Source organism: Oncorhynchus masou, chromosome 28, assembly GCF_036934945.1.
Source record: "Oncorhynchus masou masou isolate Uvic2021 chromosome 28, UVic_Omas_1.1, whole genome shotgun sequence".
Lineage (NCBI taxonomy): Eukaryota > Metazoa > Chordata > Actinopteri > Salmoniformes > Salmonidae > Oncorhynchus > Oncorhynchus masou.
The window spans coordinates 48080813-48222618 of record NC_088239.1 but is presented as its reverse complement, the minus strand read 5'-3'; the positions used below and the strand labels follow the sequence as shown (position 1 = coordinate 48222618).

General features: G+C 42.8%; 14 protein-coding genes and 2 pseudogenes across 26 annotated transcripts in view; 3 read left to right on the top strand and 13 right to left on the bottom strand.

The window, feature by feature from the left end:
* Window positions 1-16040, bottom strand: part of LOC135517760 (poly [ADP-ribose] polymerase tankyrase-1-like) — a 108656-nt gene extending 92616 nt beyond the window's left edge. For both annotated transcript variants that reach the window (XM_064942344.1, XM_064942345.1), the window contains exons 1-3: window positions 15566-16040; window positions 13340-13564; window positions 609-704 (exon numbers count right to left, since the gene is read on the bottom strand). In XM_064942344.1, the coding sequence (XP_064798416.1) occupies window positions 609-704; window positions 13340-13564; window positions 15566-15995 (751 nt within the window). In that variant the 5' untranslated portion in view covers window positions 15996-16040. The remainder of the gene's footprint in view (window positions 1-608; window positions 705-13339; window positions 13565-15565) is intronic.
* A 4541-nt stretch (window positions 16041-20581) lies between these two features.
* On the top strand, window positions 20582-21376 carry LOC135518600 (heat shock protein beta-11-like). Its single transcript, XM_064943755.1, has one exon. The coding sequence runs from the start codon at window positions 20652-20654 to the stop codon at window positions 21279-21281; it is 630 nt and encodes a 209-aa protein (XP_064799827.1). The 5' UTR covers window positions 20582-20651; the 3' UTR covers window positions 21282-21376.
* Window positions 21377-24210: 2834 nt separating this feature from the next.
* On the bottom strand, window positions 24211-25085 carry LOC135517758 (heat shock protein 30-like). The gene has a single exon (XM_064942342.1). It carries the CDS (start codon window positions 24992-24994, stop codon window positions 24350-24352), a length of 645 nt encoding a protein of 214 aa, XP_064798414.1. The 5' UTR covers window positions 24995-25085; the 3' UTR covers window positions 24211-24349.
* Window positions 25086-25999: 914 nt separating this feature from the next.
* On the bottom strand, window positions 26000-26866 carry LOC135517759 (heat shock protein 30-like). Its single transcript, XM_064942343.1, has one exon. The coding sequence runs from the start codon at window positions 26781-26783 to the stop codon at window positions 26139-26141; it is 645 nt and encodes a 214-aa protein (XP_064798415.1). The 5' UTR covers window positions 26784-26866; the 3' UTR covers window positions 26000-26138.
* A 922-nt stretch (window positions 26867-27788) lies between these two features.
* Window positions 27789-28663, bottom strand: LOC135517757 (heat shock protein 30-like). Its single transcript, XM_064942341.1, has one exon. It carries the CDS (start codon window positions 28570-28572, stop codon window positions 27928-27930), a length of 645 nt encoding a protein of 214 aa, XP_064798413.1. The 5' UTR covers window positions 28573-28663; the 3' UTR covers window positions 27789-27927.
* Window positions 28664-29577: 914 nt separating this feature from the next.
* LOC135517756 (heat shock protein 30-like) lies at window positions 29578-30454 on the bottom strand (annotated as a pseudogene).
* A 913-nt stretch (window positions 30455-31367) lies between these two features.
* LOC135517754 (heat shock protein 30-like) lies at window positions 31368-32233 on the bottom strand. Its single transcript, XM_064942338.1, has one exon. It carries the CDS (start codon window positions 32149-32151, stop codon window positions 31507-31509), a length of 645 nt encoding a protein of 214 aa, XP_064798410.1. The 5' UTR covers window positions 32152-32233; the 3' UTR covers window positions 31368-31506.
* A 923-nt stretch (window positions 32234-33156) lies between these two features.
* Window positions 33157-34031, bottom strand: LOC135517753 (heat shock protein 30-like). The gene has a single exon (XM_064942337.1). It carries the CDS (start codon window positions 33938-33940, stop codon window positions 33296-33298), a length of 645 nt encoding a protein of 214 aa, XP_064798409.1. The 5' UTR covers window positions 33941-34031; the 3' UTR covers window positions 33157-33295.
* A 914-nt stretch (window positions 34032-34945) lies between these two features.
* Window positions 34946-35820, bottom strand: LOC135517752 (heat shock protein 30-like). Its single transcript, XM_064942336.1, has one exon. It carries the CDS (start codon window positions 35727-35729, stop codon window positions 35085-35087), a length of 645 nt encoding a protein of 214 aa, XP_064798408.1. The 5' UTR covers window positions 35730-35820; the 3' UTR covers window positions 34946-35084.
* Window positions 35821-36572: 752 nt separating this feature from the next.
* LOC135517755 (heat shock protein 30) lies at window positions 36573-37582 on the bottom strand. The gene has a single exon (XM_064942340.1). It carries the CDS (start codon window positions 37492-37494, stop codon window positions 36850-36852), a length of 645 nt encoding a protein of 214 aa, XP_064798412.1. The 5' UTR covers window positions 37495-37582; the 3' UTR covers window positions 36573-36849.
* A 1037-nt stretch (window positions 37583-38619) lies between these two features.
* Window positions 38620-48403, top strand: carm1l (coactivator-associated arginine methyltransferase 1, like). Of its 3 annotated transcripts, XR_010452080.1 has the most exons (14): window positions 38620-38845; window positions 40123-40248; window positions 40352-40461; window positions 40556-40660; window positions 40774-40884; window positions 43585-43762; window positions 43869-43959; window positions 46552-46633; window positions 46740-46825; window positions 46975-47064; window positions 47190-47327; window positions 47436-47525; window positions 47768-47878; window positions 48011-48403. XR_010452080.1 is itself a non-coding variant. In XM_064942334.1 (13 exons), the coding sequence occupies exons 1-13, from the start codon at window positions 38674-38676 to the stop codon at window positions 48018-48020; spliced, it is 1389 nt and encodes a 462-aa protein (XP_064798406.1). In that variant the 5' UTR covers window positions 38620-38673; the 3' UTR covers window positions 48021-48403. The 3 variants fall into 3 exon arrangements, 2 of the variants coding, with proteins under 2 accessions (XP_064798406.1, XP_064798407.1); XM_064942334.1 differs by lacking the exon at window positions 47768-47878; XM_064942335.1 differs by lacking the exons at window positions 47768-47878; window positions 48011-48403 and having other exon boundaries at window positions 47436-47529.
* Window positions 48404-49045: 642 nt separating this feature from the next.
* On the top strand, window positions 49046-61028 carry LOC135517749 (pumilio homolog 3-like). Its single transcript, XM_064942332.1, has 17 exons — window positions 49046-49111; window positions 49464-49540; window positions 49665-49886; window positions 50066-50204; window positions 51506-51581; window positions 51858-51951; window positions 52061-52127; window positions 52860-53034; window positions 53216-53319; window positions 53427-53505; window positions 53591-53689; window positions 53790-53843; window positions 53944-54167; window positions 55062-55284; window positions 55543-55630; window positions 58231-58321; window positions 60518-61028. Exons 1-17 carry the CDS (start codon window positions 49104-49106, stop codon window positions 60642-60644), a joined length of 1947 nt encoding a protein of 648 aa, XP_064798404.1. The 5' UTR covers window positions 49046-49103; the 3' UTR covers window positions 60645-61028.
* Window positions 60831-65763, bottom strand: LOC135517750 (potassium voltage-gated channel subfamily V member 2-like). Its single transcript, XM_064942333.1, has 3 exons — window positions 64456-65763; window positions 63215-63460; window positions 60831-60983 (listed from the first exon to the last, which is right to left on the bottom strand). Exons 1-3 carry the CDS (start codon window positions 65761-65763, stop codon window positions 60831-60833), a joined length of 1707 nt encoding a protein of 568 aa, XP_064798405.1.
* Window positions 65764-70142: 4379 nt separating this feature from the next.
* LOC135517748 (very low-density lipoprotein receptor-like) lies at window positions 70143-85694 on the bottom strand. Of its 3 annotated transcripts, XM_064942330.1 has the most exons (20): window positions 85388-85694; window positions 81775-81894; window positions 80635-80757; window positions 78993-79115; window positions 78447-78818; window positions 78059-78181; window positions 77564-77686; window positions 77017-77136; window positions 76704-76829; window positions 76152-76323; window positions 75536-75760; window positions 75307-75425; window positions 75037-75176; window positions 74472-74613; window positions 73918-74067; window positions 72749-72811; window positions 72198-72239; window positions 71631-71711; window positions 71202-71371; window positions 70143-70980 (listed from the first exon to the last, which is right to left on the bottom strand). In XM_064942330.1, the coding sequence occupies exons 1-20, from the start codon at window positions 85452-85454 to the stop codon at window positions 70945-70947; spliced, it is 2637 nt and encodes an 878-aa protein (XP_064798402.1). In that variant the 5' UTR covers window positions 85455-85694; the 3' UTR covers window positions 70143-70944. The 3 variants fall into 3 exon arrangements, with proteins under 3 accessions (XP_064798402.1, XP_064798401.1, XP_064798400.1); XM_064942329.1 differs by lacking the exon at window positions 72198-72239 and having other exon boundaries at window positions 72749-72807; window positions 73914-74067; XM_064942328.1 differs by lacking the exons at window positions 72198-72239; window positions 72749-72811.
* Window positions 85695-89387: 3693 nt separating this feature from the next.
* On the bottom strand, window positions 89388-111999 carry LOC135517747 (SH3 domain-binding protein 2-like). 8 transcript variants are annotated; one of them, XM_064942322.1, is made up of 13 exons: window positions 111916-111999; window positions 104431-104570; window positions 103188-103290; window positions 100685-100805; window positions 100523-100590; window positions 100204-100289; window positions 100045-100122; window positions 92588-93242; window positions 92336-92456; window positions 92027-92082; window positions 91750-91825; window positions 91573-91632; window positions 89388-90223 (listed from the first exon to the last, which is right to left on the bottom strand). In XM_064942322.1, the coding sequence occupies exons 2-13, from the start codon at window positions 104564-104566 to the stop codon at window positions 90086-90088; spliced, it is 1698 nt and encodes a 565-aa protein (XP_064798394.1). In that variant the 5' UTR covers window positions 104567-104570; window positions 111916-111999; the 3' UTR covers window positions 89388-90085. The 8 variants fall into 8 exon arrangements, with proteins under 8 accessions (XP_064798394.1, XP_064798395.1, XP_064798392.1 ...); XM_064942323.1 differs by lacking the exon at window positions 111916-111999 and adding an exon at window positions 111827-111915; XM_064942320.1 differs by lacking the exon at window positions 111916-111999 and adding an exon at window positions 111150-111327.
* A 3356-nt stretch (window positions 112000-115355) lies between these two features.
* Window positions 115356-130570, bottom strand: LOC135517003 (piggyBac transposable element-derived protein 4-like; annotated as a pseudogene).
* Window positions 130571-141806: the final 11236 nt, after the last annotated feature.

Below are 141806 nucleotides of genomic sequence, written 5' to 3'. Positions count from 1 at the left end.
GCTCTGTGATTTGTTTACAAGGTGGGTGGAAAGCCTTTTAGGACAGTCCTCCACTCTGTATTGCACGTTAATTTATCTACCAGCCAGGGAACATGATGAAACCGCGTGAACAGAGAGGGCGTGAAAGAAAAGAAACACAACGGAACAGCCTAATTATGGATTTGTCTTGACTGCTGAAAGGAGGGAATCACACAACCAACTCAGACACAAAATCAACAGATAAGACCATGGAAGAGGGTGAAGGATAGAGTAGTGTGGATACAAGTGGAGGATCATTCGCAGTTTGACAACTTATCTCTGGGGGAGAGAGAGAGGAGAAGTGAGGCGCAAGAGGTCAGGTACATAGGAAGAGAGAAAGAGTGGTAGAGGTAGAAAGAGCGAGGGGTAGAGAGACTGCTAGAGGAGAAGGTATGTAGACAACAAAGAGAAAGAGAGTGGTAGATACAAAGAGATATAGAGTGGCAGAGGTAGAGAGCGCAAGAGAGGGAGAGAGAAAGAGTGCAGTGGAGGTAGAGAGACAGAGTGATAGAGGTAACTTGAGAAAAAGAAAGAAAGGGTGGAAGAGAGGTAAAAAAATAAAAATACAATAATAATCGCTCATCACTTACCAGTGAGCACAGCCTTGGCAGACGGGTCGGAAAGGTCCAGGGCACTCTTGCCGTCGGTGTTGCGAATGTTGGGGTCGGCTCCATGCTGGAGCAGCACTGTACAGGGGAAACACAGACAGTAGCTGAGCTCAGGCAGGGACAGACACAGACCACCACTGCTAACACCAGGACTAGCGCTGCCGCCACTGCTGCCCGCTAGCACTCTCTGGCTCCGCGGCATGCTGCCGACATAAACATACATCTCACACCAGCGGTGCGTCGTGAGAACGGAGGACCGGAGCGACAGCAGGCAGCAAGAGGGGAAAAAAACAACAGCCCAAACTGAATGCTGCGGCGGAGGTGAGGAGAAGGGGAAAAAGCCATATTAGAAAAACAGGCAGGAGGACTCGGGCACTACCATGTGACTCCAGCACAGGTATGAGAGCAGAATATCAAAGCCCGCCTGACTGCCTAGCCTTTCTCGCTCTAGCCCAGGGAGGGAGAGGGAATGAGAGAGAGAGAGCTAGCGAGCGTGACAATAAAAGAGCAGAGGGTTAGAGACAGAGTAAGGGAGGGGAAAGAAGAGAGACGGGGGGACATGTTTCCCAGGGTGCAGCGTTTTAATCTCCCCCAGATGAGTGATTGTCTGAGTGGATGAACAGCAGAGCGCTCGCTCACAAGGAGACCAGCGGCCCCGAACTCAGCTCTATCCCGAAACACACACACACGCGCACACACTACCAATCACATCCTGCAACACTACTACGCTTCAGTCGTTCTTCACTTTACACACCCACACTGCTCTATGTATTACCAAGGTTTACACACTGAAAAAAACAAAGAAGACACACAAAGGGAGAGAGGCAGAAAAATGCTCTGCACTCAAATCAGGGAGCAGGACAATGAAAGAAGAGTCAATGGGGAGGGAGGTCGGGAGAGGGAAAACAAGAGGGTCGGTTAAAGACAACTCCTACTCAATCTGGATCGCACCTCTCAAAATCACATACACCTTTTATACACAGCAGAACAGGGTGAGGGTGCTAGCTTTCGGAGCCATTTGTCATCATACGTATTCAGTCACGCGAGCAGCAGCTTTTCTCAACATCGCCACTCGGATGATCACTTGGCTAAATGGGAGCCCATGTCTGTCTGCCTGCCTGCCCCTCTCTCCACGTCGGTGACGCACGCCACACGTTAACTCACCCATTCCTCAACACAAATGTGATTTAGCTTTGCACCAAATCACATTGTCTTCCACATCCACTCCTGTCCTACTAGCCTGGTAACTAAAGGAGCAGGGAGACACTAAAGAGAAAGCCTTGGTGGAAGAAAGAGTGAACAAATCCAATGAAAAGGAGCCCTCTGTAAAATAGACATATGCTGGGCTATAGCAGCAGTCTCAGTCCTGTAACAGATTAATATGCAGGTAGGCTCTCATACGCTGCTGCGTTAGCTGGAGGCAGAGCAGAGAGCCGAGGTATGACAGGCAGTCAGTGGGAGTCTGATGGAGGGGTGGCCGTGCTGGTGGAGGGGGCAGTGGAGAGAGGGATGGGGCAGTGTGGAGGGGGCTTGGTGTCGTGCCAAGGCGTAAATGATGGCGACGGGGTGATTAAGATTCGCAGGTGCTCCTCTGACAGCTTGCCTGCCTATCTATCTGTCTGTCACACATGAGCGAGAGAGGGAGCGAGAGCGAGCGAGCTCAGCTGTTCCTGTACAGCAACAACACCTCCTTCCCCCTCATAATGTAAACCCACATGACCTCCACCCTCCGAACACACACACATACCAAAGAGAGACACTCCCAAAGATTGAGTAGATGAGCCATTTGCCTTGCCATCGCCGCTCACCCTGCTCCCATGGTGCTGCGCGTGCAGCTGGCTAACACGGCCAATAACACCTACAACAATGATAAACGAGAGGGCGGGAGAGTGCTCAGCATACAAACACAAGCCACTGTGGAGTGACAGAGCTAGCTGACAAGATGGAGAGGATGGAGGGGGCCTGATCATATGATCCTGACACGTAGGTGCTGACACAGTGTATTGCGATTCTATACGTATTAGGATTCCATACTACGATTGTATTGCATTATGATTATCGCTCATACACGCCGTCTGCCCGGTACAATTCTCTAACGTGCCAGCGGCCATCGAAAGGTGAGCATTTCCCCACTGAAGTCAGTTACAACAAGAAACTGCAGTCTGGTCAAGAGCCTGGTGAAGACGAGCACGCAGGTGAGCTTCTCCGAGACGGTTTCTGACCGTTTGCGCAGAAATTCTTTGGTCGTGCATAGGGCTGTTGCGGAATCCCGTATTATCACCACACCGGCGGTCATGAGTAATGAAGGCAGTTCAATTCCAAGTGACCTTTTAGTCACGGTGATTAGGGTTGCTAACTGCCTGGTATTCAAGCACTCTATTCTCACTCTAAATCACTCTGACAATGCAAAAGTAATCAAACATCTAATCAAACACTTCTTGAGAGCCCGTGAGCGCATGTTGCACAACATTTCTATAGGCTACGCGAGAAGTGATGGTCGATATGAAAAAGAAGAGGATCCCATCATAGGCCAGACCTACTATATTTATTTCTAAACGTTCTTAATATTTAGCACATCGCAACAGGAGTATAAACTACATGCCTGGCATGAAAATGAACCACGGAAAGGCGTCCTCCATTCGCTATTTAAGTGCATAGATGACATGCATTTTTCCTGCTGCCCCGTTTCGAGACAGGTGCATAATGGTCCATTCTAAATCAAAACAAATTTCACACATATTATTTAGAATATGTGAAAACAAGATTAAATCAAGAATAGTCTGATGGGTATCAATGTCAGCCTATCACTTGTGAATGATGCCCAGCATAAAGGCAAAAAACTATTCCTTTTTTTGCCGACTTTTTCCGAATCAGTCGCACAACTCATGTAGCCTAGCCCATAGGCCTGTGTTTAGATAAGGTTTCTATCACAACTAAAGTGGCCAAATAACTTATTAAAATGAAGCACATTAATCCGCTTTACAAGGTGTGTAGCGTCTTACTTGCATGCATATTGAGTTAAGTTTGGGGAAAATAATTTGCTCCATATAAATGCATCTGTATAATAAAAACATACATGCATAATCGCATTTGCGGTCAAATGATAATGGTCTTTTCCCGCTAAATGGAACATTTGCGCTTATAGCCTACTACCATGTGTGCATTGCTGCGCTTATAATAGAAGAAATAGCCTAATAGTTCATTAACATTTTAAGCTAAACGTTCTGATCTGTTGCATCAGCCATATTGCGTTTTTTTAGTAGATTGGTCAATTTAGTAGATTGGCATAGGCTAGTGCTTTTGCTGTTCGTTAGGCCTACTCATTTTGTTGGCTGACGAAAAGTAAATGCGGACAGTCCTTCCAATATCTTCAATATGCACCTCAGAATTGGGTAAGGACCCGCGCAGTTGCATCCACGATGTGTCTGTCTTCACTTGAAGCCAGTATGAAAGACCCGATCACGTGATGGGGAGCCATGTGAGCGAGAGGCGCTCGAAGCACGTAGCACTCAGGGAGAAGGGCACATCGCAGCACTCCAGACCAAGGTGCATTATGGCCACACAAAGGGGATGCCGCCGAAATATTCGAGGCATTATCAAGGGCTTGTCAAATTGTGAATGAAAGACTGATGAAGTGTGTACAGCCAGCGCAAAAACAAAAACAAAGCAGAGCTCAAGCCATTCAAGCAACTTTTTTCAAAATCATCATTAGAGTAGCATCATGAAGCCTTACAATGTATTAAATATCAAAACATGTAGCCCAACGTTTGTAGAACAACAAAAGTTACATTAATACCTCTAATTTAAGCAAATAGGAGTACATATTTCTTTATTTACCTGTCAACACAGAATAGCCGCATGTGTGCACACAAATCATTTTATTTCCACTTTGTTCAATTGTATTCTTCATATTATAAAATAATGCCACGGAATTCTAAGCAAATCTTGACTGCTAAATTAAATGGTGTAGCCCACAGCCATTTGGCATAGCCAGATCAGGACAACTCAGAGTATGCAATTCTGTTCTGCTGAAATAGACTACATTTTCTTCATATCATGCTTCTTTAGACCTGTCTAAATGATTGATTTATTGTGAAGGTGTAGTCTATATTATATGGATTTATTCGCCTTTTTAAAATGTAGATGTTCCAAAGGTCTGCATCAGTGGCTTGTAGGCTATGTGTGGAAGCCAGGAGATGCTAAATGTGTTTGTTAATTAAGAGTCAATTATCGTGAGACCGACAGTTAATTGCTTGAAAATCACCGGCTGTCATGACCGACACAGCCTTAGTTGTGCAAACCCGCAGATACATCAACTGTCCCGGTGGCTGGTCTCAGATGATCCCGCAGGAAAAGAAAACAGATGTGGAGGTCCTGGGATGGAGAGGTTATTTGTGGTCTGAGGCCGGTTGGACGTACTGCCAAATTCTCTAAAACGACGCTGGAGGCGGCTTGTGGCAGAGAAATTGACATTAAATTATCTGGCAACAGCTCTGGTGGACATTCCTGCAGTCAGCATGCCAATTGCATGCTCCTTCAAAACTTGAGACAGGTGTGGCTGATTAAACATGATCATTATTACACATTTGCACCTTGTGTTTGGGACAATAAAAGGCCACTTTAAAATGTGCAGTTTTGACAAACACAATGCCACACATTGTGTTTGTCAAAACTGCACATTTTAAAGTGGCCTTTTATTGTCCCAAACACAAGGTGCACCTGTGTAATGATCATGTTTAATCAGCCACACCTGTCAGGTGGATGGATTATCTTGGCAAAGGAGAAATGCTCACGAACAGGGATGTAAACAAATTTCTGAACAAAATTAGAGAAATACACGTTTTGTGCATATGGAAAATTTCGGAGATATTTTATTTCAGCTCATGAAACATGGGACCAACACTTTACATGTTGCATTTATATTTTTGTTCAGTATAATATTGTCCAAAATAATATTGTGGTATGTAACTATCGATTCCTCCCCATCACTAGTAAATGTCCAAATGTTATTAGTCTCTGTGAGAGTGAGAAATGTGTGTAGTAATTACATTCTGGCATGAGATGAGCAGAGTGAGTGTTCTTATGTTAATGAACTGGCACTGCTGAAATTAGGCTAAAGTCACTTAATGGTTACTGCTTAATTTCTGCTGAAATGATTTTCATTCAACATAAACATAACACACAAAAAGATGTATATAATATCTGAGACAAGCAAAAGCATGAGTGAATATCTCCTTACATGCCCAGTTCTGAAGACCAGCAGCTCACAAATAAACAATCTGTCTAGCTAGATTTCCATCCAATTGGCGACAGACAATCATCCCCACCAGTGTGTTTCCACCAAATGACAGTGCACACAAAATGTTATTTTTTTGCTTAACTTTTCATGTACCAAACAAAAATCTAAAGTCCAATGTGCTTCCATCACATTTAACTCCAACCTAGATTTATTTTCACCAAAACTGTTGCGTTAAATAGCAAATGTGCCTACTCTATATTTATTTCATGAATATGAATTCGGAGGGCAGAAATCATTAGGTATTAAAGCATTAGCCCTCTTACTAAAGGCTTCAGTCATGCAAAAGCTATACTTAAATCTGAACTGGTTCTCTAGCAGATTAGTAAGAATGGCTCACCCAATTTCTCTTTATTCAGATTACAACCTCACACTTTCAGTTATTATATAAATAATCTCCAAAATATTGCTATTTTTAAAACAAACCATAGAAAGTTACTTGCAATTTAAATTTAATCCACCAGAAAAGACAGAACGAATATGACAACCAATATTATGGTGAAAACAGTATACTCTTTGTAAATTATATCATAAATAGGGTTGGTGGAGTTAAATCACACACACAGCAAAAAAAAAAAAACATATGGAAACTAAATTACAACCAACAAATTGCAGCATTACAGCAAAAATGGAAGGCGCAAGTGGAATACGGAGAAAGTAAGGAACTGTCTGAACTGGTGAAGAGGCAACACGGAGTCACCTCTTCACTGTAGACGTTCAGACTAGTGTTTTTGGGGTACTATTTAATGAAGCTGCCAGTTGAGGACTTGTGAGGCGTCTATTCCTCAAACTAGGCACTCATTTTCTTATTTAACCTTTATTTAACTAGGCAAGTCAGTTAAGAACAAGTTCTTATTCACAATGACGGCCTAGGAAGTGGGTTAAGTGCCGTGTTCAGGACGACAGATTTTTACCTTCTCAGCTCTGGGATTCGATCTAGTAACCTTTCGGTTACTGGCCCAGCATTGTTATTAGATCTTTTTCATTTTGAAAAATGAGCTTGAGCGACAACATTGCGTCAATGGTCAGCTGATGGCTCTCAGAGTGACATGTGCGTAATAGACAAATGCGGCCATTGTTTCTCTCGCTCCTACTAAGAAGCCAACTGACCCGGTTGATATATTATCGAATAGATAATTGAAAAACACCTTGAGGATTGATTATAAAAAACGTTTGCCATGTTTCTGTCGATATTGTGGATCTAATTTAGAATATTTTTCAGAGTTGTCGTGACCTCAATTTCCGGTCGATTTCTCAGCCAAACGTGAAGAACAAACAAAGCTATTTAGGCTATAAAAATAATCTTTATGGAAAAAATTAACATTTGCTATCTAACTGGGAGTCTCGTGAGTGAAAACATCCGAAGCTCAAAGGTAAACGATTTAATTTGATTGCTTTTCTAATTTTCGTGACCAAGCTGCCTGCTGCTAGCTAGGCATAATGCTATGCTAGGCTATCGATAAACGTACACAAATGCTTGTCTTGCTTTGGCTGTAAAGCATAGTTTCAAAATCTGAGATGACAGGGAGATTAACAAAAGGCTAAGCTGTGTTTCAATATATTTCACTTGTAATTTCATGAATATGAATATTTTCTAGTCATATTTTTTGTCCGTTGTGTTATGCTAATTAGTGTCAGTTGATGACAATTCTCCCGGATCCGGGAGCGGTAGTTCCAAGAGGCTCCCCTGTCCTCCACTCGTTACCTGTATTAATGGCACCTGTTTGAACTTGTTATCAGTATAAAAGACACCTGTCCACAACCTCACAGTCACACCCCAAACTCCACTATGGCCAAGACCAAAGAGCTGTCAAAGGACACCAGAAACAAAATTGTAGACCTGCACCAGGCTGGGAAGACTGAATCTGCAATAGGTAAGCAGCTTGGTTTGAAGAAATCAACTGTGGGAGCAATTATTAGGAAATGTAAGACATACAAGGCCCCTGATAATCCCCCTCAATCTGGGGCTCGACGCAAGATCTCACCCCGTGGGGTCAAAATGATCACAAGAACGGTGAGCAAAAATCCCAGAACCACACGGGGGGATTATCACCTAGTGAATGACCTGCAGAGAGCTGGGACCAAAGTAACAAAGCCTACCATCAGTAACACACTACGCCGCCAGGGACTCAAATCCTACAGTGCCAGACGTGTCCCCCTGCTTAAGCCAGTACATGTCCAGGACCGTCTGAAGTTTGCTAGAAAGCTTTTGGATGATCCAGAAGAAGATTGGGAGAATGTCATATGGTCAGATGAAACCAAAATAGAACTTTTTGGTAAAAACTCAACTCGTCGTGTTTGGAGGACAAAGAATGCTGAGTTGCATCCAAAGAACACCATACCTACTGTGAAGCATGGGGATGGAAACATCATGCTTTGGGGCTGTTTTTCTGCAAAGGGACCAGGACGACTGATCCGTGTAAAGGAAAGAATGAATGGGGCCATGTATCGTGAGATTTTGAATGAAAACCTCCTTCCAAAAGCAAGGGCATTGAAGATGAAAACGTGGCTGGATCTTTCAGCATGACAATGATCCCAAACACAATGCCCGGGCAACGAAGGAGTGGCTTCGTAAGAAGCATTTCAAGGTCCTGGAGTGGCCTAGCCAGTCTCCAGATCTCAACCCCATAGAACATCTTTGGAAGGAGTTGAAAGTCTGTGTTGCCCAGCAACAGCCCCAAAATAGCACTGCTCTAGAGGAGATCTGCATGGAGGAATGGGCCAAAATACCAGCAAGTGTGTGTGAAAACCTTGTGAAGACTTACAGAAAACTTTTGACCTCTGTCATTGCCAACAAAGGGTATAACAAAGTATTGAGAAACTTTTGTTATTGACCAAATACTTATTTTCCACCATCATTTGCAAATAAATTAATTAAAAATCCTACAATGTGATTTTCTGGATTATTTTTTCTCAGTTTGTCTGTCATAGTTGAAGTGTACCTATGATAAATTACAGGCCTCTCATCTTTTTAAGTGGGAGAACTTGCACAATTGGTGGCTGACTAAATACTTTTTTGCCCCACTGTATGGGGGAAGGGAAATTAGGCAGACAATTACATTGATAAATTGTCGATTCTATCTGCAATATTAAAGCTGCTCTACACACTAAAAAAAGTTTTACAAAATCATGCTAATAATAATGTGCCTAATCTGGTCTTGGTACGTGCACTCAAGCCAACAGCTTGCAGATACAGTGCGCGTATGCTAGCCTACGTGATGACATTATGGATCATTTTAATTGTCAAATGGCAGTCACGCATCGATCATCATGGCATCAGAATCAGACCCTCACAATATACAGTTGAAGTCTGAAGTTTACATACACCTTAGCCAAATACATTTAAACTCAGTTTTTCATAATTCCTAACATTTAATCCTAGGAAATATTCCCTGTTTTAGGTCAGTTAGGATCAACACTTTATTTTAAGAATGTGAAATGTCAGAATAATAGTAGAGAGAATGATTTAAGCTTTTAATTCTTTCATCACATTCCCAGTGGGTCAGGAGTTTACATGCACTCAATTAGTATTTGGATGCATTGCTTTTAAAATGGTTTAACTTGGGTCAAATGTTTTGGGTAGCCTTCCACAATAAGTTGGGTGAATTTTGGCCCATTCTTACTGACAGAGCTGGTGTAACTGAGTCAGGTTTGTAGGCCTCCTTGCTCGCACATGCTTTTTCAGTTCTGCCTAAAAATGTTCTATGCGATTGAGGTCAGGGCTTTGTGATGGCCACTCCAATACCTTGACTTTGTGTCCTTAAACCATTTTGCCACCCCAAGTATGCTTGGGGTCATTGTCCATTTGGAAGACCCATTTGCGACAGAGCTTTAACTTCATGACTGATGTCTTGAGATGTTGCTTCAAAATATCCACGTAATTTTCCTACCTCATGATGCCATCTAATTTCCGAAGTGCACCAGTCCCTCCTGCAGCAAAGCACCCCCACAACATGATGCTGCCACCACTGTGCTTCACGGTTGAGATGGTGTTCTTCGGGCTTGCAACCTCCCCCTTTTTCCTCCAAACATAATGGTCATTAAGGCCAAAAAGTTATATTTTTGTTTCATTAGATCAGAGGACATTACTCAGAAAAGTACAAAGGCTTTTTTTATGGCGGTTTTGGAGCAATGGCTTCTTCCTTGCTGAGTGGTCATTCAGGTTATGTCGATATACGACTTGTTTTACTATGGATATAGATTATTTTGTACCAGTTTCCTCCAGCATCTACACAAGGTCCTTTGCTATTGTTCTGGGATTGATTTGAACTTTACGCACCGAAGTATGTTCATCTCCTGAGCGGTATGACGGCTTCGTGGTCCCATGGTGTTAATACTTGCGTACTATTGTTTATACAGATGAATATGGTACCTTCAGGCATTTGGAAATTGCTCCCAAGGATGAACCAGACTTGTGGAGGTCTACAAAAACAATTCTGAGGTCTTGGCTGATTTCTTTTGATTTCCCCATGATGTCAAGCAAAGAGACACTGAGTTTGAAAGTAGGTCTTGAAATACATCCACAGGTAAGCCTCCAATTGACTCAAAGTATGTCAATTAGCCTATTAGAAGATTCTAAAGCCATGACATATTTTCTGGAATTTTCCAAGCTGTTTAAAGGCACAGTTAACTAAGTGTATGTAAACTTCTGACCCACTGGAATTGTGATACAGTGAATTATAAGTGAAATAATCTGTCTGGAAACAATTGTTGGAAAAATGACTTGTGTCATGAACAAAGTAGATGTCCTAACTGACTTGCCAAAACTATAGTTTGTTAATAAGAAATTTGTCAAATATTCTCAATAATAAATGTCTGGAAAGACAACAGAACCATCAAAGTCGAGAGGAAGTTTTAATCGGAGTACAGCACATCAACTTAATTCAGATCATTACCCACCAGAGAGAATAACGTGCTCATCCCTGTGCCCACGATGCACATTTCACAGCAGAGAGACTGCAACAAGAAACTTCATTCTCAAGAGCCAACAAATATAGTAGTCAAGCATAATTCAAAGAACCAGATGCTAAAAAGCACACTGCTCTGAAGGCGTATAGACAACGTGTCTCAACTCTTGGTCAATGCAGGGATAATTCCATTACAGCAATGGTAGAAAATAAACTCTTGCCAATATATACAGTGCCTTTGGAAAGTATTCGAACCCCTTGACTTTTTCCACATTCTTACGTTACAGCCTTATTCTAAACTTGATTTAAAAAACTATTTGTCCTCATCTACACACACTACCCCATAACAACAAAGAAAAAACAGGCTTTTTTTGCGCTATTTTATTCAAATAAAAAACTGAAATATCACATTTACATAAGTATTGAGACCCTTTGCTCAGTACTTTGTTGAAGCACCTCTGGCAGCGATCACAGCATTGAGTCTTCTTGGGTATGACGCTACAAGCTTGGCACATCTGTATTTGGGGAGTTTCTCCCATTCTTCTCTGCAGATCCTCTCAAGCTCTGTCAGGTTGGATGGGGAGCGTTGCTGCACATCTATTTTCAGGTCTCTCCAGAGGTGTTAGATCGGGTTCAAGTCCGGGCTCTGGCTGGACCACTCAAGGACATTCAGAGATTGTCCCGAAGCAACTCCTGCGTTGTCTTAGTTGTGCACTTAGAGTTGTTGTCCTGTTGGAATGTGAACCTTCATCCCAGTCTAAGGGTTCTGAGAGCTCTGGACCAGGTTTTCATCAAGGATCTCTCTGTACTTTGCTCTCTTCATCTTTGCCTCGATCCTGACTAGTCACCCAGTCCCATGCCGCTGAAATACATCCCCACAGCATGATGCTGCCACCACCATGCTTCACCATAGGGATGGTGCCAGGTTTCCTCCAGAAGTGACGCTTGGCATTCAGGCCAAAGAGTTCAATCTTGGTTTCATCGGACCAGAGGATCTTGTTTCTCATGGTCTGACAGTCTTTAGGGGCCTTTTATTTGGCAAACTCCAAGCGGGCTGTCATGTGTCTTTTACTGAGGAGTGGCTTCGGTCTTTTCCCTCTACCATAAAGGCCTTACTGGTAAAGTGCTGCAACGATGGTTATCCTTCTGGAGGATCCTCCCATCTCCACAGAGGAACTCTAGAGCTCTGTCAGAGTTAACATCGGGTTCATTGGTCACCTCCCTAACCAAGGCCCTTCTTCCCCAATTGCTCAATTTGACCGGACGGTCAGCTCTAGGTAGTTATAAACTTCTTCCATTTCAGAATGATGAGGCCACTGTGTTATTGGGGACCTTCAATGCTGCATAAATGTTTAGGTACCCTTCCCCAGATCTGTGCCTCGACACAATCCTGTCTCGGAGGTCTACGGACAATTCCTTCAACCTCATGGTTTGGTTTTTGCAATGACATACACTATCAACTGTGGGACCTTAGACAGGTGTGTGCCTTTCCAAATCATGTCCAATCAATTGAGTTTATCACAGGTGGACTCCAATCAAGCCGTAGAAACATCAAGCATGATCAATGGAAACAGGATGCACCTGAGCTGAAATTCAAGTCTCCGAGCAAAGGGTCTGAATACTTATGGAAATAAGGCATATCTGTTTTTTTATACATTTGCAAATATTTCTAAAAACCTGTTTTCGCTTTGTCATTATGATGTATTCTGTGTAGATTGCTGAAGAATTGTTTTTATTTAATCCATTTAAGAATAAGGCTGTAACGGAACAAAACGTGGAAAAAGTCTGAATAATTTCCCAAAAGGCACTGTAGGTCAAAGTAAGTGACAGAGAAGGGACTGTGGCTCTAGTTTCTGCCCCGAGAAATTGATCTGGCCTGATGTTCTTTTCAATGGTGTCTGGCTTCCTCCCTGGAGACAGGGAGACTGTTAGGGCCAGACCATTATGGGCTGGTCAGAAAATGTCATTATGCCATTGAGATGTGATTCTGTTGAGATCACTAGGGGTGACATGTTTGTTTCAGGGCAAAATAACCTGACTGTAAGACTTGATGATAACATACGCAGCAGCAGAGCAACAGACCATAGACTCTCCTATCAATTTCTACAGCAGTTAGGCTATTATATGTTCTGATCTCCACTCCAATCTCCACCCGGCACAGCCAGAAGAGGACTGGCCACCCCTCATGGTTCCTCTCTAGGTTTCGTCCTAGGTTCTGGCCTTTCTAGGGAGTTTTTCCTAACCACTGTGCTTCTAAACCTGCATTGCTTGCTGTTTGGGGTTTTAGGCTCGGTTTCTGTACAGCACTTTGACAAATCAGCTGATGTAAGAAGGGCTTTATAAATAACTTTTATTTGTTAATTAAGCTGTTCATAACACAGGAGCCTTAGATTTGTATTCAAAGATAGCTAGGACTATTTTATCATACAGAAATGTGATTCAAGTGTGTGAAGTCAGCACAAAATGCAAGGTAACCATAAAAGTTGCATGTCGTCGTAGATGTTTCTTACCGATGCACACGTCTATTTTGCCCTTGATGGCAGCCTCGTGGAGAGGTGTGTAGTTCCAGTTGTCCCGGGCGTTTGGGTCAGCGCCCTGACAGAGGAGCAGGCTGACCACCTCTGCGTGACCAAAGGAGCAGGCGTTATGCAAAGGGATCAAACCTCCGTCATCACAGGCGTGAACGTTGGCCCCAGTCTGAAGGAGGTGCTCCACAACATCCTTCCTCCCAAATCCTAAAAAGTGGAAAGATTGTGCAAAGTGTTTTTCCTCCATACACAAATGGGTCTCTAAAACAGTGAAACACAACCTGTAATCATTGTTTAACATATTTTATTGTTTTTATTATAAGACATACTGGTTGTGCATCACATATACTAAATCAGTATGGTAAGCTGCAGGCTAAAGTTAAAAATAGACTTGGTTTCCTCCATTGTAATCACTCCTCTTCACCCCAGATGCCCAACTAACCCTGATTCAGATGACCATCCTACCCATGCTAGATTACGGAGACGCAATGTATAGATCGGCAGGTAAGGTTGCTGTCGGACAGCTGGATGTTCTTTACCATTTGGCCATCAGATTTGCCACCAATGCTCCTTATAGGACACATCCCGGCAATCTATACTCTTCTGTAAATTGGTTATCTCTGTATACCCGTCGCAAGGCCCACTGGTTGAAGCTTATCTATAAAACCCTCTCTGAGATGGGTGGGTATAATTTGTGGAACATTCCAATAGAAATCTGTTCCAAAAACTTTGTAAAGTACAAGGTTGCCAACAAACAATGCATACAAAGTAACATGATCAATCCACCTAGCTACCGAATAGGCATTAACTCACCATGTAGCTTATTCTTAATGTTTGTCGACAGGCTACCAGAGTGACTACAGACATTTTTCAGAATAAATATGGTGAGTAAAAAACGTCATTAAAATAGCCCACTCCCTAGCCCGGTATCTTATTCTTATTGTTGGCAAGCTTGTTATTTACAAAGCTTTTAGAACAAATACCTGTTGGAATGTTCCACAAATTATACCCACCCATCTGAGACATCTACTGCAGCCCTCGTCCTGTACATACAACACCCGTTCTGCTAGTCACATGCTGTTTTTTTTTTACCATGTCAGCTCAGGGATTCGACCTTGCAACCTTTCAGTTACTAGTCCAACACTAACTACTAGGCTACCTGCCACCCCTGTTAAAGGTCCCCAAAGCATACACATCCCTGGGTCGCTCCTCTTTTCAGTTCGCTGCAGCAAACACTCAAACTGGACAGTTTTATCTCAATCTCTTCATTCAAAGACTCAATCATGGACACTCATACTGACAGTTGTGGCTGCTTGTGATGTATTGTTGTCTCTACCTTCTTGCCCTTTGTGCAGTTATCTGTGCCCAATAATGTTTGTACCACGTTTTCTGCCTGGAAAGGCCTGTGTGTTTTGCTTACAACTTGCTGGCTAATTCAGTGCCCCTTCCCCAAGCAAAGTACCTCAACTCCACAATGACTTCATCCACGGAGTTGAGCACAGACTTAAGTTTTTTAAATGAACCTCTGACTCCTTGGAGTCGATGCAGACGATATACCTTGTCCTGTGTTTGTCCTTTGTCTTTGACATTTATTTGCTTAAATCCACACTTGTTAATAATACGTGCATATTAATATATACAACCACTGGAAGGTGTACTCAATGTATTTTCTCTACGGTGGAAACGCAGAATGTTCCAATTGAATCTCAAAAGGTGTTTTTTTTTTAAGTTAAACTCGGTGGTGGTATTTGGTTAACGTTTTATTAAAAACTTAACCTAGATATTTTTTTAATCAAATAAAGAAAACGCAAGCAACAATAGAAAACAAACATTGGTAAATGGTAAAGTTGTATCGAATAATTTCAATTTTTTGTTAAGTATCTAGTGCATATCAACGCGAACGAGTCGGAGGTTAATTTTAAAAAACGTATCTACGATTAACTCCGTGGATGAAATCATCGCGGAGTTGAGTTACTTTACCAACCCCTCCCTGAGTCTAAATGTAGGCTAGTTGGCTCGGCATTTTCAACAAGTTAGCCTAACGTTACTTAACTAGTACGCGAAGTTTGTTAGCTAACAATTTAGCTTGCAGAAGTTAGCCTCAGGAAATGTAGCTAGTTAGTTAGCAATTTACTCAAGTAACGTTAGTTGGCTAGCTATGTTAGCTAAACAAACCAGCTCGTAGCGAACATTCGCCATCGACGTTACCTGCAGCGAAGTGTAGCGGAGTGGATTTCCGCCCAGCCATGTCCTTGGCATTCACGTTAACCGTATCCACCAGCCTCTTCACCCGCGATACGTCCCCATTACGACAGGCTTCAAACAGCTCTCTGAAAGTCCCGCAGTCGCTGCCCCCGGGGCTGCTATTGCTACCCGAGTCAGGACTAGAGCCAGCGCTGCTGCTACCCCCGTTGGTAGTGGAGCTGCTGCTGCTTAGGGCCGGGGCGGGGATATCGGGGGAGGCCGGAGTTAACTCTGGATCCCCGGCACTGTCTACTTCAGCACCCGCTAGCACCGAAATTATGCCACCACGGGGAACGGGAGGAGACCCCGGAGGTGTAAGTGAAAGAGAAATACTGCGAGGTGGCGAGGATATGCTCTGCTTTTGCTGTTGGGAAGAGCGACGAGACGCCGCCATTTTTACAGCAGTCCCACTGGCAACAAAACATATATTGGCTAAACTTCCTGGAAGCGGAGACGCTAATTTCCGGTTTCTAATGTCAGCAGTGAAAGTCGCCCATGAAAATATTTTTAGAACTGGCTTTCAAAACGTTTTTTTAATCGTTTTTTTTACACAGCCTATGGTTTAATCAAATTGTCTGATTAATGAGCTTGTTATTCAATTGCCATAACAGTTTCTTTTTGCTCTTTCAACCGAATAGACTTGGCATGACATGGGTGAGACTTTCTCTCCTACACATGCACAGCAAATTCTATGGTTTTATAACTCTTCCATGGTCTGATATCTTGTGTTTTTAGTGTCAGACACAATAGTGTGTATACCTTCTAACAGCTACTATAGCTATATTATAATCAACCTTTACATTTTTTTGCACTGTACGCAACCCTCAAATAGCAGAAATAGACTGTCATATATGGTAAGGAAGATTCATTTCACTGAACATAATTTCCCTCTCGTCTGTGAAATTCAGTGTGCACGTACTGCACGATGAGTCATCCCCAGTATTTCCCTATGCAGATCACATTTTTCACTTAATCTAAAGTAGCCTGAATCACAAGCAGGCAGGACTGCCTGTCCTGATATTGACATGGACGAGAATATGAAACATATCTAACAGGCAATATCTGTTTCAGAAGAAAAAAAACTTTATTGCATGACTTAAATAGAAAATTACATTTTCAATGAGCAGTTGAATTCAGTGTCAGTCAGGTTGGCCTGATTACTTTTTCTGCCTTGACATTCAGTGCCTTGCAAATTACATATGAAAAAATGAAAGCTATTTGAATAACTATAGTCTATAGTGACAATGGTGAAAATGTACATTCTGCAACCATTCCGGTCTTTCCCATTTCAACATTGTAAGCCTATGGTTTTTTGGCATGTATACGGTACAATTATGGGAGAAGTACTCTTGACCTGGAGTGCTGGGAAACACACATGGAAGAAAATATACTCAACACAGATAAAGGACTTGGAATATGTGCCCTGCTTCTTCTATTACTGAACAGATAAAGAAAATGACTCGTATGCAGGGTGACACCCAGTGGAGAACCGTGGCAAAAACAGGAATGTTCCTGAAGACACTGGAGCTCCAAGTGGCAGGATAAACACTGAACAAAAATATAAATGCAGCTTGTAGTGTTAATCACCTGAAAGTTTCTATACACATAAAAAGCTTATTTCTCTCAAATGCATACATTTGTTTACATTTCTGTTAGTGAGCATTTCTCCTTTGCCAAGATAATCCATCCACCTGACAGGTGTGGCATATCAAGAAGCTGATTAAACAGCATGATCATGACACAGGTGCACATTGTGCTGGGGGCAATAAAAGGCCACTTTAAAATGTGCAGTTTTGTCACACAACACAATGCCACAGATGTCTCAGGTTTTGAGGGAGCATGCAATTGGCATGCTAACTGCAGGAATGTCCACCAGAACTGTTGTCAGAGAATATAATTATAATTTCTCTACCACAAACTGCCTCCAATGTCGTTTTTGAGAATATGGCTGTACGTCCAATGTTGCATTTTATATTTTTGTTCAGCATAAAAGCTGTGAAACTCCCACTGCTGAGACAGAAACCAATGCAACCAATACAGTGCCATCTCAGAGCAAGAAGATTCAACATTGACTGCTGTGCTCCCAGGAAGCTCCACACCGAGGCACCAAATAATCCATTATCTGCTGAGGAGTAGGTGGCTGAGAGAGTGGTGCCCATCAACTGTAGCCTGCATGTGACAATGCAACAATCCCTCAGCTCACAGACAGAGGGCAGCACCACAGAAGACAGCACCACAGATACACAGGAAAATGAATAGACAGGCTTCTAATCTTGTCTTTGTTTTTTTGTCATATGTTTTTTATAACATCTCTGGAATTATGTTTTATATGTTTAGTTTTGTTACCCAATAAAAATGTGCAAAATATATGTATTTTTGTGTACCAACAAAAAGCACAAACTGTACTTAATAAGTTTTAACTTATTTCACATACAATATTTAAGTCCCAGTCTTTATCAAGTAATTGAAAAGGACCTGCTGTAACCCTAACAAAGGTCTGTGAAAACCCAGATATCTTATGTCAGGCTTCCCCCAACTGACAGTCTGTGGGCCAAATGATTTTATACCTTTTTTTGTTTTTTATTTTGTAAACTAACGGACGTAAAAGACTGTAAAAACTCCAGCAAATCATCTCCAAGTTATTTACATTTTGGAAATCTATTACAAAGTATTACCACGTACGCTGAGTATACCAAACATTAGGAACACCCTTTACCCTCAGAACAGCCTCAATTCGTTGGGGCATGGACTCTACAAGGTGTCAAATGTTGACTTCAATGCTTCCCACAGTTGTGTCAAGTTGGCTGGATGTCCTTTGGATGGTGGACCATTCCAGATGCACACAGGAAACTGTTGAGCATGAAAAACCCAGCAACATTGTAGTTCTTGACACATACTGGTACCGCTGGCACCTACTACCATACCCTGTTCAAAGGCAATTAAATATTTTGTCTTACCAATTCACCCTCGGGATGGCACACATACACAATCCATGTGTCAATTGTCTCAAGGCTTAAAAATCCTTCTTTAACTTGTCTCCTCACCTTCATCTACACTGATTGAAGTGGATTTAACAATTAACATCAACAAGGGATCATAGCTTTAACCTGGATTCATCTGGTCAGTCTATGTCATGGAAAGAGCAGGTGTTCTTATGTTTTTGTTTACTCAGTGTTAGCAGATGTGTGGAAACAGGGACGGAACATAGTGTAAAAGGCGATTGGTTTGTCTGTGCAGATTAAGATAGCCCGAGGATGATTTCACAAGGGGTTAACCACGTAACTGTGTTTTGTCACAGTCCACACTATAATGTTAGGCTTTTAACTGACTTGCCTAGTAAATAAAATGTGCCCTTTCCTGCAACTTTCCATACAGCTGACTTCCTGCGGATAGTAAAACCAAGGGATGTCTCACATGCTGCTGTCACACTCAAACGGATCTGAGCTATACGTCCAGTCTAATGACTAAGTCACACAAAGACAAGTTTTTATCATATTAGAAAAAACGCTAGCCTATGACAAGAAACCATTTTTAAAGTAGTAAAGTGGATAGCATGACTAATTTAGTAATTTTCCACAACAGTACAAATGAGTTGTAATTATGTTCCGGGGCCCTGACCATCCGCTCAAGAAAAAATCGTCCCGTGGCTGAATTTAGTTGATGATCCCTGTCTCGTGTCATAGTCCTGATTTAGATTCAGCCCTCTAGCTGCTCCTTCAAAATTGTCACGCCCTAACCTTAGAGAGCCTTTTTATTTCTCTATTTGTTTAGGTCAGGGTGTGATTTGGGTGGGCATTCTAGTTGGTCTGTTTCTTTGTTGGCCGAGGATGGCTCACAATCAGAGGCAGCTGTCTATCGTTGTCTCTGATTGGGAATCATACTTAGGCAGCCTTTTTCCCCACATGTGTCTGTGGGTAATTATTTATTTTCTGTGAGTGTTTGTGTGCGCCACGGTTGTGGTCTGTTTCTGTTTACCTTTTTTTTGTGAAGGTTTCACTTCGATTAAAGCTGTGGAATTACATGCACGCTGTGCCTTGGCTCATTTATGACAGGGAGTTTGAAGACAGCGAACGTGACATGAAGGCTTAGTGTGTTTCATCTGATGCCGTGGTTTAGGAAGACAGTAACTCCTTCTTCTCATATACCAACTTCCTGTATGTTCCTTAACATTTATTGATCGGACATGGCATTAATCTGTGTCCAGATCAAGTTTCCTTTGAAATATTTAATTAACTTGGAGAAGTTACTGGAAATAGGATCTTAGCTGTTTTTGTACATTCAAATCGAGCATATTATTACATTATAGATTGTGACTCATTGTGCACACTATGAATACACACTATGAATAATTTTTTGGTCGTGTGATGTTCTCTCAACAAACACAACACTATATTTAAAGACAGAGTAAGGAAGCAATGTTGTCAGTGGGTGTCAATTTCAAAGTCACATCCAAGAAGATGGTTGAGGGAAACTGAATACTGACTCAAGCTACATTTATACAATATTAAAACATTTACTACATGTCATATCAATAAGGGGAAGGGCACTTGTAATTCCTTTTATGTCTGTATCACTTTTAAGGCAGAACCATATGTTATAACTGTTATCCTCATAAGTACAGTGATTTCAGGAAAACCTTGGATTTGTTGTCATGGGGGAAAGGTTATTCATGGACAGAAATGACAGCATGACAAAGCAGCTGTTGTAGATGACTTGCTCACTTTGGAGGCTACTCTTATTTAAAGGACGTTATGTGGCCCTGCGACTCTGACCTGCTTCAGTGGCCACTCTGTAAATAGAACAACGATATATCCCTAAGGCATTTGGCAGTCAGACTGCACTATTACCCGGGGCTTGTTTTGGAGAATGACAAAAGTTGGGTAGTCATAACACTCAGACGTTGGAGTCAGAGGAATGCTACTGGAACTTTCCATTGGACAGTATAAAAGCTGTGAGCCCTAGTCTGCTCGGGACAGAAGCTCGCAGAGACACTATCAGGGAGAAGAGACCAACAAAGACTAGCAGAAACGACGCAGATTTGATTTTGATTATGCTTTGCCCCAGCATGATGCAGTCTTCCCTCAACCCAATGAGCCCAATGGGCCCCTTCATGGACTTCCACTGGCCCGTCCGCAGCCTCTGGCCAGAGACCCGGCCTCTCTTCTTCCAGATGGAGCAGGAAATGATGAGAAACATGCAGGAGATGAGGCATAATATGGAATATATGCAACGGCTCCACCAAAAGATTTTCGAAGACATTGATGGCCCATTATCTTTAACTGACTTCAAGCCCATCGCTTTCCAGATGGGGAAAGAAAACAACCGCTTTGCCCTGACACTGGACACTAAAGACTTTTCTCCAGCGGATCTGTCTGTCAAGCAGGTGGGCAGGAAGCTGAGAGTCAGTGGGAAGACGGAGAAGAAGCAGGACGACGGGAAAGGCTCCTTCTCTTACAGATGCCAGGAGTTTAAACAGGAGTTTGACTTGCCTGAAGGGGTGAATCCTGAGACAGTCACCTGCTCTTTGAATGATGGACAGCTACAGATTCAGGCACCAAAAGTGGCTGCTGTGACGGAAAGCAATGAGAGAGTGGTTCCTATCACTTGTTCATCAGCAGTAACATCACCCGGGGCTGCCACTGAGAGCACTGCTGTGGAGGCAGAGCCCAAGAAGGACTGATTACGATGACTCATTCATGATATTGCTATAACCATTCATTTTATTTGGAAAATAAAAATAACTCCCATGAATACCATCATTTCTGTACTATCTCAATGAAATAACTATTTTGTCAAATTTGATGAATTCAACGTCAATAATTATCAATGGCATGGAATGTAAAGCCAATATTTTAGCATGTTCAATAGTTTTTTTTAAATTGTGTCCCTGGAGTGGGTATGCTGGGTATTCCCTGGCCTGGTTTCGCTGCCATTTCAATACATGTCTTGAAAATCAATTAGTGGATTGAAAGACTATGTTTTGATATTATAACAGAGTTGAGTTTTATAAGAGTAATGTAGTTAGTCAAAATGAGCGCAAACAGGTTCCGGGTACATATTCACACTCTTCAAACTACGCTAGAGAATGTCTGAGGGTCACAGGAGTTGAGTGGTAGTAGTGTTCCCACCAGGACTCACGTTAAGGTCACCATGATATCGCTGAAGAGACCCTGCCATATCTAAACTATTTCTCAACACAATGTAAGTAAAACATTATGAGGAGTATAAATACTCTACATCAAAAAGGTGACCAACCAGGAAATGATCCCAGGAAATGAACATGTAACTGAAATGAAAGGTCTGGTGAGGTTTTAATGAACTTACAGGATTTTCCTGATTATGTCAAATCAAATCAAATTTTATTTGTCACATACACATGGTTAGCAGATGTTAATGCAAGTGTAGCGAAATGCTTATGCTTCTAGTTCCGACAATGCAGTAATAACCAACAAGTAATCTAACTAACAATTCCAAAACTACTGTCTTATACACAAGTGTAAGGGGATAAAGAATATGTACATAAAGATATATGAATGAGTGATGGTACAGAGCAGCATAGGCAAGATACAGTAGATGGTATCGAGTACAGTATATACATATGAGATGAGTATGTAAACAAAGTGGCATAGTTAAAGTGGCTAGTGATACATGTATTACATAAAGATGCAGTAGATGATATAGAGTACAGTATATACATATACATATGAGATGAATAATGTAGGATATGTAAACATATTAGGTAGCATTGTTTAAAGTGGCTAGTGATATATTTTACATAATTTCCCATCAATTCCCATTATTAAAGTGGCTGATTTCCTTATACCTGAACAGAAATATAGGCTTGGATCCATCCAAAATGTTAAATATAGTTTCCTCTAGCTAGCATACTGGTGGGGCGCCAGGGTAGCCGCGTGGTTAGAGCGTTGGACTTGCAACCAGAAGGTTGCAAGTTCAAACCCTCAAGCTGACAAGGTACAAATCTGTCGTTCCACCCCTGAACAGGCAGCCAACCCACTGTTCCTAGGCCATCATTGAAAATAAGAATTTGTTCTTAACTGACTTGCCTAGTTAAAAAATATTGTAATAGTATCTTTAATTTCAACGAGTGAATTGAACAACTCTATTAGAAGTGTCCTGAACATCTTATTGTGTAACAAAAAGGCAGAAAGACATTATTTCAGAGACAATCTAATAAAAACATGTAATGACATTTAGAGAATTAATTAGCAAAACAAGATGTTCTATGAATAATACTTGAGGCCAGGCTTTAGGCAATATGTATTTTGTTTAAAGACAATTGATACTTGTGTGTGTCTGTGGTTCTGTCAACTGTGGTACTGCCCTCTGTCTGTGAGCTGAGGGATTGTGGCATCTTCGCACTGAGGCAACAGATGATGGGCACCACTCTCCCAGCAACCTATGATGGGCACCACTCTCCCAACTATTATTTGGTGCATCAATGTGGAAAGTTAATTTTTGATGAGAAATATTGGTGAGCCAGGGAACAGGTGACTGTCTCAGGATTCACCCCCTCAGGCAAATATAACTCAAGTCTGAACTCTTGGCATCTGTAAGAGTAGGAGCCTTCCCCATCACCCAGCTTCTTCTCTGTTTTCCCACTGACTTTCAGCTTCCTGCCCACCTGCTTGACAGACAGCTCCTCTGGGGAAAAGTCTTTAGTGTCCAGTATCAGGGCAAAGACCTCTCCATCTTTATCCTGCTTGTAGGAGACTGGTTGGATGGCCAAACAAACTTTCCTGTCATTGCCACAGTTCTCCACTGGGTGACACACTGCAGGGAAGTGGTGACGTCACTCCAGCCAGCTTCTAAATCAGGTAGTTGAGTAACAAGCTGGATGGAGTCCACAGTCCTGAGATATTAGTGGTGCTGTACTTAAAGCAGGTCACCTATTATTGGTTTCACTGATGAATGATTCACTTAACTTCAATATATTTATGACTTTTAAAAGTATTTTGAACCATATTGCTTTTGACATTTACAGTATTGATGGATGATTAGCAATGCATATTCTGTAACATGCAATAGTATCAGCAAAGTCAAACAAAGTTGCACAAAAGATCACAAGCTACGTTTTAAAGAGTTTTCACCACAGGTGTCATTGCAAGAAAGGTCCAAATGTATTTGAACACATTCTAAAATAATCCACGGAGAAATCATATTTTGAATAAAAGAAATGCAGATTGTACAGCGTTATGAAATTGGTCATGTGTCAATTTTATGTTATAATATTGTTGAAAGTTGAAAAGAAAATTGTCTGGCATTATGTTTGTCATATATTTACATCTGTTTTTAAATAACTAAAAACGGTATTTTCTAGTTGTGGAAACTTTTCACTCACATTCAATGATCTAAAACATTGCAAATCCTGACAAGTCCACGTGACATTTGTTTTCAGGCGTCAGGTTTATAAACATGTCATAAACATGTTAGAATCAGAACATTTTCAGGAGAGCTTTTTGAAAATTGAATTTATTGAAAATGATAGTTGAAGAATTTCAGGCCAGTGAGCCTTTTGGAAAGTTAACTTTTCATGTGAGATAATGGTCATTATGTTGATATCCATTGAAGAGATCATAACAACTGCAAAATTCTGATGTTTTTTATATTTTATTGATTAAATTAAAAAGCATATCATATTGATTGTTACAAGATATGATACGTACATGCATACAGTCTCAAAACATAAAAAATATGTATTAGAAAATGTTTCATCCAGTGAAATTAAAATCAGTCCTCATGTGAAACGCTGTTCTCTTGTTTCTTCTGTGTGTCGGTGATGCTTCCCTCTGTCTTTGACAGGAATTGTGGGGTTTCCACATCCAGGCTACAGTTGATGGGAACCACTCTCTCTGCCACCTCCTCCTCACCAGATAATGGATTCTTTGGTGCCTGAATGTGGAGCTTCCCATCATGAGCCAGGGAGCAGGTGACTGTCTCAGGATTCACCCCTTCAGGCAGATATAACTCTTGTCTGAACTCTTGGCATCTGTAAGAGTAGGAGCCTTCCCCATCACCCAGCTTCTTCTCTGTTTTCCCACTGACTTTCAGCTTCCTGCCCACCTGCTTGACAGACAGCTCCTCTGGGGAAAAGTCTTTAGTGTCAAGTGTCAGGGCAAAGCCCTCTCCCTCTTTATCCAGCGTGTAGGAGACTGGTTGGATGGTCAAAGAGGATGGGACATTGTCCAACTCTTCAACGATGTGCTGCTGGAGCTTTGCCATCAGATCCAGACTGCTCTTGACTTCTAGCAGGTTTCTCTGCAGTAGATCCCGCTGGCTGAGAAGAGGTCGGACCTCTGGCCATAGACTGCGCACAGGCCAGTAGAAGTCCATCAATGGGCTGAGGGAAGACTGGAATCCTCGGGAACACAGCATCTTCAGTCAATGTTGAGTGTTGAGTCTTGTGTGTTCAGTGTTGGATGTATTGGTTTCTGTCTCGGCATGGGGAGTTTCACAGCTTTTATATGCTGACACTTGGAGCTCCAGTGTCTTCAGGAACGTTCCTGTCATTGCCACAGTTCTCCACTGGGTGACACACTGCAGGGAAGTGGTGACGTCACTCCAGCCAGCTTCTAAATCAGGTAGTTGAGTAACAAGCTGGATGGAGTCCACAGTCCTGAGATATTAGTGGTGCTGTACTTAAAGCAGGTCACCTATTATTGGTTTCACTGATGAATGATTCACTTAACTTCAATATATTTATGACTTTTAAAAGTATTTTGAACCATATTGCTTTTGACATTTACAGTATTGATGGATGATTAGCAATGCATATTCTGTAACATGCAATAGTATCAGCAAAGTCAAACAAAGTTGCACAAAAGATCACAAGCTACGTTTTAAAGAGTTTTCACCACAGGTGTCATTGCAAGAAAGGTCCAAATGTATTTGAACACATTCTAAAATAATCCACGGAGAAATCATATTTTGAATAAAAGAAATGCAGATTGTACAGCGTTATGAAATTGGTCATGTGTCAATTTTATGTTATAATATTGTTGAAAGTTGAAAAGAAAATTGTCTGGCATTATGTTTGTCATATATTTACATCTGTTTTTAAATAACTAAAAACGGTATTTTCTAGTTGTGGAAACTTTTCACTCACATTCAATGATCTAAAACAGGACACTTGCTCAAAAAGGTCTACATTGCAAATCCTGACAAGTCCACGTGACATTTGTTTTCAGGCGTCAGGTTTATAAACATGTCATAAACATGTTAGAATCAGAACATTTTCAGGAGAGCTTTTTGAAAATTGAATTTATTGAAAATGATAGTTGAAAAATTTCAGGCCAGTGAGCCTTTTGGAAAGTTAACTTTTCATGTGAGATAATGGTCATTATGTTGATATCCATTGAAGAGATCATAACAACTGCAAAATTCTGATGTTTTTTATATTTTATTGATTAAATTAAAAAGCATATCATATTGATTGTTACAAGATATGATACGTACATGCATACAGTCTCAAAACATAAAAAATATGTATTAGAAAATGTTTCATCCAGTGAAATTAAAATCAGTCCTCATGTGAAACGCTGTTCTCTTGTTTCTTCTGTGTGTCGGTGATGCTTCCCTCTGTCTTTGACAGGAATTGTGGGGTTTCCACATCCAGGCTACAGTTGATGGGAACCACTCTCTCTGCCACCTCCTCCTCACCAGATAATGGATTCTTTGGTGCCTGAATGTGGAGCTTCCCATCATGAGCCAGGGAGCAGGTGACTGTCTCAGGATTCACCCCTTCAGGCAGATATAACTCTTGTCTGAACTCTTGGCATCTGTAAGAGTAGGAGCCTTCCCCATCACCCAGCTTCTTCTCTGTTTTCCCACTGACTTTCAGCTTCCTGCCCACCTGCTTGACAGACAGCTCCTCTGGGGAAAAGTCTTTAGTGTCCAGTGTCAGGGCAAAGCCCTCTCCCTCTTTATCCAGCGTGTAGGAGACTGGTTGGATGGTCAAAGAGGATGGGACATTGTCCAACTCTTCAACGATGTGCTGCTGGAGCTTTGCCATCAGATCCAGACTGCTCTTGACTTCTAGCAGGCTTCTCTGCAGTAGATCCCGCTGGCTGAGAAGAGGTCGGACCTCTGGCCATAGACTGCGCACAGGCCAGTAGAAGTCCATCAATGGGCTGAGGGAAGACTGGAATCCTCGGGAACACAGCATCTTCAGTCAATGTTGAGTGTTGAGTCTTGTGTGTTCAGTGTTGGATGTATTGGTTTCTGTCTCGGCAGGGGGAGTTTCACAGCTTTTATATGCTGACACTTGGAGCTCCAGTGTCTTCAGGAACTTTCCTGTCATTGCCACAGTTCTCCACTGGGTGACACACTGCAGGGAAGTGGTGACGTCACTCCAGCCAGCTTCTAAATCAGGTAGTTGAGTAACAAGCTGGATGGAGTCCACAGTCCTGAGATATTAGTGGTGCTGTACTTAAAGCAGGTCACCTATTATTGGTTTCACTGATGAATGATTCACTTAACTTCAATATATTTATGACTTTTAAAAGTATTTTGAACCATATTGCTTTTGACATTTACAGTATTGATGGATGATTAGCAATGCATATTCTGTGACATGCAATAGTATCAGCAAAGTCAAACAAAGTTGCACAAAAGATCACAAGCTACGTTTTAAAGAGTTTTCACCACAGGTGTCATTTCAAGAAAGGTCCAAATGTATTTGAACACATTCTAAAATAATCCGCGGAGAAATCATATTTTGAATAAAAGAAATGCAGATTGTACAGCGTTATGAAATTGGTCATGTGTCAATTTTATGTTATAATATTGTTGAAAGTTGAAAAGAAAATTGTCTGGCATTATGTTTGTCATATATTTACATCTGTTTTTAAATAACTAAAAACGGTATTTTCTAGTTGTGGAAACTTTTCACTCACATTCAATGATCTAAAACAGGACACTTGCTCAAAAAGGTCTACATTGCAAATCCTGACAAGTCCACGTGACATTTGTTTTCAGGCGTCAGGTTTATAAACATGTCATAAACATGTTAGAATCAGAACATTTTCAGGAGAGCTTTTTGAAAATTGAATTTATTGAAAATGATAATTGAAAAATTTCAGGCCAGTGAGCCTTTTGGAAAGTTAACTTATGATGTGAGATAATGGTCATTATGTTGATATCCATTGAAGAGATCATAACAACTGCAAAATTCTGATGTTTTTTATATTTTATTGATTAAATTAAAAAGCATATCATATTGATTGTTACAAGATATGATACGTACATGCATACAGTCTCAAAACATACAAAATATGTATTAGAAAATGTTTCATCCAGTGAAATTAAAATCAGTCCTCATGTGAAACGCTGTTCTCTTGTTTCTTCTGTGTGTCGGTGATGCTTCCCTCTGTCTTTGACAGGAATTGTGGGGTTTCCACATCCAGGCTACAGTTGATGGGAACCACTCTCTCTGCCACCTCCTCCTCACCAGATAATGGATTCTTTGGTGCCTGAATGTGGAGCTTCCCATCATGAGCCAGGGAGCAGGTGACTGTCTCAGGATTCACCCCTTCAGGCAGATATAACTCTTGTCTGAACTCTTGGCATCTGTAAGAGTAGGAGCCTTCCCCATCACCCAGCTTCTTCTCTGTTTTCCCACTGACTTTCAGCTTCCTGCCCACCTGCTTGACAGACAGCTCCTCTGGGGAAAAGTCTTTAGTGTCCAGTGTCAGGGCAAAGCCCTCTCCCTCTTTATCCAGCGTGTAGGAGACTGGTTGGATGGTCAAAGAGGATGGGACATTGTCCAACTCTTCAACGATGTGCTGCTGGAGCTTTGCCATCAGATCCAGACTGCTCTTGACTTCTAGCAGGTTTCTCTGCAGTAGATCCCGCTGGCTGAGAAGAGGTCGGACCTCTGGCCATAGACTGCGCACAGGCCAGTAGAAGTCCATCAATGGGCTGAGGGAAGACTGGAATCCTCGGGAACACAGCATCTTCAGTCAATGTTGAGTGTTGAGTCTTGTGTGTTCAGTGTTGGATGTATTGGTTTCTGTCTCGGCATGGGGAGTTTCACAGCTTTTATATGCTGACACTTGGAGCTCCAGTGTCTTCAGGAACGTTCCTGTCATTGCCACAGTTCTCCACTGGGTGACACACTGCAGGGAAGTGGTGACGTCACTCCAGCCAGCTTCTAAATCAGGTAGTTGAGTAACAAGCTGGATGGAGTCCACAGTCCTGAGATATTAGTGGTGCTGTACTTAAAGCAGGTCACCTATTATTGGTTTCACTGATGAATGATTCACTTAACTTCAATATATTTATGACTTTTAAAAGTATTTTGAACCATATTGCTTTTGACATTTACAGTATTGATGGATCATTAGCAATGCATATTCTGTGACATGCAATAGTATCAGCAAAGTCAAACAAAGTTGCACAAAAGATCACAAGCTACGTTTTAAAGAGTTTTCACCACAGGTGTCATTGCAAGAAAGGTCCAAATGTATTTGAACACATTCTAAAATAATCCACGGAGAAATCATATTTTGAATAAAAGAAATGCAGATTGTACAGCGTTATGAAATTGGTCATGTGTCAATTTTATGTTATAATATTGTTGAAAGTTGAAAAGAAAATTGTCTGGCATTATGTTTGTCATATATTTACATCTGTTTTTAAATAACTAAAAACGGTATTTTCTAGTTGTGGAAACTTTTCACTCACATTCAATGATCTAAAACAGGACACTTGCTCAAAAAGGTCTACATTGCAAATCCTGACAAGTCCACGTGACATTTGTTTTCAGGCGTCAGGTTTATAAACATGTCATAAACATGTTAGAATCAGAACATTTTCAGGAGAGCTTTTTGAAAATTGAATTTATTGAAAATGATAATTGAAAAATTTCAGGGCAGTGAGCCTTTTGGAAAGTTAACTTTTCATGTGAGATAATGGTCATTATGTTGATATCCATTGAAGAGATCATAACAACTGCAAAATTCTGATGTTTTTTATATTTTATTGATTAAATTAAAAAGCATATCATATTGATTGTTACAAGATATGATACGTACATGCATACAGTCTCAAAACATAAAAAATATGTATTAGAAAATGTTTCATCCAGTGAAATTAAAATCAGTCCTCATGTGAAACGCTGTTCTCTTGTTTCTTCTGTGTGTCGGTGATGCTTCCCTCTGTCTTTGACAGGAATTGTGGGGTTTCCACATTCAGGCTACAGTTGATGGGAACCACTCTCTCTGCCACCTCCTCCTCACCAGATAATGGATTCTTTGGTGCCTGAATGTGGAGCTTCCCATCATGAGCCAGGGAGCAGTTGACTGTCTCAGGATTCACCCCTTCAGGCAGATATAACTCTTGTCTGAACTCTTGGCATCTGTAAGAGTAGGAGCCTTCCCCATCACCCAGCTTCTTCTCTGTTTTCCCACTGACTTTCAGCTTCCTGCCCACCTGCTTGACAGACAGCTCCTCTGGGGAAAAGTCTTTAGTGTCCAGTGTCAGGGCAAAGCCCTCTCTCCTCTTTATCCAGCGTGTAGGAGACTGGTTGGATGGTCAAAGAGGATGGGACATTGTCCAACTCTTCAACGATGTGCTGCTGGAGCTTTGCCATCAGATCCAGACTGCTCTTGACTTCTAGCAGGTTTCTCTGCAGTAGATCCCGCTGGCTGAGAAGAGGTCGGACCTCTGGCCATAGACTGCGCACAGGCCAGTAGAAGTCCATCAATGGGCTGAGGGAAGACTGGAATCCTCGGGAACACAGCATCTTCAGTCAATGTTGAGTGTTGAGTCTTGTGTGTTCAGTGTTGGATGTATTGGTTTCTGTCTCGGCATGGGGAGTTTCACAGCTTTTATATGCTGACACTTGGAGCTCCAGTGTCTTCAGGAACGTTCCTGTCATTGCCACAGTTCTCCACTGGGTGACACACTGCAGGGAAGTGGTGACGTCACTCCAGCCAGCTTCTAAATCAGGTAGTTGAGTAACAAGCTGGATGGAGTCCACAGTCCTGAGATATTAGTGGTGCTGTACTTAAAGCAGGTCACCTATTATTGGTTTCACTGATGAATGATTCACTTAACTTCAATATATTTATGACTTTTAAAAGTATTTTGAACCATATTGCTTTTGACATTTACAGTATTGATGGATCATTAGCAATGCATATTCTGTAACATGCAATAGTATCAGCAAAGTCAAACAAAGTTGCACAAAAGATCACAAGCTACGTTTTAAAGAGTTTTCACCACAGGTGTCATTGCAAGAAAGGTCCAAATGTATTTGAACACATTCTAAAATAATCCACGGAGAAATCATATTTTGAATAAAAGAAATGCAGATTGTACAGCGTTATGAAATTGGTCATGTGTCAATTTTATGTTATAATATTGTTGAAAGTTGAAAAGAAAATTGTCTGGCATTATGTTTGTCATATATTTACATCTGTTTTTAAATAACTAAAAACGGTATTTTCTAGTTGTGGAAACTTTTCACTCACATTCAATGATCTAAAACAGGACACTTGCTCAAAAAGGTCTACATTGCAAATCCTGACAAGTCCACGTGACATTTGTTTTCAGGCGTCAGGTTTATAAACATGTCATAAACATGTTAGAATCAGAACATTTTCAGGAGAGCTTTTTGAAAATTGAATTTATTGAAAATGATAGTTGAAAAATTTCAGGCCAGTGAGCCTTTTGGAAAGTTAACTTTTCATGTGAGATAATGGTCATTATGTTGATATCCATTGAAGAGATCATAACAACTGCAAAATTCTGATGTTTTTTATATTTTATTGATTAAATTAAAAAGCATATCATATTGATTGTTACAAGATATGATACGTACATGCATACAGTCTCAAAACAAAAAAAATATGTATTAGAAAATGTTTCATCCAGTGAAATTAAAATCAGTCCTCATGTGAAACGTTGTTCTCTTGTTTCTTCTGTGTGTCGGTGATGCTTCCCTCTGTCTTTGACAGGAATTGTGGGGTTTCCACATCCAGGCTACAGTTGATGGGAACCACTCTCTCTGCCACCTCCTCCTCACCAGATAATGGATTCTTTGGTGCCTGAATGTGGAGCTTCCCATCATGAGCCAGGGAGCAGGTGACTGTCTCAGGATTCACCCCTTCAGGCAGATATAACTCTTGTCTGAACTCTTGGCATCTGTAAGAGTAGGAGCCTTCCCCATCACCCAGCTTCTTCTCTGTTTTCCCACTGACTTTCAGCTTCCTGCCCACCTGCTTGACAGACAGCTCCTCTGGGGAAAAGTCTTTAGTGTCCAGTGTCAGGGCAAAGCCCTCTCCCTCTTTATCCAGCGTGTAGGAGACTGGTTGGATGGTCAAAGAGGATGGGACATTGTCCAACTCTTCAACGATGTGCTGCTGGAGCTTTGCCATCAGATCCAGACTGCTCTTGACTTCTAGCAGGTTTCTCTGCAGTAGATCCCGCTGGCTGAGAAGAGGTCGGACCTCTGGCCATAGACTGCGCACAGGCCAGTAGAAGTCCATCAATGGGCTGAGGGAAGACTGGAATCCTCGGGAACACAGCATCTTCAGTCAATGTTGAGTGTTGAGTCTTGTGTGTTCAGTGTTGGATGTATTGGTTTCTGTCTCGGCATGGGGAGTTTCACAGCTTTTATATGCTGACACTTGGAGCTCCAGTGTCTTCAGGAACGTTCCTGTCATTGCCACAGTTCTCCACTGGGTGACACACTGCAGGGAAGTGGTGACGTCACTCCAGCCAGCTTCTAAATCAGGTAGTTGAGTAACAAGCTGGATGGAGTCCACAGTCCTGAGATATTAGTGGTGCTGTACTTAAAGCAGGTCACCTATTATTGGTTTCACTGATGAATGATTCACTTAACTTCAATATATTTATGACTTTTAAAAGTATTTTGAACCATATTGCTTTTGACATTTACAGTATTGATGGATGATTAGCAATGCATATTCTGTAACATGCAATAGTATCAGCAAAGTCAAACAAAGTTGCACAAAAGATCACAAGCTACGTTTTAAAGAGTTTTCACCACAGGTGTCATTGCAAGAAAGGTCCAAATGTATTTGAACACATTCTAAAATAATCCACGGAGAAATCATATTTTGAATAAAAGAAATGCAGATTGTACAGCGTTATGAAATTGGTCATGTGTCAATTTTATGTTATAATATTGTTGAAAGTTGAAAAGAAAATTGTCTGGCATTATGTTTGTCATATATTTACATCTGTTTTTAAATAACTAAAAACGGTATTTTCTAGTTGTGGAAACTTTTCACTCACATTCAATGATCTAAAACAGGACACTTGCTCAAAAAGGTCTACATTGCAAATCCTGACAAGTCCACGTGACATTTGTTTTCAGGCGTCAGGTTTATAAACATGTCATAAACATGTTAGAATCAGAACATTTTCAGGAGAGCTTTTTGAAAATTGAATTTATTGAAAATGATAGTTGAAAAATTTCAGGCCAGTGAGCCTTTTGGAAAGTTAACTTTTCATGTGAGATAATGGTCATTATGTTGATATCCATTGAAGAGATCATAACAACTGCAAAATTCTGATGTTTTTTATATTTTATTGATTAAATTAAAAAGCATATCATATTGATTGTTACAAGATATGATACGTACATGCATACAGTCTCAAAACAAAAAAAATATGTATTCGAAAATGTTTCATCCAGTGAAATTAAAATCAGTCCTCATGTGAAACGCTGTTCTCTTGTTTCTTCTGTGTGTCGGTGATGCTTCCCTCTGTCTTTGACAGGAATTGTGGGGTTTCCACATCCAGGCTACAGTTGATGGGAACCACTCTCTCTGCCACCTCCTCCTCACCAGATAATGGATTCTTTGGTGCCTGAATGTGGAGCTTCCCATCATGAGCCAGGGAGCAGGTGACTGTCTCAGGATTCACCCCTTCAGGCAGATATAACTCTTGTCTGAACTCTTGGCATCTGTAAGAGTAGGAGCCTTCCCCATCACCCAGCTTCTTCTCTGTTTTCCCACTGACTTTCAGCTTCCTGCCCACCTGCTTGACAGACAGCTCCTCTGGGGAAAAGTCTTTAGTGTCCAGTGTCAGGGCAAAGCCCTCTCCCTCTTTATCCAGCGTGTAGGAGACTGGTTGGATGGTCAAAGAGGATGGGACATTGTCCAACTCTTCAACGATGTGCTGCTGGAGCTTTGCCATCAGATCCAGACTGCTCTTGACTTCTAGCAGGTTTCTCTGCAGTAGATCCCGCTGGCTGAGAAGAGGTCGGACCTCTGGCCATAGACTGCGCACAGGCCAGTAGAAGTCCATCAATGGGCTGAGGGAAGACTGGAATCCTCGGGAACACAGCATCTTCAGTCAATGTTGAGTGTTGAGTCTTGTGTGTTCAGTGTTGGATGTATTGGTTTCTGTCTCGGCATGGGGAGTTTCACAGCTTTTATATGCTGACACTTGGAGCTCCAGTGTCTTCAGGAACGTTCCTGTCATTGCCACAGTTCTCCACTGGGTGACACACTGCAGGGAAGTGGTGACGTCACTCCAGCCAGCTTCTAAATCAGGTAGTTGAGTAACAAGCTGGATGGAGTCCACAGTCCTGAGATATTAGTGGTGCTGTACTTAAAGCAGGTCACCTATTATTGGTTTCACTGATGAATGATTCACTTAACTTCAATATATTTATGACTTTTAAAAGTATTTTGAACCATATTGCTTTTGACATTTACAGTATTGATGGATCATTAGCAATGCATATTCTGTAACATGCAATAGTATCAGCAAAGTCAAACAAAGTTGCACAAAAGATCACAAGCTACGTTTTAAAGAGTTTTCACCACAGGTGTCATTGCAAGAAAGGTCCAAATGTATTTGAACACATTCTAAAATAATCCACGGAGAAATCATATTTTGAATAAAAGAAATGCAGATTGTACAGCGTTATGAAATTGGTCATGTGTCAATTTTATGTTATAATATTGTTGAAAGTTGAAAAGAAAATTGTCTGGCATTATGTTTGTCATATATTTACATCTGTTTTTAAATAACTAAAAACGGTATTTTCTAGTTGTGGAAACTTTTCACTCACATTCAATGATCTAAAACAGGACACTTGCTCAAAAAGGTCTACATTGCAAATCCTGACAAGTCCACGTGACATTTGTTTTCAGGCGTCAGGTTTATAAACATGTCATAAACATGTTAGAATCAGAACATTTTCAGGAGAGCTTTTTGAAAATTGAATTTATTGAAAATGATAGTTGAAAAATTTCAGGCCAGTGAGCCTTTTGGAAAGTTAACTTTTCATGTGAGATAATGGTCATTATGTTGATATCCATTGAAGAGATCATAACAACTGCAAAATTCTGATGTTTTTTATATTTTATTGATTAAATTAAAAAGCATATCATATTGATTGTTACAAGATATGATACGTACATGCATACAGTCTCAAAACATACAAAATATGTATTAGAAAATGTTTCATCCAGTGAAATTAAAATCAGTCCTCATGTGAAACGCTGTTCTCTTGTTTCTTCTGTGTGTCGGTGATGCTTCCCTCTGTCTTTGACAGGAATTGTGGGGTTTCCACATCCAGGCTACAGTTGATGGGAACCACTCTCTCTGCCACCTCCTCCTCACCAGATAATGGATTCTTTGGTGCCTGAATGTGGAGCTTCCCATCATGAGCCAGGGAGCAGGTGACTGTCTCAGGATTCACCCCTTCAGGCAGATATAACTCTTGTCTGAACTCTTGGCATCTGTAAGAGTAGGAGCCTTCCCCATCACCCAGCTTCTTCTCTGTTTTCCCACTGACTTTCAGCTTCCTGCCCACCTGCTTGACAGACAGCTCCTCTGGGGAAAAGTCTTTAGTGTCCAGTGTCAGGGCAAAGCCCTCTCCCTCTTTATCCAGCGTGTAGGAGACTGGTTGGATGGTCAAAGAGGATGGGACATTGTCCAACTCTTCAACGATGTGCTGCTGGAGCTTTGCCATCAGATCCAGACTGCTCTTGACTTCTAGCAGGTTTCTCTGCAGTAGATCCCGCTGGCTGAGAAGAGGTCGGACCTCTGGCCATAGACTGCGCACAGGCCAGTAGAAGTCCATCAATGGGCTGAGGGAAGACTGGAATCCTCGGGAACACAGCATCTTCAGTCAATGTTGAGTGTTGAGTCTTGTGTGTTCAGTGTTGGATGTATTGGTTTCTGTCTCGGCATGGGGAGTTTCACAGCTTTTATATGCTGACACTTGGAGCTCCAGTGTCTTCAGGAACGTTCCTGTCATTGCCACAGTTCTCCACTGGGTGACACACTGCAGGGAAGTGGTGACGTCACTCCAGCCAGCTTCTAAATCAGGTAGTTGAGTAACAAGCTGGATGGAGTCCACAGTCCTGAGATATTAGTGGTGCTGTACTTAAAGCAGGTCACCTATTATTGGTTTCACTGATGAATGATTCACTTAACTTCAATATATTTATGACTTTTAAAAGTATTTTGAACCATATTGCTTTTGACATTTACAGTATTGATGGATGATTAGCAATGCATATTCTGTAACATGCAATAGTATCAGCAAAGTCAAACAAAGTTGCACAAAAGATCACAAGCTACGTTTTAAAGAGTTTTCACCACAGGTGTCATTGCAAGAAAGGTCCAAATGTATTTGAACACATTCTAAAATAATCCACGGAGAAATCATATTTTGAATAAAAGAAATGCAGATTGTACAGCGTTATGAAATTGGTCATGTGTCAATTTTATGTTATAATATTGTTGAAAGTTGAAAAGAAAATTGTCTGGCATTATGTTTGTCATATATTTACATCTGTTTTTAAATAACTAAAAACGGTATTTTCTAGTTGTGGAAACTTTTCACTCACATTCAATGATCTAAAACATTGCAAATCCTGACAAGTCCACGTGACATTTGTTTTCAGGCGTCAGGTTTATAAACATGTCATAAACATGTTAGAATCAGAACATTTTCAGGAGAGCTTTTTGAAAATTGAATTTATTGAAAATGATAGTTGAAAAATTTCAGGCCAGTGAGCCTTTTGGAAAGTTAACTTTTCATGTGAGATAATGGTCATTATGTTGATATCCATTGAAGAGATCATAACAACTGCAAAATTCTGATGTTTTTTATATTTTATTGATTAAATTAAAAAGGCATATCATATTGATTGTTACAAGATATGATACGTACATGCATACAGTCTCAAAACATAAAAAATATGTATTAGAAAATGTTTCATCCAGTGAAATTAAAATCAGTCCTCATGTGAAACGCTGTTCTCTTGTTTCTTCTGTGTGTCGGTGATGCTTCCCTCTGTCTTTGACAGGAATTGTGGGGTTTCCACATCCAGGCTACAGTTGATGGGAACCACTCTCTCTGCCACCTCCTCCTCACCAGATAATGGATTCTTTGGTGCCTGAATGTGGAGCTTCCCATCATGAGCCAGGGAGCAGGTGACTGTCTCAGGATTCACCCCTTCAGGCAGATATAACTCTTGTCTGAACTCTTGGCATCTGTAAGAGTAGGAGCCTTCCCCATCACCCAGCTTCTTCTCTGTTTTCCCACTGACTTTCAGCTTCCTGCCCACCTGCTTGACAGACAGCTCCTCTGGGGAAAAGTCTTTAGTGTCCAGTGTCAGGGCAAAGACCTCTCCATCTTTATCCTGCTTGTAGGAGACTGGTTGGATGGTCAAAGAGGATGGGACATTGTCCAACTCTTCATAGATGTGCTGCTGGAGCTTTGCCATCAGATCCAGACTGCTCTTGACTTCTAGCAGGTTTCTCTGCAGTAGATCCCGCTGGCTGAGAAGAGGTCGGACCTCTGGCCATAGACTGCGCACAGGCCAGTAGAAGTCCATCAATGGGCTGAGGGAAGACTGGAATCCTCGGGAACACAGCATCTTCAGTCAATGTTGAGTGTTGAGTCTTGTGTGTTCAGTGTTGGATGTATTGGTTTCTGTCTCGGCATGGGGAGTTTCACAGCTTTTATATGCTGACACTTGGAGCTCCAGTGTCTTCAGGAACGTTCCTGTCATTGCCACAGTTCTCCACTTGGTGACACACTGCAGGGAAGTGTTGACGTCACTCCAGCCAGCTTCTAAATCAGGTAGTTCAGTAACAAGCTGGATGGAGTCCACAGTCCTGAGATATTAGTGGTGCTGTACTTAAAGCAGGTCACCTATTATTGGTTTCACTGATGAATGATTAACTTAACTTTAATATATTTATGACTTTTAGAAGTATTTTGAACCATATTGCTTTTGACATTTACAGTATTGATGGATGATTAGCAATGCATATTCTGTAACGTGCAATTGTATCAGCAAAGTCGAACAAAGTTGCACCAAAGATCACAAGCTACGTTTTAAAGAGTTTTCACCACAGGTGTCATTGCAAGAAAGGTCCAAATGTAATTGAACAGGACCTTTCTTGTCATTGCCACAGTTCTCCACTAGGTGACACACTGCAGGGAAGTGGTGACGTCACTCCAGCTCACTTCTCAGTCAGGAAGTTCAGGACCAAGCCCAATTTACTCCACATTCGTCAGGACTTCGTCCTGCTGTGCTGCTATGTTTTCAATGATATCAATAGACTAAGCTGTCCTCTTTAGTGTCATTCAACATAGTTAAAAGTGAACAAAATAGAACATGAGTGAAAGTCAGTTTTAATCAAGTGAAAGTGTGTCTATTATTATGTTAGAAAAAGGTGTTTTCGCCCTAAATTTGGAAGTTATCCAAGCATTGATGATACAAATATGTATTTGCAGAATACTCAAATAAACTTTTATCTATTCAGATTCTTCAATGCCTTAGCCTAAATTGCTGAACTATATTAGCTACATCTAGCCATGGTTAATATATATATATATATATATATATATATATATATATGTGTGTGTGTGTGTGTGTGTGTGTATATGTATAAAAATAGATTGTAACTTCTCTTTTTGTTCACAGCATATTCCTGTACACAGTCTGTCCCCGCCCCTTGACTCCTGCCAGAGCTCCTTCCCCTCCCACCTCAACCAAACTCAGACACATCTACAGAACCTTACTACAGAAGTTACGACAGCTGCGACCATGGAGACCATGGAGAGGGGTTCAGAAGTGACCTGTTTTTCCATCAATCTGTTTACGGTGAATGAGGACCAGGTACAGGGAGAGATACAGGTGGCTAAACAGAGGCAACACCAAGGCCTTTCTCTACAGTTGAGCACAGGGCTGGATGAGACAGAGCTCACTATTCAGGATGGTAAGTACACATGCAAGAAAAAAGAACAAGCTAATATATCAAATTACAGTTTTTTTTTATCACACTAGCTCTTTCCATATGAGTACAACCAAGAAGAAATAGTGATGATGCTCTCTTTATTTCTGAATAAAATTGCCAATAGCTTTTTTTTTCTAAAGATTAAAAAAATAAATGTATTGCCCTCTCTCTGGTCTATGAGAAGTCCATGTATGTGTATGTGTGTGGAGTGTATGATATTTTCCTACAGTCTTTTACATGTGGCAATTGTACTTCTTTCTGTGTGGTCGCTGGACAGGCAGTGCTGAAAGGTCTGTGAAATTTACTACCCAGTTGTGTGCACCATGTGCGTGAGTGTGTGTGTGTGTGTGTGTGTGTGTGTGTGTGTGTGTGTGTGTGTGTGTGTGTGTGTGTGTGTGTGTGTGTGTGTGTGTGTGTGTGTGTGTGTGTGTGTGTGTGTGTGTGTGTGTGTGTGTGTGTGTGTGTGCGTGTGAAGTCAAATCAAATCTAATTCTATTTGTCACACGTGCAGTATAGGTGTAGACTTGATCGTGAAATGCTTACTGACGAGCCCTTTCCCAACAATGCAGAGTTAAAAAAGCAAATTAACAAATAAGAATAGAAAACACAACAAATAACAACAATGTAGCTCAATACAAGGAGTTCCTGCACCGAGTCAATGTGCAGCGGCACGAGGTAGTTGAGGTAACATGTACATGTCGGTAGGGGTAAAAACTAACCGATCAGGATAGATAATAGTACCAGCAGCGTATGTTGAGAGTGTGCATGTGCATGTGTGTGTATGTGTGTATGTGAGGCGTCAATGTGTGTGTGTGTGTGTGTGTGTGTGTGTGTGTGTGTGTGTGTGTGTGTGTGTGTGTGTGCGTGCGTGCGTGCGTGCGTGCGTGTCTGACTCCGTTGTTATGGAGTTGTACTGGACAGTATGTACCTAGACTGTGTTTTCCTATACTATACGGTACAGTGGGCCTTACCGCTACATCTCTCTGCCTGCTGGTGCACGGGATCAGATAGGGCCGCTACACATTAGTAGCCTCGTGCTGCCAGAGTATGCTGAAGGAAGGATTTCTTAGGTTAATGTCTGACATTGTTATTTATGGTTCCTTTACTGATACGTTTGCAAAAGGCCAAGAACAAATGAATGGACTTGGGGTAGATACCTCAGAGGAACAGCCCCCTTGATAATGGATGACACAGAATACAGAGATCTTGTATTTGGGTGTATTTGAATTAACTGTCTGTTGTGTTTTTTTATTTTGCAGGTGATGGGGTCTGTGTTTTCAAATTCACAGTCACCAGGGAAACAGACTGTTGTCGGGTGGGCACCCAATCTTTCCTCATAACCGTTGGCTGCCTGAGCGTTCTCTTGCAGTTCAGAACACAGAGTGGTAAGGGCACACATGAAACGACTCACGTTAGCTAAGGTGGGAGCCTCCTTAACACTGTCAAAAAGAGTTTTCAAGCATAAAGTTCGTTGTTTTCTGACCCCAGAGTTTCAGGAGTTCCACATACAGCTGAGAAGAGAAGAGAAGCCAGCAGAGAGGCAACAATCAGTGTTTGACCAGAGAACTGAAGACTCCTCAGCCCTGCAGTACTTCCAGGTAGTTGTACTGTAACCGTCAACCTCGGCCCTCAGAGAGACAAACTGGTGGTGTACTAGGTTGTGAATGAACCTCGTCCTCCCTTCTTCTGTAGTTTTATGGCTGTCTATCACAACAACAGAATATGCTGCAGGATTATTTGAGGACAGCCACGTATCAAAAGGCCATCCTGCTAAACGAGATGGACTTCAAGGACAAGGTAAGAGTGGAACCACATAACCAAAACCACACGTATCCATTGAACCTGATCATGTCTTACATATTGTCTGTTACTGCATGCGGATGTAATGTCTGGCTCCTTCCTGTACCCAGATAGTACTTGATGTTGGCAGTGGATCAGGGATCCTGTCTTTCTTCGCCATCCAGGCAGGAGCGAAGAGGGTATATGCTGTGGAGGCCAGCCCTGTAGCCAAATTTGCAGAGGTAAAGGCATCTCTTTTACCGTTCAACCTTACGGCCTACTCTGGCAGCATCTGATTGTTTTCCTATCAACCTTCCAGGAAATGTGAAAGCTCACGTTAAACGAGCATCCTTTTGCACTTTAACATGCGCTATCTGGCATTTTCAATCTATAGCACCAGAATCCTTAATAATTGCTCAAATGTGTGTGTTGTATGATGAATAGGTAGTTACTTCAGTAACGTCATTGGTCTGTTGAGATGATTGAACGTTCTATGCTGCTTTGATATCTGATTTATGTTTCTGCTGTTTTAGCAGCTTAAACCACTTACGCCTAGAATGAGAAGGAAAACCTTCCGGCTTTGACCAGTGAATAAAGTCATTGGTATTGCTTGGCCCGAAACACCCCGGGTAAAGATGATGAATCACTTATCACAGCCCTAATCACCTGTGTTGTCAACACATCTAGCTCAAACCTCATGGTGTCTACATGGAGCCAAGGACAAAGCCTTGATGAAAACCGCACAACCCTGGAAATGCTATCTCAGCGAAAGTCACACCTCCAGAACAGAACAGCCCCCATAAAACGGACCTCGTGCTTCACACACAGAGCATGACATTCTGAGGGTGTAATGATTTGAGGCAGCTCTTGGCCCAGAAACCAGCTTGAGGGTGAAGGAAACATATTTTCATGGATGGATGGCCTCTAGCTTAACAGTCAGGCATAGTTCTCCCTGTTCTATTTCTACTCTACTGGTGCTTGTTTCTAGACTGCAACCAGATGTGTCCCTTCATATTTCTTTCCTTCCACATTGCAGCTTATCTGCCAATAGCCGAACCGTAAACTCAGTTGGACAAAATGGTGGACCTCCATAATGTATTCCTGTTGGGGTGGTTGCATGGTCTCTCTGAGCAGGCTGAATCCCTATCATACTGTAGGCCTACACTGAGGTCTATATAAACAGTGTGAGCCAGAGCCTGGGACCACCCCTGTGGACGCCTGGCCAGCGTCAGTGTGCACGTGCATGTGCATGGGTCACTGCCTCACAAGAACGCTCCACAGGCCAAGGTCTGGATTAAACAGGAAGGGTGCTCTGCCACGGTGTGGGATGATGACCTACGCAGACAGCAAGAGAAAACCAACCAGTGTGGACAATGTCCTTTTGAAACAATATTATGAGGGGCTCCGTCACACTTCCAGTCAGAGGGCCTTGCCTGGCCAGCATGACCTGGTTTATGTTTTTAATACACCATATGCTTCAGTCTTGCAGTAATCGAAGACCCAGCAGTCTGTTCCTCTCACTCAGTGTGAATGGAGAGCATTTCCATGTAAAAGGACCCATGAGCACCAACATGTGAATTTCATAGGAGCATATCAAATTGTGTGTCAAATGAAAGCTAAGAGTCTATATTTGGGGGAAATGAAGGCACATATACATTTCTCTACCATTTGCCTTCCTAAAAATCTGGACTAACAAACTGATGGAAAGGGTTCTTAGACCACAACATCAACCAGTAAAAGGTATGATAAATATATCAGAACACAATGTTGAAGTAAAGACCCCTGCCAACTAATATCAATACTTATGTTTGGTTTTGGATAAATTATTTGCTTTGAGAAACTTTGTGCCTTGTGATTCCGTTACCAAAACCCCACATATCTTTAAGACATGTTTTAATGTCTCTCATGAGGAGGGACGATAGTGAAAGTTCACAGAAGTAACAAGTAAATGTAGACCTACCTATTAGTTACTGTGTAGTGTTTTTACTAATATCAAGTTTGTTATGAATTATTAAGTGATTAAAACTCTGAATTCTGTTACCAAATCGGAATTACTGCAATTGAATTGTCTACAATGGAAAATCATAGTAGTCACATATCACAGTTGGGTTCACCTGCTACTGTCCTCCCTTTCTCTGGCATTCTGTTATGTTCAGCTCACTACTGTTTTTAAAACAGTGTTAAAACAGTCTGGACAACCCCTCTCTCTCTCTCTCGCTCTCTCTCGCTCTCTCTCTCTCTCTCTCCAGTGAATGTCTCCTCTCCCGGATCTTAGTGAAACCTACCATGACACCTACCACCTACCCTCCTTCCATTTACTGTAACAAGCCTCCTCACCCACTGAGCAGACGTGGTCCACATAGAAAACTGAGGGAGATTTTACCGTAATTCTGTGGCCAAATTTAGCATCTGCACAGTTCTGCCAGTAAATGTGTTTTTGTGAAATGTTCTGTGCAAATTGTTCAAAGTAGTTATTGTGCACAAAGTTGTATGGTTTGATAACTGTTTAAATCAATTGTTTTGTTTGGCATACATTTTAAAGTGAAAAATCAGAATTCCGTTACCATGGAATTGCCCTGGAGCAGCAGCCCAGCAGCTCTGGCATCATTAAAGTAGAACTCCCTGTTTACACAGCAGGGAAGTGTAATGTACCAGAGCACTTCATGGGAGAGTTTGCATGCACGAGGGTTTACCAAAACACAATTTGTCAACAGCTAATTATTTCTCGCTAATTTTAGACAGCAGATGAATGCAATTTCAGGTGAAGAAACAAGCTACAAACACCCTTGATCCAAGACATCTGCTCTCAAATGTACTACACAGGATGTCATCATCAAAGCCTCAGACGTGCAGTGGTGCATCAGTAAGATCGGACCCTGTCTGACTCAAAAAACAAATGTCATATTTGGGGGGGACAGCAATGTTTTGTGTTTTCCCTTCAGATGCTTGTGAAGAGCAATAGTCTGTCAGATAGGATCATAGTCCTGGCTGGAAAGATTGAGGAGGTGTCGTGCCCTGAGCAGGTGGACGTGATCATCTCAGAGCCCATTGGCTACATGCTTCTGAACGAGAGGATGCTGGAGAGCTACCTCCACTCCAGGAAGTGGCTTAAACCCAAGGGTCAGTTGAATTCCAAACAGAGGCTATTTTCCATGCTGTGATTGATCTGTTGATAGTTTTGTTCAGCTAATGTTACACAAAACATGTCTCTCTTCTACCTATTCAGGTATGATGTTCCCAACCTGTAGTGACATGCACCTCGCTCCCTTCACTGACGAGCAGCTCTACATCGAGCACTATGGACGCTCTAGCTTCTGGTGAGAGAATTAACACAACGTTTCAGAATCTGTTGCGTGTCATTCCGGCACCACAAGGTGGAGGCTGAACTCAAATAAACGTTCTTATTAGTTTTGTATTCTGGATTAGTGCTGCTTTCCATAGGGGGTTTCACAGTTGGCATCAGTGCTAACTTAACTCGTACTTAACTGTGACAGCGGTGTGTGTGTGGCTGCCATGAAAACACAGTGAACTGCTGTATGGGATGAGCTCATAGTGCTCTCCTCCCCCCTCTCTCCTCTCCTTCTGGGAAGAAGCAGAGCAGGGCAGAGCAGGATGCCAGTGCGTTAACAGACCATGATTGACCCCGCCTCACACCCCCACAAAGCCTCTCAGTCTGGGCCTGGCCCTGCCTGACGCTCCCCTCCCCTCCATCTCCATGAGTCTCTGTGACTGTTTACAGCTGTGTCCATGAGGGTTTATTTGACATCCCCCCACAGAGGCCTGGGCAGGCTGTGGGGCTACGCAACATGCCAGGAGGCTAATCGGCCCCCCACCCACCCGCAGCTCCAGGTCCGACTGGCACTGGGCTGTGACCCCAGTCAAGCGGGTTTCCTGTCAACGTAAAACGCTCCAGTTCAGTCCAAACCTGACTCACACATACCCTCTCGAATCCCCTCTACTCAGATAACTGTCCTCACACTGCCAGTGGCAGAAGACACAGAGACATAGAGAGAAATGTAAAGAAAATATCTGCTGCTCAAATATTGTTGGTTAGAGATAGCGCAATATGTCTTTGCCTGTAGTTTTCCTCCCTCACTACACTCAACACATGACCGCAGATGCCATGCTTACATGGAGATACCGGATAGATGTTGCAATGCTCCTCTGTGAACCCTCTGCCTTCCCTCTCACTTACACACCTACACTTCATGACCAAAAGTATGTGGACATCTGCTAGTCGAACATCTCATTCCAAAATCTTTGGCATTAATATGGGTTTGCCCCCCCCCTTGCTGCTATAACTGCCTCCACTCTTCTGGGAAGGTTTTCCACTAGATGTTGGAACATTGCTGCGGGGACTTGCTTCCATTCAGCCACGAGCATTAGTGAGGTCGGGCACTGATTTTGGGCGATTAGGCCTGACTTGCAGTCGGCATTCTAATTCATCCCAAAGGTGTTCGATGGGGTTGAGGTCAGGGCTCTGTGCAGGCCAGTCAAGTTCTTCCATGCCGATCTCAACAAACGATTTCTGTATGGACCTCACTTTGTGCACAGGGGCATTGTCATGCTGTAACAGGAAATGGCCTTTCCCAAACTGTTGCCACAAAGTTGGAATCATAGAATTGTCTTGAATTTCATTGTGTACTGTAGCGTTTAGATTTCCCTTCACTGGAACTAAGGGTGCATAGCCCGGACCATGAAAAACAGCCCCAGATCATTTTTCCTCATCCACCAAACTTTACAGTTAGCACTATGCATTTGGGCAGGTAGGGTTCTCCTAGTGTCCGCCAGATGACTACCAGATGATGTAGCGCTATTCATCACTCCAGATAACATGTTTCCACTGCTCCAGAGTCCAATGGCGGCAAGCTTTACACCACTTAAGCCGACGCTTGGCATTACGCATGGTAATCTTAGGCTTGTATGCGGCTGCTCGGCCATGGAAACCTATTTCTTGAAGCTCCTGAAGAACAGTTGTTGTGCTGACGTTGCTTCCAGAGGACGTTTCGAACCCAGTAATGAGTGTTGCAACCTAGGACAGATGATTTTTACATGCTACGCACTTCAGCACTCGGCGGTCCTGTTCTGTGAGCTTGTGTGGCCTACCACCACACGGCTGAACCGTTGTTGCTCCTAGACGTTTCCACTTCACAATAACAGCATTACAGTTGACCCGGGGCAGCTCTAGCAGGGCAGACATTTGACGAACTGACTTGTTGGAAAGATGGCATCCTATGATGATGCCACATTGAAAGTCACCGAGCTCTTCGGTAAGGCCATTCTACTGCCAATGTTTGTCTATGGAGATTGCATGGCTGTGTGCTCGATTTTATACACCTGTCAGCAAAATGTGGCTGAAATAGGCGAATACACTCATTTTAAGGAGAGTCCACATACTTTTGAGGTTATATTGTATATCACCCGCACCAGTTCACTAGTGCTGACAGCATCCTCACCCAAGCTTGAACATACTGAAAAGGTTATTCGTGATAATCTAATGCACTTCATCTCACACACATCTTGTGTTTCACATGCAAGTCTTTTACACCACCCATTTATAACAATACGGGACCAAAGACACTTCACCAAGATGGGACGTGCAATGAAATCAACGGTGTCATATATACACTTCACTTTTCCCCTTGAAGCTGTATAATGTCACAAGATAGTGGTCTGCATGCCTTTTCCAGCAAGAGGGCTATGGTGTAGTGTCAGTCTTTGATCCACTACTATGAGGGGATGACAAGCCTTTTCAGTTTTTAGGAATGCAGAAATCATTCTTAGCCTGGTGCTCATACATTTTACAGCATGAATTTCAGTTGTGTCTGCCTGGACAAGTTAGACTTAAGTGCAGAATCTTCTGATCTAATACATTATGTGCCTTGTTGTTCTGCCACACTCCGTTGCAGGCACCAGACCTGTTTCTATGGGGTTAACCTGAGTGGTCTTCACAGTTCTGCAGTTGATGAGTTTTTCAAACAGCCCATAGTTGTGAGTACCTCGGGTTCAATGAGGCTATAATTGCGTTCATGCTGATATATACTGTGAAATAATACAAAGATGTTCAATTTGCCTCATTGTCCTCATTTTGTTGTAGGACACATTTGAGATGTCGATTCTAATGGCAAAATCTGTCAAGCACTGCATCAATTTCATGGAGGCTAAAGAAGAGGACTTACACAGGTGATTGTCTAAGTCCTTTTTCAACAACAAAACAAATGTAATTGCGCAGCTCTTATTATGAGCTATGAAACTATTGGCAGATATGAGAAAATCTGCGATAATGACAGAATGTCGCTGTAATAAACATTCCATTTCACTATGTCTTGCAGGATGGAGATTCCATTTGTGTTTAAACTGCTCCAGTCTGGACTGATCCATGGGCTGGCCTTCTGGTTTGACGTAGCATTTATAGGATCCAAGTAAGACCGCTTGAAGTGATGTTTTTCAATGATTTTCATTGTTAAACAAAACAAACAAGTGTTGTCTCAGGCTCCAGGGGGTACAGTAGATATACTCTGTTCATTTGAGTCCTTTCTCTCTGCAGGATGACAGTGTGGTTGTCCACTGCTCCTAGTGAACCTCTGACTCACTGGTACCAGGTCCGCTGTCTCTTCCAGACCCCTCTGTTTGGCAAGGTGGGACAGACTCTGTCCGGATCTGTCCAGTTCATAGCCAACACAAGGTAAGCCGGAGAAGGACAGTGTCTGTACTATAGAAATGGAATGTGGGAAATGGAAACAATATTATACAGAGATTATATTGGTTGCTTTTTGCTCTTCATCTCTACCAGGCAGAGCTACGACATTCACATCACAGCAGTCGTTGATCAGTCAGGCTTCAAATCTGGCAACAGTTTGGATCTAAAGAACCCTTTCTTCAGGTGAGCAGCTGCTGTTTGGTTCAACAGTGAGATTCAATGATGTCTTATTCTTCTATGTATGCAGATGTCTATAATGTTGGTCCATACCAGGTCCATAGCAGAAACTTAAATTCTCTTCATATCCTTTCAATTAATACAGCTTTTGGTAGAAGCGAGTAGATATGGTAGTATTGCTATTTCCTACTTGCCTAATGTGCTCTGTAGTGTGCCTGGACTACACCTCTGTCTGTCTGCCTGTTTAGGGTACACAGTTGGCTGCTGGTGTAAGAACCTCCAGACAATGCAGGAGCAAAGAGTGTGGACAGACCCTTTACAGAGTAGAGTGTGGCACAAGCCCCGGGACTATAGGCTAGGTAAAGTACACCTGAACTGCCCTGCGGGGTCAGTAGTGTAGTCCATTACATATCCCCTTTGTAGGAAAGTGCATAGTTCTAACAGGAGTTTGACTTTGTTTGTTTAGCGAAACATGCATTTTCTTTCCAAAGGTATGCCTGAAGTGATGATCACCAATCAAGTTCCAGGAGCCTTCATGTCCTTCGCTATAAAACTGTCCATGAAAGAACTTTGAATGTACATGAATATGTTTTTATTTTGCATAAACGCCGGCATTTCATGCATTATAGTGTACAGGGACATCAAGTGGATCTACAATAGTTATGCACTAAGAGAGATACACGTGTATGTATTGTAAACCTGTAATACAAAACCAATAAACTTGTGTTATCCGTAACAATAACCTCTCATTACTTCTCTAACCAACACATATCTGGTTCCATTTCGGTCCCTGGCTCGTTAGCTCTTACTTGGATTTGAAAATCATTGATTTGAAGGGACAGGTGGAAACAACATGCTGGTGACGAGTGACTTTCTTGGGCTATTCAGGGGATAGATTGAGCCATGACTATACGTGATTTAGGCTACTTAATTACTACAGTAAGTGTCAGTTTTTATCTGTATACACATAGATATCATAAATGTAATATAATGATTTATCAGGTACCGGGTCATGTCTAGATGGATAACAGCTAGCTTTTGGCAAATTTACGCCGTTTTTGAAATTGTTTTGCATTTTACCTAACCCTAACCTTAACCTAATTCTCATAACCGGCTACGTTAATTAATCCTAACTTGCTGTGTAAATACTGCAAAACCTGATACGAAAAGTAAATTTTGACAAAGCTGTTCGACGTGTTAGTGTGGGAACGTCTCAAGTATCCCGGATTGCACTAACCACCCAGGGTCGTCACAAGTTACCACAGCCAAAAAATGTCATAAACCCCGCCTATTTCTACAATGTATCTTCTTCAAATGTGATTTTTTAACCCTAACCTTAACCACACTTCTAATCGTAAACCTACCCTTAAATTAACATAAAACAGCAACATTTTGTTTTCATGAATGTCTACGCATTGCCAATTCTGACTTTGTGGCTGTGGTAACTAGTGACAACCCAGGCACAGCACAATATGCCGTATCGTTCTAGTATTGTCGTAATAAAAAACAACCCATGCATTTTACAGCAGTCAGGACGTTTTCTGATTGGAAGGCTCATGCCGTAAACCGTTAAATTCAGAACGCATGTCAAGGTATGTAGCTAAACGTGTGTATTTTGTCTTCTGCATAGGAAAATGCTAAAAATAATGTTGTTAACGTGACTGTTTTGTCAGTGAAAATATCTCTTCCAGACATGTTTAATTATTACACCTCATACCTTACCTGTAGTTCTTTCTGGCCTGCCAGGTTTAGTAACTAACGTTAGCAAGTCAGCTGAACGCTAACTAACTAGCTGCTATTGCTAGCTAGTTACTGAAGTTAGCTGGAAAACACATGGCAATAGCACATACAGTAATCAGTATTCAAGCTGGAACTATGATTAGTCGATCGTCTAAGGTGCAACTATCTACTGATCATGCGCTTTTTGTCTTTTCCTTTGAATAGTGAGTTCTTGAGAATGGAACCCAAAAAGAAAATATTTTCCCCTAAAGGTGGCAAGAAGTTAATACAGAAAGGAAAAGGTAAGTTAATACGTATAAGTAATACTACTACCAATATGAATATTATACTTTGAAATATTTGTTTAATGATGTGCTGGTAAAAACAATGTGTAGGCCTAACTGACTAGCTACAAACTCTGTTCAGAAGGTACAGGTAAACCGGGGACCAAACCAACAGGTAAAAAACCAGGGAAGAGGCCATTTAAACCCCACAGTGGAGAAAAGGGCAAAACGTTTGAGAAGACTGGAGGAAAGGGGGCTCCACGGAAATTATTGAACAAAAAACCCACAGATGGAAAGTACATTAAACCCACAGATGGAAAGTTCACCAAAAAGCGAAAATTCATACCTGGGAAGGCTGAGGAAGGTATGAAATATGTACAACAGCCAATTATCAAACACTTTAAAATGGGCTACATTTTGTAATGGCTTGCTGGAAATGTTTAAACAGACCCATTTAAAAAAAAAATACTATTAGATTTCTTCATCTTTGTATGAATGATCAGTCATCACACCAGTGATGTAACGCTTGTCTTGTTTGTTCAGGTTCTGAGGCCAAGAAGCCCAAATGGGATGAGTTCAAACAGCAGAAGAAAGAGCTGAAACAAAACCGGCAGCAGACTGAAAAAAAGGAGAGTTATCAAATAGTGAGCAGAGCCAAGCAAGTGTGGGAGATGGTCAGAAGGTAGGTTAAACCAGCTACCACATTAGTTATTGTACCAATGGTCTAACAAAACTTCAAATTTAGGATTACGTTGCATATATTTATATAGTTAGTTGTCACAAAGTGCTATACAGATACCCGCTATAAAACCCCAAAGAGCCACCAATGTAGAGGCACAGTGGCTTGAAAAAACTCCATAGAAAGGCATGAACTAGGGTTGAATGCTGGGAACACGGTTAATTTACCGGGATATGCCACACAAAACCACTACCTATTCCCGGGATAAGTAACTACGACAAAAAGGTCAAATATAATAAATTATTTCTATGAATAGCATAGCGGGAAATGGAACTGTTAAATAATATGAGACATCTGGCTTCCCTTACGGACTTTGCATGATGAATCATCAACACTCCGGGTGAGGACAGACAGATCATCTCAGTATGGAGCGCAGTTCACAATGCACGTAGACCTATCATCTCATCGTGGTAACTTTTTGGTAATATTAGTGGTAACATTAGGGGTAATATTATGAAAGGTATATATGAGTCAGCCTACTAACTATACAAATAGGCCCTATTGTATTTCAAAATCAAATTCGCTAGCCTATACTTATAACTTTGAAGGCCGCATGTGCAGCACCATTATCACGTGTTCACTCACCTACTTTATCACGGTTTGAACGTGCGTCATTCCAGTCCGGTTAATACAGTACAGTAATACAGTTCACACAAGATTAGCCTACTGGAACTAGTTACATCCATGGGCTTTGTTTTTCTGCAGTAGCCTATATCAAATATTTATTGGAGAACAGCACAATCATTTGTGCTTTTTTTGTGTGCTAAGCCTCATAAAATGTCTTTAATGTAGGCCTCAGGTAGTATCAGGCTTGAATTTCCAGTCAAATCTCTAATCTAATCCCGACACGGGCCTATTTATATGCTTTATAATGATTTTGATAATGATTTTGAATAACACCTCTGGTTTTGTCTGGAAATACTGGGATACCTGGGAGAAAGGGGATTTATTCTCGGGATGGAACATTTGTAAAACACCAGGGAAATATTCAACCTTAGCAGGAACCTAGGAGGAAACCTATAGAAGAACCAGGCTCAGGGGGGTGGCCAGTCCTCTTCTGGCTGTGCCTGGTACATGGGCATCCTTCAAGACATTCAAACGTTCATAGATGGCCAGCAGGGTCAGATAAAAACCAGAGTGGCTATAGAGGGTGTTAACACCTCAGGACTAAATGTCATTTGGCGACAGCAACATTTTACGCCTGTACTTATTATTTATTATATGTTCCCACTTTTTCAACACAGGAAAGATTGCAACAAAGAGAAGAGGATCAAACTCATGAAAGAGCTTCAGGAACTTGTGAAAGGAAAGATAAAAACAGTGAGTACAGTCTTAACATTTACACTGCTGGAAGGAGCCATTCAAATCTATAATTTACTGTAGATTGTGCATTGTCAATCACGACAATGTACGAATTAAAAACATGGCACAATGGAGAATTTGTCATCCGCTGAAATTATTGGACAGACCATGCCTGTCAATACTTGAGTACAATAAAACAACTGAGCACAGTAGACATATTCAAATTAGTTTACAGTGCATGGAATCCTAATGCTCAAGTTTGCAGGTAAAGATGAAACGTTTTTTCTCTTTCAGATAGCATTTGCTCACGACTCCACCAGAGTCCTCCAGTGTTTCATCCAGTTTGGGAACGACGAGCAAAGGCGGGAGGTTTTTGATGAACTCAAAGGTCAGTGGTTTGCTCTGTTCTAACGGTCTGTTCTTCTGAGTGTGGTCAGTTGTTTTTGTCACGTCAATCACAATGCTCTACATCTCAATGATGTTATTCTTCTCCCTAGATGATATGGTTGAGCTGAGTAAATCAAAGTATGCCCGAAATATTGTGAAGAAGTTCTTAATGTATGGGTAAGTGTGCCTTTTTCTTCCTCCAGACAGTTTACTTATACACGAAGTCGTCGCACTAGCAATTGATGTATTCTTTCCATATCATCAGATATTGTGTTGATGGCATTAGATCCTAGCAGGAAAGCCGGCCCCAAAAAAATATAGTAAAAACAACAAAGGGTCATCTTGTTGAGTAAATCACATCATTGTAAATCTTAGTATGGATATGATTCAACAGTAATCATTTGTGCTTGTGTGCCATTGTCATTTCAAATTGGAAGTGCTGCTTGATCTGATCTGTCGTTGGACTTCCCTGATAATTTGTTTAGGACACATTTGAAATGGGAATCAGGTCAATAATTCCAAACTTTACTCATTGTAACCTTCCTTGTAATTGTGACCTTTGCTGAAGATACAAGTTGTTTTAAGTACAATCTAATGCATGGCTCTGCTATTAAAGGATGGGGGAATGTTATCCCGTTATGAAGGTGTATCTTGTAGGACGAATATTAATGTCATCATTTGATTGGTTTACATTGTGAACACTCATCTCTGCATTTCCTGTCATCTTCCATGTGTAAGATTTGGATAATGATATCTGGGGAGAAAATTCAAGTCATATTGATCTCCATTGAGTCTCTCTACTCACTGCTAGTTTCTGATAGGGCAGTGTTGTTACATCATAAAGAAGTAAACCTGACATGGGTCTCTGAATGAAAATTTGACGGCAGGTGTGTGTCTCCTCTGCCACAGGAGCAAAGAGCAGGTTGCGGGTGTGATGGTGGGCTTCAAGGGGAAAGTGAGGCAGATGCTGCGTCACTCTGAGGCGTCGTCGGTAGTGGAGTACGCTTACAACGAAAAGGCCATCCTCTCCCAGAGACTCATGCTCACCGAGGAGCTCTACGGAACCACATTCCAAGTCTTCAAGGTCAGGACACGTCTCACACCTCTCCCACGAGCACAGTGTAATAGTGTAGTTCTCAGAGTCCGGAAACCCCTTCTCATAATCTGGTTACCAATATATCTTTCTGATTGCTTGTCTCTGTGCATATCGGCCCGGAGAGGATGTTATGCTGAATTTTACTGACAGTTGACATGTTTGTTCACAGTCGGCAGTGTGCCCCACGCTAGAGAAGGTGCTGGAGGCGAACCCGGACAAGGTTAATGGCATTTTGGAGGAGATGAAGCAGATCCTTACCCCCATGGCCACAAAGTGGGTATTATTGAGCACACACACAGCTCTAACCCTCCACAAGGGAAACCGAGATAATACATCAGGATACTGCTTTTGATTTCTGTCCGTGTTCTCTTCTCCCACAGAGAGGCTGTGATCAAACATTCTCTGGTGCACAAAGTGTTTCTGGAATTCTTCCTGCATGCCCCAGCCAAACAGAGGACTGTAAGTAAAACCACCAATGGCTGTAGAAATGACCGAGCGAATCCTACCATGTTTCTAATACCATTTTGATCATGTGACTTCACAGGAAATGATTGAGTCAATAAGGGAGTCTGTGGTGTATATGGCCCACACCCACGATGGAGCTAGAGTAGCAATGCACTGCCTGTGGCATGGGACACCTAAGGTGAGTATTCACTCAGGCCTTCTAGAGAGATGAGCCTCACCAACCACAAACTAGTGTCTGTTCTTTGTATGTACAGTGATTTATTTGTTTTATCTTTCAGGACAGAAAAGTCATCATTAAAACCATGAAGACCTACATTGAGAAGTTTGCAATGGTACTCAAGACAACAAACAGACAATATTTGATCGCCACAGTCAGCCATGCAAATATGTAAACGTGTGACTTACTGATTGGTTTGTTGATTTTCTCTCCAGGGAGAGTTTGCGTTCTTAGTCCTCATCGCTGCCTTTGACTGCATAGACGACACCAAGCTAGTGAAGCAGGCCGTCCTATCAGAGATTCTTGCTTCCCTGCCTGATGTCATCACTAATAAGAATGGAAAGAAAGTTCTGCTGTACCTGCTCAGCCCACGAGACCACGCCCACCTGTTACCTGAAATCATCCAGGTGCTGGAGAAGGGGGATGGAAATGCCCACAGGTGAGTCCTGCCACCACCTACCAATCATTCTAAAGGCGTCCGCGTACTTCAGTTTGGCTGGTGCCTAGCCGGATTTGGCTAGGTGTACCAAACGAGTGTGCTTGCATACTCGCTTAAAAGACCTTCACTTGGAAAACGAGAAAAAAAGCGGTAATAGTATTTTGTCCAGTATACACTTCCTCAAAATAGTCACTTAATCTAAGATATCTCAAGAATTCTGTCATTTGGCGGCAGGTAGCCTAGTGGTTAGAGCGTTGGGCCAGTAACCGAAAGGTTGCTAGATCGAATCCCAGAGCTAACAAAATCTGTCGTTTTGCCCCTGAACAAGGCAGCTCACCCACTGTTACCCGGTAGGCCGTCATTGAAAATAAGAATTTGTTCTTCACGGACTTGCCTAGTTAAATAAAAATGTTGACGTTTTTGCAGAGGAGATCTTAGTTGTGCAATATTACGTTTGGCGCAATATTTATTTTTACTTTTTATTTTCGCATGAAAACGAGTCAGCGCTCATTGAATGACACTTTATTGAAGAATCCCAACTGTTGACAAATCACAGACGAGGGGTCGTGGACTTCTGGCTACCGACTTCTGGCTACTGACTTCGGGTTGCCTCGAGACAGAAATGTGTGTGTCCGAACAGCCGAAAACCCCCTGACTGAAGTCCAAAACTAACAATATATGCTCTAACTCGTCCGATCTGCCTTAACCAGCTAGACTTATAGACTAGAACAAAGGGAGGTTAACTGTCCAAACCTTCCCTAGAGTCACTTAACATACCTAAATTGCTATTTTGAACCCAATTGGACAGATAAGATTAAAGAAATGCCGTCTATGCTTCATGCTTTTCATAGCCTGTACTTTTAATGTTCTCCATCCGACCATCTGTCCCTTCAGCAAGAAGGATGTTGCCCTTCGCCGGAAGGAGCTCCTGGAGGCGGTGTCCCCGCACCTAATTCAGCACCTGTGTGACCACGCCCGCACTATGGCAATGGACAAGGCCTCCAGCGTCACAGTCACCGTCATTCTGGGGTCCGCCATTGGGGACCTGCATCCTGCCATGGAGGCTGTGGCTGAGCTGGCTGCTGACGACTTCACACCAGGAGGAGTGGAGGGGCAGGTGAGAAGGGGACAGGGGGGTCAGGGGCATGGTGTGCCTGTCAAATTCAAGTAGGAGAATGTCTCTCATTGGTGAGAATTTCACTTGGTTTTGAAGTCTCCATTACGTTTTCTTCAGTCTGTCTGGTCAACTGCAGGATGATTGTCCAGGCTTGGAATCGGAAACAACTTGAAGGGAAAAATCTGTTTCTCTCTTCTGTCCTCTGGAGAAACCATGGTGTTCAGTGTGAACATGTTTTGTCTGTTTCCTGTTCTGTAGCTGCACATGGCTGAACACCCTGCTGGGCATCTGGTGCTCAAATGGCTGATTGAACAAGACACCAAGATGAAGGAGGTTGGGAGAGAAGGTATGACCGTCTGTTAAAAAAATGTATATATATCACCTGTGGGGCTGACCATACATATGACCTCACAAATACACTCCCCTACGTATTTATTTGAACAGTGAAAGTTAAACTTTTTAATTTGGCTCTATAATCAAGTATTTGGGATTTGAAATCAAATATTTATATATTTGATGAAATATTGAAGTTGGCCTTTACTGCTACTAGTCCATATAAATGCATTGAATAACAGGTTCATACATGGAAAAACAGAATCAGAAGGAAGTTTGTTTTAAAGTGTCTCTTATATCTAAGAAAGGTCAGGATTTATTTTTTACCAAAACAATAGGCACAACTACTTCCATATACATTGCATTCGGAAAGAATTCAGACCCCTTAACTTTTCCCATGTTTTTACATTACAGGCTTATTCTAAAATGGATTTAAAAAAAATGTTTTGTCCCTCATCAATCTACACACACTACCCCATAATGACAAAGCAAAAACAGATTTTATTTGAAAGTCTCTTGAAGCATGTTTGGCAGCTATTACAGCCTCAAGTCTTCTTGGGTATGACGCTACAAGCTAAGCACACCTGTATTTGGGGAGTTTCTCCCATTTTGCTCTGCAGATCCTCTCAAGCTCTGTCAGGTTGGAAGGGGAGTGTTGCTGCACAGCTATTTTCAGGTCTCTCCAGAGATGTTATATCAGGTGCAGGTCCAGGCTCTGGCTGGGCCACTCAAGGACATTCAGAGACTTGTCCCGAAGCCACTACTGCATTGTCTTGGCTGTATGCTTAGGGTCATTGCCCTGTTTGTTGGAAGGTGAACCTTCTCCAAAGCCTGAGGTCCTGAGCACTCTGGAGCAGGTTTTCATCAAGGATCTCTATGTACTTTGCGCTTTTCATCTTCCTCGATCCTGACTAATCTCCCAGCGATACCACCATGCTTCACTGTAGGTATAGTGCCAGGTTTCCTCCAGACGTGATGCTTTGCATTCAGTCCAAAGAGTTCAGTCTTGGTTTCATCAGACCAGAAAATCTTGTTTCTCATGGTCAGAGAGGCTTTAGGTGCCTTTTGGCAAACTCCAAGCACTGAGGAGTGGCTTCCATCTGGCCACTCTACCATAAAGGCCTGATTGGTGGAGTGCTGCAGAGATGGTTGTCCTTCTGGAAGGTTCTCCCATCTCCACAGAGGAACTCTGGCGCTCTGTCAGTGACCATCAGGTTCTTGGTCACCTCCCTGACCAAGGCCTTTCTTCCCCCGATTGCTCAGTTTGGCTGGGCTGCCTGCTCTAGGAAGAGTCTTGGTGGTTACAAACTTCTACCATTTTAAGAACAATGGAGGCCTCTTTTTGGGGATCTTCAATGCTGCAGACATTCTTTGGTACCCTTCCCCAGATCTGTGCTGACACAATCCTGTCTCGGAGCTCTACGGACAATTCCTTCGACCTCATGGCTTGGTGTTTGCTCTGACATGCATTGTCAACTGTGGGACCTTATAGACAGGTGTGTGCCTTTCCAAATTAAGTCCAATCAACTGAATTTACCACAGCTGGACTCCCAAGTTGTAGAAACATCTTAATGGAAACAGAATGCACCTGAGCTCAATTTCAAGTCTCTTAGCAAAGGGTCTGAATACTTAAGTAAATAAAGTATTTCGGTTTTGAATTTAATGCATTTGCACACATTTCTAAAACCTGTTTATGCTTTGTCATTATGGGTATTGTGTGTAGATTGCTGAGGATTTTTTATTTATTTCATCCATTTTAGAATAAGGCTGTAACGTAACACAATGTGGACAAAGGGAAGGGGTATGAATACTTTCTGACCAAGTACCAAACTTGGACTACTTTAATACACATGTTAATTTGTCCAATACTTATGACACTTTTAAAAGGGGGTCTAGATACATGAAAGCGCTTTCATTTCTAAACGGTAGTACTGATATGTATGAAAATACCCTAACATAAAAGGTGGCAGTGCTAGCTGAGCCTCTAGAGATCCTGGTTCGAGTCCAGGCTCTGTTGCAGCCGGCCGCGACCGGGAGATCCATGGGGCGGCGCACAATTGGCACAGCGTCGTCCGCGTTAAGGGAGGGTTTGGCCGGCAGGGATGTTCTTGTCCCATCGCGCACCAGCAAGCCCTGTGGTGGTCCGGGCGCAGTGCACGCTGACACGGTCGCCAGGTGTACGGTTTTCCCCCGACACATTGGTGTTGCTGGCTTCCGGGTTAAGCGGGCATCGTGTCAAGAAGCAGTGCGGCTTGGCTGGGTTGTGTTTCGGAGGACGAGTCCCATTGCTGCCTCTCCCCTATTGACAAGACTGTAACTACTAATTGGATACCATGAAATTGGGGAGAAAGGGGGGTAAATTGTTTTTATAAAATTGAAGGTAACATTCTGTACTGTCGCCTCATGAAACATTTGATCTCAAATCCAAAATGCTTGAGTATAGCGCCAAATTAAGTTTTAGCTTCACTGTCTATAAATAAATACATAGGGGGGGGGTATGATCTTGAAACAGTACTCCACTCACAGACAATGCAAACATGGCTGTATGCGTGTCCATTTGGACCTGTGACTCTATCCTGTATCTTCCTGACCATGACTACTGTGCCTTCACAGAGCGTTTCTCCAGGGTCCTGCTGGACAAGGTAGGGATGGACAAGCTAAAGACGTGGGCTGCAGTGAACCGTGGGGCGATCGTGCTCTGCTGGTGAGTACCTCTACACTGTTAGATCTAATTCCTCTAGCCAGTCACAAACTAGCACTATCGACAAATACTGCAAAGCAAGCAAACTGGTGCTTTTTGATTTAGTTAACCTTTATTTAACTAGGCAAGTCAGTTAAGAGCAAATTCTTAATACAATGATGGCCTACACCGGCCAGTTGCGCCGCCCTATGGGACTCACAATCACGGCAGTTGTGATACAGCTACAGCCTGGATTCGAACCAGGGTCTGTAGTGACGCCTTTAGCACTGAGATGCAGTGCCTAAGACCGCTGTGCCACTCGGGAACCCAGTGCTTAACGGTAAAAACAACAACAAATGGAACAGAAATGATACCAGCACCTTCCTAGGAATTGGGGGAAAACTCCCTCCATTTGAACTTTGAACTTGTCCCGATTTTAAAATCCAGTCCTTGCGGAACTTGTAAACCAGGGATTTGAAACGGTTCATGGAACAGAACCGTAAAATATTTGTTTTTTACGAGGAACAGAATCGAGAACGAAGGTGAACCGTTATTTTAAAAGCATGGGAACCGGTTAATAACATTATTTTTAGGTTCAAGGCATTTTTTCCCTCAGTCCCACAAAACAAAAAGTGCCTATGCCTCACTCTGGCTGGATTTTTTTTTTGTCTGTGCCTGTTGGCAACCCCCCCAGAGCTTAATCTAGTAGCATACTGACGTGTGATTGATTCACTGATGTGTGATTCAGGTATTAGGTTGATATTTTTAATTGGAAAGAATGGATTTAACATGCTAATTTACAATGCTACTGATGGATTCTACAGTTATCATGTCTCACATTGGATTTATTAACTACAAAAAGGTATGCCGTGTTCTGCACACGCAAGCTTGTTAGCTAGCTGGTCCAACTCTGATGTTTCAGACATTCAATGTTCCTTCATAGAAGCCTTCTCCTCCGTAGGTATAATTGTGGGCCTAATAGAGATAAGGCAAACAAGATGCCCAGCACTTCAGGCCAAGCGTACTCCTCCACCCTCTCGCTCTCTCCCCACCCGCATAGCGAGCTGCTCTGTCTGAAGTCATTTAATGTAGAAAGGAACAATTTATAAATAGTTTATTTATTTTTGGTTCGAACCAACTTTATTTTGCTGGTCGGAACAATGAAAGGGTGGTTTTGTTCAGAACGGGGGGAAAAACCTGTTATAAACAGATTGAAACTAGAAGTGCTTAGAAATGTGTACCATGACAGCGAAACTCACTGAGCCATGAAAATGGTAATTGAACTTGGATCAAGGTCTCTGGAGGCCAAACACTTCAGGAATACCAAACACCATCACAAAAGACTAAGCTTAGTGTTTGTCTTGATTTAAACATTTAAAATCTACCCATCACTATAGATGTTCTGCTTGTCTTATCATCCTAGCTGTTGCCAGTGAAATTGAGTGTAAAGCGAGAACAGGCAGGCGTCAGCTGGGGGTTAAGCATGTCTTACAGGGTGGCTGTTTGTATTCATTCACCATATCACTGTGGTGCTGTGGGTGAGAAAGGGGCGTGCAGTTGGGCGCAGCTGCCCATTGTGAAACAGCAACACAAGCCGTGGATTACGCTTCCTCAATTCCTTGGCTTTTGTTTTCTTCAAATTTTTCTGCCTCTTCTCTAGCCCCTGTTCACTCTAGCCCCCACCACATCCTCCAGTCCCTCTCTCCTCTCTTGTCCTGTGCCACTGTCCCGCCACCTCCTGCAATGTCTTTGTGCCCATTGTCCTTCTGTAATCTCTCTAAGTCTCTAAGCAGTGAGAGATTTGTCTGATTCACTCTCTAAAGTCTACATTTATAGCTGTAGCCTGCCATATCAAATCAGTTTTTCTCTTAGGATTTTTTTCCCAGCAGCGGTGGCAGTTAGCGGAGTTGGGGGGCTTCCGGGGGCATATCTATACATCTACATTATAAAACTTTTTTTTCTTTTGTAATTATTTTTTGCAATGGCGGCCACACATTTGCAGGGGCAGTGCACTGCTGCTCAATGCAAATAGGGGAAGCACTGCAAATAATTAGATTTAATGCTCGATGTTCACTAAAAATAGTTTGACTTGGTTAACTTAGTATGGGTAGAAATGTTTCACTAATCAGGTATGAGATGAAAGGAAGACATTTGTTTTGTAATGTGGTTTATGTGTAAAGGTTACTTTCACCAACATATCTTTTTTTTTTTTTTTTACAGTCTCCTGAACAGTGCAGATGAGACTGTTGCAGAGGAGGTTAGGGAGGCGTTGAAGGCCTACGCTCCAGAACTACAGAAGATCCAGAACTGTAAAGGAGTGGAAGTTCTTTTGGAGAAACTGGCCTGATACATATTTCATGATGTCTATCCTCAGAGACAGTCTACCCACTTACTTGTCACTTCTTCCCAACTGGAGTAACAGGTTTTCATTACTTCACTGGGGCTTATATGGTTTTCTATCCATACTGTCCACCCAGTCCAATGACCTGACCATCCTGGTGAAATAGCGTGAAGAGGGAAGAACAGAGGATGCTTATTTGTACTGCATTTTTTTTGTCCAAATAATTCCGATATGCTTGTTTGTAAAGCTGTGGTGCAAGTATTTTAAAGGTAAAAGATACCCACACACTGGCAGGCAGTGAGTTTGTATAATTTGTAACTGACCTGTATTTTTGATTTGTGCTAGCTGACTGTGGCGCTGGAATAAACAAAAATGTTGGTTTGTACACTATCATTGTGTGAAACTTTCCATTGCCAATGAATTTGTCAGTAAGCAAATGTTAGAAGAATTCTTTCATATAAATCCAACCATAAATGCATTCACGTTAACCCTGACAGGGAACCTCAGTCCGTCACCTTTATGCCCCATTAAGTCACCAATCTGTCCCGGCCTGTCAGACTGCTCGTAGCCTATTCATCTGTGAAGGAAGCAGAAGCCTGCATGCTCACTAGTGGGCCATGCTTAGATTCCATCTGTCCAGGTCTCTGTGATTTGGATGGACCCAGTCAGCCGAGAAACAGCTTTTTCCTTCAAGACCCAGCATTCTTCTCATCAGTTTAGAGGATTATTAGTGGCTGCCTGTGTGGCCGCTATTCGGGAGATTTTATTAGTAGTAGTCAGTCTGACTTACGCTACTTCTGAGGATTCTGTCCAGTGGAGACAATTTGGCCGTAAGGCAATCAAAAACACCTGAGAGCTGTGCTGTCATGTTATTTTGATCTTTCTCTTTAGCAAAAAGTCCGCTTTCTGCTAAGTGGAAATACATTAGCAATGTATGGGTGTCTGTTGAACATTGTGAATGACAGAGGAGACGCGAGAGGTTTTTCTCTGTCCAAAATCTGTCCATGAAAATAAGAGCACAAAGTGAAGAATTTTTGTATAGTGATCACATTCGGTCATAAAAGTGGACTTGCTAATTTGCTCGAAAATAAGTTTTGTGGTGGTTAGGTTATGATGAATGAATGTACTGATATAAGTGGACACGTGGCATTTCGGCAAAAAAAATCAAACGCTTATAGGAGTTGCGCGTGTTGTCATAGAGGACTCCTAGCTATAACCCGTTTTAGCATGGACATTGAGGGATTCCACCATTTTAAAGCCAACTGGTTGGGGAATCCTATGCGTTGGGAGCAATCAGCCAAGGAAGAAATTACTACTTTAAAATGGAGATGGCCTCAATGGTGCTGCTCATATGGTCTGTCACAGACATGAAGATGAGTCTTGAGCCTGTTCACACACACACATCTACCCTCTCATTGGCTAGAATGGTCCCACCTGATCTCGCCTCCCCTGCCTTTTGTCACTTGACTATCTTGTCAATATAATAGACCACCTTTGGAGAGTACTTGTGAGGTTTTCCAAATATTCATAAAGAACATTCAAGATCACTGTGACCATTTTAATGTTCTAGCGAGAGCAGAAACATTGCAAGCTGTTCCATATAAAAATCTTACACAGATTCCCATACAAGGGGGGAGTGGCTGAGTATTTAACCTGTCTAGATTCAGCACAGCATTTCTTATTTCAGACCGTCCCCACCAGCCCCGGAGGGAGGTCGGGTACGGTAGTGATATGATTGGCGTGGTATAAAAATGTCAAATGTGCATTTCAAAGGCATTGTTTCTTCTGCAGGAATTAATTGTTTCTAAACCTCAAATGTAACTGAAGGAGAGTTTTAACATGGTAAAGGGTAAACACATTAAGAATTGATAACGTACATGATATATTTCTTTGTCTGCGGTATTTTTGCTACAATGCAAGGTTGCCTTCCACTCTGTGGGAGCATTAAAATTCAAGCATGTAATTTCATAGAATCTCAGAATGCTTGGCAATGCTGAAATCAATGCAAGCAATAACCTGAAATTAACCAGTTACACAGTAAACATAAGCCTTGTTTATACCTGGTACTGACCTGAGTCCTTTGTCCTGATCTTGTCCACTTTCTATTTGTGCTCACACTTTCAGAAATGTGTCTACACATGGTTTTAATGTCTCTCATCCATCCACTGTGTCTGCATTGTGACCAGATTTCTTGGTCCCCCTCTGTATGTAAATTATTTGACAGCTATTCTTTCATAATGACGATTTAAATGTTTTCATTGTCCATATCGGTCTACACTTAAAGCGTGCATGACTACCTCAGGAGGTAGTCAGGAAGATCTGATGACAATCGGATCACATTACATTTTTTAATCGTCTACACGGAAAAATGTGGGCACAATCAGAATATGGACAAGATCAGGATAAAGGATGCAGTTTAGAGGCAGCTTTACGGGACTAGAGATGCATAGTAACTCCAGCTCCCTTGGAACCCCACTTGGTAGAAATAATTTCATGCTGTCACAGCAGATCTGTTAATTGAATGGAAAGTCTCTCATAGAGCTCTGAGAACATTCACCAGTGTGCTTATGGACTGCATCGTCACAGCATTTGGTAAACTTCCTGGCCGCCCTCTTGGCGAACCTGACCTGGCCCCGAGCCTTCAGTGTGGAGCTGTACTCATAAGACTTCAGCTTGGTGTAGTAGTCTGAGAACTTGTTGTACAGGATGGAGATGGGCATGCCGTTCAGAATGATCCCAAAGGAGATGCAGGCGAAGGCAAACAGCCGGCCCAGGATGGTCTCTGGAAACATGTCTCCATAGCCCACAGTAGAGATGCTCACCTGAGGGAGGGAGAAGGCCAATGTTATCTGTAAACATTAACCGAGTCGCTACTGAGCTTGCTAACGTTTCCAGGAAGTTACAACCTGGACTCAGATTCAACTCGCCCTGCATAGCAGTTTTAACTTTGCTTTGCAATCTGAGCCCCGAGTTGACCCTTCGTGATATGTGTGTGTCTGTGTGTCACTGTGCTCACTCGAGGCCTTGGAGGAGGCCAAGGAGAGCCCACGTGAAAAGCTTTATTAGGAGGGCGAGTGACGTAGTTAGTTTCTGGGGATATATTCGACCTCTGTCTGAAGGCTCTTTTGAAGCATTGTTTAATGGAATTACAGAACTAAGGCACTAGGTGGGTCTACAGTCAAATGACATACAACAGATCGATTCCCATGTCATCTTGTTCCAAGAAATAAGGTGGAAGTGCCTCAAGGGAAATCCCTAAATGCCTCCCCTGGCAGTGAGAGGGAACCGGAGTCCAGCCCTCTTTAATACCATTGTATCTATTAGGCAATGGAAAATAGCTTCCACATCTGCTGAGTCAGCCCTAATGAAACAAGATCAAGACGTCAGGGCAGGACAGGCTATTGGCAATGTGAAGGTGTCTCTTAAAGGTAACTGTGATAATAGGCTACTGTACTTGACAAGTGTGTGATGAAGATATCTATTTCTGGCAGCGTGTTCGTAATTAAGGCCAACTTTAGTTCTAGGTGGAATTGAATTGTCATAGAATCTGCAGGTAAGAATTAATCAATGTTACTCCATGCTGTGTAAAACCCAATTATGTGTGTGTGTTTAACAGTGCCACATAGTCACATAGAAAGATACTCAGCACTGAGCAAGGTCAGAATGTGCTAAATAATGATAGTCCAGAATTTTCAGTGATATTGTAATAATACACAGTACAAACCTTTCCAAATAACTAAACAAATCAATGAAGGTAATGCAATAATATTAAGCAAATTACTTATAATGACCAATGAAATAGAATGGGGTGACTTACAGCTGCCCACCACCATGCGTGAGGGATGCTTGTGAAGTTGGTCTGATGGACATCATGCTCCACCGTGTACACCATGGCAGAGAAGGTGAGGATTCCCATGGCGATGAAAAGGAATAGGCAGCCCACCTGCTGGTAGCACTGGCGCAGCGTGAAGCCGAATGCTCTCAGCCCCGTAGAGTGGCGTGCCAGCTTCAAGATACGGAAGATCCTCATCAAACGCATGATTCTCAGCACCTGGCCCAATTTGCCCACCCGGCCCACCGTCTCGATGTCTTGGTGCTTCCCGTAGTCGTCGTTCTCGAAGCACTCCAGCACCAGCTGCAGGTAGAGGGGAAAGATGGCAATCAGGTCCACCCCATTCAGGACGCTTTTCCCAAAGCGTCGCAGGTCCGGTGTGGACACCAGACGCAGCAGGTACTCCATGGTGAAGAAAGCGATGCAGAAGGTTTCCACATGCTCCCCGTAGGTCTTCCCGCTCAGCTGTCCCGTGGGGGTGTTGTACTGCATCTCCTCCACCGTGTTCAGCGTCATGGCCACCAGGGACACCAGCACGAAGAAGCTGGAAGCCAGAGCCATGAGCTTGGCGGTGACGGAGGAGAAGGGCTTCTCCATCAGGTTCCAGATGATCCAGCGCGTCTGGCCAAACGCCATGCCGTGGAACAGGTCCTCATTCTCTTCCATTTCCACCTCGGCCTCCAGCTCCCGCTGGATCTTCAGCTGCTCATTGAGTTCATCCTGGCGCTCCTCAAAGGAGATGCGGCAGCAGCGGTGTGTGTTCTTGATCCTGACGCCCCAATAGTTGATCTCCTCCAGGAAGTTCCTGGGACACAGCTCGTCCTTGATCCAGAGGACGCCTGTCCGGTAGAAGTTGAAGATGCTGTGGAAGATGTCCGGGTCCCTGTCGAAGAAAAACTCGTTGTTTTGGACAATATAGTCGTCACACAGGTCCAGCTTTCTGTTGTGGTCTGTGCATGTCGCCAGGCGGCCGATCCTGGTCTTGGGATACTTGGCAGCAACCCTGTATGAGATCTGATACTCCTTCCCACCTACGTTGATGTTCAGCATGTAGTTCTTCACAAGAGAGGAGAGACCTCTTGTTGGGGAGGCCATTACAACATCTTCCTCGTTTTCGTACTCTGCATAGATGTCGTAGATGTCTCGTCTGAGCTCTTGCATGGAGTTCCATTGTTTCACCAAGTTGTTCTGGGTGAGGGGAACATTGTAGTCCTCCTCTGGGTCCTTGTATGTGGGGCCTGTCCCCCCCACTTTGTAGTTGGGGAAAAGGCTCCGTCTCCTATTCTTGGGCATTCTGGAGTCCTGTGATGGGACCTGGTCAGACACGCCGGCTCACTGAGGGGCATGGAGGCATTACCACAGGTCTAATACCCTCTCCTGAGTCACCCACAGCAGCATACCAGCAGAAAGAAACAACCCTGACCGTCTAATGTTGCTGACTGAGGATCTGGGTGCTTAAAGATTTAAATACTATTATCCTCCTCCAGTCGCTTTCCCCTCCACCCTGACGTCTTCCATTTGCCTGAAATTCACAGATCAAATTGCCTAGCCACAGCAGGGGACACTCTGTGCTGTATTATAAACCATTACTGACCTCCTGGTTGGTAGTAAAAAATAAACACAATTTAAAGGTGAGGATGCAGCATAAATCCAGTTTGTTTCAATGATTCTAGCACTATCCCATCTTATGTCATCTAATAGAAATGTCTTAACAGAAACTGACAGAAGTCCTAAGGAAATCTTTCCGGTCACAGCTCATGTGATGTGTTTTCATCTACATGCAGCTACTAATAGTCTTAAAACCCCTGGCTTATGTGGAGTATTATAATCCTAGAGGCATGATAAAATACGATAACACACACCTAATGTCTACTGGCATTAACATGCAGAGCAGGACAACTCCAGTTTAGCTGTGGCCTGCTGCCAGCTGCACTGTATGGTACTCATTGCTTACCACCAAGAGGCACCAACCACTTTCTCTCATTGCAAATAACTAAACAATGGCAAATTCCTACGGACCAAAGCCGCGGGAAGTAGGGGTGCTGAGGGTGCCGCAGAGCCCCCTGAAAATCGAAATTAAAATATATATACATTTTTTTTTTTTTTAAGGCAGTACGCTGGGCCTTTACACGCCCCGTGTTAACGGACCAATATATAGCATCTGTCCACACAGGCACTTGTTTTTTATTCAGCAGCGCCCTCAACAGAAAAATCCCCGTGGCTATGGTACTCTTGTCACTTTGCTGTGACCCTTTAATCCAATCTGCAATGCAAGCAAACTAGTTAAAAGTGCTCTGAAGTAACCTGCCCTCCTAGCCTCTGTGTAAACTCTGTTTCAACTACACTCGTTGTGGGCTTAATCCAGTTAACCGTTTTGACTCTACACAGCATATTGTACTGCACTCTGTAATGAGGGACCCTGGGCATCTTTTTTTGGTTGTGTTTTTCAGTAGAGTCAGTCTTTAACGACCGTTCCACAGGTGCATGTTCATTAATTGTTTATGGTTCATTGAACAAGCATGGGAAACAGTGTTTAAACCCTTTACAATGAAGACCTGTGAAGTTATTTGGATTTTAACTAATTATCTTTGAAAGACAGGTTGTTTATTTTTTTGCCGAGTTTGTGTTTTGTGGTAAAACAAAAAGGTGTGGTTGAATTTATTCTGCCACTGTGTCTTCTTATTATCTCGGCCTTTATATCACAGTCGCAAGGCAAATTAATTGACAGATTATAGAGTAAACAATGCTATTATTGCATCACATAGGTTGTAATATGGCTTTTGGGGGAAGGGGGGCTTGGCTTCCCCAGTGATTTTACCCACGCACCACTACTGGATCTTCAGGTCAGAGCTCTAGAAAGAGCCCAGAGTTCCCGAGTTGGTTAACCGTTCAAAACTATTGTTCCCAGTTGTCTTGAACCCACTGAAGTCAGAAATCTGAGATGACCCAGTTTCCTGTTGTTTTGAACGCAGCATTAATGCTCAGAGGAAGACGGCAGGGTAAGTCAGGAACTAAAACTCCTCCGTAGTGACCCATGAATGCATTCAGTCACATGACAGCTCGATCAGCTGTTTCGATTTCATTTACTCGCATGTCAACTGAGCCAGGATCACATTCAAATGGGGATTGGGAAGTAGGTCCCAAAATGCTCTGCTAAGCGTTGAGGCTCTGTGCAGGCCAGTCAATTTCTTTCACACCGATCTCAACAAACCATTTCATTATGGACCTCGCTTTGTGCATTAGGGCATTGTCGTGCTGAAACAGGAATGGGCCTTCCCCAAACTGTTGCCACAAAGTTGGAAACACAGAATTGTCTATGCTGTAGCGTTAAGATTTCATTAAGATTTCCCTACACTGGACCTAAGGGGTAGAGCTTGAATCATGGAAAAACAGCCCCAGACCATTATTCCTCCACCAAACTATACAGGTGGCACCATGCATTGGGACAGGTAGCATTCTCCTGCTATCCGCCAAACCCAGATGTCTGCCAGATGGTAAAGCGTGATTCATTACTCCAGAGAAGGCCTTTCCACTGCTCCAGAATCCAATGGCGGCGAGCTTTTCTCCACTCCAGCCGACGCTTGCCATTGCTGCTCTGCCATGGAAACCCATTTCTTGAAGCTCCCGACGAACAGTTACTGTGCTGACGTTGCTTCCAGAGGCAGTTTGGAACTCGCTAGTGAGCGTTGCAACCGAGGACAGGTGATTTTTACGCACTACGTGAGCTTGTGTGGCCTACCCCTTCACGGCTGAGCAGTTGTTGCTCCTAGACATTTCCACTTCACAGTAACAGCACTTACAGTTCACCGGGGCAGCTCTAGCAGGGAAGACATTTGACAAACTGACCTGTTGGAAAGGTGATATTACTGTATGATGGTGCCACGTTGACAGTCACTGAGCTCCTCAGCAAGGCCATTCTACTGCCAATGTTTGCTATGGAGACTGCATGGCTGTGTGCTCGATTTTATACACCGGTTAGCAACGGGCTTGGCTGAAACGGCAGAATCCAGTGTATATACTGAAAAAATAAACACGCTACAATTTCAAAGTTTTTACTGAGTTACAGTTCAATCAATTGAAATAAATTAGGCCCTAATCTATGGAATCACGACTGGGAATACAGATATGTATCTGTTGGTCACAGATACCTTTAAAAAAAAGGTAGAGGTGTGGATCAGAAAACCAGTCAGTATCTGGTGTGACCCCCATTTGCCTCATGCAGCGCGACACATCTCCTTCACGTTGATCATACTGTTGTGGTCTGTTGTCCCACTCAATGGCTGTGCGAAGTCGCTGGATATTTGCGTGAACTGGAACACAGTCGTACACATTGATCCAGATCATCCCAAACATACTCAATGGGTGACATGTCTGGTGAGTATGCAGACCATGGAAGAACTTGGACATTTTCAGCTTCTGGGAATTGTGTACAGATCCTTATGGATATGTGGCCCATGCATTATCATACTGCAACATGTGATGGCAGCGGATGAATGGCATGACAATGGGCCTCAGGATCTCGTCACGTTCTCTGTGCATTCACATTGCCAATGGTGTTCGATGCTTACCCATACCATAACCCCTACCGCCACCATTGAGCACTGTAAAAGTTGGGCACAAACAACTCACCCACATGACGCCATACACGTGGTCTGCAGTTGTGGCCGGTTGGAAGTACTGCAAAACTTAAGTGATGTCAAGGCGGCTTAAGATAGAAATTAACATTCAATTCTCTGGCAACAGTTCTAGTGGACATTCCTTCATTCACCATGACAAGTGCACACTCCCTCAACTTGAGACGTGACAAAATTGCACATTTAAGAGTGGCCTTTTGTCCCCAGCACAAGATGCACCTGGGTAATCATGGTTTTTAATCAGTTTCTTGATAATGGATTATCTTGGCGAAGGAGAAAAACTCAGCTTTGTGCGTATGGAGAACATTGAGCTGAAAAAAGATGGCATTAAACATGGAACCAACACTTTACATGTGCATTCATTTTTGTTCAGTATATTTAGAAAGTGTTTCATTTGAACGCCTTACTTTTGAATAGTCAAACATTTCCTATTTTAGTATCTGTACATGAGCTTGTGTCCTTCAAGTATGTACACCAGGAAAGGCAGTTTGACAAAGCTATGCAGCATTACCATTTCATGAAAAATACCTTTGGGCATGTCTATTAGGCAGAAATCTACATTTTACCCTAACAGTCAAGAGGTTTACTTGGATTATGATATACTGTAGATCAAAACAATCCATTTTGCCATCTGCAATTGTTATATCAGGCACTACTATGCATATGTTAATGCAGTTGAACTAGGCTGTCAATCATTAAAATGGTGAAATAATGCTCTCGAAAAGCTACTAGGGCCACAACCTTAAACCAACGACATCCTAGGCTGCACTCAGATTCTCTACCAAACTCCAGAAGTTGGTACATTTGTACCCCCCCCCATCCCCCATATTTTAAAATCATTGGTTTTCAGTACATGCATGACATCCTCAGACTAGTCAATTCCTTTGAATTAATGAGGGGAATAAATGCTTTGGGAGAAAGGAGGGGATTCAGAATGTACCCCTAAATAAGTGGTACAGGGAAAGTCAAGCAGTGGCTTTTTGAATGGCTTATGGGTCTTCCAGAAGTGTACATGAAAAAGTCTTGTTTCATCTTAAGTGTTTGCAAATCATTTTATTCACGATACAGCATTTAGTCCCCCTGCACATGGCTAGAAAAAGTCACAGCAACAGCACAAACATACAAAATAGTTTAACAAATTCAGTTTTAAATACATCTTACCCTACCCTGGTACTATGCTCAACCATAGCAAAAATTGATTTCAGTCAAATGTATACAATCTTATTTACAGCAGACCATTTGATCAAAGTGCTTCAGTCCTGATTCTGTTCTTAGGGGAAGAGGGTTTATGTACAATGTTTTACAAATGCTGTAGTAACATGACCTTCCTTAGCTCTCATCTTCCCAGCACAGAATCACACAAAAAAAAGCGTTATAAGAATGTGCTTCTGGAGATAATGTTCATAAGAAACGTACATATTTTAAGACATTACTGCCTAAAATATGCTTTTCATAAATATTCAGAGAAACATGTCCAGTAGGGGACTGAAGGTTAGAACCAGTATCGCGCCCTGCATGGCCTCACTTTAAAGGACAACCAGTGTACTGAACAATACGCAAGGTCGCACGTAGTAGAATCTTTGAAATGTTTGGGGCTAAGGGGGAAGGAGTGGGGATATAAAAGAGGCCAAGCCCCCAAAACCCCTTGCCACTGTGGACACACTTGGTGTGAGTAGGACAATTCATACATCATTCACACAACTATTGACAAACATCCCCCAGAAAACACAACTTAATGCACTTCAGAAGGCATCTGGTTGTTGCTCTGTTAAAGAAGCAGAGGTCGTTGGCATGGAGACCAAAGGTCGAAGAAACCGACGGGGGTTCACTTGGCAGATTGTTATGACAAGTCATCTTCTGTATTCACAACTGATATCTGGAAGGAAGACAAAAGCACAATGGAACGTGGACCTTCACAGGCAGAGAATCTAAACAATTTACCGATTGAGGACTAAAGTAGTCTGGCTACTAGCAATAATTAATGGGGATTTCCTGCAAGTAAACGTAAGGTGATAAGTCACAATGCAAAAAGGGATTGGAAGTTCACACAATTAAGTAGTTACAGAAGTGAACACGCAACTGATTAAGGAGACTTACTGCTGGGTAGGTGTGGCCTATATTGGAGGAGTGCCTGCTGATATCAATGTTGAGGTCATCTTCGGTGGTTTTCAGGTACACTGGATTGTCAAAGTTCATGCTCTTTTTATTCTTCAGCTGCCAGTTACGCCACATCAAGTAGCCTCCTGCAGCAGCCATGGCCAGGAACACTGGGGACAGGAGCCAAAAGTGGGATCAAGGTAAGCCATACTGTAGTTTAATATCCAGCTAGCCAGAGCCAAGGTTACACAGAGGCAGTGCAATTCAATGGTAACCTGAATAAAATCACCACAGCCAATCAACAACTACTATAACTAGGAAAAACCTTTGAAGTATTGCTCACCCACCCACTTATCATACAGTTGAGTGTCCTTTAAAAAGTATGAGTCATCGACAGCTGCAGGATGGGGCAGTGACAGCGGTACTTACACACAGGGAGGATAACCCAGGCAGCTGCAGATCCTCTAGCTGTAGAGTCCACCTCACGGATGGCTGTACTGACGTTGGCTTCTACAACAGAAAAAGTTAGTCTGAATGAGAGTCGGTCCTTTGAGGGACCACGTAAACACAGAAACATACTGGTTCGTGTCTCTATTAGTCTGTATTTTAGGGTAACCAATAGTCACGTTGTAACAAGAATAACTTTGAGGGCCTAAAGTACAATAGACGCAACTGGTCATGGAAATAATACCTCTAGGAAATATAGGTGATATGAGAGTTGATAGTGACATGACTTGCAAACAAGTAGGTGAATGGAAGGGGGGGGGGGCAGAGAGAACAAGCTTTTTTTCCTTCTCTGCCCGTCTGCCAATAGGGTGGCTCTGATCCCTCTGGCAAGCCCCCTGGTGGGTAGCTGGGCTCTGGAACATCATGTGGCCATCAGGAGCTGGCAAGAACAGGCTGACGGACTAGTGATTTGGCACAAATCACAGTCTAAGGAAAACTACCACTACTTTTCACCAAGGGCTCATTCAGGGAAGGAGAACTGGGGCTTACCAGCAGGGACAGGTTGGGGGACAACTTTTGGCACCGTGATCACTTTGAACAAAAAAAACTGAGATCAGCCACAACAAAGGCATCTTACAAACAGGCCTAAACAAATGACTTAAGGCTAATCAAATAAATCCACTACAGATAAAATTATATATTTGTTACTTTAATTGTGGTCCTTACTTATGCATGCATCCACTGGTTAATTGTAGACGTCACTTAGATCTACCGTTCAACATTCCTGGGTGGATGGCATTAATAGCTACTTCCAAAATCTACTTCGACAGTACAGGAATGTCTAACACGCCAGACATCTTGACTGACCAACTTCCCCATCACCACCTCAGTAGAAGGCTGAAAGCTTAGGCTAATCACCATGACGATGGGTAGCACAAGGAAGCCAGACCAGAGTCATCCAAGAGTAAAATTAAAATCATTGACATCTTAAGAGCCCAAAAGGCCATGAAACTAGACTATTGGGTCCCGAGTCATGGCTATAGCCAGGACACGCATGCAGCCCCAGCCGCACATGGCATGCGGGCGGTTGACATCTTTACCTTGGGGGTCAGTGGGACGTATTAGAGCTTTCCCATCATCCTTTGAGGGAGTAGAAGGGCTCACTGTCATAAGAGAACAGAGTATTGTAACGCTTTGTCAAAACTTCAAATCACAGCTTCACATTCTGACTACGGAAACACGTGTTACCATGCAGCTCTCATGTTACTTTATGTCACAAATTAATTCCTAGTGGAAAAACAGGAAAGCGGAGCAACACAAAGCACAGAAGCGTTTGAAATAAGTGCAGAAGTGATCCAAAATGTCTACTGTCCAGCTAACCATAGAGCCTTGTTCAATTGGTGACAAAAGCAGGAAATGTTACGGCCTATATTTCTATAGTAGTGCAAAATCTGAAGGCTGCTCATGTAGGATTATGAGCAGCGTGAATGAAATGAAGCAGGAGAGACGATTAGATCAGACAAAATATTATCCACACTTGACTCATAGCTGGGCCTAAATTACCACAAGAAATCTTTATTCATTGATTATTTAATAAAGATCTTTATTAAATTAAGAGCGTAGACTACACTGCATGACAAGTATAACAGTATTTTAGGCGATAGATCTTGGTTAATGGCAGTGGGGTGCACAGCCTGGGCTTTCCCCACTAGTACCCTCACTAAGCAAATCCGACCCCTTTGTCTCATGCAAATGAAAAGCGTCAAGCACACCGTCTATATCCTAGCATTCCATCAATTACCAGACAAGACAGTTACCTTCTATTTGGGTAGAAACATGTTGCTTTCTGGATCAAATTTTTTAAAAGCAGTATATAAAGCATTCAAGTGACAGGAGTCCCTCTTATTGGCCCCTACAATAACCCCCTGTCCCCTCCACACCCCAGGTGGTTCATTCAATCAAACTGCTTTTAAGAAGCCCAGTGCCATCTCAACTATATTCCCAAACAGTGGCTCTGAGAGGGGAAGAAAATGCAGCAGAGGCTTTTAGAAGAGCAGTTGGGATGAAGCAGAAGACAGGCAAACAGAGGGCCAGACAGCCTGGCTACAGCGGTCAGGCTTCACAAGCAACACAGAGGGGAAAGAAATGCTTGGGTGACAGAATGGGAGTTAAAGGCCTCTAAAGAGAGGGCTTGTACAAAAAAAACTTGGCATCACAGCACAGTTTAACCCCTCACTGCCCAACCGGATGTTAACGTTAAGGTACTTGCCTGGTCGACAGTGAAGGCCGTTTGAAGCGAGCGTCTGGTCTTTCGGACACACGCACGTGTATTTGGGGGAGTATTTGTTGATCTGTGGAGCTGGCAGGCACATGTAGGCACATCCACCGTTCTGAGCCTTCTCATTGCACCAGTTTGTCCCTGTGTGGAATCAAAATGGTGGGAACCAGTTAGCCACTGCCTGAGCCCCATACTTCTCAAATACATTACGTGAATGACTAAGCTACTTTGCCTTAAAACACAGATCAATCTAGTCACGCCTACATGACAGCATTTTGATGCCCTAAAATACCCTTGTCCAAGTGTTTTTTTTTAAAGCATTTAGAGAGGCTAGCCAGTTAGCGCATGGCAGGATCCTTGTTTTTGACCTTTCCGTATCTAACGGTTACAGGGGTCAATGGAGTTGACTGACGGTTACATATGAGTGTGGAGCTGTGAATTTCACAGAGGCAACAAACACAGCCCTCTCTCCCTGTGATCTAGGCTAACTAGCTTTGCCTGATCACATGGGCTTGGGAGAGAGGGCTAACATCTGGCAGCCTTACCAGGCAGCTGGATTAGCTCGTGGTAAACAATGATGTCCTGTGGCTCATTCAGATTGCTTGCCAGGGTAATCACATCAGAGCCTGTGAACTTGTTTGCTCCGTAGATTGCCTCGTTCTCCCCATCTGTCCAAAACACTCGATCCTGAAACATAACCAGTCACACACTAAACCCCAGAGCAGATGCCAGTAGAAATGGCTTGGGACCTATGCTTCAGAGAAGGAAAGACTTTTGAAGACACCGAACAGATATTTATTCTAACAGTAATTCTGTCAAATGCCACCAGGGGTAAATGCTGTTGATCACCACACGGAGAAAATCATGGGGTTTACAGAAAACCAGTTATGGTGAAACCAACTAATCACTTTGAATAGAGACTTAGCAAATGACCAATTATGATTGTCAATAAAAGCATGCGTTTGCTGGGTAGCATTAACACAAGAAGCAATCAAATTGTAGACACAACCTCAATCTAACTGTCAATTGCCCTGCCAGTGTATTAGTTACAGGAAGTAGCTTTCGCACACTTGTTATACACACAATTTCACAGCGCATCGAGAGCCATACCTCAAACACAGTGACAGCGAAGGGGTGAGCCAGGTATTCTGGGGACTGGAGCACTTTCCTCCGGTTGTCTCCGTTCAGGTCGACACTGGAGAGCATGTGCAACTTTGAGTCCACCCAATACAGTCTACTCTTGATCAGGTCTAAGGGAAGGAAATGAATACACATCTTCATCACACCCTGTCGCCGTCAAAGCAGTTGAACCTGCTCAAAGGGTAAATGCACATCAGGTATAATGCAGTGACGGGACAATCAGGATCCAGCTTTACCCACCCAGAGTGATTCCATTGGGCCACTGAATATCAGTCTCGACCAGGACCTGCCTGTCAACCCCGTTCATGCCCGACTTCTCAATCTTAGCTGGTTCACCCCAATCTGACCAGTACAGGAATCTAGAACACGAGCAGAGAGGAGATCAAATCATTGAGGGTTCAGAAAAGTGGAAGCATTCAGGAACTGTTCAACAGAAATGCAGAACCCCCATTAAATACAGTAACTTTACCCAGAGAGTGGATCAACAGCAACGGACGCAGGCTCTTTCAAACCGCTGTCAAAGAGAACTTTCCGTTTGGTGCCGTTGAAGTTGGCCACAGCTATGGTCTTGGTACCGAGGTCTGACCAGTAGATGTTATTGTAGATCCAGTCAACTGCGATCCCCACTGGTGTCTGGACGTTATCTATCACCTTCACATGACTTCCTACATCTCCTCGCTTATCCAACACCGTGCTGGAAAGACAAGGGGTTGAGAAACATCTGTGCTCGGTTTTAGGTTGCTCATTGAGCCCCCCCCCAAAAAAAAGTAGCTTGTAGGGTTGAATGGTTTACTGCTGGGAAGTATAGCAAACATATGCTCAGTGAACTTTGGCCCTGGTTACCATGTATAACTGATTTCATATGTCTGTCAGAAACCAGTGATAACAGGTCAAGGTGAACAGACTCCATGATAGACCATCTATGGGCTGAGACTTTATCGCATGTGGGCGTGACGGGACCCATAGCTACCTGAAGACGGGACCCATAGCTACCTGAAGACGGGACCCATAGCTACCTGAAGACGGGACCCATAGCTACCTGAAGACGGGACCCATAGCTACCTGAAGACAGAACCCATAGCTACCTGAAGATGACCCTCTGGCTCAGGTCAGCCCAGAAAAGCATCTGCTGGGTGAAGTCTGCATCCAGTGCCACTGTGTTCCGTAGCTGCTCCACGATCTGCGTGTACTCCCTCCTCTCCAGACCCAACTTCCGGATGTCCCTCCGGTTAGTGAAGATCAGACAGGGCTCCGTGCCTTGAGGGAGCCACAGACACTCATTCATAATGACGATACAATGGAGCCTTTTAAGTCGGTCCTCATGTCAGAACACTAATCACGAGTCACGAATGGCACAAAAAAACATCCCCAGCTGGACTTCTCAGATCAAGGTCATTGCAAACTATATCACTGCTTTTCCATTTGAGCTTGGACTACAATAAATAAAATATATAGCAGCTTGAGAAGTCAAACACATTGATCAGGACAGATCGACATGGGGTACAGAGTCTATTGGACCGGATACCCATTAGTGACGCTGCGTTCCTCTAGCGCGCCAACGTCTGCCTAGGCATCCCTCTGCCATGTGCTCGTGGTGGTACAGCATGGTGTATACACGCCAGGGTGAGCCAACTTACCCACGGCCTTGCACACTCCCGTGGTGGGGTCCATCTGGTAACTGTTGTGGCACTCGCACTTATACCCTCCCTTCAGGTTGATACAGATCTGACTACAGATCCCAGGATTCATACACTCATCAATGTCTGCAGGAAAGGGAAAAACATGAATAGTCACTAACAGTAGGAGGTCAATGAATTTAGTTGTGAATACCAAGTCAAATGTAGTACGTCTCAATACCCAGTTACAAATGTCAGCTGAAAACACCTTTCTTTCGCACGAGAGTTAATATCAATTAGTGTATATGGGTTAATGATTAGATATGGCTCCTACCCCCGCAGGTTTTACGGTCTATGAGCTGCAGTCCAGGGGTGCAGTCACACTCGTAGCCAATCACCATGTCCCTGCACATGTGGGAGCAGCCACCATTGTTCAGCAGACACTCGTTCAGGTCTGAGACGGGAACAGCAGAACGGTGGTTACTCATGCCCTTTATTCACAAACAAAGGCCTGCCTGAAAATCAATCACATCAGTGGACTGGCTGAACGATAGCGGACTACTGGGAATCGCTGTAGCGTAGGACGAGTTTGACAAGGACAATACGAGGTATCCTCCATGGGACAGGTCAAAAGGGTAACATGTATATAGTAAGTGGGATACACAAACAGACCGATCACTTGCGTCAACCCCATAATGTTCTGTGGTCGACAACCAGGGCAGTATTGCAACTTGCAAGGCAACCCACTCCAGTGAAAGTCCTCATGGCTCTTCATCGTGACTTAACAAATCACAAGACTACACACACACTAACTGATCTCATCCTCGCGTCGCTTCTACTGCTTAATTATAAACAGGTTTGGTTCCCGTCCATCCACTTACTGCACTCTTTGATGGGCTCGTCGCTCCAGTCAGGACAGTCCCGGGCCTTGTTGCACACTTTGCTCATCTCGATACACTCGCCACTCCGACACTTGAACCGGTCAGGGCCGTTGCACTGCGTCACTGAGTCGTGAGAAAGAACATGACATTACAAACCGGTGAGGCTGTTAAACAGGTACAGTGACAATGGAAGTGGGTGTAGGAAATTGAGAGTCGACTGTCTACAAAATGTTGTGACTGTCCCCCATAGAAACACGGAGGCGTGTTTAATTGCATGTGCAACTAACGCAATTCACGTGACAGTCAATACTTCATTAATCTCATTGTTGTAATCCTGAATATCAAAATTAAAGTATTTATTGAGCATATTTTGACCCAACTCATACAGGAATAACTGAACAGACGCAAAAATGACCTCGTTTCGGAAACGTTCTGTAGTGTAGCAAGACCATGTACATTCGTTCGGGACGACATTACTTCTGGTTGAACACTCACAGTTCTTGCAGTTGACTTCGTCGCTGCCATCTGCACAATCACGCAAGCTGTTGCACTGTCTGCTGCCGTGGATACAGGTGCCGTCCTCGCACTTGAACTGGTCTGGCCTGCAGGTACGAACAGCTGGAGAGGACACAGACCTGTTACACCATTAACCCATTACTCCATTTGCACTCAATACCTACACCAGTCATAACCAAAAAAAAAAAACAGAAACCCATGACAGCTGCTGTGAACACAAGGCCAGATCCTTTTATTGCAATATCGTTTTATTGTAATAGAAGGCTCCATTTATCATCATTTGAAAGCAGCGCAACCTGACCCGTGTAACAATAAAGTACGTCGGCTGGAACTTGCAGACAGTCTGATTAAGCCGCTCCACACTTACGACAGTTTGCTTCGTCACTGCCATCCTTGCAGTCGGAGTCTCCGTCACAGCGCCACTTGCGGTGGATGCACTCCCCAGAGCCACACTGCGTCTCGCTGGGTGAACATTTAGCCGGGGGCGTGGGGTGGCGACCACAGCGCTGAGGGGTTTCGTCCGATTGGTCCTGGCAATCCACGTCGTCGTCACACACCCAGCTGCCAGGGATGCAGGTGGCGTTGTCACACTGAAACTCGCTGGGGCCGCAGGACGACGGGGCACACTCCAGCTCGTCACTCACGTCGCCACAGTCGTCCTCGCCGTTGCACACAAAGTTACGGGAGATGCAGCGGCCGCTCGCACAGGTGAACTCCAGCGAGGCGCATGTGATGTTACCTGTGTGAGTGAACAGAGTACTCAGTACTGTGACGCTAATGTAGGAATCAACAACCATGTACTCCTAAATTAACTGTTGCTGCTTGGAGTCATTCAAAAATACACAGTAAGGAAATCCACCTAGCGGTTCGAGGGACACCCCTCGCCCTACGGCTACATGGCAAAGCGACTCACCGCAGTTAATTTCATCCTCGCCGTTATCGCAGTCCTTCTCTCCATCACACTTCCAGAAGACCGGGATGCATTGGGTGGACCCGGCGCCACAGCTAAACTCATTCACACGGCAGGTCCTGGTGTCTGCAGGGCACATAGATGGAGAGGGAGTGAATTTATAGACATTTAGTGCTGCAAGTGTTTGGGATGGGAAATGCTTAACACACAATTCTGCAAGGCACTGGGCTAGGCTGGCTAATGGAGCACTGAGCGATATATCGACCGCCTCTGACAAACGTAGGCGGTTAGACAAATTTGATACATTTTCAAATCAATTGATCTTGATGTGTTCAACAAGATTAGATTGAGATTAGTGGGTACACTCACTCTTTACAGGGTAGGTACTGTGTAGATCAGATTACGAATGCTTCCTTAACTAGGCTGAGTCCAGAGCACGTCTTCGAGCCCATTCAAAACTCTTACAAGCCTCTATCTAGTGGCGATTGGCACAACGCCTGTTGATTAGGAATCAACCCAGAGGAATTTAATATTTCAATCAAAGACAATCCATCAGGAACTGACCTACTAATCATACCATTGAAGCAGAGGAGACAAACGATTCATGTGTAACAGGGATAAAGGAAGGTCTGGTGAGAGTGCTCGCTACCAAATCAATGAAACTCGCTTTCATATGCATTCCTCAGAAATTATGCTGGGCAGTATCAGTCAGAAGATCTTGTGAAGCATTAGCTCCACATCAGAGAAGAAACCTCATACTGCTCCTAATGCAACACACACAACGGGCTGAGAGAGTAATGGCAGATGAACGGACAGACCCGTGTTGGAAATATTCTTAACGTCTCATCAAATCAACATTTTATAAATCCCGTCTTACATCAGCTGACGTCTCAAAGTGCTGTACAGAAACCAAGCCCAAAAACCCCCAAAACAGCAAGCAATGCAGGTGTAGAAGCAGTCTCATCTAACCTAATGCACTTTTGGGAGCGAATTGCTTAATAGACAACTGCTTTAACTAAAGGACACTTTGGGAGAATTAAGAGTTCCTCAATATTTCAAAGTGGTGACTCACATTCTCACAAACATAACCATGCGTACGGTCAGAGCGCTTTCCGACAGCTGGTCAAACAAACCAGTGACGTCTTGACCTGCACGTACACACAAACCACCCCAAATAGAACTGACACCCTGCTCATTGTGTACTGCAGTGGAATACATTGCTGCTGCCCACATGACTGGGAACAATCCCGTTTGGAACATTAAATGAAGGCTTTTAATGTGGCCACCTGGTCTCAATGCAAGAACGTACTATGCGAGGGTGCACAGAGGACATACGCTTAAAGCAGTATAGCGGAAAGGGCCAGAGTAACCTGATCTAATCTTGAGCCAAAGCCAGAACCAAACTGACACAGCTGTTGCATTGGCTGACAGTGGGAGGCACATGGTGAAACTGATTAAACGTCCTTGTGAGATTGACAACCTGACCCACTTATTATGGAAGATGCAATTTAACCCAACTTTATCATACTGTAAGTGAAGGCAAAACATGCAAACATTTTAGACAGGGATACATTTCTCAACTGAATAGGACGAACAGAAGGAAAAGGAATCCCAATCTGGGGCGGGCTTGTTGCAGATAACTTACGGCAAACATCCACGCTCTCGTCAGAGCCATCCTCGCAGTCTGGCTCACCGTCGCAGTGCCATCTCTTGGGGACGCATTGGCCATTGCGACAGACAAAATCCACTGCCGCACAGGTCTTACGAACTGCAAAGGCACAGCGGCATCGAGTGTGTTAGTGATACAGTATGCGAGCTTCAGAATCAGACCACCAAGTGAAGCATCTTGGTCTTTCAGTGTGAGGACAAAATCCGCCCCAAAGTACCAACCAAAGTATCAAAGAGCCGAAGGTCAGCGCCGGACTAAACCAATATAAGAATTGACAATGTGCCCTTTAAAATCATAGTCACTATAGTGTAGATTTAGTATAGTGGTCTATTTCAGGATTTCCAAACGTGGTTCTGGGGTCCCACGACACAGCTGATTCAAATAATCAAAGCTTGAAGATGAAGTGTTTATTTTCAATCAGCTGTGTAGTGCTATGACAGTAACCAAGAGGTGCACCCAGGGGGCCCTCAGGACAGAGTTTGGGGAAATCCTGGTATATTGCACAGAGCATAGTATTAGTCAAACAGACCTCCACAGTGGCAAAGCACTCACCCTCACACTTACCCCACCCTATTTTCAGTCACTTCATGTCCACTGTGCTAAAGAGCCTCCTCACAGGCCATTCCTCCTTGTGACTAGATTGCCACAGGCCCCTCTAACTATTAGTGAAGTCCCATCAACATTAATGTCACCAGGGCTGTGTTGGTAATGTATACAGTCAATAGAGGGATCGACGGGCAGAGAGACCAAGGAAACAGATGGGCAGGTAATCCATAGTAACACTAAAGTGGTTATGTCAGCACAGATTTCATCGAGACCGCAACACATCCCTTTCTACAGCAACCTCTTTCCCTCCATCCCATCCCCCATGACCCAGATAGCACAGAAATCAAGGTGACACTCTGTTTGCCCAGATGGGGCTCGTGGGCGCGTCTCAGTCACGGCCATTATTAGCTCTCCAGAACCGGCGCCACTTACACCAGGTCATGATAACCCCGGTGGATTCAGACACAGCACCAACGGGGCCAAGATAACAAGGGTGGTTTCATAACAGGCTATGCCACGGATTTGTCACCGATCTGATAAATAGTGTGAGAGGCGGTTCGTGCGTCTCACCACAGGTGTGCTCGTCACTGCCGTCGGAGCAGTCCTCATCCCCGTCACACTGCCAGACAGACGGGATGCAGCGGCCATTCCCACACTGGAACTGACTGGGCTCACATTCTGTCTTCGATCCTGTAAGGAACAAGGAAATACTCATTGCACAACAATGCAGAACTGGCGTTTGCATCTCCAGGCTTCTAGGACTACAACATTCCATCTCATTCGTCACCAAATTGAAAGTCCTGACCTGGGTCATGTCTGTAGGACACAAAAACAAAACAAGCCATCACCATTCAGCCAATCTGTGGTTAAGCCAAATTCAAAAGTCAGTCAAATTCTAAAAGTCAAATTTTATTTGTCACATACACATGGTTAGCAGATGTTAATGCGAGTGTAGCGAAATGCTTGAACTTAAATGACTGTCTATGGGGTTAATATTGACAGAGAGTTCATTTGACATCACCAATAACCCACTGTGCCGTAGGTACCAGCCAGCCACAGTGAAACACGGCATATGGCTCCTGTATGACAGAGTGGCTGTTGCCAGCCAGCTACGAGCCTGTGCAGAGAGGAGAAAGTACAGCCGGACCATGTCTAATAACCCCCTGCTCCTCAGAGTGTGCCTGAGTGACCTGCTCAGCATGGTACACTTCTGCAGCAGGGAGCTAACAGACCTGTGTGACGGGAGGCCAAAACCACCAGCACAATAGTCTGCCTGGGACCGACTAGTAATTGTCCTGGGCAGTGGCCAAAGGGTGTCTTAAATGGCACCCTATTTCCTAAATAGCGCACACACTTTTGAACAGACGCCTCGAGTCAAAAGCAGTGCACTAAATAAGAAAAAGGGTACCATTTGCAGACACAGCCATTTTCTAAACAAGCCAGCAGATCAGGTTCTTGAAGGGTAGAATGCCAAAGAACGATCAAGAGTCATAAAGCATAGCGCTTGCAGTGCGGACATTAGCATAAGTCTCAGGGGCACTACCAAACAAGTGGCTGATATGGGTCCTCATACACACAGGCCTACACATAGTAGAGAGATTACATTAATCAGTGCCACTCATGCCCAAACCGGCCAGTGATAGTTCCAAGTTAAGGAACTGTGGGTAACCGTGCTCCTAGAGTGGTTCACACTACAGCTAAACCAATGACCCCCCCAACCGCAACTAGAATAATAAGACTGGTCCTGAGGGGCAGGGCATCAAATTGAAGTCCCAGGCCAAAATAAATGGAGACTTGCATAATCATACACACTACGAGGCTGAATCATGTGAATATTAGTCAACTGTATAGGTCCTACTGCTCATCTGTTCTATAGAGCAAGGACAGCTCACAGCTGGAGTTACCTCAGACATCTCTGCTATTGTAACACATTTTGTGCTGCGGTTGCTTCACTGAAAAGCCTGGGGCAGTGGATCTGTTGATTAAAACTTGATAGTAGGCAATAACTTGGACGAATACTGAACAAAAATAGAAACGCAACATTTTACTTTTCATAGGAAATCAATCATTTTAAATAAATGCTTAAGGCCATAATCTAGAGATTTCACATGACTGGGAATACAGATATGCATCTGTTGGTCAGATCCCCCCCCAAAAAAAAATAAGATCCCATCACGCATCTCTGCATTCAAATTGCCGTCGATTAAACGCAATTGTGTTCATTGTCTGTATGCCTACCCATACCCGCACAGCCACCCTGGGGCACTCAGTTCACAACATTGACATCAGCAAACCTCTTGCCCACACATGGTCTGCGATTTAGAGGCCCAGTTGGACATACTGACAAATTCTCTAAGACAATGTTGGAGACTGCTTATGGTAGAGAAATGAACATTCAATTCTCTGGCAACAGCTCTGGTGGACATTCCTGCAGTCACCATGGCAATTGCACGATCCCTCAACTAGACAATCTGTGGCATTGTGTTGCGTGACAAAACTGCACATTTTAGAATAGCCTTTTATTGTCCACAGCACAAGATGCACCTGTGTAATTATCATGCCGTTTAATCAGCTTCTTGATATGCCACACTTGTCAGGTTGATGAATTCTCTTGGCAAAGGAGAGTCATAAAGCATAAAGCTGATGTATAAATGTATAAACATTTGAGAGAAATAAGCTTTGTGTGTATGGAAAAAGTCTGGGATCTTATTTCAGCTCATGAAAACACTACAAGTTGCGTTTATATTTTAGATCCGTGTACATTAGGGAATAAACCCACCAACCAAACTAAAGCAGGCTTACTAACACCTATTGGCAGCTTGCTGATCGGTCTCATTATTTACCATTTTCAAATTAATTGTAGGCTTAAAGTGTTTGCAATTGTGCAATCATTAATAGCAGAAGGTCTGAAAAACTCCAAGGAAATATGTAGTGTTAGACCAATGCCATTGTGAAATGTATGGTTAATACTCAAATAACCAGTTTCCATAATGAAAGCTATATAGGGCAAACATTAAAATTAAAACTGGTGTAGGTAGTATTACACTTTTAATTGAGTAACAAAAGAGACATTCCAAAAAAATATGCGTAGCTTTCATTCATGCCCATTGTCTGCTTTGATTGACAAACTAATTTCCGTTCGCCACAGATTGTGTCCGTCTGTAGTCCCTGTCCGCTGTGGTGGCCTACAGTCTGAAGACAACGCGCTTTTGAGCACTATTGGTCTCAGTATCACAACCAAAATGGAGAATAAAGCCTTGGTCCTTGGACACATCTCCATTTTAATTAGGTCAAGGAGAACCTAATTTGCGTATTGTCTCGCTCAATTCACAAAGTGAAAACAATCGGAGACGCAACAACAAAAGCCCCTGACACTAATAAAATGTTACTTTCACGGTGTGGCAAAACAAACCCCTTCACGCTCAATGACAAAGCTAAACACGTCATAGATGGTCTACATACCGATAGGGTAATACAGACAAGCGCTTAATCGCCAATGCCATGCACTGCAATCCAATATTCCGCAAATAGTAAGTCACCTGTTCTTTATAAATTTGTTATTTGTAAATCCCCCCAAGAGGAGAATGTGGTGTTGCTACGCTGTCCCGCTGTCCAGTGTGAAACAACATATCAATCCATTGAAGGCTCGCCCCAATCTTCAGGAATAAATCACTGGTGGAACATTCTGTAACCTACAGAGAGCGAATGTTAAAGAGAATATTACAAATACTTCCCACCCCCCTATATCAGTACTATCGATTTCAGATTCATTGCAACCCAAATCAATTACCCACACCGACCATTTAAAAAAAAAACGACGGTATACGTTTCCAGTTTAACGACCACGTAGCCTACATAAACACAGGCCTTTTGCCTGGCCGCATTTAAAACGACCGACACCTAAAGACTGAAAGCAATTATTCTGGAGTTTGTCAAACCTAAGCATTTTATTGGAAACGGCAAATGTTGGAATAAAACAATATGCCGAGGGCACTGTGAAAACCAGTCTGCCCGTTTTGTGCCATATTCGTAGAACCAAAGCAAGGTTGAGTATTACATTGCCGCTGTCAGTCCTGTGTAAAGAAACCATAGGCAGGTGTAATGGGCATAACCAACCCGGTGTTATACCAACACATTGAAATAGACCACAAAACGTTCAGACATGTACAATTAGGCTACGTACCGTGTACAACACCATACTGTTGAAGACATATTGGTAGGATAAGGAGCCCAATAATAAACGTGACCATTTCGCAGTGTGAGCTGGCCTGGTCGTTCGGCGCGGATATTCAGACTGCTACGGATACGACACCTAGCTGGAGAATACAAAAACCTAGCGCCAACCACGCGCTTTTTATCTCATTTAGGCAACACCGGTCAGGCTCTCCCTCCTCTCAAGCTGGTCATCGAGCTGCAAGCCATGTCCTAATTAACTGATAACATCAACCTGCACCAAACAACCGCGCCAGCAGAGCTGTGTGTGAGCTTTCCCCCCTCCTTCAAAATGTCATTTTACAAAACAGTAACCCTTTCCCTGCCCACTGGTGATGTTAGGCTATGTGTAATGCTATTCTGATGGGAAGTGTTTCGATACATATGCTATTACAATTCATAACTGTAGCCGAGATGAAAATGTATGTATGATTGTCAAGGGGCAATTGTGGTTAGCTGAGTGATTGATTGACCGATTGATTCCACTAAATCAAATCAAATCAAATTTTATTTGTCACATACACATGGTTAGCAGATGTTAATGCGAGTGTAGCGAAATGCTTGTGCTTCCAGTTCCGACAATGCAGTAATAACCAACAAGTAATCTAACTAACAATTCCAAAACTAATATCTTATACACAGTGTAAGGTGATAAAGAATATGTACATAAAGATATGAATGAGTGATGGTGCAGAGCAGCATAGGCAAGATACAGTAGATGGTATCGAGTACAGTATATACATATGAGATGAGTATGTAAACAAAGTGGCATAGTTAAAGTGGCTAGTGATACATGTATTACATAAGGATGCAGTAGATGATAGAGTACAGTATATACTTATACATATGAGATGAATAATGTAGGGTATGTAAACATTATATTAGGTAGCATTGTTTAAAGTGGCTAGTGATATAATTGGTTAATTGATTGATTACTCGTCAATCTAGCGTGAATGGGTCATATCACTGGCCAGACTTCATGGGACTGTGGATAAAAAATAAAGGATCGAGCCAATAACAGCACATAACTGCAGTAATTGTAGTCAACTTACAGAGCAATTTAACATACTGTTTGAAAAGTGAAAGAGTGCAATGAAAGCCAGCCATACAGGGGTTAATGTGGACCAATTTTTATGTTTAAGCTACAAGTTTCCGATATCTCCTTCTTGTTATCCATCCACTTGTTTTTTTATCATGAAGACGATTGGGCAGCTGATGAATCTCCCTGCAACATGCCTGTTCTGTAATAGTAGTGATGTACCAGTCACACAGCTGGAGGCACTTTCTGTCCTAGATTCTGCAGGCAGACCAAAACAAAACTGTAATACTGTGCATCATCATGGAATCTCTCTCTCTCTTTATCTTTCTTTTTCTTTCTTTCCCTCTCCATAATTATAAATCCATAATTTAGTGCTGTTTGAAAACATAAACCCAGCATTTAGTGTCATTTGCAGACTTTGATGTTCAGCTATTGTACCGTTGACACATACACTGAGCGTACAAAACATTAGGAACATCTGCTCTTTCCATGACCTAGACTGACCAGATGAATCCAGGGGAAAGATATGATCCCTAATTCATGTCACTTGTTAAATACACTTCAATCGGTGTATATGAATGGGAGGAGACAGGTTAAAGGATTGTTAAGCCTGGATACAATTGAGACATGTAATTGTGTATGTGTGCCATTCAGAGGGTGAATGGGCAAGACAAAATATTTAAGTGCCTTTGAACGGGGTATGGTATAGTAGATGCCAAGCGTACTGATTTGAGTGTGGGAAGAACTACAATGCTGCTGGGTTTTTAATGCTCAACAGTTTCCTGTGTGTATCAAGAACGATCCACCAGCCAAAGGACATCCAGCCAACTTGACACAACTGTGGGAAGCATTGGAGTCAACATGGGCTAGCATCCCTGTGGTACGCTTTTGACACCTTGTAGAGTCCATGCCCCGAGCAATTGAGGCAGTTCTGGCAAATGGGTGGTAGTTGTGGGGTGTTCCTAATGTTTTATACACTCAGTGTACATTTACAGTGTAGCAAACAAGTCAACTCACATTAAATAGTATGGATTGGAAAAGTTGTGCTACCTTATATTGAATGTGAAATGGTGTGTGCACTATTCTGAATCAAGTTAATACTCTCCTAACTCCAGTGAAGTAACATTTTCTACAAAAATTGTGAGACGTGCCCCCCGAGTGGCGCAGCAATCTAAGGCACTGCATCGCAGTGCTTGAGGCATCACTATACACTCGGGTTCAATCCCAGGCTGTGTCATAGCAGGCTGTGCCGGGAGACCCATGAGGCGGTACACAATAGGCACAGCGTTGTCCGGGTAAGGGTAGGGTTTGGCTGTCTGGGTGTCCTTGTCCCATTGTGCTCTAGTGACTCCTTGTGGTGGGCCGGCCACCTAAGCCGACTTTGGTCACCAGTTGTATGGTGATTGGTGTGGCTGACTTCTGGGTTAAGTGAGCAGTGTGTCAAGAAGCGATGCGGCTTGGCATGGTTGTGTTTCAGAGGACGCATAGCTCTCTCCCAAGTCTGTATAGGAGTTGCACTGATGGCACAGGATTGCAACTACCAATTGGGGAGAAAAAGGGGTAAAAGTACAACCAAAAAAATATCTGTATTTTTAACATCAAATATAATTTGATGGAGTCAATTCCCACTGCCAACGAGCCTTTAAAATGCTAAATTTAATGGATTTATACATATTGGATGCTATCATTCTTGTGGTGTTGTCTGTAGGCGCCCAATATTCTCTGTTAATTCATTTACAGCGATCGAGTCTTGTAATCCTGCCTTTGTAATCCTGCATTCTCGCTGAATCCCATTTAATGAACCAGTTGAAGAACAGTGCACTAATATCCTGTGCTGATAACGTGGTGATCCTGGTGGTGATATGGCTGTGGCAGAGTAGAGGGGAAAGGGGGAGAAAATACAACAGACAATAAGAAGTGATTTAGCTAGAGTGCTAAATCTCCTGGCATCCTTCCCTGTCAAGGTCTGATAGAGACACTGTTATATAATTCTCCTCTCTGAGAAAGACGGGGAAATATTGAATATTAATCACGATACCATTAAAATGATTTACTTAGTGTGCATGTTTAACGAACCAGCGTCTCTGCTGCTTGTGTTGCTGCTGTATCAAGGCATTCCTTTGGGAGGCTTTTATCTGAACCAGTGTCTGCTCATCACTATCAGTGAGTGATCTCTGTGTGATTTTGCTGCACGTGCCCTCTGGGCTGGAGAACAACACACACAACACAAGATTACAACATGGAAATATCTAAATCAAATCTACAGTTAAAAAATAAAAGAGCTACAATAAAATAACAATAATGAGGCTATATACAGGGGGTACCGGTACCAAGTCAATGTGCAGGCGTACAGGTTATTCGAGGTAATTGAGGTAACATGTACATCTAGGTAAGGGTAAAGTGATAGGAGCTATGATTTCACCTTAAATATTTTCTACTGAACAAAGTATACTTGTAGTTATGTGGCTGTTTATTATTGTCTGTGACTCAACATAAATCATACCCAAACTATTTTTTCATAATTAAAAAAATACTGTAGTCGACAGTGGGGTCTATGTAATTCTTATTTTCAATGACGGCCTAGGAACAGTGGGTTAACTGATTGAATGTGAAATGGTGTGTGCACTATTCTGAATCAAGTTAATACTCTCCTAACTCCAGTGAAGTAACATTTTCTACAATAATTGTGAGACGTGCCCCCCGAGTGGCACAGCAGTCTAGGTGGCAGAATTACTTATTTTTTACCTTGGGGATTTGATCTTGCAACCTTTTGGTTACTAGGCCAACACTCTAACCACTAGGCTACCTGCCACCCCAGTTACATGGCACAGCACCAAACAGCGCCACCCAATGGAATCGTCACCTGCCCTCTGCTGTTATCCAGTTACACATAAAAAAAAAAATATAATCAGAAAGAATTTTTACAAAAGAATTTTTTACAATGCATTTAATTTACATATCACAAATGGACAGTTCTGTACAGTACAATAGGATGTGTGGACAGTTTGATAGCATGCTGTCATCATTATCTAAGCATTTTAAAATAGAACTTTTTTTCTGAAGATAATATGATGCATTTCATAAACTTTATAGAATAAATAAGTGATTTACACATAATTGGTCCTCAATGCGTAATGCAAAACCAGTGTTAAATATCCCGACATTAATGTGCAGTGAACCCATAAATCTTTACATTTGCTTGTATTCTGAACAACACTTCAGCAGTGCTATCCAGTGTAATGACAGACCTTTAGAGTACTAGTCCTGCAGTAGTCCTCAGTAATCCTCACATAAGACAACTTTCTGTATATAGAGCTCATTGTCCTCCTCACAGATACCATATTTTCTTCACAACTGCAACCATGTGCACTTGTTGCACCTCTGCCCAAGCGTTGTTTAGGGCTAGATCCCATGCCATGATGCTCATCAGAATCACTCCAACAAATACTCAGGCTTGGTTACAGATATGCACCAATCTGACTTGCCCTACAGGGGGCAGTGTCATTTTGTTTCGACCACAGCAGGTTTCGACTGTAGTTCATGACAGTTGCAGAACCGTATTAGATGCCCAAAAGGAGAGAGTCCGTTTGAGCGGATGAGGCAATGGCCTCAGGCAGAGTCAGGACAGGGTCATCTGGGCATGATGTAACCATATGGCTGCTGCAGACACAGAGAGTCGTGATTGGGTAGAGGGTGGCTATAGTAGTGCTCCACTAGGGCCGACAGGGAGGAAAATGTCATCTCAAACTCCAGGAACACCCGGGAGTCCTAAACCATAAACACATTGAAATTCACATCAAACAAGACAGATATGGTACTGGAATCCTTCATCTATTATTGATTGAGTCAGACAATCAACATGGTAGACAGCCTTAACCAAGGTTTGAGTTTTAGTGAGGTCCAGTAGCTTAATTTCTATACAATTAAAAAACTTTCAAATGCTATTTGGAGAACAGCAAAAGCAAGCAAAAAGGACCCCATCCATTATCACCTTGGCTGCTGTAGGTTCTTTCCCCTCAGTCGATCTACAAACACATAGCCTATTAGCCACTGTAATGTTATTCCCCTGAAAGGGAGGACATATGAGAAATGATTCACACTGACACGTGGCATCAGAGACATTTTTAGAACTGAACTGTTAGCATTTTAATGTTGGCCTATAGGGAAGATAGGCCATGTGGAGATGTTCATATTGAAACATGTCTTTTCAAGTTCCTAACTTGTTTGATCAAATTAGTACCGATTGTCTCAGGGGACCCCACATGGGTGCCCGACCCCAAGTTTGGGAACCACTGTACTAACCTCTGCTCCTCTCTCTCCGTCTCCTCTGCTTCCTCCTGCATACATTGCAGACTGCCTCAGCCTCACCACTAAGCGCCACATCATTGTCTGTCTCAGTAGCCTACTCTCTATAAAGCAAAGTTATTATGAGAACTTTGTAGGATAGCGTATTTTTTGCTCCTGCTGAGGTAGGCTCTGTTTAACGTTAGCTTCTTAATTCATCCTTCGAGCCGGCTAAGTAATACTAGCCAGAGCCTTCAACGTTACTGCAATAGAAGTGTGTGCCGGCATTTAGCCACCTGATTGACTGACATCTATAAGCGACTATTTACCAGTTGTGCACTCATTCTCTGAGATTCATTTTCTGTTTGTTTGGGGGATGTTTGTAGACATGGCAGGAGTCGCGGGATGCTTTTAAAATGCGGATGGTTTTAACATGTTTTTTTTTTCTCTTTCAGTATCTTGCAAACACGCTGTCTGCAGGGTCTTCAGTTGCCTACTTGAGGGTACTCCGATCTGGGGTAGTTAGTTTCTCGTCTCAGGCCGTTTGAGAGAGTGGTGAATGTGCTGCTAAGAAGGCTTATCCGGGAGGCAAATCCAGGGGGATGCAGGCGAACATAACAAGCCTGGATCAAGGTTCTGAGCTTTGATCAACGCTGGGGCAATATTTCGATGTTGACCCGTAATTGATTTTCTTTATTGTGTACAAAATATATATTTTTATTATCATTTTTTTTTTTTTTACTTCTTCAAATTATAAAAAATGACCGGACCTCTGTGTACTCGTGTGTAATTACGGGCATGGGTAGACAGAAAGTAAAGACAGTGGTTCTGACCTCCTCAAAGAGCCTGTAGTTTCTGGCCTTGCACAGATCCACATCCCACACCACCAGCACCTGATTCAATGAGAACAAATGTACATTATTTACTGAAGCAGTTTCTTTTTAATATTCATTGTGTGATGTGTGGTGAATCCCTAGATGTTTATGCATCACAGCATGCACATGTTGTACCTTGGATGTCTTTGATCCTGAGTTCCTGAAGCAGTAGAGACCATCCTGCGGTGAACTGGAGCTTTCCATAAATAACCTGCAATTAAAGCACAATAATAATGTATTTGAGTAAGACTGCATTCAGACGTGCTCTGCTCTTCTTCCAAGAGAGAACAGAGACATGATTGTCAGAAAGAGATTCCCCGATCGAACATGAGTGGGCGTTAAAGACTGTTACACAAAAAGGAACAAGGAGGATTTAACAAATGTTCAATACAGAAATTGTTTATTGTCTTACTTTTCAACACTGCTTGTTTCTGTTATGTCCACAAACACAGAATCTGGTAATTGAACCTGAGGTCAGAAACATGTGTCAAAAACAACAACAACAGACATAAAGGAGGTTAGAATTGTGTCAGCAGGCCAAGACTAATCTGTAGTACACGGAACAAGATTGTGCGATGAGATTATGGAATTTGCAGTGAAACAAGGGCATGCACTCGCCACCGAGTAAAGACACTAAACTCAACACAAAACATAACAGATGTGTTTCTCTAGTAGCCTGTGTACACAAGAGTGATAGTTGATGGAGAATATGGCCACTTACATTCTCATAGTCTTCATCGGAGTCATCATCGATGTCCTTGCATGGATCCCTGTTCTTTCTTAAAGAGGCAGGCACCTCGTCCACTGAGGTTCGGAAGCTTTGTCCATCTGGAGAGGATCTTCTGAGAAGAAGTGGGTGTTTTAACCTTCATCTTAAACGGTGCTATATATTTTTTGCATGATTACAATATAACAAGCTTGAAATCAAACTGTAGTTTTCAGAGCAAAAAGTAAAGCCTTTGCAGACACTTACTGTGCTGACCCTCTTGGTTGTTTAGGCATGGGTGCCGGACATGGAGATTTCGCTAGGAGGGGTGGCTTGTACTGTCCAGGCATGTGGTTCAGTGCTGGCGAGGCCTGTGGTGGGAGATCTGGTGTTGACCTAGTGCTGTGGCAGTGGTTTCGCACACTTGGGATGTGGCTGGGCGTGTTGCCATGGCAACCAGGTGGTCTAGGATTCAGCCCCATTTGCCTTTCCAGGTTGATGCAGATGGGCAGGGTGGCGGGAGACTTGAGGGTCACTGGAACATGGGGCTTCTTGTCTCTGTGGTCCCCCACAGGTAGGGTGGAGATGGACGTCTTCCCCATCATGATCTGCTTCTGACGGCTGGCAATGGGAGTGGGAAGAGGGGTCTTAGGGCCCCTCGCACTTCTCTCTGGGCTGTCCTTGTTTTGGATGTCCATGTGTCCATGTTGGTTGTGGCCGACCTCACCCAGCTTGGGTCGAGGTAAGAGCGGGGACATTTTCTTTGGAAGGGGGCTGGAGAGGGTCCTGTTGGGGACAGGGACAGGGGCAGGGGCAGGGGCAGGTTGGGGGAGACCTTTGCAGAATCCTGATTTTGATTCTTGTCTAAACTGGCATGGGAGTGGAGGAGGATGGTATGATGGTGGTGGAACAGTTAGTCTTCCTTCAACAGTAAAAAAAATAATAAGATATTCAGTGATAGTTACTAGAAACAGTAGGAAACATGGACTTCCTAAATTGTTGACAACTTTGTTGAGAGTTGAGAGACAATGTTGTTTCAGTGGTAGTTATCGTTTAGCTATAGATACAGTGCCTTCGGAAAGTATTCAGACACCTTGACTTTTTCCACTTTTTGTTTAGTTACAGCCTAAATACAAATTCTCATCAATCTACACATAATACCTCATAAAGACAGACTGAAAACAGGTTTTTCCAAATGTTTGCAAATGTATTAAAAATCAAATGATTTGCATAAGTATGCAAACCCTTTGCTATGAGACTCGAAATTGAGCTCAGGTGCATCCTGTTTCCATCAATCATCCTTGAGATGTTTCTACAACTTGACTGGAGTCCACCTGTGGTAAATTCAATTGTTTGTACATGAATTGGAAAGGCACACATCTGTATATATAAGGTCCCACAGTTGACAGTGCAAGTCAGAGCAACAACCAAGCCATGAGGTCAAAGGAATTGTCCGTAGAGCTCTGAGACAGGATTGTGTGGAGGCACAAATCTGGGGAAGGGTACCAAAGAATGTATATAGCGTTGAAGGTCCCCAAGAACACAGTGGCCTCAATCATTCTTAAATGGAAGAAGTTTGGAACCACCAAGAGTCTTCCTAGAGCTGGCCACCCGGCCAAACTAAGCAATCGGGGGAGAAGGGCCTTGGTCAGGGAGGTGACCAAGAACTCGATGGTCACTCTGACAGAGCTCCAGAGTTCCTCTGTGGAGATGGGAGAACCTTCCAGAAGGACAACCATCTCTGCAGCACTCCACCAATCAGGCCTTTATGGTAGAGTGGCCAGATGGAAGCCACTCCTCAATAAAATGCACATGACAGCCTGCTTGGAGTTTGTCAAAAGGCACCTAAAGACTGTCAGACCATGGGAAACAAGATTCTCTGGTCCGATGAAACCAAGATTGAACTATTTGGCCTGAATGCCCAGCGTCAAGTCTGGAGGAAGGTGGCAGGGACTGGGAGACTAGTCAGGATCGAGGGAAAGATGAACAGAGCAAATTACAGAGATCCTTGATGAAAACCTGCTCCAGAGCGCTCAGGACCTCAGACTGGGGTGAAGGTTCATCTTCCAACAGGATAACGACCCTAAGCACACAGCCAATAAAATGCAGGACAGACTTCAGGACAAATCTCTGAATGTCGTTGAGTGTCCCTGACAGAGCTTATTTGGAGAAACAACCCAAATACAGGTGTGCCAAGCTTGTAGCCCAAGAACCCAAGAAGATTTGAGGCTGTAATCGCTGCCAAAGGTGCTTCAACAAAGTACTGAGTAAAGGGCCAGAATACTTATGTAAATATCATATTTAAATGTTTTCTTTTTATAAATTTGCTATTGTGTTTTATAAAAAACAGTTTTTACTTTGTCATTATGGGGTATATGGTGTAGATTGATGAGTAAAAAAAACAATTTAATCAATTTTAGAGTACGGCTGTAACGTAACAAAATGTGCAAAAAGTCATGAGGTCTGAATACTTTCCAGATGCACTGTATACATATACACACTACCGGTCAAAAGTTTTAGAACACCTACTCATTCAAGGGTTATGTTTACTATTTTCTACATTGTAGAATAATAGTGAAGACGTCACAACTATGAAATAACACATATGGAATCATGTAGTGACCAAAAAGGTGTTAAACTAATCAAAATATATTTGAGATATGAGATTCCTCAAATAGCCACCCTATGCCTTGATGACAGCTTTGCACACTCTTTGTATTCTCTCAACCAGCTTCATGAGGTAGTCACCTGGAATGGATTTCACTTAACAGGTGTGCCTTCATAAAAGTAAACTTGTGAAATTTCTTTATTTCTTAATGTGTCTGAGCCAATCAGTTGTGTTGTGACAAGGGGGGGTACAGAAAAAGTCCATATTATGGCAAGAACAGCTCAACTAAGCAAAGAGAAATTACAGTCCATCATTACTTTAATACACAAAGGTAAGTCAATCTGGAAAATGTCAAGAACTTGAACGTTTCATCAAGTGCAGTCGCAAAAACCATCAAGCGCTATGATGAAACTGGCTCTCATGAGGACCGCCATAGGAAAGTGTGACAACCCTCCCACTCTGTCTGCCGTATTCTCTCTTTGTTCTTGTTTCCTTATTAGGATGCCGGTAGGCGGAGTTGGGAGGGTCGTCAGCTACATGGGAAACACCTGGGCCCGGTGTGTCCCAGGATAAATACACCACTTCCCTATTCATAGAGGACACTATCTCCATGCAGACACCTTTATGGATTTTGTTGTGTTTCTTGGTGGTTTTTTTGGTTGTTTGCTTTGGCACCTTTCAACACCCTGCATTATCACATTCATGCATGCAAAACACTCACTTACACTACTGATTACTGATCACACACACCATTGTATATTATATTTAGTTACTTATTTAATAAATATATATTTTTGTTACTCCGTATCTCCACATTGTCTCCCTTTTGTTACGGGCTTTGAGCCGGTTCGTGACAAGTGGGGGCTCATCTGGGATTTTTGAACATATTGATTTGGGAGAACGTGGAGGTACGTGTTTGGTTTGCATATTTTGTGTGTTTGAGTTTGATAAGCCCAGCATTGGTTGTCTTTGTTGTTTGGTTTGTGTGCTGCGTTGAAGAGAGAATGGTTAGTTTCCAGGCCCTGCCTAGCCTGGAAACTCTTGTTCTACTTTCTGTTGGGACATCAGTCTGAGGAGGTGAGTAATCGGCTGTGTACCTCAATGGGAGATTTGGGTAGGGTAGTGGAACTTGCTACTCGGAGCTATAGCTTTTTTCCCCTCATAGGTTTAGCGACGTGTTTCATTTTTGGAATATGTTGGGCATGGTTAAATGTTTGTTATTTTTGTGTGCTGTCTGTGGACTGAGCAGTTGTCTCGGGGGCACATCCGTGACTTGGTGGAATTTGCCAGCATGCTGGTGAGTTTTTCCTTGCCAGGGGCTACAGGGCGTAAATTCCCACCAGAAATCCTCACCAAGACTAGGGTTTAGTTATTGTAGGAAGCTCCGTATCTCATCTCTCTTCTGTGGTGCTCAGGGTAATTGTCATTTCTCGGGTTGTGGTCTGGTGTGCTCAGCAGAGGGGAAGAGCGAGATTTTTTTGTTTGTTTAACGTCTTATGTAGATTAGTTCATTCGCTTTCCATCAGAGGAATTGTTAGAATTAGGTACTAAAGAATAGCTGTTGAAGGTCGCTGAACACAAGGTTGAAATTAGTGATAAACGTCTAAAGAATTCTATTAGGTTAATATTGAAGGCCAATCTGATGGAGAGTGGTATTCTTGAAGATACCACTGGGCCAGTCTCTGCTGAGGACTCGTCTCCCCTTATCGTTACAATGGCCATTCCATCGGTTAGTCCTAGTAGTCTTCTTTTTGAACAGCAGAAAGAACTGCTTCTGTTACAGCTAGAACATGATCATGAGAAGCTAGAGCATGATCGTGTAAAGTTTGAAAAGGAATTGGCATTTAAAGAAGATATGGAGCGTGCTAAAATCACGTTGCAACAAGAACGTCTAGAGTTGGTTATGGAAGGAAAGATCTCAGGGGAGAGTTTGTTCTGGGAAGGTGACCCAGATTTACCTAGGGGTCGTTCCTCTTTTGGTCGTGCCCCGGACACACTTGATATTGTTGGGAACTTACGGTTATTGCCTCAGTTTAATGAAAAGGACCCTGAGACATTCTTTTCGTTGTTTGAGCGTGTTGCTGACGCTAGGAATTGGCCTGATTCTGATCGCACTTTAATGTTGCAGTTTGTGCTGACTGGTAAAGCGCAGGAAGCATATTCAGCTCTTAGTGTTAGCCGACAGTGCCAGTTATGATAAGGTTAAAACAGCTGTGTTACAGATTTATGAATTGGTCCCTGAGGCTTACCGCCAACGATTTAGAACTTTAAAAAGGGATGATAAGCAGACTCGTGTTGAGTTTGCGCGAGAATTATCTTTACAGTTTAATCGCTGGTGTTCCGCCTCTGCATTTATGACTTTCCAAGGGCTGTGTGATCTGATTATGTTGGCGCAATTTAAGGACACAATCCCTGATCGTAATGCCACGTAAATATTAACGAACGAAAAGTAAAGAATGTCACTGAAGCTGCGGCTTTGGCGGACGAGTATGTGTTGACTCACAAAAGTGTCTTTGCAGAGCCCCGTATTTGGAATGAGTGGGGGCGTTAGGATAGATTTGGGCTTCACTCACCGAGATACTTTGGTTCACGGGCAGAGTTCTATTCAAATAGGGTTGAGCCTGACTCCCATGGTAAAGCTGACTTTGGTCAAGAGTGTCACTACTGTCGAGGTTCAGGTCTTTGGAAAAACTAATGTCCACTTCTCAGGTCAAAGGGTGCTTACGCTAAATCTAAGCCTACCGCATTAGCTGCGCCTGTTCCACATCAGTTCACTCATGACTCATTGCCTCAGGCCCAGGAGCATGTGAACGTCCATATTGATCCAGACTATGTACCTTTCATTGCGGAAGGTTTTGTGTCTATGTTAGGAAGTAAGGACCTAGTGCCAGTGAAGATCCTGAGAGACACAGGTGCCTCTGAATCATTTGTGTTGGAATCTGTGTTACCCTTTTCTGCTGAGACTGATTCGGGGAATAGTGTTCTAATTAGGGGGATAGGTTTGCACACTCTGTCAGTTCCATTGCATAAACTGATGTTGGATTGTGGGCTGGTGAAGTTGTTGTGGGGGTGCATCCTTCGTTGCCTATTGAGGGTATCGACGTTATCCTTGGGAATAACTTGGCTGGTGAGCGTGTATGGCCTGTCGTGTTTCCATCTCTAGTGGTTTCCACTAAGCTGTCATTTGTTGGGTTTCCTGATGAGTGTACAGTTTCCCAGAGGTGTTCTCTGCGTGTGCAGTGACACGTTCTATGAGCCGTGGCGAACTGGTCACTGCGCCGACTAATGATGATAATAATACAAAAAAGTATGTCACTGTTTTCCCTGTTCCGTTATCTGTAACCCGCTCAGATATAATCAACGCACAATGGGATGACCCCACGTTAGAAGAGTTGCGTGACCAAATTGTGCCTGTGGAACAGTTGGGAGATGTCGCCGATGGCTATTTTCTCCAAGAGGATGTCCTGATGAGAAAGTGGGTGTCTCATGGTAGTTGTTTTCTGGGGGAGGCAATTAGTCAGGTTGTTGTACGAGTTAAGTTTGTGAGTTGGTGTTGGCAACTTCTCACAATGACGTTGCTGGACATATGGGGGTGAAGAAAACCTACAATCGCATACTAAGACATTTCTCTTGGCCTAGATTAAAGAGGGATGTTTCTGATTTTATCAAGCTGCCACACCTGTCAATTAACTGGAAAACCTAATCAAGCTATTAAGCCGGTACCATTGTTTCCTATTCCTGTACTTCCCCATTCATAGAGGAGACTCTCTCCATGCAGACACCTTTATGGATTTTGTTGTGTTTCTTGGTGGTTTTTTGGTTGCTTGCTTTGGCATCTTTCAACACCCTGCATTATCACATTCATGCATGCAAAACACTCACACTACTGATTACACACACCACTGTATATTATACTTAGTTATTTAATAAATTTATATTTTGTTACTCCTTATCTCCACGTTGTCTTCCTTTTGTTATGGGCTTTTAGCTGGTTCATGACAAAAGGAAGACCCAAAGTTACCTCTGCTGCAGAGGGTAAGTTCATTAGAGTTACCAGCCTCAGAAATTGCAGCCAAAAAAATGCTTCCCAGAGTTCAGGTAACAGACATCTCAACATCAACTGTTTAGAGACTGTGTGAATCAGGCCTTCATGTTCGAATTGCTGCAAAGAAACCACTTCTTAAGGACACTAAGAAGAGACTTGCTTGGGCCAAGAAACACGAACAATGGACATTAGATCTTTGGAAATTTGTCCTTTGGTCTGGAGTCCAAATTGGACATTTTGGGTTCCAACTGCCGTGTCTTTGTGAGACATGGTGTGGGTGAACAAATCTCTGCATGTGTATTTCCCACCGTAAAGCATGGAGGAGGTATTATGGTATGCGGGTGCTTTGCTGGTGACACTGTCTGTGATTTATTTATAATTCAAGGCACACTTAACCAGCATGGCTTCCACAGCATTCTGCATCGATACGCCATCCCATCTGGTTCGCGCTTAGTGGGACTATCATTTGTTTTTCAACAGGACAATGACCCAATACACCTCCAGGCTGTGTAAGGGCTATTTTACCAAGAAGGAGAGTGATGGAGTGCTGCATGACCTGGCTTCAACATTCCCCTGACCTCAACCAAATTGAGATGGTTGGGATGAGTCGGACTGCATAGTTAAGAAAAAGCAGCCAACAAGTGCTCATCATATGTGGGAACTCCTTCAGACCGTTGGAAAAGCATTCCAGGTTAAGCTGGTTGAGAGAATGCAAAGAGTGTGCAAAGCTGTCATCCAGGAAAGAGGTGGCTATTTGAGGAATCTCAAATCTCAAATATATTTAGATTTGTTTAACACTTTTTGGGTTATTACATGATTCCATATGTGTTACTTCATATATTTGATGTCTTCACTATTATTCTACAATGCAGAAAATAGTAAAAATGAAGAAAAACCCTTGAATGAGTAGGTGTTGTAAAACCTCTGACCAGTAGTGTATGTACGGTCGCAAATGGAGCCAAATTGGACCATTAGTTTGAATTGTGATGACATGCCAGTCCCATCAAGGGCTGTCTATCACAGTTGTAGCACCTTTCAGCACCAAACTCAAAGATATTTATTATTTAGTACCTGTATAAGTTGGTGGGCTATCTGGTTTTTCATAGTCATCATCATCCTCATCATCTTCTTCATCCTCTAACATATAATCTAGGCAAGAAAACACACAAAATTGTCAGTGCACAGAATTCATTCATTGTATGAAACAATGTTGTGAGTGCTGTCACTTACTGCTTCCTGGGTCATCATGGGCATAGGTTATGTCCATGGGGCTCTCGATCGATCCATAGAAGTTGTCCGCATCACTTTCAGAGTCACTATGTCAACAGAGAGAGGACCACATCAATCACCTTCTATTGAATTGATTCACTGATTGTGCATTCGCTGACTCCCATTCATACTTTTTGTAACACAGCAAGAGATATCCTACAAGATCAAACCTGCATGCTCAGAAAGTTAATCGGAGCATGCAGCCAAACTGTCTACCATTTATCAGAAAGAGCAAGTGACCGCAGATGGTACGTTTGTGTGAAGGGATGTGTTGACTTACTTTGGAATATGTGAATCCATTCTGTCATTATAGTGATCAATTTCTTTTCGCAGGTTTCGCATCCATTTCTGTTAGTAGACAGAAATAACCGCGATTACATGATCTATGTATTGCTGTAATGTTACTAGGAATGTGAGAGGTTCTGTACATATCACCCCTCACCCTTCTCTCTTCCTCGTTGGCTGCTGAGAAGCAATAGGTCCGGTGCTTCTTACTACTGAAGTGGACGATTTTGAAGGGAAACACATTATTGGAGGTGGTCTCTTCTGCTGCCCTCATCACCCTGACAACGAGAGAAATAGAAAGTGAAACAGCACCTTGGAGAAGACCACATCCGAATCCATTATAATAGATACACAGATGTAGGAAAACACGGTGCAGTAAAGCCTCCTCACTCTGACCAATCCGATTTCACATTTCGTAGGTTAAACCATATCAGTGGGTTAACTCATTTATTACTATTACTATCACATTATTGCTGTGACAAACATTTCATGCCGTCTATGTGATATTGTGTTCTGTTGGTGCTGTATGGGCCTGCTGGTCTGGCCATGTTTCAGTGTACCAGGCTGCTCAGTGTTTACTACTACTACTGTTAGTAGTAGTTGCAATTACTATTCCCTGTAACGTTATTACTGAGATATTTCTGTTTGTACAAGTGGCAAGCTGGAGCTTGTCTGAGCGGTTGGCTGGATATGCCCTCACCCGCTAGTAACTTCTGCTGATTCATTGAGCTCTGCCCACTATAGTGTTGTCCTGTCAGAACTGGATGTTAAGGCCCATATCTATACACTTTGAAACCACAGACACAAACACACGTGCGGACACATCTGCTTCCGTATGACAATGTTTATATGATAGTGGATATGTTCGATGGCTGCACAACACTTCAAGATAGAAAAACAAAATGGGAGAGTCCGTCACTACACAACTTGCATCTCCTTGAGACGGCAGGTGATCCTGCTCTGACAGGAGGTGCGCAGGGCGGATACCTGAAGAAATTCCCCAAGCTCCATGAATGGTTGAACTTGTGATAGGTGACTGTTAAGGGATTTTTTTTAATCAATAATGACTAATTATGTATACATTTCAATCAGGACTGACTAAACAGAATACTATTATGTTGCTGTATATATATGAATTTTCTTTTAATCCTAGTACTGAATATAATGTGTGTAATTATAATCAAGAATTAGAACAATGACTGTCTGTTCCTTGGTAGAAATGAATGAACTTATCGTCAGACTGGCTAGAATTCTTATCTACACAGGAAGACCTTGGTTCAGTCATGAATTATATAAATTGGTGAGAGACGATGCGGGAAGGCTTGAGAACTATACTGCCATTGTACCAGAGTGGAGAAGAGACGGGACGTACTATGGTTTGCACAGATGAATATGGTACCTTCAGGCATTTGGAAATTGCTCCCAAGGATGAACCAGACTTGTGGAGGTCAACAAATGTTTTGCTGAGATCTTGGCTGATTTCTTTTAACTTTCCCATGATGTCAAGCAAAGAGGCACTGGGTTCGAAGGTCGGCCTTGAAATACAGCCACAGGTACACCTCCAATTGACTCAAATGATGTCAATTAGCCTATCAGAAGCTTCTAAAGCCATGACATCATTTTCTGGAATTGTACAAGTTGTTTAAAGGCACAGTCAACTTAGTGTATGTAAACTTCTGACCCACTGGAATTGTGATAAGTGAAATAATCTGTCTGTAAACAATTGTTTGAAAAATTACTTGTGTCATGCACAAAGTAGATGTCCTAACCGACTTGCCAAAATTATAGCTTGTTAACAAGACATTTGTGAAGTGGTTGAAAAATGAGTTTTAATGACTCCAACCAAAGAGTATGTAAACTTCCAACTTCAACTGTATATATATATAAATTGGGGAGAAAAGGGGGTCAGAAAAAAAATATATATATATTTTTACCCCCTTTTGTCCCCAATGTCGTGGTATCCAATTGGTAGTTACAGTCCACGCATCCGAAACACAACCCAGCCAAGCCGCAATATAGTTCCCTGTGTATGTTACCTCTCTGTGTGGTTGCTTTATTCCTTTGACTGGGAAAGGTTTTCAATGAGTCACAGACCAGTCAAACAGCTATATTAAAGCTCTATTTATGCAAGGCCAAAGTAGAGAGAAGAGACTCCAGATGTGTAATTACACAGTTACACAGTTCTAACGCTACCCCTATGGCACTGCGGCATGCGCCTTCAGGGGGAAGCAGTAGAAGGAAGAACTCAATGGACCACCACAGGCTAGGATTCCTCAGTGTCCACTTTCACTTTTCAAAATGTCAAACAAATATGGAAAAGAGGTGGTTTAACAGTGCCGTCTCTATTACTGACTTGTCACCTATGTAGGAATTAATATGACGAGTCCCCCCTGTGTTAGGTATTCATAAGCGAAAACTCCCGAGGCTCTCATTTAGCAGGAAGTGGCACACCAACACTTAAGACATGCTTTCACTGTCAGCAGACTTTCTCATCTGATCAGGATTTCTTAGTATAACAACCGATTGCAACGGACAATGCCAGCTGTATTTCAAACATTGATAATCATATGTAGGCCTATGGGAGAATGACAACATGCTTTGCCAAAGTCTATTCAAATTCAGGTGCAAATGACAGCTGCATGACAATAGTGGACACTGACCTGTTGTAGCCATTGAGAGAGAAAGCCCCCTGCGGTGCAGGACTGGTACTGCTCTTGAAATAATACACACATCCCCTGTGGATGATTATATAGCGAAGAGGCCCTGTAAGAAAGAAAGATAAGGTAAGGGAAAGTCTCACACATACAATAACCTAGGTATAATAGCAAGTATAAAGAGTTTCATTCTAAAATGCTATATATCCATTTTCAGACATGTTGGTAAATTTAGCCTTTATTGTTTAAAGAAATGATGAAAGAGATTGGTGTGTTCTTTCAATATTTAATCATGGCATAAGGTCGTTCAATGAGAGACATGACATTGGCCCACCGTCGTCCGGGTTTGGCCGGGGGTAGGCCGTCATTGTAAATAAGAATTTGTTCTTAAACTGACTTGCCTAGTAAAATAAAGGTTAAACAAACAAACAAAACACAACATGTATTTGTTTAAAATCTATCACAAATAATCAAAATGCTATATATCTGCCACACTTTCAGATAAATAAGAATCACTGCTACGCTTTATACAGTCAAATATAGCAAATAACTACAAGAAATGTACAAATGATACATTTGTGACATCAATATATATTTATTTTTAATCAATTGAATACAGTAATATGAGATCTGTATGTAAAACATTTACATTTGACATTTTTGTCATTTAGCAGACGCTCTTATCCAGAGCGACTTACCACATATCACTTATCACATATCACTTACCACATATCACTTACCACATATCACTTATCACATATCACTTATCACATATCACTTACCACATATCACTTACCACATATCACATATCACTTATCACATATCACTTATCACATATCACTTACCACATATCACATATCACATATCAAATTCAGGATAAGAACATTCCATTCCAGATAAAAAATGTATATATAGCGTTACACATCTAAAATCTATTAATGAAAAATCTGAGAACAGTAATATTTACACACACATGAAGGTACCCAGAAGCAATCATTTCTGATGAAAAAACACCAATGTGAAAAATAGGTGGATATAGCGTTTTGGAAATAAACTTTTCATATGTTGTTCCTAATTTGATGAATCTCCAACCCTGCTCGAGGGGTGATGAACTAAACGTTGTGATGAGATGAAAGTATGCAGTGCAACTCATCTCAGACCTTTGTCAGAATCCCTTGGTGCAGTGCACATTAATGTGCCATGAAAGTTATATATGTAATGTAATGTTATGTACTGTAGGGCTACTCACACTTCATAAGGCTGAACTGGCTTCCTCCCTTCTTGTGGAGGTACCCAGAGTGGCACACGCCTCCTGGCATGGTGAGCAGGTTCTGGGCCCCGATGGCCCTCATTGGAACAGGCCAGTAGATCTCTGCTGAAGCCATGTTTCTGAGGAGGACAGGGAGATAGAGAAATAACACGTCAAATACCACATTACACATCACAGAGCTGGCAGTGGTCTGAACGTATCTAACTTGACATTTCTGAGATGCCACGCTAAAAATAATATTTCAGCTGCTGCATTTCTCATTGAACCCAAGTCTGACAGTGAATTCTAAACCTGATTGCATCAAAACAGCAACATCTCAATGAACAAACGGCACAAGGACTTGAGAATTCGGACAAATGTTAACAAAATATCAACAATCAAGAAGAAGTAATACTACTTCCCATCGCAGCTTTGAAACACCTCGGTCCTTGAAAGCATCTTAGATCCTGACCCAATAACTTTCTTTCCACTTTGAAAGTTGCAAGAAACACCATGACAATTCTACATACACTCTCAGGAAGAAAAGGATTCCAGAAGGGTTCTGCTGCTGTCCCCATAGGATCATCTTTTTTGCTTCCAGGTAGAACTCTTTTGGGTTCCATGAAGGACCCTCTGTGGAAAAGGTTCTACATGGAACCAAAATGGGTTTTTCAAGTGAACACAGCCAAACTGCCCTTTTCGGTTCTAGATAGCACCTTTTTAGCACCTTCAAATGAGCAAAGGGGTTCCCTTATGAGCACAGACGAAGAACCTTTTTTTGCTTCTAGATAACACACTTTTTTCCCTAAGAGTTTAGACTTATAAACAAACAAACATCAAACAAACACCCCAGCCAACAGGTCTGCTACCCAACCTAAAACCCCAGTCATAATACCTGGGTACCCCAGCAGCAGCTTACATCCTCCCCTGAGGGTCTGAACTGCTGAGCTCTTCCTGAGCATGCGGGCAGTTGAGAGAACACACTAAGGCAGACTCAGAGAGACACACTCACACCACACTCTCCTCTAAAACCCCAATACAGCCAAAAACCTGCAGTCTCGAGCCTTGACCCTAAACCAGACAAGCAAACAGGAAACTGGACGTTTCCTCTGTAATGTGTCTCATGCCCTTTCAGAGCTGTTGATTGCACCCTGTGTGGTATGCTTCCTGCTTGGCAGCCCTGTGTGCCTGCCTGGTCTTTCCTTGGCCTGGCGATGGCTGCCTGCCTTCTGGGAGGGACAACTGCCTCCAGACACAAAGACAATTATACTAACAAGAGAAGAAAAATAGGCAATTTTACAAATTATTACAAATGACTGCCGAGCACCAACGGAAGGGATTGGGTTTAACATTGAGATCCAAGGGACAGGTGCAGGGGAGTAGTGTCTGACTGTTAGAGGAGAACGGAAAAGAGGAGACCGTAAGCTGCATCTCTCCCCAGAGTAAATCATAGGTCGTTGAACTTTCCAAGAGAAGAAACAGCCAGGCAGGGAGGTTCAATAAGGATGCAGGAATATAGCTTAGTCTCCAGGCAGCAGGTAGCCTAGTGGTTAGAGTGTTGGGCCAGTAACCAAAAGGTTGCTAGATCAAATCCCTGAGCTGACAAGGTAAAAATCTGTTCTTCTGCCCCTGAACAAGGCAGTTAACCCACTGTTTCTAGGCTGTTATTGTAAATAAGAATTTGTTCTTAGCTAACTTGCCTAGTTAAATAAAACCAAAAAAATTGTCTGATTAGTGAATTAGGCCGGGCAAGGAAATTATGAACTTATTCCTGCAAAATGTGTTTATGCTCCTTTTCTTTAGCGTCTATATTGGCATCTGATGAGGCAAGCAGATTGGAGTGTTTAGGACGCAGCAGGCCTGCTTGGTTATTTCTGATCTGTTTGTGTTGCCTGCTCCAAGTGGACTTAAAAGGACAACAGCAGCCTTTATCTGTCCTGTTGCCACATTCTGATGTTTGTGTAGTTTCCACTGGAAAGCAATAACCACTGTTCAAAAGGCATACAGGGTGTGGGACCTATGGACGGATTCACTCTGACTGCATGCTCTGACTATTTGTGGTGTTGGATATGTGTGGTTGTAAAGAGGACTAGGAACTTGTACTCTCTTATTTACAATGGAAGACTGCATGAACAGAATGGTCCCTTGGTTTTCATAATTCCTTCACTCGTTGCAGTTAATAACAAACCTTATTAAAGGGCATCTACGTGGAAAATACATTGGAGTTGCAAAAAGTCATCAAGGGTAACATTTCAAGCACAGGATTATGTTGTCATGGTAATTCATTTTCAACATTGACAAACCTTTATAAAAAAATATGTTGAATTTCCAACATTGAAACATGTTCAATGGTCTATCCACTATCAGAAAAAAAGAACAGTACGCTGGGTATAGTAGTGAGAGAGAGACACTAATCAGGAACTGCCAGGAACTGAAATGTAAACAGGAGTGGCAGGTATAACATACCAGGTTATTATTCAAACCTACTTCCTACTGCTGCCAGGAACAATCCACCGGAAAAACTACTCAACATAACCCATGGTTCTCGAGGAGAAACTAAATGAAACAAAAGCACAATGTCAACGGTACACAGTGTGCTCTCACCTACTGTGAGACACAATTCTCTGAATGACTACTCATAACAGGTACAGTGAGCAAAACATCAGTATCCTTAACTGTATCATAACCTTTGACGTACATGTCCCAGCCACAGTGTTACCAAATGCAACGTTATGATTACATCTCTGCTCTTGCAGATGTCTGCCCAGCTGTTGGTGAACAAAAAACGATTTGCAGGTGGATCCACCACAGTCCTATGAAGAATGTTAACGAGCATAGTCTCACAGGTGTACAACACTCACAACTGTTGGACATGTCTTTAAAGGAGAAGTCCACTAAAAAACTATCTGTTGGTATTCGTTTAATTAGTCCACTGTTGATACAGTCCCAAAAGGTTGCATGTCAGCAAGTTTTCAAGATATAGATCTTTCAAAATACAGAAAGTGTCACGGTATGATACATTTTGGGAATGTATTAACAGTGGATTAATGAAACAAATAACAAAATATAGTTTTTGAGTGGTATTTTCCTTTAAGGAGTCGGCCTACTCCACAGGCCATATAGGGGAACGTGATGAGTTTCCGACAATACATAGTACTTTCATTTCTTTCAGCCTTCACTCATGGCATTCCACGCTGTAGCAGCAATAATTTCATTTTGCTTTTGTGGGGAGCTTGGCTTTCTCCCACATCACTTCCTGTCTCCCAATATGAGCATGTTCTCCACACAGGGAGGCAGTGTGTGTGCCCAGAAAACAAATACTGTAAAAAAACAGCAACATGACAAAACAAGAACTAGCTCCTCTCTTTGGAGATTCAGGACTAGGTTTTAGTTTAGGGGATGTGTTCCTTTTACTTTCCTGAACATGTGAATCACAATCAGAGAGTAAGAAAGTGATCAAGTGAAAGTGCACGTTCCTATATAGGAGTGCCCAGTGCTTAATTTGAGTACCTCTCCGTTTTGGTCCACATGAGCCTGCAACTCTCATCTCGCCAGCATTTATTTCCTTATAGAATCATAGCCACGCGAAGGGTTCGAAGCAGCTGCACGCCTGATATATTTAAATAAATTCAAATAAAGTTACTGCTGTCTGTTCAGAAATAAATGAAATAATTCAGAATAGCCTACTACACCACGAGGAAGCCTCAAATTTGACCAGAGGATAAATAGCTTATTTTAAAAATAGCCTAGTGGAGTGTAGCCCAATAACAAGGCATAGCCTACAGGCATAGCCTACAGGCATAGCCTACAGGCATAGCCTACAGGCATAGCCTACAGGCATAGCCTACAGGCATACAGGCATAGTCTACAGGCATACAGGCATAGCCTACAGGCATAGCCTACAGGCATACAGGCATAGTCTACAGGCATACAGGCATAGCCTACAGGCATAGCCTACAGGCATAGTCTACAGGCATAGCCTACAGGCATACAGGCATAGCCTACAGGCATAGTCTACAGGCATAGCCTACAGGCATACAGGCATAGCCTACAGGCATAGTCTACAGGCATAGCCTACAGGCATAGTCTACAGGCATAGCCTACAGGCATAGTCTACAGGCATAGTCTACAGGCATAGTCTACAGGCATACAGGCATAGCATACAGGCATAGTCTACAGGCATAGTCTACAGGCATAGTCTACAGGCATACAGGCTTAGTCTACAGGCATAGTCTACAGGCATAGCCTACAGGCATAGTCTACAGGCATAGCCTACAGGCATAGCCTACAGGCATAGTCTACAGGCATAGCCTACAGGCATAGCCTACGCTTGAGAAATATGTCAGTGAACAAACAGCATGCAGACAAAACTTGCCTTTCGCAATATTTCAAATAGCCTACAATCGCGGCAAAATACAGGTTGGAAAACAAATCGCTCCTGCTGAAAAGAAAATACCATAACCTGTCAGCTGTAGGCGACCAAAATATTTGATAAACTTCCAAATATTGTTTTACAAGTAAAACGAGAGAGAGGCTTTTGTCACGAGAACATAGGCCATCACCAGCTAGTGAGCTGTGCGTCATTGGGTGAGTCAGTGAAACTGGAAAGCATTTTTAGGACTATCATTTCCTCCTCATAATGTAGCATACAACAGGGGCGCAACTTTGGTTTAAGAAGTGGGGGGGAGGGGCATAATTAGTATTATAGATTTGTTTTATCTGCTCGATAAACACTCCAAACAGCCTACCCGAATGCTCAGAGGCGTCTGCATGGTCCTAAAGCACAACATTGCCTTGTTTTGTATCACATTCCAATGATAAAACTGCCACATTTTAGAATTTGTCCCCAGTGAAAGTTGCGCTCCTGGCATACAATATGTATCTCCACATACCTTGGCCTAGGGTATTGATAGATTCAAGACAAAGTTATTTTCATTGATCTCAGATTCTCAGTTTGTCAGTGTCAAAGTCGTCTGTCATTTCGATCATTTGTGCGGTATTATGGTGCTTTCAAGACAACTGGGAACCCTTTAAAAATTCAGAGTTGGATGACCGTTCAAAGCTAATTTTCCTAGTCGGAGCTTGTTTTTTCCCCGATTTCCCAGTTGTCTTGAATGCACTGAAGTCGGAAGTCTGAGATTTCCCAGCTCTGAGTTCCCAGTTGTTTTGAACGCAGCATTAAAAAAAGATCATGCCAAAGTCTCCAGACATGTAAAATGACGTAGAATTGCATGAAATGCGTTTATTTTCACAGACCCCAGGCCACATTTATTTCGCCCCATGTGTGCAACTTCTGTAAGTGCCATTAAGCAAATGTGATAATATTCATGCAATGCTCCCCAGGTCACCCACCTCTCATGCTCACTTTTTGTTACGACACCTTCCAATTTACAAATGAAGCACTGTGAGTGCCCGTGAGAATGTGATCTGGTTTCGTGTAAACAGGACTCAATATGACTAGCACACCAATGGTTGGATGTAAACAGTTGAACACACAAAATAACCGTTGCTTCATAACTCCCAATAAAATAAGCTGTCCAGCAGTTAAATTGATGACATATCAGTGTGTTTGTTGCCTCATAAAGTCATTGTTAGGAGAGGTTGATAGTTGAAACAATCCTAGCCATCCTCTTCCACACCAGTAGGGGTATTGTTCATCAATACCCGGTGCTTGAGCTCAACCGGACCTCAATGGCACCTTAATAATACAGTCGTCTTTCTCTTTTACTGCATCACCAAATACTCAGAAACTGAGTAGGTAGGAAAGTAGGTAGGAAAAGAGGTAGGAAAAGAGGTAAGAAAGTAGGTAGGAAAGTCAGAGAGATTTACGCCACTTACATGCTATTCCGTTCCCAACACATTCCCACACTGGGCTCGCTTGCAAGGAGAAACAACATATTTTTTCTTACTGACACATCCATTGATGGTGCAGGGCACTTCTCGCTACCGCGTTCTCTCTGGCAGGTCGCGGAGACAGACGGAAGACAGGGACAGACGGACAGACCGCCAGAGTGTGCTGCTGTACAGATATATAGATTGATACTCCAGACAGATAGGGCCTGGAGGGGCCGTCTGTCTGTGGTCTGAGGAACTGCCTGCCTGCTCAGACGCGTCGACTACTTTCCGGAGGGCCTTGTCTCAGAGCCCACACTCCACATTGGCCGACGTGCCTGAGCAGCTACTTCCTGCCCTTAGCTCATCAGCCAACAGTGCCACAGAGCTGAGTGTTGGGGGGGACTTTCCACCTCCAGCACCATGGAACAATGAAATGGACACAAACAAAATATCCTGAGTGCCACTATGACCTATAGACAGAACACCATGTGTCCTGTATTCTACAGTGTGTATCCAAATCACATGCATCGGTGAGTAATACACTATATCAACCATGTGTAATAACATCAAATAAATATATATTACACAGTAATAGCACAAACTACTTTTTGACTTTATGGTGTCGTTTGAGCCACAGTCTGTGTAGTCCCAAGACGAATAGCCAAATAAAAGACATAGCTGGTTGACCAGGAGGTTTGTTTCTGGTATTAGCATGGCCTATTTAGAAGTGATCCATGAGTTTCCAAGGAAATACCTAAACACTAACAGATTTGAAAGATGCGGCACAAGGAAAAACACTGTGTTCCATAGATCTCTCCACAAAACAGACTATTAATATAACGGGTTGCTAAATTCTGTTTACTTGACCGGAATATGGTGCTTACCCATTGAGACCTGCAGAAGAAGACTGCTCTCTCTTCTGAAGATCCGTGGTTTGCAGTGAACACTAAGCCACTTCCTGCACGCCTTTAATGCCATAAAGTGCGGTGACACCCTCCAAATGTAGAGCTCCAAGGCGACATATGTGCACACTCAGAACACTAAGAGCAGCTTGTCACACCCCCGTGTTTTTAGACCATTGACTAAATGGCATTTAGTCCCACCTACATGGGCCATTGAAGAGAAATATGCGCTGCTCCATATTTGGATACATTGATTCAAAGTAATACAATGGTGTGACACGCCTATACTTTATACAATGAAGTTCACTTCGCATGGTTGTTCCACTGTCAGTACACTAAACTTCACAAACAATTATGACCTTTGAAGTCGATAATCTCATTTGACACAGTGTCAAAGCCGTTGTTATAGTACAATCATTTATGGGCCCATGTTACCTATGGACTTCTTTCATGTTTGAGAAAATATACAGTGAGTGAGTATCCCCCTGAATGCAATTAAAAACTACAGACAAGCTGAGCGACAGAATAACAGACCACAGTCAGTTGTAACCCGTACTGTACATGGTCGTAGCCTGACTATTACAATTTCTCCCGTGTTGCTTATAGTAGTCGTCTGGGTCAAGGCTGAGCGAGAGCTTGTGAAAGAAAGTGAGACTCACCATGGTGATTCCCGCTAGAACAGAACAGGCTATTAGAGTAATGTGCCGTCATGTCATCGGACAGACCACAGAGGAAGTACTTGGACTACCTTGTCAGTTTGCGTAGAGGATGGGTTCGCTCTCACAACAGATGGGCATTCTAGTGTAGTTTGTGTATCACTGACTGACTGACTGACTGTCTTCTCCTGGTAGCTTTCTACATCCCCCTGCCAAAGAGGCTGGTGGGAGGAGCTATATGAGCTATAGGAGGATGGGCTCATTGTAATGGCTAGAATGGAATCAATGTAATGGTACCAAACACATGGAAAAAAAGCATTTGACTCGGTCCCATCGATTCCATTTCAATGAGCCCGTCCCCCTTTAGGTTCTCCCACCAGCCTCCTCTGCCACGCCAGCCTATCATGCACGACCATCAAAGCACATTGAAAGTCTTACTGGAAGAGTTGGACACCAGAAATGCCACTTTGAAAAAATTCTACACACTTTAAAGGGGCAATCTGCAGTTACTACAATTAATCAAATGATCCTTGAAGAATAAAATGTATAAATGCTTCATGAGCTCAGTTCAACTGTTGTACAACATCAGAACCCCAAAATATAAGTTGGTTTTACTCAAAGTAAGCAAAATAAACGTCAACAAAAACTATATAGCGTCAAAACATGGTTGAAACTAGAATTTTGCTATCATGAATGATCAGTCCTTGCATCAATAGCTCTGTCTAGGAATCTAAGAGTGTTAACATTTCTCCAGCCCCACCCCTCAGCTTTTTACCAAAACAGGGGTGGAGAGAACGCTTCGTTATTGTTTTAACTGCTGATTCCCTCTTTAAAATGCTTCTCAAAAGACATCTTCTTAACTGTCATATAGGAAAAGAAAGTAACTTGCATTGCTCTTTGGTAAGGGGTAGCACATGCACACACTGTACGGCGCGTTAGAGCTGTGAGAATGGAGAAGTTGGATATAGTCTAAAATGAATGTTTCTTACTTGTTGCACAATGTCCCATGTCATGCCATCTCCGAGTAAAAACTAATTGCAATGTCTCCAACTCTGCATTTATTTACAGTACTGAATCCACAAAGTACACTTCTTGGTGTATAACAACGGGAGATCCACAAAGTACACTATGGTGTAAAACAATGGGAGATGACATCATTCTGAGATTTTTTGTGGTTTGTTCCTAGGTTCTGGCCTTTCTAGGGAGTTTTTCCTAGCCACCGTGCTTCCACACCTGCATTGCTTGCTGTTTGGGGGTTTTAGGCTGGGTTTCTATACAGCACTTTGTGATATCAGCTGATGTAAGAAGGACTTTATAAATACATTTGATTGATTGATTGATTGATTGTTTTTCATGACTATTATGCTTCCTGGTCTCAATCAGAATATCACATGGAAGCAGGAAAGTATCTGTAGTTCCTTTTGATTACCTCAATAAATTGCTCCCGCATGTCATTTTATTATCGTTAGCGCATTCTATGCTAAAAAATGAATGAGCCAATCACGGCAAAGCATTGCCTGTCCCTTCAGAATCCCAAGTCTGAAATGCTCCCATGTCTGAAATGCTCCCATGACTGAAATGCTCTGTGTGTGGGCAGTGTAGGCCTACTGTGGCATTTAAAGAGTAGGTTTAAGTTGGTCATGTAGAACGCTGGAACATCATTGGACTGTAAGAGAGTGCAGAGGTGGTGGCCCAAAATAACACGCTTCAGCCTCTAAGCAGCTCATTTGCATAAGTATCAACCACAGTCTTGAAGTAGTATCTGAGAATAAGAATTCTCAATTTAAGTTGTTAGGTTATGACAGAATAGTTGTGTCTGTTCATCAAATAAACACCCACAATCTCGCTAATGTATTAGGTTAAGCAAGCTTTTTTTCACCTAAATTCTAAGGCTATTGTTGTGTTTAAATCTCTTTTTTCTCCTTCTTGCACGATTGACTTATATGGCCCAACTTAATTGTGTTTCATTTTATTGTGAGTTTTTAAAACAATATCTTCCCTTCTACTATTGTTATTCCATGAGCTTTAATTCATTTTGATTGCCCTTCCTGAGGATGATACAAGATGAGCGAAGAGTTTGCTTTTGTGGTTGTCATTCCACTCAGCCACTTTAACTCTGTTAAAGGCTTTGTTTTTAGGACACACTGTGAGAGTTATGCTGGTGTTATACTGAATTATGCTATTTTTCTACTGAATTAGACCGAATGAAGGTCATTCTGGCAGGTGTTAGGTGGTCCTTTGCATGGGGTGATGTAAGTTTCCTTTAACAATCAGTCTTCCAGATAGATGAAGCAGACACAGGAGCCTTGGTATGAAACTCTTTAGTAATACAATGCAATTGCAGACAGAGATTCACATACAGAATACCTCAGTAGTCTATAGTAAACATCTGTGTGGCAAAACAGGAGACAACCCTCCTTATACTAGTTGGTGTGGACAACCTACCGTCAATCATTCCTTAACTTTGTGGCATTGGATTAGATACAAAGTATGTAAAATGAGAAAAACATGTCTAGATTCTGGTTTCTCACTCTACTATCTCGGCCTTGAGGCTGCGTGACTATCAGCAGGTGCAGACAAATCTCAGCCTGAGAACTGAAGCAGTACAACTCCATCTACCCAGTACTTTTCCATAATTGCGCATTGCAAGTATACAAAGGTTATCACATATATACAGTAATCATGGCATCGGGGTAGCCCCACACCTGAACCCCAGGGTAACCCCCAACATCCCCCCCCTTTGAGACTACCTAGTCTCATATAACCATGTGCAGAAATCGACGTTAGACATCTGGAACTTTAACCATTCACATATAGGTAGTATAGGAATCATCCTCTGGGTCAGTTGGGCAAGCAAGAGGGTCATAGTTGGGGTCAACACCAGTGGCATCATAGTATTCATCATAGGAGGCAGGTAAAGCCAATACCATTAAACCAGGCATGGTCTTCTTCAATGCCCATTTACCAAGACAACAACAAATCTGAACACAACAAAAGTCTATCAACACAGGAACTACAAATGATAAGATAACCATTAAAATCTGGCCCTTAACATTTCCAAATATCCCAGTGAGCCATTTACCCTTCGTGTACAGAACACTCGTCACTAGGGCTGAGAGTATTAGAGAGCTTGGACATATCAAGCAGGATTTTGGTCCACAGGCCTGATCTGTCTTTGCCATTTGTCGACTCATTGAACCAAACAACTCACTCATGGATTTGGGTTTAGACAAAATTAACACCGCAGTCCTGTTTGGGGACACTTTTCCACCAAAGTCTCGAACAAACTTTACCCAAGTGTTGACAGGGCCGGCTTCACCCACACCAACAAGTAATGTGGATAGAGCCAACACAGTCAACCACCAATGACCACATGCTGTCATCTTCCCTCTCTTAAACCCCCTAAGGGTTTGTTTATTTACAACATAACCTTGCTGATCATGTAAAACAGTTGGTTCTTCAGGGCTTTGGTCTTGCCCTTCATCTTTTTCAAGTCTTTGGTCTCGACTCACATCTGCTTCTGCCTCTTGTTTCAGGCTGTGTCTGGCTCCATCATCTCCTGTGGGCTGAACACCTTCTGGCAGTGGGACAGGTGGTGCCAGCCGGACCTTTCTTGAACTCTGACCGCCGTTGGTGTTGACATGGTTACCTTGAATGGCCCCATCCATCTTGGCTGGTTCCATTTTCTCATGTGGACCCGGATTTTGACCCAGTCGCCAACCTCCACAGGCAGGTAGTCGGGGTCCTCATCTGGTACCTCCTCCTGAGTTTTCCTAGTGTGAGAGTGGAGAGATCTGACAATAGTAGTTAGCTCTTTCATGTACTCCAAGTGTTCTACTTCAGCTAGAGTGAGGTCTATTTGTCTGTCAGTCATGGGTCTTTGTGCGGAAAGATTCATGCGTCTTCCTGTCAACATTTCATGTGGTGAACACCCCAAGCCATTATTAACACTACTGTGCATTTTCATTAACACCAGTGGTAAACAATCCACCCAAGATTTCTTGGTGGAGTGGTTTGCCTTAGCTAACCCTTGTTTAATGGATTGGTTAGCTCTCTCGGTAACCCCATTACTCTGGGGGTGGTAGATGGACACAAACTTCTGGTCCATTCCCATCATTATGGTTACCTGGCTTTACTACATCACTAGTGAATTGAGTACCATTGTCTGCACATAAAACCTCAGGAACACCAATTTTAGGTATTATCTCCCTCACAGGTAGCTTTGCTACTGTCTTAGCATCACAGTGTGTGGTGGAAATGCCTCCACCCACCTGGCGAATCTGTCAGTAAGGACTAAACAGTACCTTTTCCTTTCTTTTCTTCCTACAATATCTATGAAATCCATGGCAAGATGGACAAATGGTCCTCTTGGCGTAGGGAAATGACCTGGTTTCAGAGGTGTTCCTTTGGCAGTGTTAAATTGTACGTAGCACATCGAAACAGAAACTGTTTCACATGCTGAATCAAATTTGGGCAAACCAATCCAAAGAAATTGCCTCTATCATATCCCTCTTTGGTAAATGGGCCATACCGTGGGCCACTTGGCAAACAGAGGCGATAAGACAAGCTGGCGGACACGGTCTGTCTCCAAATTAGAAACGGGGTCAAGTTTACAACCCTGCTGTTAAGAACAAATTAGAACCAACATCCAAAGCCTGTTTAGATGACAAATCATCAGTGTCTTTCCCAACAGTAGCAGAGAAGAACGTGGAGTGGCTATGACACTTTGAGGCAGCCAATTTAGCAGCCTCATCTGCCATAGTGTTACCCATACTCAAAAAATCTTCCAACCAAATGTGAGCAGCAACCTTCACAATAGCCAAAGCAGAGGGCAGCATCATAGCCTCCAAGAGATCAAAAGCCAAAGTTCTATTACAAATAGGACTTCCACAAGCATTGTGAAAACCCCTAGTCCTCCAGACACCACACCAGGAGAGACAAACCACTATTGCATAAGCATAATCAGAGAAAATTGTAACCCTTTTCCCTTCTCCTATTTTACAGGCAGTGGTTAGCGCCAAAAGTTCAGCCTGTTGAGCTGAGAAAGTATCTGGTAGTGGTTGTTGTATGTGAGTGGTTCTATCAATTGTCACAAAACTAAACCCTGCATGTTTCTTCCCTGTAGTTTGATCTATATATGCAGAAGCGTCAACGAAAAGCTCCAAGTCAGCATCAGTCAGGTTAGTGACAGAGAGGTCAGGCCCAGCCTTCATTGGTTTGGGACAAACTGTCTCTGCACTGCCTTTGGTTGAATTTGTCATGGTGCCCCGTGATTTTGTTTGAATTAGGTTCTATGTAATGTGGACTGAGTGACTTATCTGTATGGTACTGTAGGAAAAACCCAGTTCTATCCCCGTATACGGGTAGTAGAACCTAACATAGGATGATCTACCCAACACAGTTCTATTTTCTCTAACCCCTCTTCTTCTTCAGCTTCACTATGTTTATTCACTAACCACACTTCTCTAAATGGTTCCACGCATGTGTGGTAAATAACCACAGTTGGTTTCAATTGTATTTTAACTTCAGTACCGGGGTCTCCCTGTTTCTTCTCTTGTGGATGTAATGGAAGATTAAACTCACAACATGTCTTTCCCAATATGCAATTCACAAATGTATCCCTTTCTTGTACTAGTCTTAAAGACTTGTTGTCTATACCAGTCTAGATTTATTTCAGTACATAGAAATTCTTGATATCGACGAGCATATATCCATTCACTGTTATCAATACACTCAACTCATACAACAATTGTCCACACCAAATATATAACCCCACCAATTATACATATATAAAAACAAAACCAGTGTCCTCCCTCAGGTAAGAACACCATACATAAAACCAGTGTTTTCCCTCAGGTAAGAACACCATACATAAAACCAGTGTCCTCCCTCAGGTAAGAACACCATACATAAAACCAGTGTATTCCCTCAGGTAAGAACACCATACATAAAACCAGTGTCCTCCCTCAGGTAAGAACACCATACATAAAACCAGTGTATTCCCTCAGGTAAGAACACCATACATAAAACCAGTGTTTTCCCTCAGGTAAGAACACCATACATAAAACCAGTGTCCTCCCTCAGGTAAGAACACCATACATAAAACCAGTGTCTTCCCTCAGGTAAGAACACCATACATAAAACCAGTGTCTTCCCTCAGGTAAGAACACCATACATAAAACCAGTGTCTTCCCTCAGTTAAGAACACCATACATAAAACCAGTGTCTTCCCTCAGGTAAGAACACCATACATAAAACCAGTGTCTTCCCTCAGGTAAGAACACCATACATAAAACCAGTGTCTTCCCTCAGGTAAGAACACCATACATAAAACCAGTGTCTTCCCTCAGGTAAGAACACCATACATAAAACCAGTGTCTTCCCTCAGGTAAGAACACCATACATAAAACCAGTGTCCTCCCTCAGGTAAGAACACCATACATAAAACCAGTGTCTTCCCTCAGGTAAGAACATCATGTGCATTAAACACTTTCAATCACTTGTCACCCAGTACCTCAGCACGGACTAATAATCTATAACCAAGTTCCTCACACACGGTTCCATTAGACCCTCAGGAATTTCTGACTATTACACCTGGGGTTCTGGGACATTTATCATATTCATCTTATTATGGGTTTCTACATAAATGTAGGTATTGACTGTTCCTGTAATTATCAACCCCATGAGTGAGGTGCCACTTACGTACTGAAATGAGTCATCAACCACGGTGTTATTTCTCATTTCAGACTTTTGGTTGAACAGGCGTCTGCTTACCTTATAATTTGATGCGCTGCACAGCGGGACGAAGATCATCCAGACGCAGTGGTCATTCACTCCTGGCAAGCTTGCTAAATGTTGGGTGGTCCTTTGCATGGGGTGATGATAGTTTCCTTTACAATCAGTCTTCCAGATAGATGAAGAAGACACAGGAACCTTGGTATGAAACTCTTTAGTAATACAATGCAATTGCAGACAGAGATTCACATACAGAATACCTCAGTAGTCTAGAGTAAACATCTGTGTGGCAAAACAGGAGACAACCCTCCTTATACTAGTTGGTGTGGACAGCCTACCGTCAATCATTCCTTAAGATTGTTGCATTGGATTAGATACAAAGTATGTAAAATGAGAAAAACATGTCCAGACTGTGGTTTCTCACTCTACTATCTCGACCTTGAGCCCGAGTGACTATCAGCAGGTGCAGACAATTCCAAAGTAGTACCTCTCCATTTACCCAGTACTTTTCCATCATTGCACATAGCAAGCATACAAAGGTTATCACATACAGTTGAAGTCAGAAGTTTACATACACCTTAGCCAAATACATTTAAACTCAGTTTCACAATTCCTGACATTTAATCCAATACAAATTCCCTGTTTTGTGTCAGTTAGGATCACCACTTTATTTTAAGAACGTGAAATGTCAGAATAATAGTAGAGAGAATTTCTTATTTCAGCTATTATTTCTTTCATCACATTCCCAGTAGGTCAGAAATTAACATACACACAATTAGTATTTGGTAGCATTGCCTTTAAATTGTTTAACTTGGGTCAAATGTTTCAGATAGCCTTCCACAAGCTTCCCACAATAAGGTGGGTGAATTTTGGGCCCATTCCTCCTGACAGAGCTGGTGTAACTAAGTCATGTTTGTAGGCCTCCTTGCTCGCACACGCTTTTTCAGTTTTGCCCACAAATGTTCTATAGGATTGAGGTCAGGGCTTTTGATGGCCACTCCAATACATTGACTTTGTTGTCCTTAAGCCCATTTTGCCACAACTTTGGAAGTATGCTTGGGGTCATTATCCATTTGAAAGACCCATTTGTGACCAAGCTTTAACTTCCTGACTGATGTCTTGAGATGTTGCTTCAATATATCCACATAATTGTCCTCCCTCATGATGCCATCTATTTTGTGAAGTGCACCAGTCCCTCCTGCAGCAAAGCACCCCCACAACATGATGCTGCCACCCCTGTGATTCACGGTTGGGATGGTGTTCTTCGGCTTGCAAGCATCCCCATTTTTCCTCCAAATATAACGTTGTTCTGGGATTGATTTGCACTTTTCGCACCAAAGTATGTTCATCTCTAGGAGATGAGCGGTATGACGGCTGCGTGGTCCCATGGTGTTCATACTTGAGTACTATTGTTTGTACAGATGAACGTGGTACCTTCAGGTGTTTGGAAACTGCTCCCAGACTTGCTCCCGTAATTTTCTTCTGAGGTCTTGGCTGATTTCTTTTGATTTTCCCATGATGTCAAGCAAAGTGGCACTGAGTTTGAAGGTATGCCTTGAAATACCTCCACAGGTACCCCTCCAATTGACTCAGATGATGTCAATTAGCCTGTCAGAAGCTTCTAAAGCCATGACATAATTTTCTGGAATTGTACAAGTTGTTTAAAGGCACAGTCAACTTAGTGTATGTATACTTCTGACCCACTGGAATTGGGAGACAATGAAATATAAGTGAAATAATCTGTCTGTAAACAATTGTTGGAAAAATTACTTGTGTCATGCACAAAGTAGATGTCCTAACCGACTTACCAAAGCTATTGTTTGTTAACAAGAAATTTGTGGAGTGGTTGAAAAATGAGTTTTAATGACTCCAACCTAAGTGTATGTAAACTTCCAACTTCAATTGTTTTATACAGTAATCATGGCACAGACAGACATAATTCCACCTCGGCAGTTGAGACACCCACCTTTTACACTTCTTCTAATACATACTGTGACCCTGAGCCCAAGCATGCTGGTGTCTTTAGGGTAATTTACCCTGTGGTTAGTTTGTGCATGCAAACATACAGACGCTTGCACATTGTGCAAACAAAGGTCAAATTCAAGCTTTCAAGATGTACAGGTTTTTCTTATGCATTGCTAATGGTAGTAACACAAAGGATTCATTATGAACAAGTCACAAACTTAACCACTACAGGATGTGAACTGCCACTGGGCCATCTCTCTGCTGTTACATTGTATGTACTGTACGTTATACCAACCTCTATGGTTAAGTGAGAGCCGAGAAACTAAACACAAGTGTAGTTACTGGCAAACCTGTGATGACTAATTCATGACCATGCTCTGTACTACAGTATTCAGTCTGCTGTGCTTCCAATTGTCTAGAAATACATGGATAGCCACTTCTGCCTAAAACAGTAGACTCTGTGTTCTGTTTCAACAGCAGTAGCTGTCTTCCCTCAACAACAATCACTAGACGTTTGGCTAGTCCTTTTTCAGCTCTACAGTAGTTCAGTCTCAAAGATGTTCAACACATTACGACCAACATATCTCACGTATCTGTCTAAGAATAACACCGGCGGAAATTGCTCTTTGACCCTCTTTCTTCTCGTTGCATTGCAACTTTTTTTCTGCATTTCTAATTGAAATGACTGAAGTTAAAACATGGTCAACTTATCAAGCTTTACAGAAAGCTGAGCTATATTTACATCCCGTTAATAAAGAGGTAAGGAAGAAGAAGGTGTGTGGTATGGGGAGGGGATGTGATGTGATGCTTCCCTAACAGTGGGGAAACTGAATCCAGCACTTAAAGAAAAAGAAAATGAGGGATATATGTATAGTTATGTATAATTATTTAACTACAGGAACCGTAGATGTGAGTGAAATAGCTGTAAGTTCCAGTAGAAGTACTGTTGTCCATTAGTTTACTGCAATCAGGGTAGGGCTTAAAATTATAAAAATATCTTTAAAAAATATGGGGATTGGAAATGATGCAAAGAATTAAATGGAACGTTGTGGTGGTAACTTCGATCAGCCCCCGCATCTCACAAAGCAGAGCCTATAATTACACACAGGGCAGAAGCCACATTGCTACGGAGACTTTACTAAGTCTCTCAGAGCTACTGTATGGCTGACACAGCACCGTCCTCAGTTAGCATTTGGTGTGAAAGTAACAAAGAGTGGGGAAATGCAACTGCAGCTACCATGAAAAAGCCACACTGAAATTTGCATTATACAAAACAACAAAATAACCAAAGACTGTATTTTTTTTTAAAGAGTCTATTCTCTCCAACAGCAATGTATAACCTGCTTAGCAATTTGTATCTATGAGTCCTGTTGGTGTGCGCTGGTCTGGCACATATCATGCCGGGCTGTGAGATCAGTCTGGAATATGATTACCTCTGAGGCAGTCAGGCAGATAAGAGGGCTACAAGGGCAGTGGTGAAGGTTATAGGACACTGAGCCCACAACATGGACAAACACTGCTCTCTAGTGGGGTTAAACAACCCCAAGGCACACACGAGTGAGTACTGTCCTCTGGTGGTCCTACATCCCTACGGCACCCGGCCTTATTAGTAAACAGTCTACTGTGCACATTGTAGGCAACAGGGAAGAACATTGACATCTGGTGGTACAAGACTAGTAACTGCTAAAAAAATCCATGTCTAAGCTTGCAATCAGCATGCATGTACTGTATACTGTAGGTTAGGAAGCTACTGTGACCCTGACCCGTCCCCACATAGATACAGACCACATGCAATGTTCTAGCATCCTTTTGCTTGGCGATACTGTATTATCAATATAATTGATATGGTTGTTTGGGGACAGTGTAGGACATAACCTTCAGAACAAAAAAAAATACATTAAAGAGGGGGTGGCCAGGGGCTTGCAACTCCATTTGATTGAGTTTTTGGCCTGCGATAAAGGATCACCAGGACCCTCGCTCTACAGTCTACAAGAAAACAAGATGGAGCGTATTGAATAGGGAAGGAAGCTATATTGTAGCTTTCCTCCCACTCTCAACTTTAATAAACACTGAAACAGATGTTTTATGAGATCCGCAAAACTTGTCAGGAAATGAAAAAAAAAACACTGTTAGAAACCAGAGCCCATTGAAAGTAGACAATTTGTGAAACAAGTATAGCATCAAATAAAATCTAAAACCCTTTAAATCCCAAAGAAAGGACAGAGGTTCCTATACTTAAACTTTAACATGCTAAGTTGACTTTTTATTGCTGGAACAGCACACCAGAAAACATATCTGTGAATTGCATATTGTATTTATTAGGATATTTGCTCTCCAAAGTCTTGCAATGCTCTGGGTCATGTCTTTAGGATGACACAATATTATTAGAATCAAATAATTTACCTGTAGAACAGTCAGGTACATGTGACAATATGCAATGCAATGAAGACTTAATCCGTAAGACGAATAAATGACAAATATATCAATGAAACATTACCGCTTTAACATTGGTACGTTTTATTCAAAATCATATCAGTTGTCATGGTCACATGTAATATTCCCTCTGTAAACATTTTCATGGATATATTCACATAGAGACTCTGTATGAGGTACTATATGACTACACAGGTCAGAAAGCTGAAATCAAGTCCAATCTAATCACTTGTTTTACATACAAATGAAATATCTCTGCCAACTACACCATTTTAGCATTTCAACTTTCAAAATGTTATGGTTAGCAGTTGACTTTTGGATGTTTGAAGGGACCATTTGAAAACAAGTTTGGTGGGGAGGAAAACAGTTGGGTGAGAGTCACGTCCTCTGGCACAGTAGGGTATACAGAAAGACAGATATAGCTGAGTACGTGGCAAGGGCTGAAAGCATTTTCAACTTCTGGGATCTATTCAAACATGACATTTAGCTGTCGCTATTTAGGGACTCACTCAGTTAACTTCCATAATGTACAGTGGCCTACTATCAAAAGCCATTAGGCAGTGGGTAAGATGAACGCAAAGATAAAGATAAGCACCTGCTTATGGGAAAGTATCACACAAATACACTACTGTTCACTGCAGTCTACGGTAAAGGGCAAAACAAAAAGGAAGTCACAAAGGAAGTCCTGAAATAGACAGAATTGCTGTCCAGGACAAGACTCGAAACAACATGTTTCGAAAAGCAAAATACTCAAAGGCATCAACATTTCCCACCACATTTTTCTGCCATTCCTAGGTTGGGACAGGTCACTGTTATGGGCGTTCTCCCAGGTTGCCCATATAAGGGCATTTCCTTGTTCTTCCTTCCCAGGGTGAGGGCCTCTGTGCTGGGCTTGGCTGCTCTCAGGCTCTGCCTCCTCTGGGACTCACCCCTGTAATTGCCCCTGTGGGGGCAGAAGCACATAGCACCGGCGCTAGGACACACACACACACACACACACACACACACACACACACACACGCCACACACACTCACACACTCACACACACACACACACACACACACACACACACACACACACACACACACACACACACACACACACACACACACACACACACACACACACACACACACACACGCCACACACACCAGAACCATATGGAACTGCTTTCCTGGACCTCCTTTCTGCCTCTCAAACCGGGGACAAGTACTGAACATAGTCAGTGTATGCCAAATACTGTATTCAATGTGTGCTTGATTTAGCTTGGAGTTTGCTCTTCGGGCAGATCCATTGGTTTTATTCAGCATTATGTATTTGACCCTGGTCTGCTGCCCATATTGCAACACTGGAAGGGAGAGGACAACAGGGACCACTGAGAGAGAATCAGTGGTGGGGGTTCTGAAGTAACCAAATGATTTGAATCATTGTGTTACAGTTACAGTAAGCTTTTGCCAGTCAACACAGACAGCCCAGCAGCAGTTCAGGGTCAGGGACACCACATACAAGTTACAGTATCATTGATAAGTGGTTCACATGCAGTCTCATCTGCAGTCTCATCAGGGTCGTGGTGAAGGGATCGAGGTCATGCATCTCACCACTCCCACATTGGTCAATCACCCTCCAGTGACAATGCAGATCCAGACCACAGGTTGAGGGAGATGAGAACGCAACAAAGTAAAAACAGTAGCCTTAGCTAGACGGCCACATCCTGTAGATAGGTTACTGACTTCCATGTTTACATTTCAACAGACTTGCTTGTCCCCGTCTTCTCATTTGTGTTTGAGATGCTTAAGACCAAACCGCCTTGTCAATGTCAACCTAATGATAGAAACTGTTAGTAGTTGATGTTATTCTTTAATAACGCAGATCCCAAAGCAAATCAGGGGGAGGAAAATAGGTTTATTCAAAGCAGACGAATCATGCTTGGAAGTAGATGGTAGATGTTCATGCTCCCCTGTCCTCAGTGATTCTCTCTCAGTGATTCTCTCCTGTGAACAAATGGACCGGATGTAGTTTATAACCCAGCCCTAGCCTGTGGTTGACCAATTAGAATTCCTTGCAATAAAACTGGGCCAATGGCCAAATAACAAGTATACTATTTCAGACTCAATATATAGGCAAATTCCTCCCATGTCTCTGTATTAATCCCTTATTACAGAAAAAAAAACTATTTCCCTTGATCGTTTAATGACCTATTATTATTGACCTCTCATCCTATATCTCTGCATTGTGTATTTATCTTCAGAATAATCTTATAAACATTTTGTTTTTATTTCAACTACAACACTCTGGTTTCCTCCATTTTTTTTTTACGTTTCATTTTATTCTGTTTTGGACACTCGGAGTGTCTCCCAATACTGGATCTCAAGGACATTCTGTCTGGCTGCAGTAGCTCTCATACAAACTTCGAAAGCTACACGTAAAAGGGATTATGGAAATCCTACTGTGTTGAGATATGCACACGACACCCATTCATGTTGACTTGTTCTTTTCATTTGGACTTGTTCTTTATGTCTTCCTGTCAAAATACATCTTAGTATATAAACATTTAAATAGACTAAAAGCAATCCCAGCCATGGAGTCTCTCCCTATAAAAGGATGTAGTAGTAGTAGTAGTCCTGTGGCAGTTGTTGGCCAGAGACAGCAGTGGCCACATGGCATACCACACACATAAATATACATGTTCTTCAGCCATGATGTATTAAAGATACATGCAAACCCTCCCAAATGTGTCCCATCTGTTCAGTATTAAGGGAAGAGCTTTGAGAGAATGCGGGGATAGCTTATTGTGGACATGCAAAAGGTACAGCGCAGTAGCTGTGTATGTTTGTTTTTTTATGCAGCAGAGTCCTTAGGAGAAAAAAATACTTCAGCCTCTCGTGATGTTGACCTTTTATGTAATACACACACACACACACACACATGCATGCACACACAAACACATAAACAACATAATGCATGCACTACTTTCACAAAAAACTCAAATACTTTTTTGAGACAGCAAAATTGCTTTATCTTCTTACATCCCAGGCCTTGAACACATTAGAGTTTCTCCTCCATCTCAGTAAACATTTTCAGAGTCAGCAGCAGAGTGAAGCCCTTAGCGGAGTTAGCTACAGTAGGTCTCTATGGAGTTGGCTACCAGTGGAGATCACAGGAGGTTTGATGTCACCTTAATTGCGGGAGGACGGGCTTATGGTAATGGCTGGAGCGGAATAGGTGGAATGGTATCAAATACATCGAACACATGGTTTCCATGTGTTTGATGCCATTCCATTCGCTCCGTTCCAGACGTTCTTATGAGCCGTCCTCCCCTCAGCATTCCCTGATGAACAACCCTCTGAAGCCCAATCCCCAACCCATTCATCCAGACTCCGTCTGAGCTTCACGGACCACTGTGATTCCACCACTGCACAGTGCACACACACTGGCCCTAATCCTACAACCACTGGAGACTATGGTGATTCACCCAGGCCTCTACACATATACTTTTTTCATTGGTATCACTGGCGCTCCCAACTTTTAAAAGTTAGGAGCACCAAGCAGTATTTAGCACTAAAAAAGAGATTGAATACATTTGATTTAGCAACAGGCTACGTTAGGCCTTTATTATTCCTACTTTTGGAGGCATTTGTGGCACAAATCCCATTCATGTCATGGTACCTATATTAGCATTTTTCCTGCTTCATGTTCAAATCATCTATAAGTGACTTTGTTGAGCTTCACAATCAATTTTAGATATTTTCAAATTATTTGGACATGATGCGCGAACATTGCTAATATCGGTACCATGACTTGAATGGGATTTGTTTCACAAATGCTAAAACATTAGCATTTAGGAACAGTGCCAGGGAAATTAAACCAAAGCACTGATTGCTGTCATACTTTGTCCATAGACTGCTTCCAGGGTAAAGAAACCATTTTGTAATTTGAGTGAGCTATCCCTTTAATATCTTTATCTGTAACACAATGATGAGAGAGCTGATGCTCCAAGAGTTGCTGAATTTCCTAAGGTAAATATTAACAGGTGAGGTGAAATTATACAATGTTTGGACTATGCTTGCGATGCGCGCTGCTCAAATGGAGCCTTATAACAGATAAGTTCACATGATACGAATATAGCCTTGCAACAGATGAGCTCAGATGATACAAATGTAGCCTTGCAACAGATGAGCTCAGATGATACAAATGTAGCCTTACAACAGATGACACAAAACAACAATACAAAAGTAACGACTTTGCTCGCTAGATCCCACCCTGTTAGCAACGTACGCTCGGTAGACAGGCGCCCCTCCAAAGCACCAGGCCGCTTTTAGTTAGGCGGCAGCCATGGTCTTCCTGTCAGTGAGCCGTTTTTACTCACACACCAGGCCGCAATTTAGAGCCCTATATGTATACATTGCAGCCACTGGTCGAGGCTAACATTGCTTTGTGGAAATCTCATGTTTATGTTTATCATATTATCATAGACGTATGTGATTGATTTTTTTGATAAATAGAGGTACTTCTATGTACATAACCAATACAGTAACACCCAGGTTTGTGCTTGGTCATTCGGTTCCTCTCAAAACATCTGAATAGTCTGATGATGCCCAGATTATATCTGTTTACAACTCCTTTGGCACTCTCCAGGACCCCAAGGATTTTATGAGCACGTAACCAGTTGTGCTATTGTGTATGCTTTTTCACTTTATATGTAACTTATTTTGTACATGATGTTTCTGCCACCATGTCTTATGACCGAAAATAGCTTCAAGATATCAGGACAGCGATTACTCACCCCGTACTGGAGGAATACTTTTTCTTCAACGAGTCGGATGGGAAGGATTTACTTCAGACGCCCGAGAAGGCTCTCATCCCCGCCATTCGCAGGAGAAAGAGACGGAGGTATTGGGAACGAAGGTCCGGGTGCCTTGTAAGGATCCGATGTTGAGAGGGTAATCTACCTTTTCCATCAGTCCTATTAGCAAAAGTACAATCAATCAATAATAAAATAGACAAACTACGAATATGTATATCCTACCTTTGTAAACAACAGCTGGCACACAAATTTTTATTTATTTAACCAGGCAAGTCAGTTAAGAACAAATTCTTATTTTCAATGACGGCCTGGGAACAGTGGGTTAACTGCCTGTTCAGGGGCAGAACGACAGATTTGTACCTTGTCAGCTCAAGGGCTTGAACTCGCAACCTTCCGGTTACTAGTCCAACGCTCTAACCACTAGGCTACACTGCCGCCCCAAATCTAAGGAAGTCTGGAGGTTTTGTCTGCCTGAGGTAGAGTATGGGGCGGCAGGGTAGCCTAGTGGTTAGAGCGTTGGACTAGTAACCGAAAGGTTGCAAGTTCGAATCCCCAAGCTGATAATGTACAAATCTGTCGTTCTGCCCCTGAACAGGCAGTTAACCCACTGTTCCTAGGCCATCATTGAAAATAAGAATTTGTTCTTAACTGACTTGCCTAGTAAAATAAAGGTAACACATCTCATGATAAGCTGTAGACCACACAATTTATCAAGAGAGTTTTCGTCTGTATTCTTTGTAGCTGTCTATATAACAACATAAACCAATGCTAGGAGTGACCGCACTCAATGAGCTGTAATCGGCCGTAAGCAAACAGGAAAATGCTCATCCAGATGCGTCACTCCTAGTGGCAGTGGACTCCCTTGTGTCGTCTTAACATTCTGTATACTCCCCTTGTCCTAAGGGTAAAAAATGACCCGCCTTCACTAAACTCCTAAAATAAAGCAGCATAATTTAATTTTAAACACCAAATCTATTTTTTCATGAAGAAATAACCTGTCATTCATCATTGTGAATATCTGGGTTTTCCCTCTTCACAATGCAGAAAGACTGCATTTAATCAGTGGACACCACTCATTTTTATTACAACACGCCTGTCATAATTGATTTCTTTACTAAAGTAGATGTTTATTGCTAAAGGTACTGCATAGGTGTACACATACATTTCTTTAGCAAGAGATAGCATTTGTATAGCCTAAGAAAGTAGCACAAATGTGCAGAAAGTATTTGTATTTTTTATTACATTCAAAAATAAAAATTTTTTACCCCTTTTTCTCCCCAATTTCATGGTATCCAATAGTTTAGTAGCTACTATCTTGTCTCATCGCTACAACTCCCGTACGGGCTCGGGAGAGACGAATGTTGAAAGTCATGCGTCCTCCGATACACAACCCAACCAAGCCGCACTGCTTCTTAACACAGCGCGCATCCAACCCGGAAGCCAGCCGCACCAGTTGGAGGAAACACTGTGCACCTGGCAACCTTGGTTAGCGTGCACTGCGCCCGGCCCACCACAGGAGTCGCTGGTGCGTGATGAGACAAGGATATCCCTTACCGGCCAAACCCTCCCTAACCCGGACGACGCTAGGCCAATTGTGCATCACCCCACGGACCTCCCGGTCGCGGCCGGTTACGACAGAGCCTGGGCGCGTATCCAGAGTCTCTGGTGGCACAGCTGAGAAAGTATTTTTGAATGCTTTCTATTAGAGGGAAAGAGTAACAGTCTTGTAAACAGTAACTTTTTTGGCAACATCGTGATATATTCTTATATACTGTACAATGAGGAATTCAACTACAAAATACTAGTCTTCTCCCAATTTTTTAACCATTGCCCCACCCACAAGGTGTATAACAACAACAATAAATAAGAATAAAATAAGATAATAGATACAAAACAAAAATGTGAAGAACATAAATCAATCAACTCTAGTTAGCACATGTAGGACAATACGCAAGTGTGTGTGTGTGTGTGTGCATGGACTTTGCAGATATATTTCTAAGCACATATTATTTGTTTTACAGTCCTTCTTTGGGGGAGAGAATTGGCATCTCCTCCTCTTGCCTGCCCCAGCTGCAGCCTCAGGTGGATCAGGACAAGATTCAGCCCCTGAACAGCTTTCACAAGCGCTGCAGAGGCTGCTGTGCGGGGGAGGCACTCCCTTCTTTGAATGTGTGGGGTTACAAGTGCCTTTCCCAGCTGCTTCAGGAAAACCCTCCTCTTGTTCCACTTATCAGGCATCCAGGTAGGGTTGATCTTGTTCCATATCATGAAGGCATTGTATGAGGACACATCAATGATGTTATGGACGATGACCAGGTTGTCCACGCCTCCTTTGTTGTGGTTGTAGTTCAGGATGATGGCTGGCTTCCTGTTCTCACGATCACTGATCTCAGCTGTTTTGGGCAGTGTGCTCAGGAAGACCACATTCTTGTTCCTCTTTGGGAGGTAAGAAACTAGAGTGGTGGTGGGGGTGAAGGCAAACTTTTATGAGAAGGCCTCTCTCCCCCTTGTTGTGAGGAGTGCAGGAGGGAGGGAGCTCAGGCTTGTTCTTTCTAACTGTGCCAACCATGGTGATCTTCCTCTTCAGGAGCTGCTGGCTGAGTTCATAAGAGGTGAAGAAATTGTCACACGTGACATTGTGCCCCCTTAGTCCATCTGTCACATTAAGCACAACCCTCATCCCCTGGTTCATCTCCGGGCCTCCATTGGTCGGCTTCCCTGTGTAGACTTGCATCTTTCAATTATAGCTGGATTGTGAGTCACAGGCCATCCATATCTTGATTCCATACTTTGCTGGCTTGCTGGGCATATACTGCCAGGAAAGGATAGCAACCTTTTGACAAGAGATTACTACCAGTAATTAGTATCAGTGTCACTGAAAACAATCACATAAATCAATAATATTACAGCAATACATAATAAAATGAACAGTGAAAATCACTGACATTGCAGGTGTAAACCAGTTGCTCATCCACTGTTGCCTCAGGCCCAGGGTTGTAGAGGTATGGTAGATGCTCCACCCACTTCTCCCACACCTCTCAAACATAGTTCTCCACTATGCCACCTGGTGGATCATGGAAAAAATGTCCTGGGCATGGGCAACTGCATTATGGCCGCCAGTTTGTCTCTCACACGTCTTGCAGTTCTTGACTTACGGTTATCAAATCGTAGAATTCTTGAGAAAGTGTGAAAGACTTTCAGTGGCATCATGGCATGGAAACTTCCCTTTCCACTCTCTGCATCCCAGAGACCACATGTAACCTCACCTCGGGACCTATACACACCCGCTAAGATTAGCAGCCCTATGTAGGCACGCAGGTCAATCTCATACATCCTTTTCTAGTTGTCTCCATATTTCCGGAAACCCTCCAAATTTGTCATCTCCAGGATGATTTTTTCGATGGCTGGTGTGATGAACATGTAGAATGTTGAGGCGATGTCCTGGGCATGGGCAACTGCATGTCTTGTGGGCCCTGGGGTCATCCTTATGACATGTTGTGCTGCCATCCTGCCCTGGCTGTCATATGGTGACAAAACCATGTTATTTTGCTGTTCTTTGATAAAAATGTCTCTCTTTCAGCTTTGGGGATTTCTTCTTCATCTGAAGATGATGCATTGTGCTCAGGGTTGTATTCTTCCCCATCTTCTTCAGATACATCCTCCTCTTCTAAATCATAGTTCTCTTGCTCCTCCTTGACATCTGAAAAAATCTGATCTACGACCTGTTGGGCAATGAAACGCGAACTCATGGCTTCAGCAAAGAGAGAACTGAGGGGACTGTCATCTGCAGCACCTTTATAGCCTCTGACTGCATTCCCCATTAGTAAACAATGCTTTCAAGAAATTTTGATTTTTGTCTGAAATGTTGTTTATTTTGTCTGAAATTGTTTTTATTTTGTCTGTGAAGTCATGTGTGGGGTCGTGGAGGGTTCATGTGTGGGGTCGTGGAGGGGAGATGCTGCACATGCACAAGAAAGTTTTAGTTTTGTCTGAGTTCAGTCAGTAGCACACATAAACTCCATTCGTGTGTGTGTGTGTGTGTGTGTGTGTGTGTGTGTGTGTGTGTGTGTGTGTGTGTGTGTGTGTGTGTGTGTGTGTGTGTGTGTGTGTGTGTGTGTGTGTGTGTGTGTGTGTGTGTGTGTCTCCTTGTGGTTTTTGTGGTGTGTAAATGATTTTATAACTACGTGTTCAAAAATGACCCTAAGACAATCTTTGTATCCTGGTGGTGTACAGCTTTCATGGAAATATGAACAAAGACAATGTTTCACTTTTTCTAATGTTGGGGTCACTCTAGGAAAAGTCATAAAATTTCAGGTTGAAAAAACATGATTTAGGGGGTTTTCTCTGCTGGTAAACATAGCGTGGCGGGTCATTTTTGACAACACAAGGGTTAATACAGGGAAACTGAAATCCGTTTTACCACATTTTTACCAGCATGTTAAATGTGCAACCAGAGGGAAAAAAAACTCTAGACCACCTCTACTCCACACACAGAGACGCGTACAAAGCTCTCCCTCAACCGTCCATTTGACAAATCTGACCATAATTCTATCCTCCTGATTCCTGCTTACAAGCAAAAACTAAAGCAGGAAGCACCAGTCACTCGGTCAATAAGAAAGTGGTCAGATGAAGCAGATGCTAAGCTACAGGACTGTTTTGCGAGCACAGACTGGAATATGTTCCATTATTCTTCCGATGGTATTGAGGAGTAGACTACATCAGTCACTGACTTCATCAATAAGTGCATCAATGACGTCCCCTGCACAGTGACCGTACGTACATACCCCAACCAGAAGCCATGGATTACAGGCAACATCCGCACTGAGCTAAAGGGTAGAGCTGCCGCTTTCAAGGAGCGGGATTCGGAAGCTTATAAGAAATGCCCTTATGCCCTCCGACGAGCCATCAAACAGGAAAAGCGTCAATACAGAACTAAGATTGAATCGTACTACACTGGCTCCAACGCTCATCGGATGTGGCAGGGCCTGCGAACGATTACAGACTACAAAGGGAATCACAGTGACACGAGCCTACCAGACGAGCTAAATTACTTCTATGCTCGCTTCGAGGCAAGTAACACTGAAGCATGCATGAGAGCATCAGCTGTTCCGGACAACTGTGTGACTACCCTCTCCATCTCCAATGTGATTAATACCTTCAAACAGGTCAATATTCACAAGGCCGCAGGGCCAGACTGATTACTAGGACGTGTACTCCGAGCATGCGCTGATCAACTGGCAACTGTCTTTACTGATATTTTCAACCTGTCCCTGACTGAGTCTGTAATACCAACATGTTTCAAGCAGACCACCATAGTCCCTGTGCCCAAGGACACTAAGGTAGCCTGCCTAAATGACTACTGACCTTTAGCACTTACGTCTGTAGCCATGAAGTGTTTTGAAAGGCTGGTCATGGTTCACATCAACACCATTATCCCAGAAACCCTAGACCCACTCCAATTTGCAGACCGCCCCAACCGATCCACAGATGATGCAATCTCTATTTCACTCAACACTTCTCTTTCTCACTTGGACAATAGGAACACCTATGTGACGGAGTGTTCATTTACTACAGCTCAGCGTTCAACACCATAGTGCCCTCAATGCTCATGACTAAACTAAGGACCCTGGGACAAAACACCTCCCTCTGCAACTAGAACCTGGAATTCCTGATGAGACGCCCCCAGGTGGTAAGGGTAGCTAACAACACATCCGCCACGCTGATCCTCAACACGGGAAGCCCTCAGGGGGGTGTGCTCATTCCCCTCCAGTACTCCCTGTTCACTCATGACTGCATGGCCAGTCACAATTACAACACCGACAAAGCCTATTCCCCCTCAGGAGACATGAAAGATTTGGCATGGGTCCTCAAAAGGTTCTACAGTTGCACCATTGAGAGACTGGTTGCATCACTGCCTGGTATAGCAACTGGTCAGCCTCCGACCGCAAGGCATTACAGAGGGTAGTGCATCTGGCCGAGTACATAACTGGAGCCAAGCTTCCCACCATCCAGGATTTCTATACCAGGCAGTGTCAGAGGAAGGCCCTAAAAATGGTCAAAGACTCCATCCACCCTAGTCATAGACTGTTCTCTCTGCAGCCATACTGCAAGCAATACCTGAGCACCAAGTCAAGGTCCAAAAGAGTTTTAACAGCTTCTACCCTGCAACCACTCAGTCAGCTGTATAAAGAAATAAGCAAACAGGAAACCACTCACTCAGAGGCGGCGCTCCTAGTGGCCGGAGATTTTAATGCAGGGAAACTTAAATCAGTTCTACCAAATCTCTATCAACGTGTTAAATGTGCAACCAGAGGGCAAAAAATCTAGATCACCTATACTTCACACACAGAGATGCATACAAAGCTCTCCCTCGCCCTCCATTTCGTAAATCCGACCACAACTCTATCCTCCTGATTCCTGTTTATAAGCAAAAATTAAAGCAGGAAGCACCAGTCACTCGGTCTACAAAAAAATGGTCAGATGAAGCAGATGCTAAACGACAGGACTGTTTTGCTATCACAGACTGGAACATGTTCCGGGATTCTTCCGATGACATTGAGGAATACACCACATCAGTCACTGGCTTTATCAATAAGTGCATTGAGGACGTCGTCCCCACAGTGACTGTACGTACATACCCCCATCAGAAGCCATGGATTACAGGCAACATTCGCACTGAGCTAAAGGGTAGAGCTGCCGCTTTCAAGGTGCAGGACTCTAACCCGGAGCTTACAAGAAATCCCGCTATGCCCTGCGACCATCCATCAAACAGGCAAAGTGTCAATACAGGGCTAAGATTGAGTCATACTACACCAGCTCCGATGCTCGTCGGATGTGGCAGGGCTGGCAAACTATTACAGACTACTAAGGGAAGCACAGCCGTGAGCTGCCCAGTGACACGAACCTACCAGATGAGCTAAATCCCCTTTATGCTCGCTTCGAGGCAAGCAACACTGAGGTATGCATGAGTGCATCAGCTGTTCCTGACGACTGTGTGATCACGCTCTCCATAGCCGACGTGAGTAAGACCTTTAAACAGGTCAACATTCACAAGGCTGCGGGTCCAGACGGATTACCAAGACGTATGTTCTGGGCATGTGCTGACCAACTGGCAGGTGTCTTCACTGACATTTCCAACATGTCCCTGATTGAGTCTGTAATACCAACATGCTTCAAGCAGACCACCATAGTCCCTGTACCCAAGAACACAAAGGCAACCAGCCTAAATGACTACAGACCCTTAGAACTCACATCTGTAGGCATTCACCAATTTGTAAGTCGCTCTGGATAAGAGCGTCTGCTAAATGACTTAAATGTAAATGTAAATGTAGGCATGAAGTGCTTTGAAAGGCTGGTAATGGCTCACATCAACACCATTATCCCAGAAACCCTAGCCCCATTCCAATTTGCATACCGCCCAAACAGATCCACAGATGATGCAATCTCTATTGCACTCCACACTGCCCTTTCCCACCTGGACAAAAGTAACACCTATGTGAGAATGCTATTCATTGACTACAGCTCAGCGTTCAACACCATAGTACCCTCAAAGCTCATCACTAAGCTAAGGAACCGGAGACTAAACACCTCCCTCTGCAACTGGATCCTGGACTTCCTGACGGGCCACCCCCAGGTGGTGAGGGTAGGTAGCAACGCATCTGCCACGCTGATCCTCAACACTGGAGCTCCCCAGGGGTGTGTGCTCAGTCTCCTCCTGTACTTCCTGTTCACCCAAGACTGCATGACCAGGCATGACTCCAACACCATCATTAAGTTTGCAGACGACACAACAGTGGTAGGCCTGATCACCGGCAACAATGAGACGGCCAGAGGAGGTCAGAGACCTGGTAGTGTGGTGCCAGAATAACAACCTATCCCTCAACATAACCAAGACTAAGGAGATGATTGTGGACTACAGGAAAAGGAGCAACGAGCACGTCCCCATTGTCATTGACGGGGCTGTAGTGGAGCAGGTTGAAAGCTTCAAATTCCTTTTTGTCCACATCAAAACAAACTAGAATGGTCTAAATACACCAAGACAGTCACAAAAAAGACACGACAAAGCCTATTCCCCCTCAGGAAACTAAAAAGACATGAAATGGGTCCTGAGATCCTTAAAAGGTTCTACAGCTGCAACATCGAGAGCATCCTGACCGGTTGCATCACTGCCTGGTACAGCAATTGCTCAGCCTCTGACAGCAAGACACTTCAAAGGGTAGTGCCTACGGCCCTGTACATCACTGGGGCAAAGCTGCCTGCAATCCAGGACCACTACACCAGGCGGTGTCAGAGGAAGGCCCTAAAAACTGTCAAAGACCCCAGCCACACCAGTCAAATACTGTTCTCTCTACTACCGTATGGCAAGCAGTACCGGAGTGCCAAGTCTAGGACAAAAAGGCTTCACAACAGTTTTTACCCCCAAACCATAAGACTCCTGAACAGGTAACCAAATGGTTACCCGGACTATTTGCATTGTGTGCCCCCCCAACCCCTCTTTTACACTGCTGCTACTCTCTGTTTATCTTATATGCATAGTCACTTTAACTATACATTCATGTACATACTACCTCAATTGGCCCGACCAAACAGTGCTCCCGCATATTGGCTAACCGGGCTATCTGCATTGTGTCCCTCCACCTGCCAACCCCTCTTTTTACGCTACTGCTACTCTCTGTTCATCATATATGCATAGTCACTTTAACCATACCTACATGTACATACTACCTCAATAAGCCTGACTAACCGGTGTCTGTATATAGCCTTGCTACTCTTATTTTCAAATGTCTTTTTACTGCTGTTTTATTTATTTACTTACCTACACACACACACACACACACACACACACACACACACACACACACACACACACACACACACACACACACACACACACACACACTTGTTTTCCGCACTATTGGTTAGAGCCTGTAAGTAAGCATTTCACTGTAAGGTCTACACCTGTTGTATTCAGCACACGTGACAAATAAACTTTGATTTGATTTGATTTGAAGCCACAAGACTCCTGAACACCTAATCAAACTGCTGCTACTCTCTTTATTATCTATGCATTGTCACTTTAACTCTACCTACATGTACATATTACCTCAATTACCTTGACTATCCGGTGCCCCCGCACATTGACTCTGTACAGGTACTCCATGTATATAGCCTCAGTATTGTTATTTTACTGCTGCTGTTTAATTATTTGTAACTTTTATTTTCTATTTTTTACCTGCATATTTTTTTTTTTTTTTATTTTTTTATTAAAACGTTATGAAGCATTATTGGATAAGGGCATGTAAGTAAGCATTTCACTGTAAGGTCTACACCTGAATTATTCGACACGTGACCAATCACATTTGATTTGATTTGACAACCACCCATTAAGGGCACTAGAGTACATCAGTGTTCAGAGATGGCATTTGATGCATCCACTCCGATACCGAGATTGCCCTTAACTTCAGCATCCTGTTTTGAGCACTCTGTGTTCCTTGTGTGTAGGCCTAGGTCTGTGTTGGTCAGTGGAAGTGGCCCCTGAGTGTCTCCTTATGGTCTGTTTAGGCTGCAGCTCATGCATGGACACACAACAGCTAGACGCCCTACTCTGGACCCAGGTCTGTCCCTGTCCCTGTTTACACTCATAAAACCCCATGCTGCCTGTGTGGGTGTCAATTTAATCCTGTTTACATCTCCTTCCTCAATTCCTTGAAAAAATACTAGATTTCCAACTAAACTGCTATGAGCCCACTTTTATATATAGGCTAATTTGTTTTTAGACAGTCTGAGACCAAGAGGCCCTTTGACAGACAGAAACACACATATTTAAAAAAAATAAAAAAATGTTTTATAAGGGAGGGTTTTTCCATACAGACACATACCGTGCAGCCACTGCAGCGGTGTCAAGAAGACAGTTGAATTCTGCCACAGGAGTCGAGAGTTGTCCCGCTATGACACAGTGTTGCTATTTCGAACTGTCATTAATAAAGAGATGCTCCAGTCAGTCACGACTTGTCGTAGTGTAGTGTACAGCTCTATACACAACAGCACGGAATCTGCTGGGTCTGTTTTCCCTGTTTAAGACTGTGTTAATTAGTCACATGTAAAGAGACAGCTGACTAATGACCCTGTGAGACCGCATTGTGACATTTCAAAGTGACTAAATGAAGCAAGCGGCCCACTCAGTCAGTCAGTCAGTCAGTCAATAAGTCACACTGTCAATGGCACATGTCTAAGCCTGCCGACAATGCAAACCCTTGCAGACAGATTAGACACTGTTGATGATACATTAACGTTACTCTGATTTAAAACATCTAGGTTTAATTTTTGTATGCATGTACACCAGAACCCATATCTACTGACATGATGTGACACACTGCTGTCAAAATAACACAACAGCTGCCAAGTTTCACTGGATATCTTCCCATTTTTACATGCACTTGTAGCCGATGTGAAATGGCTTTGCACTAGCGGCGTTCAGTCGGGTCAATCACCTACTCTGAGACACTGAAGTAGTTGTTTCCCATGCTTCCCAAGGGCCACGTCTTTTGTGGAGTGACAGTTAACGATGCTTCATAAATGACAGGTGTCGATATTCAGAGGTTTCCTGGTTGGAGAGGGACAAAAGCGACACTTACACATTTAAACATATTTTGAGATGCAGTTAAAAATCATGCTGTGGTAGTCATCTGTAATATATATATATATACATGCAATATTTCAAATAACAATAAAAAACATCTTAATTTTCAATCATATACTGAAGACTTCCTGCTTCGGTTCGTCAGTTGTTCCACTGGCGGAGAGTTGTATAATCCAGACCTGCTAGTAATGTCTATTACTGTCCAGTGTTTCTCAGGATGCAGGCCTTATCTGGTGGTCACAGAGCTCGCCAGGATCTCCTATTCTGATCAGTTTTCCCCTAATGAAAATCCACATTTACTGCTTAATGGAATGCTTTTTATTGCATGGTCACATATAAACCGTGTTCATTAAAAACGTATGAATTAGTTGGAGTAAAATAGTAGAACATGTTGTATGGATAAATGTATTAGCTACTCTGCTTAGAAATGTGCAACTGTTCATGTCACAGCAGTGAACGTAACTTTATTCAATATTGGATTTGTTTACATGCGCCAAATACAACAGGTGTAGACTTTATTGTGAAATGCTTACTTTACGAGCCCTTTCCCGACAATGCCGAGTTAAAAACTATGAAAACATGCTAATAAAAATAGAAAATAGAAACACAATAAATAACAATAACACGGCTCTATACAAGGAGTACCAGTAACGTGTCAATGTGCAGGGGTACGAGGTAGTGGAGGAATTCAGACCGCTTGACTCAGCAATCTGAACTAAATACCCCATAATGACAAAGTAAAAACAGGTTTTTAGAAATGTTTGCACATTTATTAAAAATAAAAAACATAAATAGCCTATTTACATAATTCTACAGACCCTTTGCTATGAGACTCGAAATTGAACTCAGGTGCATCCTGTTTCCATTGCTCATCCTTGAGATGTTTCCACAACGTGATTGGAGTCCATCTGTGGTAAATTCAATTGATTGAATATGATTTGGAAAGGCACACACCTTTCTATATAAGGTCCCACAGTTGACAGTGCATGTCAGAGCAAAAACCAGGCCATGAGGTTGAAGGAATTGTCCGTAGAGCTCTGAGACAGGATTGTGTCGAGGCATAGATCTGGGGAAGGCTACCAAAACAGCACAGAAGGTCTCCAAGGACACAGTGGCCTCTATTGTTGTTAAATGGATGAAGTTTGGGACCACCAAGACTCCTGTAACTGGCCACCCGGACAAACTGAGCAATCGGGGGAGAAGGGCCTTGGTCAGGGAGCTGACCAAGAACCCAATGTTCACTCTGACAGAGTCCCAGAGTTCCTTTGTGCAGATGGGAGAACCTTCCAGAAGGACAACCAGGCCAGAAGGAAGCCACTCCTCAGTAAAAGGCACATGACAGCCAGAACCTAAAGCCTCTCTGACCATGAGAAACAAGATTCTCTGGTCTGATGAAACCAAGATTCAACTCTCTGGCCTGAATGCCAAGTGTCACGTCTGGTGGAAACCTGACACCATCCCTACAGTGAAGCATGGTGGTGGCAGCATTATGCTGTGGGGATGTATTTCAGCGGCAGGGACTGGGAGACTGGTCAAGATCGAGGCAAAGATGAACAGAGCAAAGTACAGAGAGAGCCTTGATGAAAACCTGCTCCAGAGCATTCAAGGCCTCAGACTGGGGCAAAGGTTCACCTACCAACAGGACAACAACCCTAAGGACACAGCCAAGACTATGCAGGAGTGGCTTTGGGACAAAGGTTCACCTACCAATAGGACAACAACCCTAAGGACACAGCCAAGACAATGCAGGAGTGGCTTCGGGACAAGTCTCTGAATGTCCTTGAGTGGCCCAGCCAGAGCCCAGACTTGAACCAGATCAAACACCTCTGGAGAGACCTGAAAATAGCTGTGCAGCAACCATCCAACCTGACAGAGCTTGAGAGGATCTGCAGAGAAGAATGGGTGAAAATCCCCAAATACATACCCAAGAAGATTCAAGGCTGTAATCATTGCAAAGGTGCTTCAACAAGTACTGAGTAAAGGGTCTGAATACTTATGTAAATGTCATGTTTCAGGTTTTTATTTCTAATAAATTAGCAAAAATGTCAAATTGTTTTTGCTTTGTCTTTATGGGGTATTGTGTATAGATTGATGAGGAACAAAAACAATTTAATCAATTTGAGAATAAGGCTGTAATGTAACATAATGTGTAAAAAGTCAAGGGGTTTGAATACTTTCCGAATGCACTGTATGTGGAGAGTGTGTGTGAGTGTGTGTGTGTGTGTTGGTAGAGTCCAAAGAGTCAGTGCAAAAAATGGTAAATGTCATAGTCTGGTTAGCCATTTGATTAACTATTCACTCTTATGGCTTGGGGGCAGAAGCTGTTCAGGTGCCTTTTGGTCCCAGACTTGGCATTCCATTAATGCTTGACGTGCGGTAGCAGAGTGAACAGTCTATGGTTTGGGTGGCTAGGGTCTTTGAGAATTTTCCAGGCATTCCTCTTGCACCGCCTGTAGCGCCTTGCGATCAAGGGCGGTGCAGTTGCCATAACAAGCGGTGATGCAAATAGCTCTCAATGGTGCAGCTGTGCAACTTTTCGAGGATCTGATGGGCAGTACCAAATCTTTTCAACCTCCTAAGGGGGAAGAGGTGCTGTCATGCCTTCTTTACAACTCTGCTACTGTGAGAGGGCCATGTTAAGTCCTTAGTGTTATAGACACCGAGGAACTTGAAGTTCTCTTCCCACTTCACTACAGCCTGTCTATGGATGGGGGCGTGCTAGCCCCTCCTTTTCCTGTAGTCCATGATCAGCTTACGTTGAGGTAGAGATTGTTGTTCTGTCACCATACTGTGAGGTTTCTGACCTCCTCCCTGTAGGCTCCAGTTGGAGGGGGAGGTGTTCAGTCCCAGGGCAGTTCCAGGGTCCCGAGCTTGGTGATGAGCTTTGAGGGGACAATGGTGTTGAATGCTGAGCTATAGTCAATGAACAGCATTCTCACATACAGTAGGTATTCCTCTTCTCCAGGTGGGATAGAGCAGTGCAGAGTGCAATAGAGATGGCATCATCTGTGGCTCTGTTGGGGCAATATGCGAATTGGAGTGGGTACATGGTGTCTGGGATGATGGTGTTTGATGTGTGCCATGGCCAGCCTTTTGAAAACATTTCATTGTTACAGATGTGAGTGCTATGGGATTATAGTAATGTAAGCAGGTTACCTTGGAGTTCTTAGGAACAGGGACAATGGTGGTCTACTTGAAGCATGTTGGGATTACAGACTGGGACAAGGAGATGCTGAAAATGTCTGTGAAGACGAATGCCAGCTGGTCTGTGCATGCTCTGAGAATGCACCCTGGTATAGCTCTGACTGTGCTGATACATACTTTGTTGAGGGAAAATGTACTTGATATGATTGTGATGTGTTGTTGTCTCACCTAGATATCTTAAGAGGAAAGCACTAATTGCAAG

Excerpts from the sequence above, each read along its gene's own strand:
- LOC135518600 (XM_064943755.1), top strand. The coding sequence starts at position 20,652 with ATGCTTTGCCCCAGCATGATGCAGTCTTCCCTCAACCCAATGAGCCCA.
- LOC135517758 (XM_064942342.1), bottom strand. The coding sequence starts at position 24,994 with ATGCTGTGTTCCCGAGGATTCCAGTCTTCCCTCAGCCCATTGATGGAC.
- LOC135517759 (XM_064942343.1), bottom strand. The coding sequence starts at position 26,783 with ATGCTGTGTTCCCGAGGATTCCAGTCTTCCCTCAGCCCATTGATGGAC.
- LOC135517757 (XM_064942341.1), bottom strand. The coding sequence starts at position 28,572 with ATGCTGTGTTCCCGAGGATTCCAGTCTTCCCTCAGCCCATTGATGGAC.
- LOC135517754 (XM_064942338.1), bottom strand. The coding sequence starts at position 32,151 with ATGCTGTGTTCCCGAGGATTCCAGTCTTCCCTCAGCCCATTGATGGAC.
- LOC135517753 (XM_064942337.1), bottom strand. The coding sequence starts at position 33,940 with ATGCTGTGTTCCCGAGGATTCCAGTCTTCCCTCAGCCCATTGATGGAC.
- LOC135517752 (XM_064942336.1), bottom strand. The coding sequence starts at position 35,729 with ATGCTGTGTTCCCGAGGATTCCAGTCTTCCCTCAGCCCATTGATGGAC.
- LOC135517755 (XM_064942340.1), bottom strand. The coding sequence starts at position 37,494 with ATGCTGTGTTCCCGAGGATTCCAGTCTTCCCTCAGCCCATTGATGGAC.
- carm1l (XM_064942334.1), top strand. The coding sequence starts at position 38,674 with ATGGAGACCATGGAGAGGGGTTCAGAAGTGACCTGTTTTTCCATCAAT. Across the intron at positions 38,846-40,122 it reads AGAGCTCACTATTCAGGATG|GTGATGGGGTCTGTGTTTTC; the intron begins GTAAGTACACAT and ends TTTATTTTGCAG. Across the intron at positions 47,328-47,435 it reads CAGTTCATAGCCAACACAAG|GCAGAGCTACGACATTCACA; the intron begins GTAAGCCGGAGA and ends CATCTCTACCAG.
- LOC135517749 (XM_064942332.1), top strand. Across the intron at positions 49,887-50,065 it reads ACCTGGGAAGGCTGAGGAAG|GTTCTGAGGCCAAGAAGCCC; the intron begins GTATGAAATATG and ends TTGTTTGTTCAG. Across the intron at positions 53,844-53,943 it reads ACATTGAGAAGTTTGCAATG|GGAGAGTTTGCGTTCTTAGT; the intron begins GTACTCAAGACA and ends TTTTCTCTCCAG.
- LOC135517750 (XM_064942333.1), bottom strand. The coding sequence starts at position 65,763 with ATGCCCAAGAATAGGAGACGGAGCCTTTTCCCCAACTACAAAGTGGGG. Across the intron at positions 63,461-64,455 it reads ACGCATGGTGGTGGGCAGCT|GTGAGCATCTCTACTGTGGG; the intron begins GTAAGTCACCCC and ends TCCCTCCCTCAG. Across the intron at positions 60,984-63,214 it reads TTACCAAATGCTGTGACGAT|CTAGCACAAATCAAAAATAC; the intron begins GCAGTCCATAAG and ends CGCCACAGTCAG.
- LOC135517748 (XM_064942330.1), bottom strand. The coding sequence starts at position 85,454 with ATGGTCACGTTTATTATTGGGCTCCTTATCCTACCAATATGTCTTCAA. Across the intron at positions 76,830-77,016 it reads AGACCGTAAAACCTGCGGGG|ACATTGATGAGTGTATGAAT; the intron begins GTAGGAGCCATA and ends CCTTTCCTGCAG. Across the intron at positions 70,981-71,201 it reads TAGGCCACACCTACCCAGCA|ATATCAGTTGTGAATACAGA; the intron begins GTAAGTCTCCTT and ends TCTTCCTTCCAG.
- LOC135517747 (XM_064942327.1), bottom strand. The coding sequence starts at position 110,351 with ATGGATGTGTCAGTAAGAAAAAATATGTTGTTTCTCCTTGCAAGCGAG. Across the intron at positions 93,243-100,044 it reads TAGCCCACCAACTTATACAG|GAAGACTAACTGTTCCACCA; the intron begins GTACTAAATAAT and ends TTACTGTTGAAG. Across the intron at positions 92,083-92,335 it reads CCGATGAAGACTATGAGAAT|GTTCAATTACCAGATTCTGT; the intron begins GTAAGTGGCCAT and ends TTCTGACCTCAG.